Below are 113,794 nucleotides of genomic sequence, written 5' to 3'. Positions count from 1 at the left end.
ACATGTAATCATGCCCCAGGGTGCCAAGTGTTATGACAGAAGATGCACAAAGCGCGATGGGAATGGAACTTTCTAGGAGTTGAGGCGAATGGGAGAAAAGGTGACAGAGGTCAGGGAAACCCACAGACAGGAGATGGTATTTGAGCTGAGCCTTCACGGATGGACAGGATTCCCTCAGCTGAATGAAGGCTGGAGGTGGATGTCAGCAAGCGGGAAAGCAGGAAGGAAGGTGTGCAGCAGCCTGGAATCTTCAGGTCACCCTCGGCTGCCTGGAGGCCAGGTGAATCGGAGGCGTTCTGGAGACAGGCCTTGCCGTACCTTCCCGGGGATGCGGTAACGGAACTCCACAGCTGGGCAGCGCCATACCACAGAAATGTCTTTCCTCCCACCTTTGGAGGCTGGAAGTCTGAAACCGAGGTGCAGGGGGGCCATGCTGCCTCTGACGGCTCTAGGGAAGAGCTTCCTTGCTGCTTCCAGCTCCTGGTGGCCCCAGTGCCCTTGGCTTGTGGCAGCAGCACTCCAGGCTCTGCCTCCACCATCACGGTCGTCTCTCCTCTGTGTCTATGTCTATGCATCCACATTTCCCCTCTTTTTGTTTATTTATTTGTTTGTTTAAAAGATTTATTTAATTATTTTTAATTTCTTTCTCTCCCCTTCCCCTCCCCGTCGTTGTCAGCTCTCTGTGTCCATTTGCTGTGTGTTCTTCTGTGACCGCTTCTACCCTTACCAGTGGCACCGGGAATCTGTGTTTCTTTTTGTTGTGTCATCTTGTTGTGTCAGCTCTCCGTGTGGGCGGCGCCATTCCTGGGCAGGCTGCACTTGCTTTCACGCTGGGCAGCTCTCCTTACGGGGCGCACTCCTCGCGTGTGGGGCTCCCCTACACGGGGGGACACCCCTGTGTGGCACGGCACTCCTTGTGCGCATCAGCACTGTGCATGGGCCAGCTCCACACGGGTCAGGAGGCCCGGGGTTTGAACCGCGGACCTCCCATGTGGTAGACGGACGCCCTAACCACCGGGCCAAGTCCACTTCCCTCCCCTCTTTTTATAAGTATACAATTCATATTGGATTTAGGGCCTACCCCAATCCAGCATGAGCTCATCTTAACTAATTGCATCGGCCAAGGTCCTATTTCCAAATAAGGCCACGTTCATAGGTACTGGGGGTTAGGACTTGGACATCTTCCTGGGGGACACAATTCAGATCGTAAGCAGTCTGTAAACTTGGCCAGAGCTGGCTGCTAGGGGACTTGGTGGCCACACCAAGATTCTGCAGGTGGCGGGGACTGCTGTGGGGCTGAGAGCGGGGCAGTGACACTATCCACCCTGGCCTGTTCAGGGGAGCAGGAAAGTAGGCCCCAGTCTGAGAGACAAGGGTCTGGTACAGGGCAGCAGGACTGAAGGTGGGGGAGGCTTCAGGACTAGAACTGACAGGTCTGTGACTGACTGGTTGAGGGCTGGGGAGAGCTGCTGAGTGGTGTCCTTCATGAAGATGGGGGGGGTGGGCAAAGGGGACTGCGATGCTGGTCCCAGCTCCGGCCAGGTGGACTTTGAGGGACCTGTGGAGCATCTTGGTGGAGATGTTCAGGGAGGCCTGTTGGACGGGCCTGGAGGCAGCTGTTTATGTGGTGGCAGACCACCTCAGAGAGACTTTGCTCAGGGCGAAGGAAGAGGGCTGAGGCTCAAGCTCTGCGGACCCCACTGGTAAACTGGCCTCCACCTTCCCTGCTTCATGATCTTCCCCTTCAGGAAGCTACTAGGGAGATCTTAATTAGAAATGAAAATCTGGCAGTAGGGTTCCTCCCTGCCCAGTTGCCTCCAGTAGCTTCCAAACAGCGAGCCTTTGGGTCCTCAAGGGCCCCTTCAGAATCTGATGAAAGCTGAGGCACAATTTCTGCAGCCATGGGTCTCTTTGAGCTCACTCCAAGAGTCCCTTGTAGGCATGGCAAATGAGGTCCCTTGTGACCTGGCCGTGACTCCCTCATCAGCTCGTCTTGAGTTTCAGCCCCTCGTGGTGCAAGTCCACCTACATCCAGCTATGTACACTTCCCTTGCACACCCACAACACAGCACGTCACTGCTGCATGCCTTTGCCATGTTCCCACCAGCTGGAGAGGCTTCCTCCATCACCTGTTACCTGGTAAACTATTCATTCTGCAAAACCCAGTTCAGGAGCCACCACCTCCTTGACACTGTCCCTGATGCTGTGTAGATGGGCCTGATGACTCCCCCTTCTGAAGCACCCCTGCTCCGTCCACGCCTTCTCTCCTTGCGTGTCTCCTGAGGCACTGGTCTCTGTGTCCATCTCTTGCAAGCTTCCTAAGGCCAGAGTCCACCTCTTTGGCCATGGCGTCTCCAATACCAAGAATACAGTAGGTGCTCAGCAGGGCCAGGAGAACCAAACTGGGCAAAATGGAATTGGCAGGGGAAGCGGTGCTATCAGAGCCAACTGGAAGTTAGGGCAGGGGCAGGAGACGGGGCATCAGGAAGGGAAGGGGTGATGGGAGGAGTCTGGAGGTCAAGGTGTTCAGGACTTAGTGGCATCTCTGAATTTGGCAATGAGGAAGCCATCGGGAGAGTGACCAACTGCCCTGGCTTGCCAGGGACTCTGATTTTAGCACTGAAAATTAGGTGGCGGGTCACTCTGCATTGTGACCATAATAAGAGCAGTTCTGAAGGTGGGGGGTCACTGAGGGGTAAGGGTGAGGGGAGGAAGACTGGGAGTGCTGGGGGTGCCGGGATTTGGCTGTGCTGGAGCAGGCGGAAGGCTGAGGATCATGGAGCCTCGGGCGGTCCCTCTCTCTGCCCTTGCTGCCCCGTGTTGGAGAGAAAGCCAACAGAGCTGGCGTCACCCTTGGTGACTCCTCCCTGAAGGGCTCCAGGCTGCCACCTCTCTCCCCAGCCAGTCCTCCCACCACCCGACCCCTGCAGCACCAGTGCCCTCCGGCTGCTGACCTCCGACTGGTGGCAAGAATCTGTGTGTTTTGTCCACTTGGTACAACGGATCCTGCTTGGACTGGGATGGCTCTTCTCTTCTTTTGAACTGTTATTTAAAAACCTTATTTACTTTGATCTATCTTGTTCCGCTAATTAGATTCTGCATTTGTTCCTTCAGTAAACACTAATCAAGTGTGTACCCTGCAGTCAAGATGAAGGCACATCCCGCCCTGGGTGCTCTCACCGCCCTGAGCAGGGCCAGGTCCGCGCACGGCTTTGGTTTATATGCAAAGACTGGCTGGGAGTGTGTGAGCCTGTGAGAGACCACCCAGACCCGGCACACAGAGGCGAGGGACAGAGAGAGACTGCACGTTTCCAAAGAGAGCCCACAGATTAACAGGTCAGAGAGGACTCTATCTGCCAGGGTTCAAATCCTGTTTGTGAAATCTGGACAAATTATTCAACACTGTGCCTCAATTTCCTAATCTGTAAAATGGGGATAATATAGCACCTTTCTCATAGGATTGTAGTGAGCGTTAAATGGGACATGTATATAAAAAACGTAGCACAGTTCTTGGAACAATTCTTGGAAAATAACTGAGGACAATTGGTGTTAGCTATTATTCTTTTTTTTTCTGAGTTAGATCATTTATTTTTTAAAAAGTTATATATACATATTTTAAAGATACTTAGATAACATAAAGGTTACATAAAAAATAAAGGGGATGCCCATATGCCCCACTCGCTACACTTCCCACATTAACAACATCTTTCATTAGTGTGGTACGTTTGTTACAATTAGAGCACATTTTGGAGCATTGCCTCTAAACATGGATTATAGTTTACATTGTAGTTTATACTCACTCCTGCACAATTTTGTAGGTTATGGCAGAATATATAACGGCCTTATCTGTCATTGCAATGTCATTCCGGACAATTCCCAAGTCCTGAAAATGTCCCTGTATTATACTTGTTCTCCTTCTCCCTGACCTCAGCACCTCCAGTGGCCACCGCCTTCACAGCAATGATGTAATTTCTTCCATGGCTAGAATCACAATAAGCCTATAGTAGAATACCAGTAAGTCCACTCTAGTCCATTATCATTTCCCAGTCCTGAGGACTCTGGGATGGTGATGCCCATCCACCTCTAACTGAAGGGGCTTGTGAACCCAAAGGACTGATGGATGGGACCGTTATTCTTATTGAGAGAGAGAGAGAGAAGCTTTTGTGAAATTGGAAAGGGGTTCTGTGACCCAGACAAGGTGGAAGTGGCCATGGTCCAGCAGGCAAGGCCGACCCATATGCTGAGCGGAGCGCCCGCTGCGACAGGTGACAGAGGGGAACTCGAACGAGGTGTGCCCTCGGGGCTCTTGAATTCCTCTCTGCATCTCCCCCTGTCCCAAGTCTTCAGGCTCCCGCTCTAGGCAGCAGCTCCACCATAAAGACTGACTCAGCCCTCCAGCTCGGCCGAGTCGTCCGACCAGCCGGAACAATGTGAACTCCGTCCCTGAGTTGGACAAGTGAAAAAAAAAAGGCCTTTGCTCTTGATCGCATTAAAAGCAATAGCCTCCGCTGCAATTAGGCACCATAAATTACACAGGCTGCCCCTGTCAGCTGGCTCGGCACTATCTCATTAGCCAGGGTGCCGGGAGACACCGCACGCCCTGCTGGTAGCCGCCTCATTGCCAAGTTCCTGCTCCGTAATTAAACACAAAATCCCAACCTCTTGGAGGCATCTGGCTGCCCCTCCTGTGAGGGGGAAGGGAGGCAGTGAGGTGGGGAAGAGGGATGGTGAGCTGCAGATTGGTGCCCTGCTCAGAATCGGGGAAACTAGAGGCATGAGTTGTGGGTGGCTTAGGGCCCTTCCCCAACCTCGAGGGGAGATTTGGGAGGCCCTGGAGAAGGGAAGTGAGAGGGCAGTGTTTGAGAGAAGGGCACCCTGCCTTCACCCTCCCTGGGCACTGAGGACCTAATGAGAGGAGATGGGCCCCATTGGGTTCTGCACATTCTGAGGCAGGACTTTAGAAGATGAAGTCCTAGAAAGCAGGGGGCCATAAAGACCTTGGCTTGGGAAGTGAATGTGGCTCAAGCGATTGGGCTCCCGTCTACCACATGGGAGGTCCAGGGTTCAATTCCTGGGGCTCCTGGTGAAGGCGAGCTGGCACAGCAAGATGACACAAGGAAAGGAAACCCAGAGGAGAGACAATAAGAGCCACAGAAGACCAGGGAGCTGGGATGGCACAAGAGATCGAGTACCTCTCTCCCACTGGAGACGGTCCCAGGACCGTTTCCCAGTGCTGCCCAAAAAGAAGACGAGCAGACGCAGAACACACAGCGAGTGGACACAGAGAGCCGACAGCCAGCGCAGAAACAACGGCGGGGTGGGGGTGGGGAATAAATAAGTAAATCTTTAAAAAGAAAAAAAAAGACCTTGGCTCCAGGGTCGCTCTGGTCCCTCTCCCACTCCAGTTTGGAAGTGGACAAGGGCTGACTGGGATGGACGCCGTGGGGCAGAAGGAGCTGGACACAATGCCTCCCAGAGGCCCTTGTACCAGAATAGGATTAAGGGCTGGGCCAGCTAGGCAGATGCCTGAAACAGCCCGGAAATGTTCCTGGATGTATGGGAGGAGAAATGGCCTGCCCGGCCTCTGGGGTAGAGGTGGGCTCCCACTGCCTGCTCTAGTAACGGAGGGAGGGGCCGGCTACCGGCTGAGCGGCAGGGCGTTCGCTTTGCTGAGTGGGGAACGTAAACCAGATTGAGAGGCCAAGAGGAGCCCAGGCTGGCCCTGCGAAGCCCTTGGCCGTTCTTCTAAATCACTTTGCACAGCTCTTTAATAGATCCCCTTCTGAAGAGGCGCCAAGCACTTAGCCTGCCCTCAGCATCCACGTGTGTCCTGCCAGCTGGAGGCTAAGAGGAGATGCTCCAGCCTCTCCAGCCTGCCCTGGGCCAGGAGTGAGGATGGGAGGAGGAGGGGGCCCTGGTGAGGGGCTCTCTGGCCTCCTACCCCCCGCCTGAGCAGCTGGGGTCAGCACATGGTGATGCTCGATGCTTCGGCCCCTGCAGCTGGACCTTGATGGGGAAGGACAGGGCCGCTGAGAGCATCATTCCACGCAGGCCAGAAGGTGAGTTCACTGGGGACAAAGACGGGGAGACCCGGAGGCCAGAGCTTCTGAAACCGAGGATGAAATGAATGCTTTTTGGCATATATTTGCATAGCATTTTATGTTGAAACAGAGCAGCTGAATTGGTGGCCAGCACCCAGCTAGAGTCCAGGAACTCTGCTGGTAGAGTCAGAAAAGGACACGGCAACCCCTTCAGCTCCCTGCCGCTCTCCCTTGGTGGTTACCCTGGCTCGAACTGGCCCCCGATCCTACCCTCCTCCCACCCCTTCCCTTCCCCCATCTGGGGAGGGAGGGTGGGGACAGCCTTGCAGTGGTGACTCACGGTGTTGTCCTCAGAGGCTAGCACAGCCTAAGAAATAAAACGCCCGGGCAGGCTGTGCTCCTCTCCTCCCCTCCCTCAAAATCCCAGCTCCTGCGCAGCCCTTGGCTAGCTGGGGGCGTGTGCCCAGGACCGAGGAAGAACCATTGTTCTGCCCTCTCCTCGACCTGCCGACCTGCCCAGTCCCCAGTGCCAGCAGGGGCCCTTTGCCAGAGTGGACCATTGTTTCCTGGAGTCAGAACTCATTTCCCTGGGGCCTCCTCCCTGACCGCTTCCCCTTTTCCTGGCCGGGAGCGCAGTCAGGTGTGGCTGCAGGGATGGGAGTGGGGTCTGGAGGGAGGGAGGGGTCAGGAGCCGTCAGGAAGAGGGTGCAGTCTGGACAGGCCTAGGGTGGGGGGGTCACAGTTGGAGGAGTGAGGAAGAGGTGGGGGTATCCTCATCACCCCTTTTTCTCTGGGGTAAGCCCTGTTCCTAGGGCCTCCAGGAATGATGGAGCTCAGCCTGGGCACACCTGAATGATCAGGTAGGCCCAGGGAACCTACACCTGAATGAGCAGGTATGCCCAATCCAAATACATCTGAGTGTACCAGTTACCACCAGGTGAAAATGCACATGGATGGCCAGGCAGTGGCTGTGCGTCCGAGTGAACAGGTGTGTCCAGGTACAATACCTGGCTACACCAGGTGGCCCCAAATCAGACCAGAGTGCCCAATGGCCTGGCAAGAAAACTTCATGCCAGGGGGCCAGCCCGCCTCACAGGTGGTGTCTGTACCTGCCTGGACCTATTGTTCGCCCCGGGGAGCCTGCCCACTGGTCCGCGCAGGCCGTTAATATCGCTCAGTATTTCTTCCCCAGGATCCCGGTCGTTTGTACACCCCTGGCTTCTCTCAGTTAGACAGCTGGTGACTGAACCTGATTCAATATTTACTCCTGGAGAGAGGGCAAAGGGGCATGCGTCACCCTGCGGTCCAGAGCCGCCACTGGCTGGGGTCTGGGGGAGGGGAGAGGAGGGGAGTTTTTGCTCTTTTCTCAGGTCCTGGGAGGTTTCTCAGACCTCAGGCATCCCCCACCCTCTCCCCAGCCAGCTACCTCCGCTTCCTGGCATGGGCCAGGGAGGGCCTGGAGGACCACTAGGAAGAGATGGGGACCACCCTGAGAGGGGCAAAGGCCAAGCAGATGAGGGACTTCAGCCGGGAGTGTCAGAAACCCAGACCACCCGCTTGAGACAAGAAGGTGCCGTGGCCCTACCCAGGTGGCCCAGTGCGAGGCTTCCCAGGAGAAGGCCTCCTGCAGGCCACGTCCTGGAAGGGCGTGGGGAGGGGAGGGGAGGGAGAGGGGAGGGGAGGGAGAGGTAAGGAGGGCAGGGGGAGGGAGGGGAGGGGGAGAGAGAGATAAGGAGGGCAGGAGGAGGGAGGGGAGGGAGAGGTGAGGAAGGGAAGAGGAGGGGGAGGGAGGGGGAGGGGAGGAGGGGGAGGGATGGGGAAGTGAGGGGGAGAGGAGGGGAGGGGGAGGGAGGGGAGGAAGGAGGAGGGAAGGGGAGGGGAGAGATGGGGAAGTGAAGGGAGGGGAGGGGAGGGAGGGGAGGGGGAGGGGGTTTGAGTGAGACCCTTGCTGAGGAATGAAGAAGGCCGGTGCAGACACCAAGGCTGGCAGCAGCCACCTCAGAAGGACCCAGGGCCACAGGGAAACTTGGTACTTCGCCCACATTCAGCATTTTAATTCTCCCTGGCGTGATTAACAATAAATCTTGAAACCCAGGGAGGCAGCTGAGGAGATGCCCCTTGAAAGCTGCTCCTGGAAGGGAAGAAGGCCTAGGGGTAGAGCGAACTGACACTGCTTTAGGAGGGGCAGAGAGGCCGCAGCAAAGGGGCATGACAAAGAGCGAGAGAGGGGGCGCGGGCGCTGGCCAGTGTGTTTGATTGACCAGAACTGGCTATTCTGGGTGCCTGTTCAGTACCAGCTGCACTTGCCATACCAGACCACAGTTGATCCTCATGATAACATGCGGTAGATATTGTTATCCCATTTTACAGGCGAGGAAACTGCGGCTCAAGAGGCTGTGTGACTTGCCTCCTACACTCAGCTGTGTCTAACCCCGGGCGCGCGTGGCCCCCGCCTCCATACTCAAGCCAGGCTCCAGGCCCCTCCAGACACCGAGAGCCGGGCCCAGGACAGGGCGGGCCACCTGTGGGGTTCCCTGCCCCCGCCTCCAGAGTGGCCCCCTCAGATGCCCGCACTTCCTGGCGGCCCTATGACGCCACTCCCAGCAGAGGCAGCGCCACAGGACAGACAGAGCGGCTCTGCCTCTGCCGCAGAAGCATCTGGACCCAGACGCCTCTCGCCGGACCTGTGACCTTGGGCAAGTTTCCTCCACCCTGAAGAGCACACAGTAATGTCTCCTGTTTGAAGGGGTCGTGCGCACAGTGTCTACCGCACAGCAGGGGCTTACGATGTGGTCATTATTGGCAGGGCGGTCCCTCTGGCGTGCGGCTTGTTCCGTGGCACCGAGTCCGTGCTCCCAAGGACCCCCCCAGGCAGGCTAATGCTCTGTTGTTGCCTTCCTGGGCTTCTAAACTCGGGGCCTTGTGAATTATATAACTGGTCCTGGTTATTGGTTTGGGTTCAGTTCTCTGAATCCAGAAAGGATTAACTGTGCCCTGCACTCTGGAACATTTTCTCATTTCGCGCATTTCTGTGCCCAGGACATGCTTTTCTGCTCATCCTCCACGCATCCTGCTTTCGCTGACAAGGTCTGAGAGAGAGCCCCGAACCACGCTCTCTCTCTGCCTGCACGCAGCCCCTCCAGGTGCCCGAGCAGGTCACGCTCCTGCTTGTTCTGGGGAGAGGGGCTTCTCGGGGTGACCTGAGCCCTGATCCTGGCACTCCCTGGGGCCCCTGGCCGGGCTAAGCCTTAAGAGCGCTGCGGGGCTGGGAGCCTCGGATCCCGCCTCGCCTCCCCCGCCGGGGCCCAGCCCTGCGCGGTGGCTCCGTTCTCCAGCCCTGGGGGAGGCTGCAGGCCAGGCGGAGGCAGGGCTCCCAGCAGCAAGGTCAGCAAACCATGGCCAGGGCAGGCTCCCCAGACACCGCGCAGCCCGGCGCCGAGCCAGGCCGGAGCCGAAGCTCAGCCCATCCACCCGCCCTCCCATTCAGCCGGCTCGAAGCTTCTGACCTCCAGTGTCTGCCCCTCAGCTGTTTTTAGACTCCAGTTCCCAGGGGCCCGGGCATTTGCTAAATTGGCAGCCTGGGTCCACCTACCGAGCCCTGTGAAGCACTGCTGCAGGTGGAGATGGAAACGGGCAGGCTGGCAGTCTGCCTGCTCCCCTCCCTCCCTCCCTCCTCCCTCCCCCCCCCCCTCTCTCTCACACAAACACACACCAGACTTAATCCATTTCTAAACTTTGAGAGCCCCTTACAAGGACATTGGGGTGGGCATGGAGGGATGAGGAGGGTGAAGACGACGAAGGAAGAGGAGTCAGAGCCGGAGCTGCCACGATCGGGGGGCAAGACCGTGAGCTGACTCAAAGAGGATAAAATATCAGAGCTAGAAGGGACCCTTGAGAAACAGGTCAGAGAGGGAAAGTAGGTTGCCCAAAGTCACAGAGCCAGGACTGGAGCCCAGGTCACCTGAGACCCAGCCCGGGGAGGCAGTCTCCCCTATACACGCATACATCGGGCCTGTTCTAGCCCCAGTTCCCCCGGGAGGTGGGTGAAGGGGGGAGCTAGGCCCTGTTCGAGTAAAAGGGGCACCAGGGCAGGGGGGCATGTGCCCTCTTACCTGCTACTGGCATGGCCTCTGGAATCGGAGGCCCCTGGGGGGGCATCATGTAGAATGCTTCTGCCAGGGCCCCTTTCTCCAGGGCTGACCTGATGTGGCTCCTAGTCTCAGGATTAGCGCTTGGGGGCCTCCTCCTGGGAAGGAGGAAACAGGACGGCTGCTCATTCAGTGTGGGATCCTGAAGGTAATAATTGCTAATATTTATTTAGCACGTTCTATGTGCCAAGCACTGTTCTGAGAGACTTTTTGCATATCAGTTCTAATACTCACATTACCCTATGGAGATAGATACTATTAATGTCCCTATTTTATAGTTAAAGAAAGTGAGGCACAGAGATGTTAAGTAACTTGCCTAAGGTCACACCGCTAGTGAAGAACTGGGATTTGAACTTAGGGAGCCTGTGTTCCTTCCCCTTCTCCAAATAAGCACTACCCTTATGGCTCCTAGTTTAGTGCTCGTGATAATATACCACCTGCTTCATTGCCATCCATTGAGTTTTTATTTGGAAGCTTTTAGCTGGAAAAAGCTATACATATTCCTACTTCCTTCTGATTTAGCTTCCCCCACATCCCACACCTGGGTCCCAAGACCTTTGCCCAACCAGGAGGTAAATCTAAAGTTTGGGGGGATTTCCTTCTCTCTCCCCAGCTCCTTTCCCGCCCTCAGAACCCTCCTTAGTGGCCTCTGCTGCCACCTACTGGCTACAGAGGGTTAAGCCTGGCCCTGTGGGTATTTTCACACTTTGTGGGTGATGTCATCTGCACCCACAGCTACCTGGCCAGTAATTTGCTGTCCACTTCCAAATCATTATCTCTTATGAGTCCCAGCTCTGTGTATCCCGGTGCAAATGGCTCTAACATGCTAGCACCTGTAACTCCCCTCCAATCACACAGCTACCAGGCGTGGGGCTGGAACTAGACCCAGAGTCTCCGAGCTCCCGACTCAGTGCTCACATCACAGCCCCTCACGGCACCGCCGACACATACATAAAATAAGGATAAAGTGAGTGTGCAGAGAAGAGCAAGCTAAAGACCACATGCTGGCTAGTGGGAGGGCCAGGACTTAGATCCGAGTCAGAGGGTGGTGGCAAAAGCAGTACGCATTCCCTTCCACGTCACGTCACCCTGCGGGTCTGGAGACACCGGGCATGGAAGTGTGAGCAGGCTGGGGTCAGCATTCGAAGGCTCTGTGGCTGAGGAGTGGGAAGGGGGTGGGTCCTAGGATGCCCCTTGCCGGACGGCAGGAGGGCAAGAAGGACAGAGGGCTGAGGGCGGGAACTTGGGTTCTTTTATCACTGAAGGAATCAGAGAAAGAACTGAAACAAGAGAAAGGAACAAAGAAGGGGCGGTCAGGCGCAGGAGGTTGAAGCACCAGCACTTTAGAGACAGGCTCCAACATCTTAGGGCAGGGGTTGGTGGACTATGGCCCGGGGGCCAAAGGAGGGCGCTAACCATGTTAAATTTTTAAATAATTGAACAAAAATCAAAAGAAGAATAATGTTTCATGACACGTGAAAATGATAGGAAATTTCAGTGTCCCTAAACGAAGTGTTTTTGGAACACGTCCACGCTCATTCATTTACATATTGTCTCTGACTGCAGTCGTGCTACAATGGCAGGGCAGAGTAGTAGTGATGGAGACCATTCGGCTTATTTACTATCTGATCCTTTACAAAAAATGTTTGCTGTCCCCTATCTTAGAAGAAAAGGGCCACAGGTACAGGTTCTATCCCCTGTGCTCGAGGCAAAGCAGCCTAGGGGAAGTTCACTGCAGACAGCGGGGTGATAAAGGAGCAGGAGGAGAGGAGTGGGCTCTTGACAACCCTTGCCAGCTGCCCTGATTTTCCCGTGAAAAACTCTCCCTGATGACGAACCCACGCCCTCCCAGCCCTGGTTCCACAGAGCCTGCCCTAGCTTCCTGGTGGAGATCCCAAACGGACCCAGATCCCTCTGGCTTGGAGAAGGATCCCGGCTTCGCCCTTAAGAAATACGTAGCCTCGGGCAATTCCATAACCTCTGAGCCTCAGAATCTCCACTGTAAGGTGGGGCTAACAATGCAGACCTAGAGGGACTGTTGAAGAATTCTGTGGCAGCGCTCTTACCGCAGTCCTTGGTGCACAGCGTGTTCCGCAATCCCTACACCACTTTGCCGTCAGGGTAGATGGCTCCACCTGCCACCTGGCTCTGACTGTGGGTGCACCTCCTGACTGTGTCCACTAGAGAGCAGGAAGGCTCCGCTGGCGGCCAGGAGGTGTCAGGTGGAGCCAGTCTGCAGGTTCTCCCGCCTGGGGAGAGGGACCCCCCTCTGCTGTTTACAACTCTAGCCTTTGATCGGTTCCTGCTCTCTCCACCGCCGGCTGAGGGCCAGGCTGGTGCAGAGCTTCCTGTTGGGGACAGGCCAGACTTCCTTCTTGGCCTTTCTCCGTCCCCCAGGAGCAGGACAGGCTGAGGCCAGGTCACTGGGTAAATATTCCTTGTCCAGTCTGCTTGCAGCTTTGCAAAGCCCTTTCCTGTATATCACCTCACGTGATCCTCAACAACCTGCAATGCAAGAAGAACAGATGGGGTGATAGCCCTGCATCCAGGTGAGAAAACCGAAGCTCAGAGAGGCAAAGCGACATGCCTAAGGACCCACAGCAGTTTAGCACGGCAGCCAGGATTACAGCTCATATCTTCTTTTTTAAAAATAATTTTTACAAACACCACTCCCTTCTCCCCTACCCCATTCCCCTGCTAACCGCTAATCTATGTTCTATCTCTGCAAATTTGCTAATACTAGTAATCTCTTATAAACAAAAGCATACAACTTTTGTCCTTGTGCGTCTTGCTTATTTCAAGGTTCTTCCACGTTCCAGCAGGTCTCATAACTTCATTCTTATGGCAGAATAATGCTCTATTGTGTGTATGTGCCACACTTTGTTTACCTTCATTTGTTGATGGACACTTGGGTTGTATCCAGCTTTAGGTTATTGTGAATAAATGCTGCTATAGACACTGGTGTACCAGTATCTGTGTGAGCCCCTGTTTTCACTCTCTTTGGGTATGCACTTAGAAGTGGAATTGTTGGGTCAAATGGTAACTTGTGGCTCGTCCCTGCTGATGCCAGGCTGGGCTTTCTCCTGTACAGCAGGCTGCGCCGAATGAACACACGCTCCCTGAGGCTCTGCCTCCGGCAGCTTCCTTAAGTGTTCCTGCTCCTGCCCTGCTCGTTGATAAAACACCACTCATGTCTTCTACCCCTGCACAACTCTTAGGCTGTTTCAAGTTTCTTCCAAGCACACGAGTTCATCTTTGCTGAGAACAGGTCCCCTAAGGGACTTGAGGACACAGACTGTTCTCTCAAGGGGCTTCTGATGCAGTTAGGAAAACCAGGTAGGAGCTCTCTCTCGCTCTCTCACTCTCTCACACACACACATGCCTATCTTGAGGACAGGCTATGGATGTGAGGACTCACACAATTAGCGACAGCCATGGTCAGGGAAGTGCCAGAGGATGGAGCTTTGGGGAAGCCGCCGGGAGGCAGAGGCAGGAATGCTCTCCGTCCTTCAGGGCACAAAGGGGACCGGAAGGCAGAGCAGAGGGCAAAACGGGAACCCAGAGAGTTAGAGGATGCTGGTTTGCAAAGGACCTCAAATGCTAGGCCGAGGGAGGTGGATTTGATCTCGTGGGCAAAGGGGAGACACTGAAAGCTTTTGAGGGAGTAATGGTGTTTCAGGACAGCTCGTGTGACCGTGACAAGGAGATTGGGCACGTCTGGGAAGGGAGCCGAGAAGGAGGTCTCTACAGCCCAGGCTTGAGGTGATTACACATGCAGTGGTGGTCCAGGGCAGGGCAGAACCCAACGGTGTCAAGTCTCATGTGATGTGGGGATGAAGGAGAAGGAATAGCTCAAGATGGGAGCCTTGAGAGTTGGAAAAGATGATGAGCTCTCTTTATAAGGGGCTGGATTTGAGAACGTCAAGTGGAAGTGCTGGGCAAGTAGATGTTGGAAAAGTCAAGGTTCAAGATGTAAAAACGGGAATCAGGGAAGCAGATGTGGCTCAAGTGATGGGGCTTCCGCCTAGCACATGGGAGGACCCGGGTTCAATCCCTGCAGCCTCCTGGTAAAAAGGAAAAAGAGAATGCATGCCTGTGCAATGAGCCAGTGCCCACGTGGCGAGCAGAGTGCCCGTGTGAGTGCCCACGCAGCAAGCCGAGTGCCCGCCTGGTGAGCCAGTGCCCACACAGGTGAGTCACACAGCAAGATGATGACTCAACAAAAAAGAGAGATGAAGGGGAGAGTCAAGGTGCAGCGCAGCAGAAACCAGGAACTGAGGTGGCGCAAGTGACAGGGAACCTCTCTCCACATCCGAGGTCCCCAGGAACCAATCCCAGTGAATCCTAGAAGAGAAAGACAAGAAGATAAAACAAAAAGAGAAACAGATACAGAAGATCACACAGGGAATGGACCCGGACAGCAAAAACAGCAGGGCAGGGGGCGGGGGAGAGGGAGGGGGAGGGGAAAAATGGAAATCACCCAGGTGGACGTAGGGGGCGGGGGAGGGGGAGGGGGAGGGGAAAAATGGAAATCACCCAGGTGGACGTGATCTGTGAAACTGTGAGAGGGAGACCAGATGCTGGGGACCCGCGTGGAGAAAGATGATGGTGAGGCGGGAGGTCCAATGGAAGGGCGTCTGCTGATGCCACGTCAGCAGCCGATCCTCTTCCCCATCTCAGCATCTCCTATTTCCACTGGGGATCCAGGCGACTTCAGGTGACTCCAGAGACTGAAGGCGCCTACAGTGGCCGAGTGGAGCGCGTGGCCTTGGTCAAACCAACCAATGCTTTCTACCTCTGGCAACTGTGACTGGCTCTGGCGGACATTTCTCCTAAGCCAATCAGAGAATTACAGGACCGCTGATGGAAATACTGGGACAAAGAAGCTCTTTCCAGTAGTACATGAACAAAGAAGCAGGTGCCTCCAGGAGCAGGTGCCCCATCTGGAAGCACAAGGGGACTCAGCTTTAGGGTGAAGCCACGGGTGAGGAAGACAGAGGGGAAGAGAAGAAAAGAAACTTGGCCCTCGGTGACACCCCTGACTTGCTCCATCAGTCCTTCCCTGAACCATGTGTGAGTGAATAAATGTCCTTTATTGTTTAAGCCAATTGAGCGGATTTTTCTGTTCCTTGCAAAATGGATGATTCCTGACTCATCCTGAGTGTTACAGTTTGCTAGGCGGCCGTAAGCAGATACCATACAGTGGGTTGGCTTTTAACAGTGGGAATTTATTAGCTTTACAAGCTTACATTTCAAGGTGAGAAAAATGTCCAAATCAAGGCATCATCAGGCAATGCTTTCTCCCCAGAGACCGGCTGCCTGGGGTCCTGGACTCCTCTGTCACCCGGCAAGGCACATCGCAGTGTCAGCTGGTCTCCACCTCCGCTTCCGGGTTTCATTGCTTTCAGCTTCCTGCATCTGTGGCTTTCTCTGTCGCGCTCTGTATTTATCCCCTTTATAAAGGGCTCCAGTAAGAGAATTAAGACCCATCGTGAAGGAGGTGGGTTACATATTAACTTAAAATCCCACTCACCAAAAGATCATACTTACACTGGTTACACAGGAATGGAGGGACTTTAAGAACATACTTTTTGGGGGTACTTACAGCTTCAAATCGCACAGAGGAAGGAGATCCTGAATAATGTCACTTTTCAGAGGTTAAGGGAGAGCAGAGTTCAAAATGGACGTACAGGTGAAGAGTATCAGATGCTGAGAGTGTCCTGTTGGAAATGTTTATAGCCCAGAAACTCTGTGACCTAAGAGGAAACGGGTCAGAGAGCTTTCTTTCGGCAGGCAGCCCACACACCCGGGACGCAGGCCCCGCGGTCAAACCCCTCACTTCAAGCGGGGAGGAAAGAGGAGCTGTCCTGGGAGCTGTTCCGGGGGGGAGGGTGTCTTCCTCCCCAGTACCACTCAGCTCCTCTGCAGAGTGCTCTGCGGGCTTAAGGGCCATCCCCCTGCCTCAGCCAAAGCCCCGCCCCCCCAGCCTCGGCCTCCGACAGGGAAGGAGGCGTGTCCCTCGGCGCTCGGCCCCTCACAGGACGCCTTCTGCTGATCGGCCCAGGTGGTGGGCCTGCGGGGCGCCTGCAGGGGGCGCGCCGGGCGCCGGGGGAGGCGAGAGAGGGACGCACGCCCCCGGGAGCCCGGACCGAGGGACACCGCGCCCCAAACGCGGCCCCGGGCTGCGGGGAGCCCCGGGCTGTTCCTGAGCGGATTACCGCTGTGGGTGACGAGCCTGCGGCTGCCGGGATTGCTATTGTAGCAAGAGGCTTAGGGAAACGCAGACACCCAGGCCGGCACGTCCCGGCGCGCACGCGGGAACCTAAGCAGAATAAGCTCCCGGCGCTAAGCCGCTCTATTGTCCTGCTCGTTGCGCAAACACCTTGCTGAGTTTTCTGCAGGGTCTCCTCCCGCTTCGGACCTGTGATCTGTGCTCCTATGGGGAGAGGGGCTGCCCTTCGAGGGGTGTTGGGTGAGGGATGAGAATCAAAACGCATGGCGCCAAGTTTATGTAGTTTAGCCTCAATGTTACAGAAGAGGCTCCCGCGAGGCAATGAATTGCCCAAGGTCACACAGTTGTCAGCAGCAGGCCCAGGACTTCTGACTCCCAGTGAGAGCTTTCTCCCGCGCACCCTGGGTCCCGTCCCATCCTGAGATCTGCCTGGCACGTGCTCACCTCCCCCACCCCACCCCTACACCCACGCCCATTCTTCCGCCTCTCCCACCAAGGACATGGGGGCTGTCCTCTGGGAATCCAGTTGGGCGAACTTGTAGCTCCTGTGTTTGGATTGGCATGGGGCCGTCATCAATTGGGTGCTAGTTCACTTACTGGGGTGAGATCACAGGCCCTGTTCATGTTACCTGGAGGGAGATCACAGCTGCCAGGGGAAGCCAGAGTGGAAAAAGTCCCATCCCAAAGACTGAGGACCTCAGAGGCAGGCAGGAAATGGGGGAGGGTCTGCGGTGCCCCCGTCCTAGGAGGCTAACAGCTGCCGCAGGGAGGGCCCTGGCTCCACAGGAGATGACAGGGTTGGGAAGAGCAGGGCTTTATGGAAATCTCCAGTAAGCACTGGGATTTTTCAGGAAGCTGGCAGCTCTGGGATGGAGGCACGAGGGGGTTGTGGCAGAAACGACGGGGTGGTGGCCGGCTGGGGGAGAGGCAGGGTGGGTAGGGAGGAAGTGGGTCTGCACAGCAGCAGGCTGTAGGGCTGCTTCTGCAACTGTTGCATGCCCCAGATAGCTACAGATGCCCGAAGGCAACATGTCCCAATCTGAGCAGGGGACCGTGCCCCACAGACTTTCTCCGGGTTCTGTATTCCAGCCAACCAGCCAGAAGCTGGTAAGTCTCCCTTCCTACTTTCCTTTTCCCAACTCTTTACTTCAGGCCAGTCACCAGTTTTGCTCAGTTTACCTTCTCAGTTTTTCTCAAACCTGCCTCCTCTCTACCCAACTCCCTTTGCCCTCTTCTCGCCGGGTTGCAGCATCAGCCTCCTAACAACTCTCCTGACTTGCTCCTAAAACCTACCCTCCTGTGGCCTACGGAGTCATGCCCCTAAAGGGCCTCGCCAGCTCTCCTGTTTTAATTTCTAGCATCTCCCCATCTCCTGTAGGATCATCTTTGGCTCCTTAGCCTGACTAATAAGGCACCTGCGTTTTCCCTTTGCTGCCAAGACAGTAGCTACAAGCACAGATGCTGGAGCCAGAGTTCCTTGCGGCCCCCAGGTCTGTTCTCTGGCCAAGTGTGGCACCAAGTGTCAAAGGGGAGTGAGAAGATATGGTATCTTGTGGCACCATGGCCCTACTCTTTCCCTACCCTCCCACTCCCACCATGCCCAGGGCCAACATTGCTGCTCTCTGAGCCATCCAGAGCTTCTTATTATGCAGCTCCAAGGCCCCCACCAGTTCCCTGTGTCTGGAGTGATATTTAATTAGCGCAAGGTCTCTGGGCAAAGACTGCCCAGCAATCCTTTGCCCGCCCCTTTAGGCTGCTGAGATGTCCTGGCCTCTGTACTTCTTTGTTGTATTCATCTGGAAGCAATCTATCGTTAGATTGCCTGGATTTGAATCCCACCTCAACCCCTTAGCAGCTGGGTGACCTTGGACAAGCTACCCAACCTCTCTGATCCTCAGCCTCTGTATTTATAAAGTGGGAATAGTAATAATAGCCACACTATGGATTGTTGTAAGATTAAATGACTTAATATATGGAGAATCCCTAGAGCAGTGCTTGCACATGGCAAGCTCTCTGCATTTCATTAATACCCTCTTTGCTTTTAGCACACTATTATGTGTCACTTATAAGCTGCCCCCAAGAACCCTCTGACTTCCTCATTCATCTTGGTATCCCCAGGGCCTGGCTCGGTGCCTGGATCAGAGCAGCCAGGCCAAAAATACTTGTGTGACAAACTGATCGGGTGGTCAGTCCACGCACGGGGATGGGCTGAGGCAGACAGCCAATGCTGCATCAGAGGCGAGTGGGGCTCCCTGGGGAGGGGTCTGAGGGAAGGTGCCGGGGTCACAGGAGGCAAAGCTGGAGGATGCCCGGTCCAGGTGCCACGCTCCTTCGTTTCCTGCTCCCAGCTCCCGCAGGCTCCGGGGCCATCTGCTGGGGTGGGAAGGCCCGGCTCGTCCTCCAAGGCAGGTAGGCGCCCAGGGAGGTGGAGGCCAGAGCCAGCCTGGAGGATTTACTCTGCTGCCACTGAGATCCCGGCCCGGGGCCAGCTAGAGGGAGCGTCCACATGGCCCCGCGGGTTGGATGGGGCAGCTGGCCGGGCCAGGGGAGGGGCAGAGCACACCCCTGGGACTGCCGGGGTGCCAGCAAGGAGGGGGAGGGCCTGTCGCTGCCAGGATGGCGTGGGAGGAGTAGGGCTGTCCCATGTCAGATAGGACACGGAGTGTCAGCAGATGTCCAGCCTGTGCCCTCACTCCACTGTGAGGAGACCGGGGCCCTGGACAGGGAAGGGGGCAGGGTGCTACCCCCCAACTCACTGCTGAGCCTGGGTAGGGTGGGCCTTGGCAGGGGCGCAGAGGCCTCACTCAGACAAGTGGGAGGATGAGTCACAAAATCAAAGTGCATCCTAGTGGCGATTAGGCTCTAGGTGGGTTAAACACTGGTTTTGTTGCCAATGGACAAATAAGGAAAAGGAGCAGGACTATGGGTGCAGGGGCACCCCTCCACTCCACACGTGCTCAGAGGTGGGGCGGAGAGCCTGTCCCCCTCCCCGCCCTGAGCCCCTTCAGGTGGAACCAGCCGAGCAGGCTGAGATGCTGGCCGAGCCCCGCGGGAGGGGACATCCTGTCGGGGGACCGTGACCTGCGGCAGGGACCCCAGAGGAGAAGACAGGCGTCTGGAGGCTGCGCGGGCAGCGAGGCAGGCAGGGGCGGAGGCCTCAGGAGGCGGCTCCTGGCGCTCCCAGGCTTCCTTCACCGCCATGGGCGGACCCGTTGTCAGACCGCTGCACCACACACACACCACACACCACACCACACCACACCACACGCACCACGCCACACACCACACCGCACCGCACACCACACACACACCACACCACACACACTACACCACACACACCACACACACACTATACACCATACCACACACACCACACATGACACACACCACACCACACACCACACACCACACCACACACCACACGCACCACACCACACACCACACCACCACACACACCACACACCACACACACCACACACCACACATACACTATACACCATACCACACACACCACACATGACACACACCACACACACACCACACACCACACCACACAGACCACACACACCACACTGCACACCACCACACACACCACACACCACACACCACACACACCACACCACACACCACACCACACACCACACCACACGCACCACACCACACACCACACACACTACACTACACCACACACCACATACCACACCACACACACTACACCACACACACCACACACACCACACCACACACACCACTCCACACCACACACCACACCGCACACACCGCACCACACCACACGCACCACGCCACACACCACACCGCACCGCACACCACACACACACCACACCACACACACCACACACACACTATACACCATACCACACACACCACACATGACACACACCACACCACACACCACACACCACACCACACACCACACACCACACCACACCACCACACACACCACACACCACACACACACTATACACCATACCACACACACCACACATGACACACACCACACACCACACCACACGCACCACACCACACACACTACACTACACCACACACCACATACCACACCACACACACTACACCACACACACCACACACACCACACCACACACACCACACACACCACACACCACACCACACACCATACCACACACACCACACCACACACCACACCACACCACTCCACACCACACACCACACCGCACACACCGCACCACACCGCACATACCACACCACACACATAGCACCACACTGCAGACACCACAGCACACACACCACGCACACACCATACACCACACACCACACCACACCGCACACACCACACCACACACATCACACCACACACACCATGCACACCGCACCACATGCCACACCACACACACACCACACCACACACACCACACCACAGCACACATACCACACACACCACACCACACACCACACACCACACATAGCACACCACACACACACCACACACACCACACACACCACACCACACACACACACCACACCACACACATCACATCCACCACACCACACACACCGCACCACACACACTGCATACCCTACACTACACCACACCACACACACCACACCACAGCACACACCACACACATCACACCCACACCATGCACACCACACCACACACATATCACACCACTCACATCACACCCACCACACACACCGCACTCACCACATGACACTACAACACCCATATGTACATACCTTCTATATGGTTACACACACAACACTCACACATGCATATACCATACAACACATACCCCCACCCACCCCACACCCCACAATTCCACATCCCCCACATACACCCATCCCACATAGCCCAATTGTACCCAGCACAATCTAACTGACAGGCAGCCCAGCATTCCCTCACTAACACACAAACCCAAGCACACATACTTTTCCCTCGCTCATCCTCTCACTGATGCACACACACGCCACACAGCTCCCTTCACAAGCTAACGCAGTTCCAAACAGACAGGCCTGTCAGATGTGTGGTTTGTTTCCAGTGGGGAACATAGTGGTTGTGGCTGATGAAGAGCTTGCAGGAGTGCTGGTTGTAGTTCTGTGTGAAGCTGTTTGTGTGACTATCATCAAGTCCACGTTTGTAGTTGTTCTCCTTTCATTTAGTCATTCAACATGTATTTCCACATTGACCAAAAATTGTATCTAGCACATATCTGCTATGTGCTAGATACAATTCTAGGTTCTGGCAAGCTTAGTTTGTGCTCTGCAATCAATAGATGCTGAGATAAGGGGTAAAAAAAAACAGCTTTATTGCGATGCACTTCACTTACCGTACAATTCACCCATTTAAACTGTGTAATTCAACGATTTTTAATTTATTCATGAAGTTGAGCAGCCGTCACCACAATCCATTTTAGAGCATTTTCATCACCATAAAGAAACCCCGCACCCAATAGCAGTCATTCCCCAGTGGCCTCTTCCTCCAGCCCCAGGCAAACACTGATCTGCTTTCTCTCTTCTTGGATTTGCCTATTCTGGACATTTCTTAGAAATGGAATCATGCAATATGTGCCCTTTTCTTCTTTCACTTAGCATGATGTTTTCAAGTTTCATTCATGTATCAGCCTTTCATTCCTTTTTATGGCCAAATAATATTCCATTGTGAAGATATGCCACATTTTATTTATTCATTCATCAATTGATAGACATTTGGATTGTTTCCACTTTGGGGCTGTTATGAATAACGTTGCTTTGAGCACTCGTGCGCAAGTTTTTGTGTGGACATCTGCTTTCATTTGTCTTGGGTATATACCTAGTAGTGGAAGTGGTGGATCATATGGTAAATCCATGTTTAAGCTTTTGAAGAACTGCCAGACTATTTTCCAAAGCAGCTGCACCATTTTGCATCCCCAGCAGCAATGTATGAAGATTCCAGCTTGAGATTAGGTTTTAACTGTGGGATTTTATTTGGGAAATGATCCCAGGAAACACCAGGAGGGAAGTCGGGACAGGAGATAGGGAAGGGAAGGCAGCCAATAAAAGGTCATCATCAAGCAAGTGACCACTGTGAGATACTGAAGCCAAGGCCCCTGGGCCAGTGTTGAGCTTGCTGTGCAGAGTTATCCCACCCGCGAAGCAGGAGAGCAGGTGTATGTACACATCACCTTCTCACAGCCACTGGTTAGGGGTGCTGGGTGCATGTGTGTTAATTTCCTGTTAATTCCCTTGCACGGGCAAGCAAAGCAGGCACAGTAGGAGAAAGCCACGGAGCCAAGAACTGCAGAGCTGGCAGCTGGAGTCAAGCCTGCTGAGCTCTGACTGGGGTCAGGGCCGGGGAGATGGGCGGGCTGCCCACATCACCTGCTTCATTGCGTGACCCGGACTTCCTGCTTCCACTCTAGAGAGGGAGAGAAACAAATGCATACAGTCTACAGTCAGGTCACACCCTGAAAATAAAGCCGGGTACAGGGGAAGCGGGAGCCGCGGGACACGTGCCGACTCAGGTGGTCACGGCGACGTGCCTGAGCAGGTGAGCTTTAAGCCGTGACCTGCATGGCTGGACGAGGAACCAGCTCTCGAAGTCCGGGTGAATGCCTGATGGGAAACGGTGCCCGAATCTGAGCTATGGGACCAGCAAGGAGTAAGAGCCCTGAGCCGGCGCTTGGAGGAACTGCGAAGACTACGGAGAGAATGAGGCAGAGTGGTAGCAAGTGAAGTCAGAGACCAGGTGCCGCGGCCAGTCAGGCCGGGTGGGAAGGGAGTTTGGATTTTGATGCAAAGGGCATCAAATGATGAGGGCAGGGGCATTTCTGATGTGATTTCCGCTGTTGTTTTGTGCTCCTGAAGCACTGGGGTCAGGAGTACGGAAACCCCTGATTCAGCATTTAGTGAACGGTTAGGCCCCCCGAAGGTGCCAGCACCTTGCTGTCAGGCATCCGAATCCTGACCCCTTCAACATTCCACTTACTACGTCCCGGGCGCTGTCCCAGGCTCTGGGTGTGCAGCAATGAGCACATCTGACAGGGGCTCCTACCCTCGTGGCGCTTGCCTTTTACATTGGAGGTGACAGAGTAAACAACATAAATACCTAGTATAGGCTAGGAATAGAAAACCTGCAGTAGAAAATGACAGAGGCTTTAGACCAGAGAAAAAGGAAGGTCCTGGGTGCTTTGAAATTTTAAGTAAGGGGTCGGGGACAGCCTCATCGAGGGGCTGACAGCACAGAGACAGGCCCTCTCAGCCTGGATCCCAGGGAGGGCTCTTTTCCGACCCCCAGGGCACATCCCGTTTCCTCCCTAGCAGGTGCCCTGCACCCTGAGCCAGGGAGGGAGGCTTTCCCGAGGGCCAGGAGGACCTGGAGAGGAGGCCTGCGGTGTGCCCATCAGTGCGTCCAGGCACAAAGCTGGGGAGAAGGAGCTGGAGGGGAGGACGGAGAGGAGGGGGTCTGGGCCTGCCAGCCCACAGGGGGATATTGATGAGTCTCTTGGCAAGAAGTGACGGAGCTGGCGGGGATGGTGTAATGAAGACGGATGATCCCAAGCCAGCTCTGCTCATCTTCCTGCTAGAAGAGGCAGAGTTACAACCCGGGGCAGGGCAGGGGAGGAGGGCGGGCCCAGTGCCCGCGTGCCCTCTCCTCTGGCACCTTAGCACTCCAGCTGCCCCCAGAGTCCCCACACGCCCTCCTTCTTGCTCACACCTGACTCCCTCCCCCTCTGTCCCTCCTGCCCTGCTTTCTCTTGGAGAGGGCCCTTTCCTCTTTCTCTGCTTTTCATTTCTCTCCCCCATTTTGCCCCTTTGCCGCTCCTTTCTCCCACCCCCTCCAGCCTCCTTACTGGGACCTCCAGATCCTCATGGGGGGCTTTCCCTGGGGACTTCCTGCCCTCTGGCAACTCTCTAAACAGCAGCAAACTCCACCACTCTAGCAACAATTTATTGCGTGCCCGCTATATGGGAGGGACGCGCCACGCCAGGCCCGCAGACTGGGGCTGCAGCATGACCAGGGAGGAAAGGACACTGAATTTTTTTTTCTCATTGTATCTTTATTTATTTACCTCCTTTCTTATTTTAAAGTGTGGTAAAATGCACATAACCTAAAATTTACCATTAGTGACACTTAATACATTCACAATGTTGTGCGACTATCACCACTGTCTAGTTCTGGAACACTTTCATCATCCCCAAAAAGAAACCCCCTCCCTGTTAGCAGTCACTCCCATTCCCCCCTCTCTGTAGCTCCTGGCAACCATGGATCTACTTTCTGTCTCTATGACTTTGGCTATTCTAGATAATATATATATAAATGGAATCATACAATATATGACCTTTCGTGTCTGCCCTCTTTCACTGAGTATAATGTCTTCAAGGTTCATCCATGTTCAGGCATGTATCAGAACTTTGTTCCTTTTCACAGTTGAATAGTATTCCATTGAATGGGCATACCACATTTTGTTTATCCACTCCTCCATTGATGGATATTTGGGATCTTTAGGACACTGAAATTAGAAATAGGAGCCATAAGTTTGAGTTCCACATCACTTACACGACTTCCTAGCTATATGGCCTTGAGCAGCAGTGTAATGTCTTTGGTCTTGGACAATTCCACATGTAAAATGGAACTGTAAAATGTTCCACTCTGTAATGCTATTTTAGAGCCTAAGAAAAATGAGCTATGGTCTCCATAGTTTGATAAATGTGAAACTACTCCTCATTTCTCTCTTTCTGTACCCCCTTCCCCTTTGTTAGTGAATTTGGGACAAATGCTCAATAAAAAGTTTCATGAGCCAAAGCTGGGTCGACTGATGTTTGCTGTTGTGCTCTGTCATTTATGCCATTTCACTGATTTTAACATCTTTGATACCGATAAGCATCCTACAATTGATGGTTGCATAGTAACTGGCAGTGCTCTTAATTTTCTTTGTAAAATAATTGTGCTGCTTACAATCGACAGTTCTTGGCTTGTGTAGTTTGCCAGGAGTAGGTCGGTAAATATCACTATGAACAATAAGTAAGAGAAATAAAAAAATGATTCCCTACTGAAACATTTCTGATGGTGGGATCAGGTAAGTTAACCTATATTCTGGCATCCATCCTTCCAGCTAAATGAGTTGATTGAGACGGAAATACTGATTTACTTGAGCTGACATAAATGTCAACATCATTTGAAAAACCATGCAGGCACGTCTTGCCAACGCAGACGTTTCTAAAATGCACTGTCCCCCTGATTGGGCAGCAGATTCAATGAGAAAATTCGTGTGAAGTGGCGTTGTGAACTGAGACTCCTACTCTACTTCTCCCAAAGCACCGCCTCCCTGCCCAGCCCCCTCTCCAACAGGCAAGAAGCCACTTACAAATCCTGAATATGTTTGCCTTCATTAAAGCAGACCAGCTATTGTAATTTTGTCGTAGGGAGCAGAGGGCTCCCTCTGAAGGGAGGACGAGGAGGTGGATGAAAGCCAGTTAGACAAGCAGGATTCAGGAGCTTGGCTGATTGAGCGCCTCCTCTACGGAGCATATCTTAACTGCTTGCGGAAGAAAACTGTACCTGCCGACCTCTCCCTGGTCAGAGTTTGCCTCTTCTCTGGACTAGGCCAGCCCTCCTCTCGGCTCTCAGTGCCTGCCATCGGTCAAGGCCTAAACGTATAATTGCTCCTGGGACTGTCTTCTTTCTCCAGCTGGGCTGTGAAGTATTTGAGGGCAGGGGCATTTTTGTCAGCATCTTATAGTTGCTCTACAAGTCCAGGCACATAGCAGCACTCTAGAGAGGACTCATGAATCAGAGCAGTGCTTCTCAAAGAGGCCAGCCAGACACTTGGGGTGACGTGGGGTCACCTGCTGGTGCTTGTTACAAATGAGATTACAAAAGTGGTATCCAGCCGAGTGGTTCTGAGTCGGTAGGACTGGAGTAGGGACCAGGGATCTGCGTTTTCACAAGCTCCCCAGCATTTATTATGCTTAGTAAATCTAGAAAACTCCTGAGGTTTCTAGATGATCTCTTAGGTGCTTTCTGAGTCTGGCAGCCTGTGATCTACTTTCCTGTCTTCTGAGTTTTCAGCCCCGTGGCAGCTTGATATTATTTGTGAATTCCAAAAAGAGATATTGATTATGTTTGTAAACTAGCCTGTTTCTCTGGGCATGATCACCCTTTGATTGTATTAGATTCAGCTGAGATGTCTTGGATTAAATTATGTTAAGATTTTTAAATTTTTTTAATTTATTTCTCCTCACCTCACCCCCAGTTGTCTGCTCTCTGTGTCCATTCACTGTGTGTTCTTCTGTGACCACTTCCATCCTTACCAGCGGCACCGGGAATCTGTGTGTCTTTTTTTGTTGCACCATCTTGTTGTGACAGCTCTCCGTGTGTGCGGCACCACTCCTGGGCAGGCTGCACTTTCTTTCGCGCTGGGCGGCTCTCCTTACGGGGTGCACTCCTTGTGCATGGGGCTCCCCTACGCGGGGGGCACCCCTGCGTGGCAGGGCACTCCTTGTGCGCATCAGCACTGTGTGTGGGCCAGCTCCACACGGGTCAAGGAGGCCCTGGGTTTGAACCTTGGACCTCCCAAGTGGTAGGCGGAGGCCCTATCCATTGGGCCACATCCGCTTCCCCTATGTTAAGATTAGGGCTTTGATTCAACCATGCCATTAGGGCATGCAGATTTGAGTCCCCACCCCCTTGGTGGGCTGATAAAACAGACTCTCACATAGAAGTAGATACACAGAGAAGAACACAGAGGAAGAGAGATGGCTCATTAGGCACAGCAGAACCCCAGGGAAGAGAGATGAGCCTGATAGTCTACAGCTGACCTTGCGAAGGGAACAGAGCACCTGAGCCCAGAGAGAAAAGACAAGCCTAATGCCAGCCTACAGCTGAGATCAAAGAGGCTGGGACCACAGAGCCTTAAGAGGAAGAGGGAGGCTGAACCCTCGCAGATGTTGCCCGCCATCTTGCGTCAACACGTGGGAACACACTTTGGGTGAGAAGGTACCCCTCATGCTAACTTGGGTTGGACTCTTTGGGGCCTTGTGACTGTAAGCCTCTACCCCAAATAAATACCCTTATAAAAACCAACAGAGTTCTGGTACTTTGCATCAGCACCCTTTTGGCTGACACTACAAGCCCCACCTCCTTGTCACTAAAAGCCAACTGTTTGCCTCGTTCTTACCAGTGGAGGCGATATCTGCCACTGAGGCTCAGGCAGGGCTCATGGAAATAGCCGAAGGGGAGAGCAGCGTCACTGTCCCTGCTCCCATCAGGTAAGAAGGAGGGTGCAGGAGCGGGAGAGATGGGGCAGCAGGCTGGGGAGGCTGGGGAGGAGGAGAGTGGGCAAGCAGGAGATGCACGTAGACCTCAGCAGCCGCTGGGAGCCTTCCCACTGCCCTTCTGGGGGAAGGTGGGAGCTCTGCTTGCCTGACACGGCTCTGCTTTGATCACCAGAAGTACCAAAAGGTTTACAGGGCAGGGCAAAAGGTTTACACTACTAACGGCAGGGGATGAGGAACAAGACGGAGGACCTCCAGGTATACCTCCACCCCAGAGCACAGGACTCCAAGGACAGCTTTGACCCTCCCGGGCTTTGACTCCCCTTGGCCGTGACACGCCCAGTTTTAGAAGGTGCGCACACCCCCGTGTTCAAGCACAGCCACCGCAGCTAACAGTTATCGTGTCAGGCCCCAGGTTAAGCACTTTACACGCATTATCTCATTATGCCAGCCCTACATTAAATCCCCTTCACAGGTAAGAAACTGTAACTAGCACAAGATCACTTGGCCCCTTCAATGGGCGAGTGTTCCACCACCTCCTCCGCCACCCATCTCTGTCCCAGTCGCCGTCCTCTGCATCCTCCCCAGCCTGCCCCTGCCCCTCCCATAGCAAGGGGCCTGAAACTCATCCCAGGACAGTCCTCCAGGGAGAAGCCCCTGGCTTGGGATACTCCGCTTCTGTTGATTCAGCCCTGTGATGGGCTTTTCTGGAAGTCTCACCACAAACTTGAACTGGCTGTCAGGTGAATGACCCTAACTCCCCCATTCTATTCTTATATAATGGTGATTCTGAGTCCAGAAATTTGCACTCCTTCCTATTGAATATTTCCATCTATGTGCTTCGTGGTGCTATCTGCCACAGTTCCTGCAGACAGACAGGTAGACAGACATAGACATACACTCCTCTTCTCTCATCAGGAAGGCAAGTATACATGTTGGACAACCTACTCCTTGGGGTCTATTTCCCCTCCACTTCACTTCACTCCACTTCAGAGTGGAGAAATAGGAGTTGTGTGCAAGCTTTTCTGTGTTCTCCTGGTCACTGGCAACTCAGGTAAGACAGCTTCATGGTCAAGAGAGCAGGCTCAGGGTCAGACTGCCTGTGTGGAATCCCAGCCTGAGAACTGGACTCTGTGGCCTTGGGAAATTAATTTAACCTCTATGCCTGGGTTTTCTTCTCTGTAAAGTGGGGCTAACTGTATCCACCCTATTTATTATTTTGAGGATTACACAAGATAGTAATTAGTCAATAAATCTCTCCTTCTTCTCCCCACCTTCTTTTGGTTTCTTTGTACCGGTCCCCGCCCCAAGTCAGCTTTCCTGCCCTGACAGCTCCCACAGCTGCTGGACGGTGTTGACCTTATTTGCAAAGCAGAGCCCAAACTTGCAGATGAAAGGGATTCAGATGCAGTCTAGTCCAGGCCCTTTGCTGTACAGATGAGCCCCTCCTGCTATCCCTCTGTTGCGTCATTTTGCTCCAAAGTACTGTATTTCCAGCACTCCAGTCACCACCTTTTCTCTCTCCATCTCACGTAGCAATCAGATCTGGCTGCTTTCCCCCCAGTGCAGTCAGTGAGCTCCTAGCCTCCAACTGGTCAGATTTATGGCTCTCTGCTGTCTTGTGTGGTCCTTGGGGGTCTGTGTGGCTCAGGAGCTATTGGACAGCAGAGGCAGGGCTTACAGTGCATTTGGCCCAACTTGTCAGTCACCTCCTGGTGCTGGTTGCATGAAAAAGAAAAGAAAGGAGAAAAGAGAAGAAAATGGCAGAACCAATATGCCACCCCCATTTTTATGCTTCTCACTCAAATTCAAAAATTTTCCCATGGGACTTGCTGGGAACTATTCAGGGGAGAAAGGCAGAGACCATTCTAGAATTGGCCAAGGAAGGAAGACTACAGAGAAGATGCAGAATATCCAAGCTGTTTGGTGCTCCTTCTCAGAAGGGGCTGTACCTGTGTGCCAGGAGACAACAATGCAGAGGGAGGCCAGGGGTTCCAATTTTCCAATTTCTTTAGCATCTCCATTAATCCCATAAAGCAAGGTCGATAGCCATGCAAACAGCTTCAAGACAATTCCCCAGCCTCCTCCTTCCACCAAACTGCCAACTTCAGCCCCGCTGTATTAGTCAGCCAAAGGGGTGCTGATGCAAAGTACCAGGACTCTGTTGGCATTTATAAAAGGCATTTATTTGGCTTGGAAGCTTGCAGTCACAAGGCCCTAAAGAGTCCAACTCAAGGTTACTTCCTTAACAAACTCTGTTCCCATGTGATGTCTGCAAGGGTTCAGCCTTCCTTCTTCCTCTTAAGGCTCTGTGGCCCCAGCTTCTGATCTCAGTTGTTGACTGGCATAAGGCCTATCTCTCTCCCCAGGGCTTGTTTCTCTCTGGGCCCAGCTGCTCTGTTCCTTCACAAGGTCAGCTATAGACTGTCAGGCTCATCTCTCTTCCCAGGATTCTGCCGTGCCTAATGAGCCATCTCTCTTCCTCTGTGTTCTTCTTCTCTGTGTTTCTACTTCTGTGTGAGAGTCTGTTTTGTCAACCCACCAAGGGGATGGGGACTCAATCCTGCATGCCCTAATGACATGGTTGAATCAAAACCCTGATCTTAACATAATTTAATCCAAGACATCTCAGCTGAATCTATTGTAATCAAAACGTGATCATGCCCAGAGGAACAGGCCAATTTACAAACATAATCTTTATTTCTTTTTGGAATTCACAAATAATGTCAAACTGCCACACCTTCTAATACAGATTCTGGGACCAGCCCTGTGCCAGAGGGGCATCGGGAGCAGCTTATACGAATACATGAGGGAGCTTTGTGACAGTGGGAATGGCACTTGTACAACAAACTCTTTCCCAAGTAAGAAAAAATACACAAAAATCATTTCCTAAAAGAATGGGCATTCTGATTCCAAAGAGAGAAAGAGAAAGACAAAGAAAATGAATCTCAGACAAAAGGATGATCCCTTAAACGGAATTAAGTTGGATTTATTAGAAAGTCTTTGTGTTTGCTCGTTGCTGCAGACCAGGTGGGAGGGTTTGGCAGCCACGGCGGCAGTAGTGCAAGCCCTGGGCCCAGCATTTGAGCTGCAGGATTTCTTTCTTTATTTTTGAGTGTTTATGTGCCTTAAAACAATAGAAGTGCATTGTCTTACAGTTCTGGAAAGTAGAAGTTGAAAATTAAGGTGTTAACAGGGACATGCTCCCTCCCAAGGTTCTGGGGAGGTTCAAGGGTGGGGAGGTCCTTGCCTCTTCCAGCCCCCGGGGCTCCAGGCATTTCTTGGCTTGGGGCTGAGCTCTGGGATTTAACTCAGGGTCTGCCACAGAGAAGAGAGTGACTTGTATAAATTAATCGAGAGACTTGGACATCAGTAGACTTGGCATCAGTTTCTCCATCTCTAAAGCTGGCATAGGTGATGGGGGAGAGATGGGAAAGAAAGGGAACAACACATTTGCCAAGCGTCTGTGAAAAGCCAAGCACTTGCCATAGGTTGACCTGTCTAATTCTCAGAACAACCTAATGAGGTAGGTATTTATTTTATTTATTTCTCCCCGCCCCCCACCGTTCCCCCTGCCATCCACTCTCTGTGTCCATTCGCTGTGTGTTCTTCTGTGTCTGCTTGTATTCTCATTAGGCGGCTCCAGGAACCGATCCTGGGACCTTCCGGAGTGGGAGAGAGGCGATTAGTCTCTTGCGCCACCTCAACTCCCTGTTCTACTACGTCTTCTTATTTTCTTTCTTCTGTGTTTCTTGTTGTGTCATCTTGCTGTGCCAGCTCTCCACGTTGGCCAGCACTCCTGTGTGGGGCAACTTTCCCATGTGGGCCGATACTCCGCATGGGCCAGCTCACCGTGTGGGCCAGCTTGCCCTCACCAGGAGGCCCTGGGCATCGAACTCTGGACCTCCTACGTGGTAGATGGGAGCCCAATTGGTTGAGCCACATCTGTTTCTCAAAGTAGGTATTCTGATGACCATTTTACAGATGAGGAAACCAAAGGTCAGAGAGGTGCAGAACTCTGTCTAAGGCCTCTCACAGACCCAGGGTTGGCACCACATCTGCCTGACTGCAAAGCGCACGCTCTGTCCACAAGGCCAGGCATACAAGAGAGGGAAGGAAACAGGAGGTTAAGGGGGAAGAGTTTCTGGTCCTACCTCAGATTTCTCTGAAATAGAAACCAAACTCATCTTCTGAGATGGGAAGGCAGGGAAATGTCAGAATTGGTATGGGTTTGGAGGGAGCGGATCCATCCTCAGAGACAGTGTTGCCAAGAAATTGTTCAGGAGCCGGTATTCCCTGGGGGGGAGAGGGGGGGTGCTGTCTTGTTTATGGAGAAGGAGAAGATTTTGTTTTGTACTCACCACGGAACCCCTAGACCTAACACAGTGTCTGACATATAGTAGTTAAATTTATTTATCTAATAAAATATTTATGGATCACCTACTATGTGCTGGAGATTTGGCAGTGACAAAAGCTGATAAAACCCCTGCTCTCATGATACTTTCTAATAGAAACAGTCAGGTAGTAAACAGAGGCCAACAAATAAAACAATCTCAGATAATGCTAGAACTTGGAATGAAATAAATTAGATGATGGGATAGAGAGTGCCTGCTGCAGCGGGGGGCTTCTTGAGAAGGTGACTTTTGAGATGTGCCTGGAATGGTGAGAAGCTGCTCTCCATGCCAAGACTGAGGAAGGCTGTTCCAGGCAGAAGGAACAGTGAATGCAAAGTCCTGAGATAGGAACGTTCAAGGGAGATAAAAGTTTGGGAGAGAGTTGTAGGAGATGAGGGAAGAGGGGTTAGACCATGTGAAGCCTCATAAGCCAAGTTAAGAAGCTTGGATTTCATTCTAATTCCACTGAGACATCTTTGGAAGGCTTTAAGCAGTAGGAGGGCTGTGATCTGATTTATGTTTTAAAACACTTGCTCTGGCTTTTAGATGAAAAGTGGACTGTAGTGTGGGGATAAGTGAATTAAGGAGACCAGCTAGGCAGTAGCTCTCTCCTGCAGTAGTCCAGGAGCGAGATGAGATCGCCAGACTCAGGTCGTAGCAGAGGAGATAAGAAGGGTTGGATTTGGACAGTGGGACTTGCTGAGAGATTTGACGTAGAGGGAGAAGAGAGAAATCAGGGTGTCTCCTAGGTTTTTGAGCACAGCTGGTGGTCTGCAAATGGAGGTGGAGATAACTAGGGTAGAAGCAGGTTGGAGCCAAGAGGTATAGAAGTCAAGAGTTCCATTTTAACTTGGATATATCTTTTAGATAGCCAAGTGGAGAGGTCAAGCAGCCATTTGGAGATGTAAGCCTGGACATTGGTTTTTAAGGCCATAGGACTGGATGGGATTGCTTAGAGTGAGTTAGAGAAAGATGAGAAGAGCATCGAGGGAGAGATGAGGGAATGGCTAGCAAGGCAGGAAGGGGTTGTCCCAGCAGCCAAGGGAAGAGTTTGAGGAAAGAGTCGTGGCTTGCGTCGACCACTGATGGTAGGTCAAGTCAGACTGGCTTTGGCCTTTGGATTTGGCAAGATAAAGATTGTCAGTGAACTTGATAAGAGAGATGTCCACAGGGTAGTAGGATCAGGCACCAGACTGGAGTGAACTGAGGAGAGAATGTAGGTAAGGACATTTAGAGCAATTACAGAGGAGTCTCCATACCGTCTCTCTCCTGAGATGGCTTCCTCACTTGTTTGCTCATTGTTTTCGCTCGTTGTCTGCTTGTTTTTTGTGTGTGGGGGGGTATTTTTTTGCTCTTGTATGCTCGTTTAGGAGGCACTGGGAACTGAACCCAGGACCTCCCATGTGGGAGGTGGGTGCTCAACTGCTTTAGCCACATCCACTCCCTGCTTGTTTGTTTTTGCTCATTGTCTGCTGGTCGTTTGCTCATGTCTTGCTTGTTGTTTTTGCTGCTGTCTACTCATTGTTTATTTGTCTCCTTTAGAAGGCACCGGAAATGGAATCTGGGATCTCCCGTCTTGGAGGCGGTAACTCAACTGCTTGAGCCACATCTGCTCCCCCTACAGAGAACTCTTTTGAGGAGTATTGCTATAAAATGACAGAAAAATTGGCTCGTACTTGGAAGAAGATGTGGGGATCAAGGAGAGGTTGTTTCCTTTTTTAAGATGGGCATATTAAGACATATTTTTACATGAGTGGGTATGATTTAGTGTTGAGACTGATGATTCAGGAAAGAGATGGGATAATTGAAGGAGAAAATCATAGAAGTAGTGAGAGTAGATGGGATCCAGTGCACACATGGAGGAACTGGTCCTAGTTAAGAACAGAGACTCTTCATCTATTCTAACTGCAAGAAAGGCAGAGACTATGAATAGACACAGTGCAGATGGGTCGGTGGATTTGATGATGGGAAGATGAAGTAGTTCTCTTGGAGGACATGATTTAGGGTATAAGCATGTGTTCACATTTATTTATTTTTTATCCCCTCCCCCCCCAGATGGTTCTCTTGTCTATCTGCTCACTGTTTGCTCGCCTTCTCCAGGAGGCACCAGGAACCGAACCTGAGACCTCCCACATGGGAGATGAGTGCCCAACGGGCTGAACCACATCTGCTGCCCATAAGCTGTGGCGTCTGCTGGCTTGTGGCATCTCCTCCTTTAGGTATCTGCTTGTTGTAGCGGGTGTGGCATTTAGCTTATTGTGGCGGGTACTGTGTCTGCTCATATTCTTTAGGAGGCATCTGGACGTGAACTGGGGACCTCCCATGTGGTAGATGGGTGCCCAACTGGTTGAGCCACATCTGCTTCCCAACACATTTATTTTTATTTATGATATTGGTGAAGTAGGGGACAGGGTCGCTTGGAATGGTCCCGGGGGGTTGACTAGAGAGGGAAGGTATGAAATTGTCTTTTGAGAAGAAGGGAAGATTAATACACCAGGGAAGTGTAGACAGTTTGCTAGGTAGTGTCAAGTGCTCTTTTGAGATTCAAAGCTCATAATTTTAAAAATGAGACCATTTCATAAGTATGGTTGTGTGATTTTCTTCAGCAAAATCTTCAGCTGCTTGGGTGCAGTTGAAGGGTGGTGGTTAACTGGGCTTATCAAGAATTGGTAGTTTTTCCAGGTAAGTACAATGAAATAAATGAGAGGCAGAAAGATGTGTTTGAAAGGGAAAGCTTGTAGTAATGAACCATGGAAAGCAAGCTGGATGAGAAGCAGGAACATGTAAGGCATGATAGACTATAAACCTGGCTCAGTAGATAAGGTTTCTAAGAGAATTATGGGAATGGGCAATTCAAAGAAAGTTAGTTGGAAGAAGAGGAGACATCAGTGACTAAGATGCCTGAAAATGAGGTTTTAGAAGTACAGATACTAGTGAGGACAAGATTTAGGGTATGAGCATGTGAGTGGGTGGAGAGGACAGCAGCAGGGTAGCAGGTGGTGGGGTCTAGCCATATCCATATCAAAGAGGCTGGAGTTTGTGTAGGAGGCAGACAGAGAAGGAGCTTGGAAGCACATCTATAGACTCTTAGATACATGGAATAAGAGAGGAAAAAAATAGCCTCCACTGGAGAAGGGGACACCCAGGCATCAATAGAGCAAGGTAATGAATGGGATACTCAGGGAAGGCTTTAAATAGCGGGGCTGGTGTCAGCCTGTGAGTTCCAGAGGATACAGAGGGAAGACTTGGGAGGGTGGGGAAGGATGGGAGATGGAATTCATTCAGTAGCTGTAAAGAGTGACTCTGGAATTCAGGTCTATGGGATTGTGGATGATTTAGGAAGCTAGGGCTGGCGATGCAACTAGTGATGGGATATGTCCTGGCACTGTCATTGAAAATGGTGGATGGTCAATTAGCACTACAGTCCAGAGTGTTTAGCTGGCAAGTATGAGTATTTTATTGAAGAAAAGGATGAATGAAATGAATCTTTGTATCCTCCAGGTGTCTAGTGCTGTGCCAGGCATATAGCATATTTATTGATTAACACTGTGCATGGCTATATATATACACACATAAATATATATGTCTATACTCTGATGACCACACTAGGAGCAGGCTCTAACCTGGCACCCTGTACACAACAGGTGCTCAGGATCGTGTGGGTGATGATACTCTGAGTAACTTTGCCTGAAGTGGAAAGCAGTTCCTACTCTGTCCCTACCGATGGAAGTCAGCACTTTGCTCAAGGCTGAGCAGGAACTGCATTGTAGCTGTGTCTTGACTTTATTAGGAGGAGGTGGCCGGGAGGCACAGGAAGGTGACCTGCCTGTGGTTGGCCCTATAGGACATCCCTGCCATCCCCACCCCAGCCCCAAACATTTCTCCACCAGCCCAGCTCCTTCTCTGGGAACTCAGCTCAAAAAGAAGCAGCCACAGCCTTCCCTCGCCTGAAAGATGGCCATTCTGAACCTGGGCCTTTGACTTTCTTTCCTTTCCTTTCTTCCTTTTCCTTCCCCTCAGCCACTTCCTCTCTAGGATAAATTATTTCTATTTATTTCCATTTTAAATTTTTTAAATTATTTTTTTAAGATTTATTTTATTTATTTCTCTCCCCTCTTCCCCCATTGTTTGCTCTCTGTGTCCATTCGCTGTGTGTTCTGCATCTGCTTGCATTATCCGGCAGCATTGGGAAACTGCGCCTCTTTTTCATTGGGTCACCTTGCTGCGTCAGCTCTCCATGTGTGCAGTGCCACTTCTGGGTAGACTGCACTTTTTTCACATGGGACGGCCCTCCTCACGGGCTGCACTCCTTGCATGTGGGGCACCCCTATGTGGGGGTGCCCCTGCGTGGCACGGCACTCCTTGTGTGTGGCAGCACTGCGCGTGGGCCAGCTCACCACACGGGTCAGGAGGCCCTGGAGAGCGAACCCTGGACCCTCCATATGGTAGATGGACGTTCTATCAGTTGAGCCACATCTGCTTCCCCCATTTATTTTAGATACTATTTTTCCAGTCTTCCTGATGACGTCTGCTCTCCCCTTGGTTTCATGGAAGCTGGCTGCACTTTCTCTACATTCTCCTCTCCAGGATCTCCCACAACATGCTTCCTTTCTGGCCCAGCCCCTTCCCTAATACTGCTAGATGTGAAAGTCCAAAGCCCCGGCTTTTTTTAAAAAAAAGGCCTGTAAAGTTCCCACTGTAGAGCCCCAGTGTCTGAGGTAACCTGGCCTGGGCTCTGTGTGGCAGAGAAAGTGTTCTTCGTGCTAGCTGATGAATGGCCACACTGTCCTGTCCTGGGACCTCAACACCTGAGGGTGGCAGGAGAAAGTCCACTCCCCTCCTCAGGCTCTGCACCTGCTGCGCTCAGCGTTTTCCTCAGGGCCCACGGGCACGAGGCAGGAGCTGGCTCACTAAGCCTGAGAAGAGCAGCACGAAAGAAGCAGATCCAGGAGGTCCTGCCTGCGCAGAGTGAGCCTGCCGAGGGGCTGTCCAGACCCCACAGCCTCTCCTCCCCATCACCCCTTCTCTGTCCCTGCCCAATCTCCTGTTACCCCCAGGGCTTTGGGTCTCTCCACAGAACAGTGAGGCTGCTGGGATGATGTTTCCTTCTGTGACCAAGGGCTTGAATGATAAACTTCAGGGCTAGAAAATACCCTCACTGGGTTACCTCCCCTGTAGCTAGAGCAGGATGCAAACCTCTTGGCGAGGGCCACTTTCTGAAGGAGACTCTGTCATTTTTCTTGGTAACACACCCTGTTGTTTTAAACTATACGACTCCATTCAGTTCAACAAAGATGAATGGAGTGCCTATTAATTAAACTATATTTGTTGTTATTGTTACGTTGCTTTATATATTATCTCAATAAAGCATTTCATTCTTCATTTTGAACAGGTAATACAGGTACATGGCATAAAAGTCATATGAACAAGAGGGTAAACCATGGAAAGTAGGTTTCTCCTAGTTTCCCTTCTCAGAAGTCTTGTGTATTGTTTCACAGATATTCCACACATCTGTAGTTTCATTTTATCTTCACAACAGCCTTCTCAGCTGTGTATCATTAGTCCCCAATGTAGCCGTAACACAGTGGCAATTCCAATCAAGACTTGTGTGAGTGCAAAGCCCATACAGTTTCTGCTATTCCGTGTTCCCACCACAGCGATGGGAGGTCGTTCTGCCCTCTCTTCCCTTCTGACAGTGCGGCAGCCAGCCGGCAGGCTTGAGAGTCCTGGTGTGCTGGGCCCTGTCCCCGGTGCTGAAGGCTCACACCAAGACAAGGCATCACTCAGCTCCCGACCTCACAGGGCGCGCCAAGGTTCTGGGGAAGTCAAGCAGGGAGACGGCAGGGAGCCACAAACTCGGGCTTGGCCCCAAATTGGTGTGTGGCACTACCCAGGCCATTATGCTTTTTTGATCCTCAGTTTCCCCATCTGCCTGATGGGAAGGACCTTGCCTCACGGGGCTGTTATGAGGATCTAGGGATAATAAACACGAAGTGCTTGGAAAGCACACAATCCCAGCCCAGAGAAAAGAGTCAGTCCCGCGTGAAGAGGGCCAAGCATCACGGAAGGGCGAAGTAATCAGTGATGGGAACCGCCGAGAAGTGTGACGGCAAAGCAGGGGTGCTGTCTTCTATGTTCCTGATTTTAGGATTGTCCTCAACAGGCACACAGCTGGTCCAGTTGCATCAGACAGCCATTAGAAGGAAAATGGAGGTAGCACAGGGCTGGCCTTGAAGGAGAGACAGCAATACACAAGTGAGACTTTCCTAAGACATTATTAGGCCGTAGAACCTAGAGGAGAAGTTCACCTGGTTACACCTATAATTACAATTCTGGACAGCAATCCTAGTTCCTCAAGCTCGGGAGGGCCTGGGTCCTCCCCAAGGCTTCACCTCCCTTTCTGTGCTCCCTCTGCAAGGCAAAAGAGTTCATTACCAGCAGCTCAAGAGCCTTCCTATATGCTCCTTCTGCCCAGACCTTTTCCCCCACTCCCTCCCCACCCATCTTCACTGAGCTATCTTTTTTATCCTTTAGGCCTCCACTTAGATCTCATTTCTTCAAAAAGGTCTTTCTGGGCCCTCCAGAGTAGATTAGGAGCCCCATTATTCACTACTACGTCCCCCCCCCCTTTGCAAATGTCTCCTGTTTAGCTCATATCACACCATCAGCGTCCATGTTCTCTATAAGTGACTGCTCCAAGGGAGTGGGTACCATGCCCACAGGTCCACCTCTGCACCCCCAGTGCTAGCCCAGAGCTTGGCACTTAAGGTATGCTAAATTACTTGTAGAATGAATGGATGAAGTTTGTCACTCCTGTCTCTGAGCTCAGGCCTTGCCTGTATCTTGATATAGCACCTCTCTCACAGCTGTAGTTTCGTTTTGTTTTCTTCTTTTACCTGACTGTCTCATCGGAATCTTTTCTCTTTGTATTCCTGGTGCCTAGCTCATGTGGTGGCTCAGGGGAGGTCTTACATATTGCTTGTTTGCTGAAAGAAAGAAAAAGAAAGAATGAATGAATGAATTCTTGGCAGGGAATTGCTTTGAACCTGAGAGCATTTCCTTGGCGGGCAGTTAATGAGCTGTCTTCCCAGGTGGGCCAAGAGAAGGCCCAGACATGGGGAACGCGGATTGGGCTGGAGCCGATGGGGCTGGAGAGAGAAGAAAAGCAAAAATCCTTGGTGCCTTCTCTTTGTTATTGCTGTCTTGTGGTGGGGAGGAGATGGTTCAGAGGCAGCAGCTCTGGTCACTCAAGGGATCATCTCAAAGCCTTCACTGACTCAGGTGGGATTGGCTCAAGTGACTGACCCCACCCGCCTTTCTCCTTCTTAGGGGAGAGGGTGCGGCAAGGAGGGTGGAAGGTCTGTGAGACCTCCGCGGTGCGGGCTTCCCTTTCCCTGTCTCTTCGTCCCCGAGACACCAGCCAGAATTGGGAGGAGGGGTCAGGCCGCGCGGGGAGGGGGAGGGGAGGGGCGGCTCGCCGGCCTGCTGGTGTCCTCTGGCGTCTGGAGCCCGAGGCCCCGGGCTCTCGGCCCCCGCGAAGCGAGGCGAGCCGGAGCTGTGCGGTGAATGCAAAGAACCGGGCGAGCTCCCAGCCCCGCGCCGCCGACGGCGTCCTCAGCCGTAGCCCAATGAGAAGAGAGCAGATAATTTATTCTCTAATCCCGGTTCGGGTGCCCTACGCTGGCGAGCGGCGCGGGTGGGGGTGGGGGGGGTCTCCGCTCCTCTCCCCCTCCCCCCGCCCCGCCCCCGCCCCTGCGGGCTCCAGGCCGCGCACACACACATTTCCTGACAATTAGCGAGCACACCTTGGCCGCGCGGCCTCGGGCGCCGCAGCTTTTGTCTCCCGCCCGGCGGGCTGCGCGGCGCGGGCGCGGGCGCCTGGGCTCGAAGTTGCCGCGCGGCCGCGCTGCTGGGGACCGCCGGCCGCCCGCTGCCGTCGGGGCGCAGGGCGGGGTGGGGCGCAGGGCGGGGTGGGGCTGGCCACGCCGGCCCCGGGGCTGGGGAGCTGCCAAAGCCAGAGGAGAGACGGAAAAGTAAGGCAGCGCTGACCCCTCTTCCTTTGTTATAACCCGGAATGTCTGCGGGCGTGAGCGCGCGCGGGAGTGTCGGTGCGCGCGTGTGTGCATCGATGTGCGTGCCTGTGTGTGTCGGTGCGCGCGTGTGTACACATGCGTGTGTGTGTGCGCGGGTCGTTACCGGCTTTGCCAGCATGGGGAACGGAATCGCGCCCCGAGTGCTTCGCTGTGCCCGGAACTCGGCGTGCGGGCAGGTAGTCGTCCCGCTCGCGCCAGCTGCTCCGAGGACTGAGCTCAGAGTTTGTTCACAGAGACCCGGCAGGAAACGTCGCGGCGGGGACCCGGCCTGCGGGGGCGGGGAGGTGGCACCTCCGGCTGGGGGCCTGCCCCGACCGCAGGGGGCGCACGCGGGGGGTCTCCCCAACGTGGCGCCAACGCCGCGCCGGGGATCCCTGGCCCGGGCAGGGCGCTCCGTTGCGAGCCCCGGGAATGCGCGAGGAGGCTGTGGAGGCGGCCGGAGGGGCGATGGGGGAGCAGGAGACGGCGCGACCAAGTCTGTCTAAATGCCAATTCCCTGAAGTTCAGCGCATCGGTTGTCATTTCATACCTTAATGCATATTTATGCTGCGCCGAAATAGGCTTCATAATTAACTCCCGGAGTCATCCGCAGAGGTTAAAGGGACCCCGAAGATTTGTGCATTGATTGGGCACCACGGCGGTGTGTGTGTGCGCGCGCGGGGGTGCGTGCGCCCCGTGCGAACCCATTGAGAAGAATAATTATTTTTCTCCACTGGAAGCTTCAGCAGAGAATCAGACAAGGAGGCACGACAGAGATTGGAGAGGGAGAGAAAAAGAGAGACAAAGGAAGTGAGTGGAAGAGACGAGACGGGTTAGCATCCGAACTGTGAGTACTGAGCTAAAGCGAATAGGCAGAAAGTGCTGCGAGTCGGGGACCCCTCGGCAGGGTTGGGGCCCGGGAGCGGCTGAGGATGACTCGCCACTCCGCGGGGGGTTTGCCTGGGCGAGGAGGGAGGTCCCTGAGGAGTGCCCGGACTCCAGGAGGCGGCTTCTGGCACTCACCTAAAAGCCAGTACTGACTGGCCCTGGGGTTGCGTCAAAGGGAAGACCCCCCCACCCCCCGACCTCACCCCCTTTGCCTTTGTTCGTTTTAAAGGATTTTGTAGCTGGTGGGATCCGGGGGTGGGGGGCAGTGTTGATAGGGAGCTAGAGCCCTGGCTCAGAAGGTAGTGGGGTCCCCTCTCCCGCTGGAAGACACCCGCTTTCTGCTGCCCCCGCCCATTCCTTTGCCCCATGGTGTGAGGTGGGATGGATATGGGACCAGGACTTTGTGACACCTGTGTATTTGTTTGGCACTAAGGAGCCAAGTGCAGGGGTGCCTGGTACCCCTGGGGTAGAGGTCCTCAGGAGACCCCAGCTTGGGAAGCTGAGAGGAGCCATTTCCATGGGCAGAGCCACCAACTCCAGAGCATGCAATGCGAACACGGCCCCAGGCTTAGCAGGGACACCAGCCTCTCCCCTCCCTCCGGAGCACCCCCCCACACACACACAAACACACACCAGAGTCCTTCCCAGTCATTGTCTCTATGGGGTCTGGGTCTGGCTGTGTGTCTTGGCTCTGAGCCGGGCTCCCACCTCCCATCTCAACCCTGGGGCCTTTGCATTCCTCAGAGTGGCTGGATTTGGAGGCCCACCAAGGAGGAGAGGCCCTGGCTAGGGGTGGGGGCTGGGTGGAGGAGGCGACTTACGACTTACGGAGAGGATGGCTGCTCTTTTCCTGAGAAAGCGGTTCATGACAGGGGGCTGGCCCCAGGGAACAGCGGCTGCCCACCAACCCCTGCCTCTACCAAGTCGGTCAGGAGAGGGTGCCTGGGGGCCCAGGGGACACCCCTCCTTCCTGATCAGGATTCCACAGCCTCCTTTTGGAAGCGCTAGTCTCCTGCCTCCTCCCCTTCACACCTCTTTAATACCTTCTTTAGGTCAGCTTTCTCTTTCCTGGTGATTTTTCAATGTATCTACATCTGCCAGTGACAACTCAGTCTGACTTAAGCCTTAAGAAGGGCCAGTTTCGGAGGGAATTTGGCTCTTTTGAGGCTGGAATGGGAGCGTGCTGGATGGGGGAGAAGTGCTGAGTGCTGCCTCCGGGTGCCTAGCACAGTGCCTGTTCACGTTGTCTGTATGCAGTGCCTGTTTGCTAACGAGTGGCTGCTTTTGCAGACCTTCTCCCCCACCCTTTCTCCCCGTCTGCCTCCTCCTCTCTGAGAGGGGCTGTCCAGGGGCTTGGGAGAGCCTGGCTACATAATTCTTTAGACTGGGCCACCATCACCTTCCCTAGTTGAGGGGGGCATGGGAGGAAAGGGGCGAGGGTTGGAATAAGCCTTGGGCGGAATGTTGGAACATTTTGATATTCATGAATTGCTGAGGTTGAAATGCATGTGAGTTTGCCAATGACCCATTATTATATTTTTCTTTAACAGCTTGGCTGCTCTGAGAGACAAAACTGTGGCCTGGGTCCTCTGCTTGGGGTGGCTGGACTCTGGTGATGCCAGCACCTCCCTGTGTCCTTTCCCCTCGCACAGCCCAGCTTAGGAGAGCTCAGTTGCAGGGGCTGGAAGTGCCAGAGCTGGAGAGATCCCCCAGCTTCTGACATTGCCCTCTCTCCTTCCCCTGGGTCTCTCTCTGCCTTGATTGCCTGAGGGTATCACCAGGTTTCCCCTTCCCTCTAAGAGCCTAGGGATGCGGCCTGGCTGGGCACTCCCTCTGTTTGCCTGGGAAGGCTGAGAGCTGAGGCTGGTGGGACAACTGGAGAAAGCCCTTGGGGAAAAAAACTCAGACCTGATCTGGCTGTGCTTTCTTGTACCACCCCACCCCACCCCCAACTTCCCTCCCAGGGGACTTCCCAAGCCAGGGACAGAGAGGGAGCCTGAGATGTTCCTGCTTTAGAGTAGAGTTGGAGCAATGGAGCAGTGGGTCCCTGAGCCCTGGGGAAGGCTTCCTAATGGCCTAGAAATTGGGAGGTCATCCTGTTCTCAGCAGTAGGCACCTGGCTGGGCTGGTGCAGGTCTGGAGGACAGTACATATAGGAGCCTGCCAGGTCCATCTGAAACTAATTCTGTGTCTGATCAGTTCTGGGGAAGAGGCCCCAGAATTAAATCCCCTGAGACCCCTTTGATGGTTCAGCAGCCCTTCCATGTGGGAGAAGTCAGGTTGCCAGGCAGTATCCCCATCCACCCCACCACCTTCCCCAGTTCAGGGCCCTTCCTCCCTGAGAGTTCAGGCATGAGGGAGCCCCAAGCACCCACAAAGACTGGGAAATGGGAGAACCTAGTATATTACCCTCTCTCCCAAGCCACCTGCTGCCTTCATCAGCCATTTATTCATTCATTCAACAAATGGGTACCTTTATCATTCAGCCAGCATCCTCAGAATAACACAGTATGCTTCCAGTTTAGTTTCCTCTGGGCTGGTGTATGTGAGGTAGTGAGATAGAGTGTCTCATCCTGTGTCTTTCTGATGCCCAGGCACCAGGGGCAAAGAGGCATGGCTGGGCTCCAGGCCCCAGGAAGAGGTGCATAAGCCGGAAAAGCTCTGAGAGGAGAAGTCAGCTCCCAGCGCAGACTCATGAAATCTTATAGTCGATGAGCCCTTAGGTTTGATCTATCAAACTTCCTCCCACATGAAAGAATCCCTTCTATACTAGCATACCATTTGTTGTGTATGTGCCAGGCAGTGTGTCTGAGAGGCAGTTGTGTGTTCTGCATTTGATTACCTCTGAGGGTGGGGAGCTCACCGGCTCCTGAGCTCAGGTTATTGCTGGGCAGTTCTATTTCTCGTTTAGTCCTTTCTTTGACTGAGCTCAGTCTGCCTTCCTGCCCCTTCCCTCTGTGGACTTCTCTCCTGTGGAGGGCTGTCTTAGTTTGCTCAAAGCTGCTGGGAACTATATACCAAAATGGGTTGGCTTTTATAATGGGAATGTATTAGGTTAAAAGCGTACAGTTCTGAGGCTGTGGACATGGCCAAATCAAGGCATCATCAGAGGTGCTGTCTCACCAAGGGTCGGCGGCTGGTGAGCCTGGACTCCCTCACGTGGCAGGGCACATGGAGGCCTCTGCTTCTCTTCTGGGTCTGGTGCTTCCTTTTCCTCTAAGCTCAGCTGTGGGTGCTCCAGCGTATGGCTCTTCTCTTCCCTCTCTTCCAGGCCTCCTTTCGTTGGGCCTTTCAGTTGCCTCTTTCCCAGCCTCTTTGCTCCACTGATTCCAGCCTCCGGCCTCTGGGACCTCTCTCAGCCTCTCGGGGTCTCTGTCCCTGCCGACCTTTCCTCTGTGTCTCTGCTTTGAGTCCTCCGTATATAAAGGACTCCAGCAAAAGGACCAAGACCCACCCTGGGTCACGCCTCACTGAAGCAATCCCTTCAAAGGCCCCCGAGCTGACTCCAATCCAATCAAAGGGCCCCACACCCACAGGGGTGGATTAGCTCCAAGTACATGCTCTTTTCTGGAATCCACACAAAGCTTCAAACTGACACAAGAGCCAATGGTTCGTCCTCTCCATCCCCACTCCTCTCCCTGCCCAGGAGTGCTTCCCCATCTGGCTCATCCTTGGCTGGAGGCTCCTCTGATCCCAGCGCCTAGGCGTAGGTTGTGTGTCCTTGGAGGGGACTCCCTGAAAACGAGAGCTGCTGCAGGAAGTGGACCAGACTTCAGGCTCCAGGCTGGACCTGGCTTCTAAGACTCATGCTGGGTATTAAGGAGAGGGAACCCCTTGGGGCCCACCCACTGCTCTCCAGCTGGGCGGATGGACTCTGAGGGCACGGCAGGAGGTCAGGGCTGGCAGGGCTGCTCTCTCGCCCCCTTTCTCCCCCTCTTCCTCCAGCTTGTTCCCCTTATTTCTGCTTCCTCCCGTTCTACCCGGTCCTTGCCTCTTTTTCAGCTTTCTCCTTTTCCAGGCTCTTTCTTTGCTTTCTCTCAGGCTTCTCCTGCCCTCTGCTCTAAGGGCAAACATGCTCACCCAGGAAGTCATAGTCTCTATAAGTCTCAGTTTTCTTATCTGCCAAATGGGGATAATAATAGCATTGTGTCACTGAATGGTTATAATTAATAGGGGCCCAGCACCTGCATGACACGTAATGTAGTTTTCATTTTTTTAAAAAGGTTTTTTCCCCCCTTTTCTCTTCTCTTTCTCCTATCTGACGCCTCTCACATTTCTAGCTGCTGTCACCTCCTTTCCTCTTTCACAATTTCTGTCTCCTCCCCTCCTCTGCTTTGTCTCCCACCCTTTACTCTGCCTGCCCACCCTCTTCCGACTCCTGCCTCGGGTGGCAGGGCCCAGGCAGAGCTGGGGCCGTCCTGGCTTCTCATTAGAGGCCCAAGAATGTGTGGAGTCATCAGGGACAATGAGAGCGGGCGGCCGGGAAGAATGGGGCCTCTGTCAAGGCAGAAGTTTCCCAAATCCTGGGCTCGGCTGAATGGGAGTACCTGGGGGCCAGGGAGGGGGGGAGCTCAGGGAGGTGGAGAGGAGGGCACAGGTGGTAGGGGGGGAATGGGCAGGGCTCTCTAGAGTCGGCCACCACGGGTTCTTAGCGTCCTTTGGCATTTCTGGGGAGAGGCTCAGACCTCAAAGGTAACTTTCTCCCTGGAGTAGGCAAGGAGCAAAGTGGTGCAGGGGACAGGGCTTGGGAAGCCAGAGAGAGGAAGCTGTGGGGTGGCCTTTGTATACCGCCAATGCCCCTCAGCCTCCTTAGGCTGCCTGGGCCCCAGCTCACCCCACCAGTAGAACCGGAGGAGAGTTTGGGGGCTGCCGCAGAGAGAGAGAGTCAGTGGGGATGGCCCCAGCTTGGCCAGGTTCAGTCCTCGGGGTTCTGACCAAGCAGGCCGGACACTGCCTAGGGTGCAGAGAATACATTCCTGGGGTTGGGAGAGGGGGTCAAGCCTAGCTGACTTGTCTTTCCTTCCACGTTCCAAGCAAGGCCCAGCCAGTGCACGCCCGACAGCCGTTCCTTCCCCACTGCTTCTGGGCCATTCCATAGTATGCCTTGGACTTGTCAGATGGACTTGGTCCGGCAGACAGGGCAAGGGCTGAGCCTTCCCTGTGCCCCAGGACCGGAAGCCAGGAGAGACTGATTTTTGCAAGGTGCTTAGTCAGGAAAGAAATCAGAGGGAAGAAGAGCGGGGGCTGGTAAGGGTGGGTGGAGGGGCTGGACTTGAGCTGGCCTGAGGAAGGAGATAGAGGGATGGACAAGTGCTGACCTTGTCCTCCTGGGGCAGGGAGTGGTGGGAGTAGAGCATGTGGAGCGAGAACACAGAGCAGGGGTACGGGCCATGGGAGGAACTCGGGCTGGAAAGACTGGGAAGGGGGGTCAGGGCAGGAGGGGGCCTCCAGGGAGCCGCCTCAGGTCTCCTGCCAAAAATTAAACCATAAAAAAGCTGGAGGGGAGCGGGAGGAGAAGGAGAGAGAGAAAGGAGATGGAAAGGGAGGGAGGGGATGAAATAGCCCCTCCACACCAATAGCCCGGCAGGGGGGATGTGAGTAATACCCGGCTGGTTCAGAGGGAGGGAGATCAAAAGCCAGTGAGATACAAGGGGTTTGTGCTTCACCGACCAGACAGCCAGAGGCTCAATGAGACCTTTGTTAGCCGGGCCCAAGTCAGGGTTGAAGGAATACCTGACCGCCCCCCTGCACGGCCCACCCCCTCGCCTGCTGTCCCCAGGGCTGGGGAACGGGCAGGTCAGTGTCTTCCAGTGAGTCACGTTGATTTGGGCACAGCTCAGACCAGGCCGTGGGCAGGAAGAGGGAGGAGGCCTGACCTCGCCGGGGTGCGGAGCTGCTGGGGGTAAGTGGAGGAGTGGGTTGCTGCCCGGAAGGCAGCAAGTGTCTCCAGGGAGGCCTCACTGCCTTGCCAGGTGAGCGGCAATTTGGTCCCACAGCTTTGGCAGGTCCTGGGTCTCGATTTCTGAGGGCTGCTGGGGCGGGTGACCCAAAGTTCAGGTGGAAAGTTGGAGGGTGTCCAGTCTGGCCCTTAGGGTTGGGCTGTGTGTGAACCGTGTGCACGTGTCAGAGTGTAAGTGTGTGCAGGCACACACGCTGTTACTGCAGCGGTGGTGGTGGTTTCGTGTTGAGTTCCGGAAGCCTGGTCAGAGGAGGGTTGCTCCGGCCAGGGTCAGCAGAGAGCCGGCGAGCCTGCCCCTGAGGCTGGGGTAGGGCCCCCTGGCAGACGCGGGCATCACCTGAGCCTGAGGCTTTACCGCCCTGTTGGGAGTCCCTGAGAGGTCAAGGCCATGCTTGGTGTCTGACTGGGGTTTCTCTGAGCCTGGATGAGCAGGAGCACGTGGAGGCTGGTGCCCACAGGTGAGCCATCACGAGATGCGGGGTGACACCGGACTTGAGTTTACAGGATCCTGGGACTTGGGTTCCTCTTGGCTCCACCTTCCAGCCCAGTTAGAGGGGCAGAGCATCAGGCCCCTTCCCCAATACCCGGGGGGAAGGCCCCAAGCCAGCTGCCCTGAGCTGGTGGGGATTTCAAGCCCTGCCTTTTTCCTCCCTCCACCCGGGCCTGGAAGCAGAGACCCCACTCCCCTCTAACCACACAAGAATGGGCACACCTCTTGACCGCCCCCGGAGTGGTCTGGGAAGGGTGGGCCAGCTCCCACCCCTGGAGCTGCTCAATCACCTTGTTCACCCCTCTAAAGAAAAGGCAGGCCCTTGTCTCTGCTCTCCTTTCCCCAGACCCTCCCTTGCCCTCACAGCCTCGTGTGGCTGCACTAGAAAGGGTTAAGCGTTGTAGAGAGGGATCCTAAGAAGGGGCCAGTCGTGGGCCCTGGAAGAAGCGGCTTTGAAAAGATCCGGCCCTATTCTCTGGGGAAGGAGGTAGTTAAGGATCCTGGGTAGGGGGCTGGAAACTAATTAGGGGAATTTGAGGAGGTCCTTTATGGCCAGGAAGCCACCCCTCCCCGGAGCTGGGGTGAGGACCATTGTGTGGCGCCTTTGTAAGGCAGGAACTGGGAACTCATTACAGGGGTGGCTTTAGTGCTCCTGGGGCCAGGGCAGGTGGGGGATGGTGAGAGGATGTAACCTGGGGGGCCCGGCACCACGAGGGAGGCCTGGGGGGGTGAGGGGAGGTTGGTGGGAAGGGGAGGGAGGCCTCCCAGGGTGTCCCCAGCACCCACTTCCTTTGGAGACTCCCACTGCTGCTGGAGCCCCTCTGCTCTGCCGCGGCCTATGGCTTTTCATTCCTATGTGATTGCTGCTCCAAACTCACGTAGGGCTAAAAGCCATGGGCTGCGGCGAGGGGCCTGCTCCTTTCTCCCGCAGCAGCCGCACCTCCCCACGGCACCAAGTGGGGAGCCAGCTAAAGGGGGCCCCGGGCGCCCTGCAGGGCAGCTGGGAAGCCCCCCTCGGCCGTGTGGCCTGAGCCCAGGCAGTTCTCTCTGGACCTGGTCCCTCACTGAAACGAGGGGACCCAGGGGCTGCTGGTTACAGAGGGAGAGTCCCTTGGAGGAAGGAGAGAGTCAGGGTGTGCTGAGGGCTCGGCGTCAGTTCCTTTCCCCTTGCCAAGCTAAGATGCCCGGGGATTTGGGGGCTGAGGTTGGAGGTGATGGGCCACTCCGAATTGGGCTGTGCTCAGTACTTCCGGGTCAGCCTCCGTTTGTCTGCCTCACTCCCTTTCCTTCTCTTTCCTCTGTGGCAGAATCCTCTGCCTTTTTCTGTATAAGGGGGATCTCGGGACTCCTGAGTGGCTGAAATGGGAGCAGTCAGGCTGGCCTTGCGGGGAGGGGAGGCTGGAAAGAGTGAAACTAGGAAGGCAGCAGCTCCACACCTGCCGGCGACTTAGAGCCCAGGGTCGGTCGCCAGGGCTGCGCTCCTGTTGCACTGCCCTCCCCAGGAGTCTGCCCTCTTTCATCTGGGCCTGTGAGTGGTACTTGCCCTGCCTGTTCCCCTCCTGCCTGTCACTCAGCTTGCCTGGCTCCCCCACCTTGCTCCACTCCCGTACCCACCCCTCACCCCCAGTTAAGTCTGCGTGACTCCCAGCCATGCCGGAAGACTCCAACAGATGGAAATAAAGCAGGCAGTCTGGCTGGAACAGCGAGGAAGCACCCTAGCCCACTGAAGAGTTATAGAAAACACTCTGGTATGGAGAATCAGAAGGCAAGTTACTTAAAACATCTCAGAGCCCTTAATTCCCCCTGCCAACATTTACCCATACTTGACTGTGTTAACTCAGTTAATCCTGGAGAAAACCCTTTGAACCAGGTACTATCGTTATCCCATTTTATGAGAAATCTGAGACACAGAGGAACTGAGAAACTGGCCCAAGTTCACATGGCTAGTAAATGGCAGAGCTGGGACTTGAACCCATGCTCTTATCACATCATGCGGGCTGTTGGATGAGCCAAATGAGCCAGTGCGTGGGAAAGTACTCTGAAAATGGAAAGTGCTATTCTCACATGAGGGGTTCTTCTGGCCAGGTCTCTGTTGGATGCATGTCCGCAAATTGGCCCCCGTGGCCCAACTCCAATCTCCATTGATCTACCACTGGGTTTCCTTTTCCAGCAGCAGCAGAGGAAGGGGGGAAAAATCAAAACAATAGGAGAAGCAAAGAGAAAGCCCAAGCTAGCTGGGGTTTTGCCAGGGCAATCCAGGCTCCTTCCCCTCTGACCCCAACTTGGACGATAGAAGGCACAGGGAGGAGAATTTGACAAGGTTTCTCCCCAGAGACCAGAGGGGGCTGGCCCCTCCCCCAGCTGCCTTGTGGTTCAGCTGCCCCAGGCTCAGAATGAGACCATACTTGCCCCTACTCTGCTCTGAGGACACCCTGGCCCCCAGCTCTAGCTCTCCTAATTGGACAGTCAGCTTGAGGTGCCGCCCTTCTCCTGCCCCCTGCAACTGGGTCCTCCCCAGGAATCCAACTTGTGCGTTTTCTGGAAAGTCCCAGCTCCTGGGTCTGCAAAGCTCCTGCTAGGAAGGCAGGCACTCAGCGGGGGCTGTTCGGGAAATGTTTGTTGAATGGATGGGGAACTGGGAGAACGTGGCTGGGGGTGTCGAAGAGGTAAATTGCCAAAGCAGGGGCACGGAGTAGGCCCACGACTGAATATCTGGCTTGAGTCAGCCCCCTCTTTGGCTGGGGCTACGAAGTTGGAGCTCCTTCACTTTTTTCTTTTTTAATTTTTTTGGTCTCTTTGCCACCGCCAGTGGAACAGGCTGGGAGAAGATATGTAATTATGTATTTCACATAATTGTTGAACTGAAGAGGCAAGCTGGCCCTGTGCCCTCTTTCCTCCGAGGATTCAGATCAGAGGGCTGTGTCAGCCCGGTCCCTGCCTGCAGAACAGCTGAAACCTAAAATATTCCGAGGAGTCTAAATCGTTTTCACAGTCCTCAGAGATAACTAGCCTGAGGCCTCCCTTGGGAGTGTGGGTCCCTGTGTAACAACGGGGAGACTGCGAGAACCTCTCTTGTATTTGTCCCATTTTTAGTGGAAATGGAGTCTGACTGCTAAGACTTGCTCCTTTCTAAATGCAGTCTGTTTTGAAAATCTCTGTCCTCCTCTTTAGAAGGAAATTGTTCCGAGCTCAGGCCTGTCTGGTCCTGGCAGTCTGGGTCACCGGCTTCCTCGTGCTGCCCGGAGGTCTTTGAGGGGACCTGGAGAGCCCTGGACGCCTGCGCATGAGGACGTTTCCAGACCGTTGCTGTCCTGTCCCCTCCCATGTCATGGCCCTCGAGTCCCTCGGAATCACTAGTAACTGGCTGGCTGCCCTTCTCAAAGAGGGTGGAGACGTGCCCTTTCTCTCCCTAGGTGGCCAAGCAGGAAACAAGGGCGAAGCTGGCCTTGGAAGGCAGAGGGCCCTTAGCCTCTGGTTCTCGAGAGCACAGTAGGCCAGAGGCTGGAGCTCAGCCTCAAGCAGGCCTAGAAGGAGTTAATCTCCAAGGAGAACGCGGGCTTCTCCCAGACTGGAGGCCTGTGCCCAGCTTTGCCTCTGCCAACTCCGGGAAGAAGTCCTGGGATCTGTAGTTTGTGCCACCACCCACCCCTGGCCTGCCTGTTTATCGACACGGCCTTGTAGACTACAGTTCCCAGAAACCTGCAGAGGCTAGGCTTGGGGGCGGGGGTGGGTATGAGGCTCCGTGGCGGCAGGAGGGAGAGGGAGGAGGTGGGGAGAGAAAACCCAATTCACCCCCTTCCTTTAAAATTCTTTCTCCTGGTGTGTCTGCTCCATCGCCAGAGCTAATCCCCCAAATCCGGTCTCCTAAACCGCAGCTGCTTCCCTTCGCTGTGATGAATGGCTCGGGGAGGGAAGGTGAATTCATATTTTAATTACTGAGGCGCGCGGTGCTCAGGGGAGCTGGGGAGGGGGGCGGAGGGCCCAGCATTGTTCAGGAGGCACTGAGGGCGCTCCCTCCTCACTGGGTCACTTCTCTCTTGCCCTTTACCTGATGGGGGGTGGGGTGGAGGTGGGGGGTGCCTTGTAGAAGCTACTCTGCTTTGAGAGGTGAAGGGGGGTGGGGAGAGGGGAAGGGAAATATCCCTTGTTTGTCAGGATTCCCTGCGTGTCCCAGCACTTGTAAATACCTTCCCCACCGCCTCCCCCTCTTTAACGGAGGTAATTACGAAAACTAGAGACATCCGGGAGCTTGATCTGCAGACCCAGAGGCCTGGCTTTCTCCTCATCTTAGTTTCTAGCCCACCCTGACCCCCTTCTTCCTCTTGGTACTCCCACATGTTCAAGTGGTCTCTGACCCACTGTCCGCTTTTGCTGGAGACGCTAGCGTTGGAGGACCCCGGGAGGGTGTTCACGCAGGCAGCCCTGTGGGGGCCCAGGCCAGGCGAAGGGAAGGCTGGCGGACCCCTGGGTGGCTCGGGAAGTCGCTCTGTGGCTTGGCATCCCTTCTGCTCTGCTCCCACAAAGTTGGCTGGGGATGCCCCCACATCCCAGCCTGGACGTGAGCTGGGGAAAGGCCAGAGAGGAGGGCAGGGAAGAAACCAGGGCCAACAGCTTGTACTCTGGGACCGCAGGGGCGTCTGATGTCCACCTCCCTTTCCTTCCTCTTCTGCTTCTGGGAGCTCTTTTTCTATGCCTTAACTCCAGCGGACTCCAGGCATGAAAATGGGGCTGGAGGAGAAAGTCGCAGGGCAGGAGGGGAAGTTTCCATCCTGAGCACGGACGAGTGGGGTGTGAACCGAGGCTCTGGGCTTGCTTCCATGAGATTTCTGGATTCCTTCCATCGCCAGTGTTCAGGTCCCCTTCCCTTCAAGTAGAGATAAGCAAGAGGAGGTTCAGTAGGGCCTGACTTCTCCGGAGGGCCCTAGCTGGTGTTGGAGCACTCTGTCAAATGTGAAGGGATGAATGCAGGAAAAAGAGTCAGCCGCAAAGCAGAGAGGAGCAGAGGCCGGGCTCTGGCAAAGGGGCTCCTCAGGTACCTGTCAGCAGGGCTGAGGGATTTTCTGAGAGGAGGAGCAGAGCCACAGCAGGCAGGGATGGAGCCACAGCAGGCAGGGATGCAGAAATGGGACGGCCTTTTCTGTCCTATTGTCTCCCCGCTTTCCCAGGGGCCTGTATGCCCCGGGCAGAGCCCAGGCTGCCTCCAGGGCTTGGGTGACCCCTTGATGGGGGAGAGTTCAGGGGGCGTGGGAAACTGCTGCGAGGGCCTCTTGCAGCGAGGATTCAAACAGGCCCTGGTAGAGAAGTGGGAGGAGAGCCAGCGCACTTCGCATCAAAGATCTGAGCAGAATAACCGGGCCCTTTTTGTTATTCTCTCTGTTCTTAGAAACAAGGACAACTGTGCCTGGGTCCCGAGATTCCTCAGACACCCAGGAATCCCACTGAGGCCGCCGGCCCTCAGACATGGCCCTGGAGCCAGGCTGCAGCTCCCAGTCCAGCTCCCCAGCGGCTTAGTTCACCCCCTCCTTGCCTCTGATGTGCAGGTTCTTGTGCCTCCTCCGCCCCCACCCGAAGCCTTCCTTACAGTGATGTGCTTAACGAAAAAGGCAGGATCTCCTCGTCTTCCCTAAAGGTGGCAGGACCCCAAGGGAGGACCAGTCCCTTGAGTACGTTTTGCGTGTTTTATTTTGATTTTTAAGGAAGAGCAGGTATTGCAGGGGACGTGTGGAGGGGTGCAGAGGATAGAGGACCTATGTATCCTGGGACAAAAGAGACCGGAGCTGCACCTAGATCGGGGATGGGGGTGGGAGTGGGGTGTGATGATCAGAGCTACATGCTTGGCTTGTGTTAGGTGTGCCTTCCCTAGTCAGCTCTGTTGTGCCTCCACATTTCTCTTCATGTATGTTTCCTGTACTCCTGGGAACGCTCTGTTGATAGTACCCTTGACATACAGTTCCCAGCAAGAGAAATAAATGCATGCATTACAATGATTATAAGAGACCCACCTGTTCCCCTTCGCTCCCCCTCCCCAATCACCATAGGAGCCCAAGTGCCCTTTCAGCCCCTTAGGTTTGGGGTCTAAGTGTTAAGTCTTGATTAACCACCTAGTACATTGAAACCAAGGCCCAGAGAGGTACAGCCACTTGCCCAGGGTAACGCAGCATGCCCACATCAGGGCCAAGAATAGAACCCAGGCCACCTAAGCCCCTATCTCTCTCTAGGTTTGCCATTGGGGAAATCCAGAGAGAGCTGCAGTAGATAGATCTGGAAAGATAGTAGTTGTGTCTCGTCTATATATATCCTGGAGACTGCTGCTCAGTGCTCTCTATATATACTCCAGGAGAGTGGGTGTGTGAATGGTGCTGGAAAGCGGGTTATTAAATAACCAGTCTACCTACCCCTGCTGCCTCACGCTGGGCCTCCTGCCCACCCAGCTGGCCACTGGCAATGCACTGCACCTATTAATTTCAGCCATTGGATGTGTTACCAAGACACCAAGAGGGCGAGGGAGCGGTCCCGGTTCCACCGCGGGCACCGTGATTGCTGAGGGCCTGACGGCCGGGCCCTCTGCTCTGCCTGGAGAAACATGAGTTTGTCCAAAGGGTCAAGGTTGGTCAGACCTGTGAAGGCCACCACGTGGGCCATGCCCCGTTCCTCAGAGACCGTAGAACCACTTTACGGGTGTGCCTGGCATTGGGGCTATGCAGTCTCTATCGCGAGAGCCGGCGGAGAAGGGAATTCCTCATCCCTTCCTATTCCAAACTCCTCCGACATAGCCCCTGTGGCTCCCAGCCTCCCCCCAGCATCTGAGCTCCACGCAGAACACTTGTCCCCCGTGTTCTTCCCAGAGAGGGAAGTGACTCAAGCCAGAGCCAGGGCTCAGGCCTCCCGAGCGCCCGTGCCGAGGACTTTTCTGTGTTCCCAGCTGCTCTGCTCACTTGCAGGCAGTCCTGCTCCTGCGGTGGCAAGCCCAGGGCAGAGGAGTGAGCTGGAGGAATCCACAGGTGGCCGAGGCTAGGGAGACCTAAGTAAAATGTGTGGAGAAAGGGATACTCCTACAGACTGAGACCTCGTCTGAAGAGCTCATCTAAAGCCCTCTCCCATGCCCAGCCAGACTGCCCGCAAATACCAAAGCGGCCGTCTCCTGTGCTGAGCGGGGAGACGGTGTGTCAGCCCAGCCTCTACCTTAGACGTGCTTGCTCTTGTGCCAGGGAAGAAACTACATCTTCATCCTTTTGTACCTAGCCCCCAACCCCTTTGCCCGGCATAGGGGCTCAATAAATGCCTGATGGCTGAAAAGAACTCTCTTGGCTGTCTATTCTCTACAGGATGAGGGGGGGGATTGGTGTTGGTCTGAGCAAAGAAGAAATTCCCTAAAGGAATCAGAACCATTGGGGTTGTTAGGGAAGACTCGATGACTCAGTTCCAGGTGTCAAGGTAGAGGCCACGCTGGTCTAGGGCCTTGCTTCCACGTCCCCAAAGTCACACATCTGGATCACTGATGGGGTCGTGCTCCCTAAAGAAGCGATTGGAGACCTGCCCCCACCTCTAACCTGTGGAGGCTGGCATGAGCCAGGGCTTATTTTGAGCCAGTGTGTTTCTTGTTCTCCAACCACAGGTGTGCAAGGATGAGGTGAAGCTGGGGTGGGGGCCTGAGGGGTGGGGGGGGGAACGAAGAAGGCAGCAGCTGGGGCATTCCCTTCCCTACCCTGGACTTACCAGGCTCCAGTTTGAGGAATGACACCAGCTCCCTACACATCAGGAAACAGAGAGGTCCCAAAGAGGCTGATGTTGGGTGCGTGGCTGCCCCTGCCCTCCCCTGCTCTCCCCAGCCGGGGAGCTCAGTCCAATCTGGAGGGCCGGGCAGCCCCAGGGAGTGGCCGTGCCTCCGCCAGGCCCGGTAGGTTCTGGGAACATTAACCCCAGCTCGCCTTCTCTCTTCCTGCCTTCCTCCCGCCCCCGTTTCCTCCCCTGCCTTTCCCTGCAGATCTCCTCTGGTGACCGTCCCCCCAGCCTGGCCTAGGGCATGCCCCAGTTCACTTTCGCCTGCTTCTGTGGCCTGCACGGCTTCTGCAAGATGAAGAAGAAAAAGGAGGAAGTTCGCCGAGAGCGGGAAACGGCGGTGTGAGCAGAACCAGGGCCCCTTCCGCCCCAGCAGGCTCCAGGCACGCGGGCACCCGCTTCCCGCCGCGAGCGCGGAGCCCGAAGCCCCCTGTGCGTCCTGAGTCTCCACCTGACTCTACCCCGTGGGCGTCAGCCTCCTGTGTGTCCCCTCCTCCTCGTGCCCACACCACTCGCTTCCAGCAGAGGCCTCCCTGGAGAGATGCTGCAGCCCCACCTGGGAAGCCCGTACCTGCATTTGCCTTCCAGGGAAGGAGAAGCCCCGGGGAGGCCACGGAGGAACTTCTTTCCTGCCCCGAGGGCTCCAGGCTCTCCTGTCAGGCGAATCCCCTTGAGGGATGTGCTGCCTTGGGCCAGGAGAGCTGCTGCCGCGTGGAGCCCTGGCTGCTCAGGCCTCCTGCGGGAGAGGTTCCCCGAGCAGCCCTGAGCTTGCCAGAGGCCGCAGGCAGGCTGGGGGTGGGAGGGTGAGATGAGCCAAGCCCAGGCTCTCCCGGGGAACCCGGGACCAAGGCAGGAGCCCCCTGCCAGAGCAGCAGCAGCTGGCGTGTGGATGTGAGAGATTGGCCCGACCCCCTTCCTTTCCCAGCATCCGCCGGGGCCCAGAGGAGCTGGGTCCCCCGGGGCCGGCTGGGCTGTGCATGGGGCGGCAGAGCCTATCAGGGTTGCCTGAAAGAGCAGCCTGGCTGCGTGTCTCCCTCCACCTCGCTCTCCCTCACACACCAGAAGGCCGTCTTTCCCCCAGCCCGGCCTCGCTGACCCCCACCTCCCTGGGGCCTGGCTTCCTTGGCAGCAGCACAGATGCGGGGATGCTGCTGCAGGCCCTGAGCCCCTCCTCAGCGGCTGCCTTCCGGGGGCCAGACCGGGGACCCCCTTCCGGAACTACACTGTCCCCCCCCCAGTCTACTCGCCTGTCTCCAAGCCTCACCCACCTGCCTCTTTCCTTCCTCTAGTGGGTCTAGGTGGGGAAATGCCTGTATGTGGTGCCTTTAAGGGAAACTCTGGGGTAAAGGAACTTCTAGGACTTTCCTTGACTTTTTCCCTAATCCTCCTTCCCCCATCTCATTTCCATTCTCTCCCTCCCTTGCTTCCTCCCTTCCTCCCTTCCTTCCTTCCTTACCTCTCCTCATTTTTTATTTATTTACTTTTTTCCTCTCCTCATTTTGATTATACCTAGACTTCTGTCCCTGTGTCTCAGTTAGGTGCTGGGGGTGGGATGCAGACAGGAAATCTAGAGACAGAACTTCAGGCAAATCCCATTGCTTCGGCAAGCCTGCCCTCTTCATCACAGAAACAGTTTAGTGGAGGAAGCAAGTCAGATCCCCTCCAGCATCCAGGGACAGGACAACTGATCTGTGGTAAACAGGTGACCTGGGTAGAGGAGGCTGGGGCCCCAGGACAGGAGGGACGTCTCCTTGGAATGTGAGCCCCTCTGGGCCATCACGGAGACAGGCGCCTCCTCTGCTGACTTGTCACCTGGAGAAGCCTCTGCCTGGCCGGATCCTGACCCTGCGTGGGGCATCTCCTGGGCTTCTGGCAGGTTTGAGGGTCTCCAGGTTGCCTTTGTGAGGCCTGAGCACAACTTAAGATTTCTCTCCTCCCACCCCCAAGCTCCTCCTCTGCCCTTACCTCCTAGCCCCAGCCTTCTACAATCCTTTTCTCTCCTTTATCAATCCAAAGAATTATAAACAAAAGGCCTTCCTTCAAGGAAACGGAACGATTCAGCAATAAAGGTCAGTAGGTCACAGGGGACAGAAGCAAAATCCCTGGTTCTTCGGCCTCCTGGACAGTAGAGGCCTTGAGATGGGCAGAAAAGCCTGCAGGAGGCAGCTTGCTGCAGAGGGGAGAGCTCGACTCCAGGGTGCGTGTGTCCCTAGCGGCCACCAGCAAGGCAGCAGTGCCCCGAGAAGCAGCGCCTGTGGCAGAGGGTGAAATTGTACCCCGGAGGCTCAGAGGTGTTGGGTGTCCTGTCCCGACCACATGGGCTCACCCCGGAGGAAAGGTCAGCAGGGTGGAGAAGAGACGCGGGGGCGGGGGGTGGCAAGGAAGAGCTCTCCCGTTGCACCTCTCCATGGTTGGCAGGGATTTCAGCTGCAGGGGTTTGGCGGAGAGCCAGTTCAGAGGCCTTTTTCCCCTGGGACTCCTGCAGACCACTGCCCTTGACCTCCAAGCACATGGCCCCTTCTTCATCCAGGGCTGAGGCTAGAGCCTGCACTGTAGTCGAAGGGGCCAGAGCAGGAGGCAGAGCCGCTTCCAGCCCGCCACCCGCCACCACTGGCTGTTGACCCTTTGTTTCCTTCTCAGGAAAATGAGACTTTGCTCCTCTCAGCGTCTTGGGAAGCGGTCTGTAGACCTGCTCCCACCTCTGCCCTTGGGTGAGGCCAAGGCAGAGGACTTCTACCAAAAAAAAAAAAAAAAGAAGCAGCCCCAGGCCACGTGCCCCAAGCCTCAGAGGTGGCTTCTCTTCCTGTTCCATCGGGGCTGGCCCGGCCACCTCGTTTCCTGCCCTGAGTCTCACACCTGCCCAGGGGTTCGTTGGATCATTGTGGCCTTCCTGTTTCTAATCCCCTCATGGCTCTTTCCCTTCCCTTGAGGTGGGGGTCTCGAGCTCCTGGGGTAAGGCCAGGGCCCCCGGGGCGATGATCCTGCCTGCCCGCACTGTGTCCTCTTGCTAACCCCGCGGTGGGTGCCTTGGCCTCCCTGGGCCTCCGTTTCCCCCCTCTGTAAAAGGGTGACCTCCCCATGCCCACTTCCTCTCCTGTTCTGCAAATGGGTGAACAGAAGCTAGAGAAGTGTGAAGGGAACTTGGGCCCTTGTGATCTCAGGGTTGCCCGGGATCCCGGCCCACAGGCCCCGAGGGGCTCCTTGACTCAGGTTGAAGCCTTCTTATGAGAATGTCATTTCCTTCTCCATTCCCAGGGAAGGGTTTTCTGAATGTAGCATATGGATCAATATACATATATAGCAAGGTTATTTTTGTTTAAAAAAAAAAAAGCAATAATTTAATTGAAATATGCACATGGTAGCATAGCGAAATGCAAAGACCATTCAGCTGGGAACCAGGTCTCCTGGGTTCCAGCCCTGCTTGGACACCAATGAGTATGTGGCCATAGATAGTCATGTCTTGATTCTGGGACTCAGTATCCTCAGCTCTAAAGAGGGGTTTGCACTAAAGTCCTCTAAGGTCCCTTCAAGTGCATGGCTCTGGGAGGCTGGGAAGTCACACCCCAGTGGGGCATAGGGTGTGCACCAGAGGGGTGAAAGGTTTCCTGTGCCCCAGCTGGTACATGCAGCAAGTGGATGTGTATGTGTGAGAGAGCGATGTGAGTGGGAAGGTGGCGGTGATGGAGTAGATCTAAGAAATGGTGGTGGAGTGGGTGGGAAGGCCAAGGTACTCAGAGCTTCTGCTGCTAGAGTCCTCCCCCAGCAGGGGCTCCTGCCTCCCAGCAGTCCTGCTCCTCCCTCCACAGCCAGGCCCAAGGTCTAGGCACCACTCTTGTGCCCCCTCTCTCTTACCCACATGCAAACACACCACTCTTGCAGATGCTCCAGAGATTCTAGAAGGGATCTCAAGGCTTGGCCCTCTGTCCAGGTATGTAACCCATGGACTTTCCTTTGCACATCTGCTGGTGAGCCCAGCTCCAAGTTGATTGGGCAACCCCACCTCGTTCCTTGCTTTCTGCAAGGGGAAGAAAGTGCCTCAGGCTGGAATTTGCCCTGTCTACAGAGTGAATGTGCATTTTCCCCAGTGATTTGGGATACGCTGGTGGTGGAATGGGCTGATGACCGTCTTTGGATGGAGAGCCACAGCCCCCAGTTTCCCAACACTCTCCCATAGCTGTCCTTGTAAATTGCTTCCTCAGCCTCTTTTGCAAAAGGTGGCAGCGAGCCCCGTCCCCTCCTTACCTCACAGGAAGGCATGCATTGCAAAGTCACATTGTATCAGTTCATTCCAGATGTAGCTTGGACTTTTGGAGACAGACACTCAGTTCACAACCTGGTGGATGGGCCTTCACCCAGAGAAGAAAATCTCTGGGCTGCTGCATTCGATTGGCATCTCATAGGCTGGTCTGGCAAGTCTGTGTTCACCATGAAGGTGACTGCTGTGCCCAGCAGTTGATGGCACTGACAGCACCACAAGAAACAAGAACCAGAATCTATCCCCCAGGAGTGAACACTCTGTCCCTCTGACACTAAGCAAGAGCTAGCTGCCGCCACCATCGCCCTGTTCCCAATCCAGACTCAGCCCTCCAAGTCCACGTTACTAAACAGCTTGGGACCAGGGGTCTGCCTTGGAAAGTGCATCCTCCAGCCGTCCTGGAGTGGTCAGTGCCCACTGTGACGGGGACAGCATGGCCGGTCCTGCCTGGGAACCTACCCTCCTCTACATTGCTCCACCCTCCGAACCACAGACCGTGAAGAGGAAATGGGAACCTTGGCTGTTCACAAGAGGAGCCCAGGAGGTCAAGACCATCCACCAGCAGGGTTGGGGGTGTGCCTAGGGCATCCCTCCAGGACCCTATTATACTGACGAAGGAATTCCAAGGGCCAGGAGCCCCAAAGCCCGGGCAGCCCAGGCCGTGGCAGACACCCTCAGGGCCAGGAACCCCAGGGCTCTTCGAGGGGGCTGCTGACCTCTCTCCCTGCCCTCCGTGGGCAGCCTCCCTTCACCCCCCAGCTCATTCCTGCGTTCCATCCACGGGGCGGGGAGGAAGGCAGGAGGGGGAGATGGCAGGACCCAGACAAGATCCTCGGGACTCTCCCAGCCTTCGTTGCCATGGCAACACTGCTATTTTTATCCTAGTGTTCATGATGCTCAAAGCTTTGACTTTCTCTGTTCCAAAGAGGCCGGGCTGGCTTCTGCCCTCATCCTTCAATGCAGCACTTTCTCCCGGAGGCCTGAGGAGGGGGAAGAGTGCTGGAGGGAAGGGGAAGGGAGCAGGTCACCCCTCAGCCGGGGGACCTGGTTGACAGGGGTTTGCATCTGCACTTGTGAGCCTTCGGCTTCCCAGGCCCTCAGTTTCATGTTTTCTAGGAGATCAAAATTCCCCACGGTCTCTTTGGGAGGCTGCTCCAGAGAAAAAGGAAGAGCTGCCCCAGGGATGAGTTTTTTTCCAGAATCCACCATGATTCTGGAGCTGCTGCCCTTCTTGGGAAAACTGGACCTGGTTCTGAAGGATGATGCCCTGTCGGTCCGTGCTAAGCCTTGGACTCTCGAAAGGCGTAGAGAATAAGTTTAGTTAATTAGCAATCAAATACACTTATGTCCCTGGGGAATTTAAACAAAGACTTCCCTTTCCTCTGCTCCTCCACCAAAGAACCGGGGCAGATGGGTTTCTTTACTGCCCAAAGTAAGATGGCATAGATTCTCCAGGCTGGAAAACAGACTTCTGGATTCCTCTCCTCCCTGCCAAACATCTGTGATTCTCTCCAGGGGCCTGAGGTCTTGAATCTCGAGGATGGTTTTGAGGACAGGGTTTAATGAAATGATTTCCTTGAGCTGCTCTTTCTCTGTTGTCCCTTCTTCCCGGCCCTCTCCCTCCATCTTCACTCCACTCCAGGGGCAGGGGGACCCCTGAGCCAATGGTGCTAACATTCCCCACCTATATGCTCCTATGTAAATCAGTGAGATTTGAACCCAGCACCTGAGGGGCTGGGGTCACGGTAGGGGGAAACAATTCCATACACTAGCCCTGGAGACAATTGGCCCAGGTCTTAGTTCAATAAAGTAGGACTCTCTGTAGTGTTGGCCTCCTGCATGGAGGTTCTACCTTGGCTGAACTGACTGCTAGACGGTTAATTTTCCTGGGGTGGCTGGGACCCATTTACTAAGCCTCTAATTGGTTTCATTTTGGCTCAAGTTGCATGGTTTCCTGAATCTATGCACCTGGAGTAAGCACTTTTCTGGTTGCCACTGAAAAGCATGCTGGCAAATGCTGCTCTGTTAATTGCTGTAATAAACAGAGTTTATTATATCCCTTTGCAGTAAATGAATTATGCTGTCAGGGTAGATGGGACATCCGTGTTTATTTCGCACTGGGATATGCTGCTGCAAAGAAGCTAAACATTTGTTTCCACCAACTCTGCTGGGGAGAGGAGGGAGAATGGAGACAGGGAGGACGAGTCAGGAGCATGGACATAAAGCGAGATGATGGGATTTAGCAGGAGGCTTCGCTGAGCTCTGAGCCTCACTTGGGCTACCTGTAAGTGGAGCAGAGCTAGGTCTCACACTTCCTAACATTTCAGCAGAAGAGTGGGGTTGGGGGAGGGCAAGGGAAGTGGCTTAGGACTACAGCATGAACACTTAGACTTCAAGGGGCCTTTGTTTTTAACAGAAAGAAGGAAGACCTTTAGTTGGGCTTCTCAGAATTATTGAAAGAAATGAGAATGTTCAGACTTACAAGAAGTGGAAGATGCTGTAAGATGGTGTAGCATTAAGGACAAGGATTAATATAGCATAACTCCACTTTGGTTGAGAGGACAGAGAGTTCAAATAAATACTGAAGCAAGGGGCCCCTAGAGGGGGCAGAGAATCAGATCCATCAGCCTAACCCCAAAGCCAGCCTCCTGCCAGGCACAGAGTGGTTTGGGACAGGACGAGGCGAAAGCCCCTCCTGGGCAGGTCTGGTTTAAAGCAGTAGACTGCTTCTGAGAGGTGGTGACACCTTCGCCTGTTCAGCCTTCACGTGACCAGAATGTAAGCACTCAATAAATGCTTGCTGAGAGGTCTGGCGCTGTCAGGGGTTGAATAGTGACCCCGCTATTCAGTTTAAAGCTGAATGGACCTCAGAAAATTATGTTCTTAGGGTTAGTCCTTCCTGTGGGTATAAACCTGCTTGATTAGACTCCAGTTAAGGGCCTTTTGATTAGGTTACTTTGGTAAGGTGAGGCCCAAGGAGGGTCTTAATCCTTTTACTAAGTCCTTTGTAAATGAATGAATTCAGACCCTGAGGGAGGAAGTCACACAAGTGGGAAGCTAAAAGTGAGGAAACCGAGAAGGGAGAGACCAGCAGATACAGTCACGTGACAAAGAAGTCCAGGATCAAGGGCAGCCAGTCTTGGCGGGGGGCGCTTGCCTTGATTTGGACATATTCAGGGCCTCAGAACCGTAAGCTTTTAAGCTAATAAATCCCCCTTGTAAAAGCCCACCCATTTCTGGTATATTGCATTTTGTCAGCCTAGCAAACTACCCCCCCCCAAAAAAAAGAATACACCCACTTCTTAACCTCTAGAACCTGGTGACTGGGATGTTATTTAGAAAAAGGGTCTTTGCAGATGTAATGAAGTTAAGGGCTCAGGATGAGATCATTCTGGAGTCAGGAGGGGCCCTACAGCCAGTGACAGGTGTCCTCCAAAGGGAAAGGCAGAGGTGAACGGAGATGCGCAGGAGAGAGGGCGTCCTGAGGTGGGAGGCAGATTGGAGTCCCACAGGCCCAAGCCAGGGCCTGGAGCCACCAGAAGCTCGGGGCCTTCTCCCCTCCAACTTTGGGAGGGAGCATGGCCCTGCTGGCACCTTGATTTCTGATTCTAGCTTCCACTTCTGTAGTTTTAAACCACCCGGTCTGTGATAGCTTATTTTGGCAGCCCTAGGAAACTAATACAGGGACAGACGCTCCCCGAGCCTTTCAGTCTGTGGCACCTGCCAGGATAGGCTGGGATGCCTGCCCCTAACCCCTCCTCTGTCCCCCCCCAGCTCTTCCTCCCTCGTGTGGAGAAATGTGTGGTGTATACTGCTCGTGACTCAGTCCATTTCAGTCAGTATCGAGTCCTGACTGTGCAAAGCCTTGTGGTAGGAGCTGCAAGGGAAACACAGGTAAAGCAGTCGGGGCCGGGGCCCTTGAGGCACTCTCAGTGTAATTAAAAAACAGCAGGACTAGAAAGAACCCAAGATGCCTCTGGTAGCGTTCAAGCAAAGCTCTTTGGGGCTTCAGAGCCCTGAGAGGGCATTGTCTGGAGAGTGGGGAGGGATCAAGGCAAGCATCTCTGTGGACTCAATCGAGCTGAGGCTCAGCTGGGAAGGAGAGTGTGTTCGGGGCACAGAGCCTGGGAACCCCTCATTCCCTTTGTCAATATCTACAGACTTCTGCCCAAGGATATATGCACAGAGCCAGCAACAACCTTACCAGCAAGTGCTACAGGTAGCCTCTTCTCCCAAATTCCTCTCCTCTCCAGTAATCCAATACCTGAAATTGCACCATTAGAGCTTCTTTTCTTTGACTTTAGGCCTTAACCCCAGGTTTGGGAATCCAGGAGAGAGGCTCACATTGGATGGTTTATCAGGCATTTGCACCACACTATCAATGAATATATCAGATTCTCTCCTGAGCTGGTTTTCCTTAGAAGGGAGGAAGGAGCATGAGAACATCTGGCTGATGATACAGGGACAAAGAAAGGGCCGACAGGGAGCTCTGACAATGAACTTCTGTCTCACAGCTCTGCCCGGCCAGGCCATGCATGGCATATTTATGCTGTTCGCATTCCAGCTCTCCTCCCTCCTCTTTCCTTCTTCTTCCTTTCTCTCTCTGCCTCCAGACTCCTCTCCTACCACCTTTCCTCAAACCCCTTCCAGAGAGACAACGAGGAGACCTTAAAGCGATTAAGTGATGCCCCATCATGTCCCACCACAGTGCCTGAGACCAGCAGTTCAGGAAGTGAGTCCTAGACTGGCAGTCATAGAGCTGTGTTTTTGTCCTTCCTTTGTCCCAGCCAAGATGCTTTGTTGGTGGCCAGATAGGTGTGTTCTGTCTGGACCTCAGTTTCCCTACTTGTAGAATGGGTGGAAATCTACCTTCACTTCCCTTCTGTTCAATTGACTATGGGAGAAAGAGCGTAAGACTAGGGTCCCACTCTCAATTATTTTTCCTAGCTCTAGTGGCCCTGTGAGGTTATTTAGTCTCTCCAATCCTCTGTTTTCCCACATGTAAAACGGAGAGAATAATACCCACCCCGTGAGTTTGTGCAAGGATGAAATATGATGGCATGTGCTGAGTGCTTACTTAGCTCAGAGCTAGGCACAAAGCACATATTCAATGAGAATGAATCAAGAGAGCTGAAATAGTTCACAAATGGCAAGTGTACATTTTACGCACCTCAAATATTCCCCTGCATCTAGCCCAATGTTGGGTACAATGTAGGTAAGCGGTAAACACAGGTCAAATTGAGTTGAAGTCAGGGGTATGTAGGTGCCAGGAATTATTTTAAAAGTTTGCCTGTGTCCTAGAAATTCTTTTCTCAGGCAATAGATAAGAAATCGGGAATATCCCTGCCCCTAATGCAATGTTGTGTGGAATGGAGAAAGTAGCCTAGGGTTTCTCTAACATCGGGCTCTCCCCGCCCCCCACGAACTGGCTGAGCGCTCTCGGACAAGTCACTTCCTTCCTTCCTTTTTGGGGAGCGTCCTGCAGGTGGCGCTCTCCCGTCATCTCGGGCTCAGCAGTGTTGGGCTGGGGTAGGCAGCGAGGGGTGCGGGGAAGTGTGAAGGAAAACCAGCTCCACGCGTCACTCACATATTTACATCCGAACTGTCAAAATAGTTATTTTTAAGTCGAGTTCCGTCTGTTGCTGGTTTAAAACCCAGCCGAGCCGCGGCGGGGGCGTCCCGCGGAGAAGCTCGCCGGCGGGGTGGAGGGTCCTGGCGGAGTGGGGGGGCGGGGGGGTACTCGCGGCTGCGTGGGGACGCGCGCGCGGGCCTGGAGGATGGGCTCGTCCTTTGGCCACTTTGTACTTGGCTTCGGTTGCTGAGCAAACTATTGGTGCCCTCCTGGCTCCGCAGAGGTGATGGGAAGGCTTCTAGGTCATGCAAAACTCGCATTCCATCCCAGCCAAGATGGAGAGCTTGTCCTGTTCTCAGGACCCTCCGGAAAGAAAGATTTCGTGACTTCAGTTGTCCTCCTCTCCTGTCCCTGATGACCCCATAGCCTACTTCCCTACCTCCTCACTGCAACTCGGGTCCATTAGCATCTCTAAAACCAGACCTCAGGGGCTCAGGATCTGGATCCCCAGCCATCCCCACCATCTGCCCTCCCAAGGAGGGAAGGAACTGGAGGATTCTGCAGTAGCTGGCTTGTGTTTGGATGGCCCTGAAGCTACGGGACCCCTCCGCTGCAAGCAGAAGAGAGAATGAATTGGCCCCTTAATATCAGGGGTGGCAAGGATTCATTATTCTCTGCAAAGTGCAGGGCCTGCGGGTTTGACACTCATGCCGCTCCTTTCTTGTTCTCACTTACTCTCTCAGGGGCAATGGGATTTGAGACAGACGCTGGCTGGCCCTGCTGCCATCAATATGTGTCCCATCCTGGTCCAATGTCTGCTCTGTAATGAGCAGTGCTTCCGAATGTCACCTCTGTTAATGGGGAAGCGGCACCTGTGCACAGCCGGAACCACCTCTCCGTCTTCATTAGGCAGCCTGCAGCCTGGCCGCCGCCGCGCTCGCTGGGTGACAGATGATGGGGATGAGGAGTGAGAGCAGCAGCCTCCTGCTGTCCAGGATTCATTCCCAGACAATGACCCCCGAATACCTGTTCTCCCCCCTCCTCCCGCCCAAATAGACAGCTGAGAAAAATGCCCTTCTAGGGCAAGGTGTAGCAAGGACAGATACTAGCTAAATAGAGGGGCTAAGGAAAGTGGAGATGTCATTTCCAGAAAGAGACACCTGCCCTAGCCACTGTAGTCTTCCTATCTAGATTGCTTTTGGGGCTTCTTCATCTTGTCCCCAACACCAGCTACCGCCATGGGCCTCTTTTATGTCCTTTTTAATAAATCTGTCCATCATGCAAACGCCACAGGATGTAGGTATAACAATGGCCTAATTCTAGACTTCCCACTAGCCCAGGGCTGCGTATTATCTCCCAGCAAAATCCTACACCCTTTAAATCTCAGCCCTCATATCTGCCTGGGACAATGAGGTATTGGGAGGTAGGTTCCCAAATGATCGGATGGCTTCAGAGGACCCCTATCGCGATAAGAGTCTTTGAGATAGACCCCGCAGATAACCATTTTCCTCTGGACCAGCTCTGCTGTAGCTGTCGATGCCCCGCCCCCTCCACAAGGCTGTACGAAATAGTTGTAGCATCCCATTCATCTCCTCCAAGCAAATTAAGCTGGACCTGGAGGTATCCTTCTAAACTGCCTAATTGATGAGATGTTTGGGGGGTGGCAGCTGTGGAGGGTTTGGGGCTGGGACGGTAGCCAGGATCACTTGGAATTGCCCGATCAGGAGGCTGCGTGGATTGTTTGTTTTTGAACTGGGGTTGGGTGGTGGAAGCGGCCTCACATGGCCAGCCTCTCCTGTGGGAAGGCTGTGAGGAAGCCATCCCAGGGTCGGAATCCCTCCATTACCCCTTTCCTGTCTCAGTGGTCACCTTTGTCCACCTAGATACTCAAGCCAGAAATCCCACCGTCATCCTTGACGCTGCAGCCCGCATTTGCTCTGTTCCCACTGCCCCCGCCGTAGTTCAAGCCACCCTGTCCTCTCACCTGACCTCTTCAGGCTCATCTCCTACCGCACCGTCTCGTGCCACTCCAGCCACCCTGGCTTTCTCCAACGTTCTGGGAAGAGAAATGGAACTCTCCCTAACCACCCCATCTAAATTAAATCCCTCCCTCCTTAGTCCTTTTCTATCACATCGCTGTGTCTTGTCATCACACTCGGAAGTTCTCTTGTTCCCCTAATTTGCTTGTTTGCATAAGCTCCAGGAGGGCAGGAGCCTCAGCTGCTTGGCTCACCCTTGAATCCACAGCCCCAGAACAGTGCCAGGCATGCGGGAGGCACTCAGGAAATATTTGTTGAAAGAATGAGTGAAGGAACCAATGGTTTGCTTCAACCTAATGATCCCCCTGTACCCAGTCCTGCACCATGCCAGTCATTCTCTCCGTAGCAGCTAGGGAGATCTTTTTCAAACCCAGATGTCATGTCACTCCCTGCTCGAAGCCCTTTGGTGACAGGACTGGCAAAATGTTGACAGCTGTTGGAGGGGCGTGAGGGCTTTGTGTGCGTTCAGATTTTCACTCGACTTGCTTATAATTTACTTGTTGGGAAATTTTTACAAAATTTAAGTTTAAAAATTTGGGGGGTGGGGAAACTTACCATAAAGTCTAAGATGGCTCCCGTTGCCCGAGGGAGAAAGCTTAAGCTCCATATCAGGCATCCGGCCCCTGCTAGTCTCTCAGCCTCGCCAAGTGGCAGTCACTTCATGCTTTCTGCACTCCAGCCAGGAAAGTATGCATCCGAGGATCTCGAGGAAACACCCACTCTTCTTAGCACCAGGGACAGTTATAATGCTCCAGAAGAGTTGTTTTGCTTTCATTATATGAGTGTGGAATTGACTAGATGTTTTGGGTGGCTGCTAGAAGGCTGGGTCAAATTGGAGATCTTCCTGTAAGAATAGTGAGTTTCTGGGCCACTGGGGTTTCCATATCGCTTAGCCTCCATTTTATGCTCCTACCTTTTCTTTCTTCTTTTTGCTTCCACTTTTATTCTCTTTCTCTGGAGAGCTTCAGCTCTGGTGCAGAGTCTCCTTTAAACCATGGGAATTCAACTCCCTGGGTTTTTTTTTCATCTGCCCCCTGCCAATGCCCGCCCCCCACCCGCCAGATGGTTCCCTCATCTGTCTGCTCGTCTTCTTTAGGAGGCACCAGGAACTGAACCCGTGGGAGGCGAGTGCCAGCTGCTTGAGCCACTTCTGCGCCTTGCTGGTTGCGGCGTCTGCTGGTTGCAGCGTCTGCTCATCTTCTTTAGGAGGCATCAGAAACTGAACTCGGGACCTCCCATGTGGGAGGCGGGCACCCAATTGCTCGAGCCATGTCCGCTCCCTCCCCAGGGTTTTGAGGACGAGGAATGGCTGTTCCACAATGCCCTCTCTGTCTCGGCTAGTCTAGCCCCTATTAAATTGCTGCTCCTTAGTGATTTCTCCTGTTGCTGAACCACACTCATACTGCAAAGCAAGCTCACTCTAGTGTGTTCTCTTCCCCTCAAATGTTGAAGAAAGAGTCGATCTCTGTGAGAAGCTACTTTCAGATTCTGAGTTCACAGGTGAAGGAGTGGGCTGCATTGATACTGAGGTGGTGCAGATGATCCTGTCACCAGCTGTGTCTCCCTCGCCCCCAGATTCCTAGGATAGGATCTAGTACCATGGCATGGCAATGGGGGGCTTTACTCATAGCTCACAGTTTTGAGCACTTACTGAAAACTGTGTTAAGCACTTTAGATGCATTAATTCAGTTCTCAATAATTCTATGAGGAATGTACTATTATCACTATATTTCCCTTTTACAGAGGCAAAAAACTTTCAAGGCACTTTCGGGTACCCCTCTATTGGTATTTGATTATGGGCTTTGACTTACCTTTTTTTTAAAAGATTTATTTCTTTCTCTCCCCTTCCCCTCACCCCGGTTGTCTGTTCTCAGTGTCTATTTGCTGCGTCTTCTTTGTCCGTTTCTGTTGTTGTCAGCGGCATGGGAATCTGTGTTTCTTTTTGTTGCATCATCTTGTGTCAGCTCTCTGTGTGCGGCACCATTCTTGGGCAGGCTGCACTTTCTTTCGCGCTGGGCGGCTCTCCTTACGGGGCGCACTGCTTGCGCGTGGGGCTCCCCTACGCGGGGGCACCCCTGCGTGGCAGGGCCCTCCTTGTGCACGTCAGCACTGTGCATGGGCCAGCTCCACACGGGTCAAGGAGGCCCGGGGTTTAAACCACGGACCTCCCATGTGGTAGACGGACGCCCTAACCACTGGGCCAAGTCCACTTCCCTGACTTCTTACCTTTACCTGTGCGTTTGTTTGGTTTGTTTCTCTGTCTAGAGCGTGATCTCTCTGGGGACAAGAAGCATGTCTTAGATGTCTCTCACAGGCTATCCAGAATTTCTTGTTTATGGTTTATACAAAATAAATCTCCACAGGACCTGCAGGATTCCAGGAAGGGAGCCCTCAAGATCATAATTTTTCAATGTCCAAGGTGTGGTTTGTCTTCATGGTGGGACTGGAGGCTAGGGCTATTTTGGTTTTAAGAAGCAGCTCAGAAAACAGGGTAGGTGGGTAGTCTCCTAACTTATTGTAGCAGTGAAATTCTTCCTTTATACCCAGTCTGCTTAGGAGCCAATACTGTGTGCAGGGCAGCTGGGTGGAGTTGTCCTGTTGCCCGGCAGGGGGCACGGGGCTGCTCTGCCCTCCCCCGCCCCTCCTCGCCTCCTGGTGGCCCTAGGGGCCTCTGAGGAAACTTTAGGACTGAAGTCTCAGTTCATATCTCTAGGGAAGATCACATCTTGCTTTGCATGAAAAGAATTGACTAATTTGTGTTACTGAGAGAAAATCCATTTTATTAAAAGCATATTTTGCCATTGTTTACAAAATGGCAGTTAAGCAACTTTCCACCCTTTATTTCATACACATTTGGGCCTTTTCTCCATTAATCGTGTTCAGACCTTATTTTCTTGAAGCGAAGATGCTTCTGCCAGAGCCCTCACTGCATTCCATTAAATGATCCAATGACCCCTCACCTTTCCCATTAAACCTACAGCACCTTGAGACCCTGCTTCAGTCATTTTCTCACCTTCAGCGCCAGCAGGGCACCCAGTGCACAGTAGGTACTCGGTAACTGAGCTCCCAAGGGATTTGAGTCTTTTTTTTTTTTTTATTTTATTTTTATTTTTTTTAATATTTATTTATTATTATTATTTTTAATTACATTAAAAAAATATATGAGGTCCCATTCAACCCCACCGCCCCCGCCCCCCACTCCCCCCACAGCAACACTCTCTCCCATCATCGTGATACATCCATTGCACCTGGTAAGTTCATCTCTGAGCATCACTGCACCCCATAGTCAATGGTCCACATCATAGCCCAGACTCTCTCACGTTCCATCCAGTGGGCCCTGGGGGGATCTACAGTGTCCCGTAATTGTCCGTGAAGCACTATCCAGGACAACTCCACCTCCCGAAAACGCCTCCACATCTCATCTCTTCCTCCCGTTCCCCACACCCAGCAGCCCCCATGGCTACCGTTCCCACACCCACTCCACATTTTCTCTGTGGACATTGGATTGGTTGTGTCCATTGCACACCTATGTCAAGTGAGGGCTTAGATTGCACATGGGTACTGGATGCACTCTTCCCGCTTCTAGTTGTAGACACTCTAGGCTCCATGTTGTGGTGGTTGACCTTCTTCAACTCCATGTTAGCTGAGTGGAGTAAGTCCAATAAGTCAAAGTGTAGGAGCTGAAGTCTGTTGAGGCTCTGGGCCTGGGTGTCATATTATCAGTCCAGAGATTCAAATCCCCTACATATATCTTAAACCCAGCACCAACTACAATTCCAATAAAGTAGCATGCAAGTCTTGTGAAAAGAGATCCCCTCTGAGTCCATTTCCATCACGCAGAAACACCAGCTCCAAAGAAGGGCCATCTGTCATGGCAGTGAACCCCTTCTGCCATGACCATAGAACCCGTGGGTCTCTTTATCCCTCAAAAGAACCAATACCTGGGGTTGTATCTACCTTATCTGTCTCTTAGACTCTGTTCAGTTGTACATAGGGGTATTCCTTCTGACAACCTCCAGACTCTTTTTTAGAGACTCACAGCCTTATAATCTCATTTCTCCTTTCCATTTCCCCCTTACATTAGGTCAAACCGCTTCCCGAAGTCATGTTATTATATGTAGACAGGTATATTCTGCTGTTCCGCATTGAATCTTTAATTCAAGGTCATTTTCTAGTTGCTTCTTCAGCTGGTATGTGGTAGTGATCCCTCGGTGCCAGGGAGGCTCATCCCCGGGTGTCGTGTCCCACGCTGGGGGGAATGCATCACATCTACACGCTGAGTTTGGCTGTGAGAGTGGCCACATTTGAGTAACATGAAGGCTGTCAGGAGGAAACCCCCAGGCACAATGCTACTCTAGGCCTTGTTCTTATTGCAGGTGCATAGGCTCAAAAGTGTAGCCATTAGTATCAAGAGCCCACTGTTGGGCCCTCCTTCCTTCCTGGTTCTTGCCGTTGCACCTGGAGGATTGCCGCTGCTCTCCCAGGGCCCACAACAGTGACCCCCCGGCCGGGAGCCCAGTACCCCCCCAGCTGTTGTTTTTAATTGTTTCCACTATGAGTATATATAGACATTACCATATACCCTGGGCATATGCCCTGTATAACTCCCTGTCAACCATATATATCCTGTCAATAACATCCCATATCAGTATTCCTCCGCTGCCATTGTTGAACCACTCTGTGATCCAAAACTTCCCGTAAAGTGAATCCCAACATAATGTCAGCTTCAGAAGAGTCTTAGATCACCAAAATTCATATATACAATATACAGTATTTCCCCAGATCCACCATAAAACCTTTTCCCTTCCACAGCAATAATCTTTTAACTTATTCATATCATATTTCCTGAAACTGATGTACAGATTCCGAAACTATAGTTTTCAAACAAGGTAACATTTGTGCTTACTATGTGGTCCATACTTTAGGTTGTACAGTTTTCTAAATTTTTTAGTTATCCTATGTTTTGTCTTATGGTTTTCATTATTAGTCTGTCGTCCTCTATATGTTTTTGGTGTAATATTAGCTGTTTTATATTCATCCTCGTGTATTCTCACATAACTCCTCTTTTGCCCCCTTATTTACCTTTGTTCCATCCATTGCACGTCCATTTTCCCCTCCCCTTAGGGCCCACAATGCCTGCCAATCTAATGCCCTGGGAGCCGTCCTTTCTCACGAGAGATACAGTTCTCTCTATTCGACGGCATTAGTCTTCCCCAGGATATGGGTCCACCCCACCCAATGGTAGAACCCACCTTGGCAAAATGAGCCTTCAGCTCTTCCCTCCGGAGTCCGTCCCGCATCAGACCATACCCCCTGAGCGTCCTAACCAGGTAACCCTCCTACTTATACTTTGATACGTTTTACTCAACATTTAGTTCTCAATGAACTTCTGGCACTCTCCCATGTTTGTATGTTGCCCCTCCCTCCCACCTATTTCTTGGACCATATTACCCCTCTTCCCATCCCCAGCCCCCCTCAAACCCAGAAAACCCCACCCGAAGGTAACCCCTTGCCCCCATTTTGTCCCTTCTTTGTGCTCATACTTACCCACAGCTCATCACAGATTCCACCCCTACAGACATTAACTCACAGCCTTCCTCCACCACCCGATTTCCAGTAAGCCACTTTTCCAGACTCTAGCTCTCTGAGGCAGTTAACTTATTTCATATCATTGAGGTCATATAGTATTTGTCCTTCAATGCCTGGGTTGCTTCACTCAACATAAGATTCTCAAGGTTCATCCATGTTATCACGTGCGATTGTAGTGTATTGGTTCTTACAGCTGAGTAGTATTCCATTGTGTGTATATACCACATTTTATTGATCCACTCATCTGTTGATGGACTTTTGGATTGATTCCAACTTTTGGTGATGGTGAACAATGCTGCTATGAACATTGGTGTACATATATCGGTTTGTGTCCTTGTTTTCAGATCTGATGGGTATATACCCAGCAGTGGTATTGCTGGGTCATATGGCAAATCTATGGATAATTTTTTGAGAAACTGCCAAACTGTCCTCAAGAATGGTTGGATCCTTCTGCATTCCCACCAGCAATGGATGAGTGTTCCCCTTTCTTCACATCCTCTCCAGCATTTGTATTCTACTGGTTTTTTTTGGCTGCCAATCTTATGGGACTAAGATGGTATCTCATTGTAGTTTTGATTTGCATTTCCCTGATAGCTAGGGATTTGGAGCATTTTTTCATGTGCTTTTTAGCCATTTGTATTTCTTCTTTGGAGAAGTGTCTGTTTAAATCTTTTTCCCATTTTTTAAATGGGTTGTTTATCTTTTTGTTTTTGAGATCTATGAGTTCTTTATATATGCAAGTTATAAGTCTCTTATCAGATATATGGTTGCCAAATATTTTCTCCCATTGTGTGGGTTCCCTTTTTACTTTCTTGACAAACTCCTTTGAGGTGCAGAAGGCTTTAATTTTGAGGTAGTCCCATTTATCTATTTGTTCTTTTGCTGCTCGTGCTTTTGGTGTGATATTCATGAAGCCATTTCCTATTACAAGGTCCTGTAGATGTTTCCCTACACTGCTTTCTAAGGTCTTTATGGTCTTGGCTCTTATATTTAGGTCTTTGATCCATCTTGAGTTGATCTTTGTATAAGGTGTGAGATGGTAATCCTCTTTCATTCTTCTCCATATAGCTATCCAGTTCTCCAGGCACCATTTGTTGAATAGGCCATTCTCTCCCAGTTGTGAGGGTTTGGTGGCTTTATCGAATATTATATGGCTGTATACATGAGGTTCTATATCTGAACTTTCAATTCGATTCCATTGGTCTGTGTGTCTCTCCTTATGCCAGTACCATGCTGTTTTCACTACTGTAGCTTTGTAGTATGTTTCGAAGTCAGGAAGTGTGATTCCTCCTATTTCGTTTTTCTTTTTCAATATGTCTTTGGCTATTCGGGGCCTCTTTTTATTCCAAATAAATTTCATAGTTAGTTTTTCTAGTTCCTTAAAGAAGGCTGTGTTGATTTTTATTGGGATTGCATTGAATGTGTAGATCAGTTTTGGTAGGATAGACATCTTAATAATATTCAGTCTTCCTATCCATGAACAGGGAATATTCTTCCATTTATTTAGGTCTTCTTTGATTTCCTTGAACAATCTTGTATAGTTCTCGATGTATAAGTTTTTTACCTCTTTAGTTAAATTTATTCCTAAGTATTTGATTTTTTTATTTACTATTGTGAATGGTATTTGTTTCTTGATTTCCTCCTGATCTTGCTCATTATTGGTGTATAGAAATGCTACTGATTTTTGCGCATTGATCTTATAACCTGCGACTTTGCTAAACTCATTTATGAGTTCTAGGAGCTTTGTTGTAGATCTCTCAGGGTTTTCTATATATAGGATCATGTCATCTGCAAATAATGAAATTTTGACTTCTTCCCTTCCAATTTGAATGCCTTTTATATCTGGTTCTTGTCTCAGTGCTCGAGCCAGTACTTCCAAGACAATGTTAAATAGGAGCGGAGACAATGGGCATCCTTGTCTTGTTCCTGATTTTAGAGGGAAGGATTTCAGGATTTCGCCATTGTAAACAATGTTGGCTTTAGGTTTTTCATATATACTCTTTATCATGTTCAAAAAGTTTCCTTGTATTCCGATCTTTTGGAGTGTTTTTATCAGGAAGGGGTGCTGTATTTTGTCAAATGCCTTTTCTGCATCTATAGATATAATCATGTGGTTTTTTTCTCTCAATCTGTTTATATGGTGTATTACATTGATTGATTTTCTTATGTTGAACCATCCTTGCATACCTGGAATAAATCCCACTTGGTCATGGTGTATAATTCGTTTAATGTGTTGTTGAATACGATTAGCAAGTATTTTGTTAAGTATTTTTGCGTCTAGGTTCATTAGAGAAATTGGTCTGTAATTTTCCTTTCTTGTGGTGTCTTTGTTTGGCTTTGGTACTAGGGTAATGTTGGCATCATAGAAGGAATTAGGCAGTGTTCCTTCTGTTTCGATTTTTTGGAATAGTTTCAACAGGATTGGTGTTAGTTCTTTCCGGAATGTTTTGTAGAATTCACCTGTGAAGCCGTCTGGCCCTGGGCTCTTCTTAGTTGGGAGATTTTTAATGACTGATTCTATCTCTTTGCTTGTGATTGGTTTGTTAAGATCATCAATTTCTTCTTTCGTCAGTATGGGCTGCTTATGTATTTCTAGGAATTTGTCCATTTCCTCTAAATTGTCATTTTTGTTGGAATATAGTTTTTCAAAGTATCCTCTTATGATAGTCTTTATTTCTGTGGGGTCAGTGGTGATTTCACCTTTCTCATTTCTTATTTTGTGTATTTGCATCTTTTCTCTTTTTTTCTTTGTTAGTCTCGCTAAAGGTTTGTCAATTTTGTTGATCTTCTCAAAAAACCAGCTCTTGGTCTTGTTTATTTTTTCAAGTGCTTTCTTATTTTCTATTTCATTTAGTTCTGCTCTTATCTTTGTTATTTCCTTCCTTCTTCTTCCTGTTGGGTTACTTTGTTGTTGTTTTTCTAATTCCTTCAAATGTGCAGTTAATTCTTCAATTTCTGCTCTTTCTTCTTTTTTGATATATGTATTTATGGCTATAAATTTCCCTCTCAGTACCGCTTTTGCTGCCTCCCATAAATTTTGGTATGTTGTGTTATCATTATCATTTGTTTCAAGGTAGTCATTGATTTCTTTTGAGATTTCCTCTTTGACCCACTGTTTTTCTAAGAGTGTGCTGTTTAATTTCCAAATTGTCGTGTGAAGTCTGGGTCTCTGTCCCTTGCAAATTTCCAGCTTGACTCCACTGTGGTCAGAGATATTGTTTTGTATGATTTCGATCTTTCTGAATTCATTAAGCCTTTCTTTGTGGCCTAGCATATGGTCAATCTTGGAGAATGTTCCATGTGCGCTTGAGAAAAATGTATATCCTGCTGTGTTTGGGTGTAATGATCTATATATGTCTATTAGATCCAGCTCTTCTAATATACTGTTCAAATGTTTTGTTTCTTTAGTGATTCTCTTTTGAGATGTTCTGTCCAGAGTTGATAGTGGTGTATTAAAATCCCCCACTATAATTGTAGATGCATCTATTCTTTCACTTAGTTTTTCCAGCGTTTGCCTCACATATTTAGAGGCGCCCTTGTTAGGAGCATAAATATTTATGATTGTTCGATCTTCTTGACAAATTGTCCCTTTCACTAAAATATAGTATCCTTCTTTGTCTCTCACAATTGTTTCGCATTTAAAGTCTATTTTGTCTGATATTAATATAGCTACTCCTGCCTTTTTTTGGTTGTTGTTTGCTTGTATGATTGTTTTCCAGCCATTCACTTTCAACCTCCATGAGTCTCTGGGTCTAAGATGTGTCTCTTGTAGGCAGCATATAGATGGGTCGTATTTCCTTATCCAGTGTCCCAGTCTGAATCTTTTGATAGGTGAGTTTAATCCGTTGACATTCAGTGTTATTATGTTTAGAGAGTTATTTATGGTAGCCATATTTTGGTTGGATTTGTGTTTGTTATATTTTGTTTGTATTATTTTATTTTCCCCTTCTATTTTTGTCTTTCTTGTTGCTTTTACACTCTCCTCCATCTCTGACTGTCCTGTTTTTTCCTTTCTTCCTGCAGAACTCCCTTAAGAATTTCTTGAAGGGGAGGTTTCTTGTTGATATACTCTTTCAGTTTCTGTTTATCTGTGAATATTTTGAACTCTCCATCATTTTTGAATGCTAGTTTAGCTGGATAGAGTATTCTTGGTTGGAAATTTTTTTCCTTTAGTACCTTGACTATATCATACCACTGCCTTCTTGCCTCCATCGTTTCAGATGAGAAATCAGCACTTAATCTTATGGAGTTTCCCTTGTATGTGATGGTTTTCTTTTCTCTTGCTGCTTTTAGAATTTTTTCTTTGTCTTGAGCATTGGATAATTTGACAAGTATATGTCTTGGGGTGGGCCTGTTGGGGTTTATGACCAGTGGAGTGTGCTGTGCTTCTTGGATATGTACATCTGTCTCTTTCAGTAGATTTGGGAAGTTTTCATTCATTATTTCCTGCAACACTCCTTCTGACCCCTTTCCCTTCTCTTCTCCTTCTGGAATGCCTATAATACGTATGTTTGAGCGTTTTGCGTTATCATTCAGGTCCCTAAGTCCTATCTGGATATTTTCTACCTTTTTATTGACCACTTCTACTATCTGTTTGATTTCCAATGCACTGTCTTCCACATCACTAATTCTCTGCTCTGCCTCTTCTAGTCTGCTGATATTTGCTGCAAGTGTATTTTTGATTTCTTGAACTGTGGTGTTCATTCCCATCATATCTGTTATTTTTTTGCGCATGTCTGCAATTTCCCCTCCAAGTGTTGTCTTCACGCTGTTAACCTCTTTCATTACTTCATCAAATTTGTCGGTGATAAATGTTCTGAGATCTTTCATTGCTTGTGCGAAGTCCTGCCCCCCTTCCTGATTTTCAGTTTGTTGATTGGATTCAGCCATGTTTTCCTGATTACTGGTTTGGTTTGTAGATTTTTGTTACTGTCTTGTCAACATTTTTTCTTGACGGGTTTAATCAGTTCCTTAGCTTCTTTGTCTAGTCTTGGAGATTAATTAGCTGTTGTTTTTGCGTAAGTGTTATATCTTCTCTTTGTCACTTTGTTCTTCTTATTCCAATTTCTTATTGCTAGTTAAGCTCACTTTAAAGGAAAGTATTAGTGCTGGGGAAAGTCAATTGTGTAAGGAAGGAAAAAGTGTGAAGTAGTATTGGTGATATATGTTTACAAAGCAACAATATGAGTTCTGGGAGGATGGAGGTTAGATCATGTAAATTGTGTAGAGTTATAGTAGTAGGAAAGTACCTATAATGAGGTAGACGACTGAATATGGGAGGAATGTGGTACGTACTAAGAGGCTATTGTTTTCGTGAGAGAGGGAAAGAGAAAAGAAAGGTAATAGTTTCAGGGACGAATACCAGATGGAAAACTAAACAAAGGTATTCGAAATTAAGAGTTAGACATTTTGTGGATCAAAGAAAGGGAGATGGAATATAGGAGAGATAGCAGATGGTGGAGGATATCAAGTTGTAGGGGAAAGGGGATAGTGTAGATAGGCTAAATCTATTCACAGAGAAATGAGGCAGTGGAGGGTGAGGAAACCCAGCAAATGTGAGGTATTTCCTGTAGGACCTATTGTATTGTTAAGGTAAAATAGTATAAGAAGAATATTGGGGACAAGAAAGAGAGGATTGAAAAAAAAAAAAAAAGAACAACAAGAACAACAACAATAACAAAAAATAAAAAATAAAAAAAAATAAAAAAAAAACAACCAAAGAACAGAAACCCCGCTGCCAGGCTCGGCTGGGCTCAGCTGGGCTCCGTTTCCCCGCCCGCCGCCCGCCGCGGCTCGGCTGGGCTCGGCCGGGCCTGGCTGGGCTCAGCTTTCCCGCCCGCCGCCCGGCGTGGCGCAGCGCGGCTCGGCTCTCCCGCTCGCCGCCTGGCGCGGCGCGGCTGGGCTCGGCCGAGCTCAGCTGAGCTCAGCTGGGCTCCGCCCCTCCGCCCGCCGCGGCTCAGCCGGGCTCGGCCGGACTCGGCTACCCTGGCCGCCGCCCGCTGGGGCTCCGCGCGGTGCTAGCTGACCCGGCTCCGCCTACCCAAGGAGGGAATCCTCCACACGTAGCTGGGATCTCCGTGTATATTTCACAGATGGATCCTCTCTGTTACCTTCCCTCCAAATCGATGTCCAGACACCTCCGGACCAGGAAAAATCCCGAAACAGCCAGTCCCAAAGAGTCTCCGACGCCTCCCAGCCGATTCCCCCCAGGAGCTAGTAACCGGGAAGTTCACTCAGCCGCCATCTTGCCTCCCCCTCCTGAAAAGTCCCAATTTATATCTTATAGACCAGTCCTTTCCGTTACCTTCCCACCAAATCGATGTCCAGACACTTCCTGCCCTGAAAAAATCCTGAAAAAGCCTGGTCCCGGAGAACCTCCAGCGGTGCCCAGCTGCCTCTTCCCAGGAGAGACGGCAAGGCAAGCTCACTCAGCCACCATCTTGCCGGAAGTCCTTTTTTTTTTTTAAAAAAGATTTATTTGCCCCCTTCCCCTCCTCCCACCCTCCTGTTTTTGCTCTCTGTGTTGTCTTTTCTTCTCATTTTCTTTAGTCTAGGATTCACTGGGATTCGATCCTAGAGACCTCTGATCGGAGGAGAGGTTCCCTGTCAATCGCGCCACCTCCTGGTTTCTGCTGCTCTTCACTTTGACTCTCCCCTTGTCACTCTTTTGATACGTCTTCATCTTGCTGTGTGACTCACTTGTGCGGGCACTGGCTCACCACACGGGCACTCACTTGGGCAATGGGTTGCCAAGTGGACGTGCTTTCTCTTCTTCTTTTTCACCAGGAGGCCCCAGGGATCAAACCCGGGTCCTCCCATCTGATAGGAGGAAGCTCTATCAGTTGAGCCACATCCGCTTCCCGGATTTGAGTCTTTAATTATGCAGCTACCTGTCAATGAGCTAGACCCAGCTCATCTCCTGTGGATGAGCTCTGGATAATCTTCAGTGAATTTTTATGTGAAATTGGCTCCCTCCTGCCTGAGCCTGAGCTGCTTCCCTGCCCTGCCTGGCTCTCCTTCCCCTGCCCAGCTGGCATGGGCTCAGAGAATAGTAGTTAATTCTAATATTATCCTAAGAAAGATTAATTAACAAAGCAAATTTGCTCTAAAAGGTGTAATTAATTCCAATTCAGAAGACGAGAGTTATGGATGATCAACGTTGCTGCTGCCTTCAAGTACTGTGGATAAGCAAGGGTTGACTCAACAAGTGCAGAATAATTTTAAGTGTCAGAGCTGTGTAGGCTAAACTCCATATGGTTCCTTATGGAGGCAGACTCACGATTGAGACCAAAGATTTATACTAAGGCGAAACCTATGCCAGTGAAGTGAAGAGGAAACATCAGACCACCTATCCTGTCTATCCTGCCTCCTAAACCCTGCAGGAACCATGTGTCTTCCTCTCCAGTGCTCTCCCCCCACTGGCCTGGTCCAATCCCAAATCATTTATTTTCTGGATTATCATAATAACCTCCCATCTAGTCTTGTAGCCTTCCAACTACCCTACCAACTCATCCTCCATATGGTATCACACTTAAATTGCATAAAAAAAAAACAAACAGGGAGCAGACGTAGCTCAAGAAGGTGGGTGCCACCTCCCACATAGAAGATTCCTAGTTCGGTTCCCAGTGCCTCCTGAAAACACAAAAAGCAAACATGCGAAAAAATAACCAACTCAGGGAAGCGGATGTGGCTCAGTGGCTGAGCACCAGCTTCCCACATGTGAAGTCCTGGGTTCAGTCCATGGCCCCTGGTACCTCAAAAACAAACAAATAAAGAATTCAAAAAACACACACACGTAAATCTCCACACAGTATCACACACACAAATTTAGTTGTGCCACAACTGTTCCATGTCCCATTTATAACACAGAGGCGAAGGCCAAACTCCTTTGCGTGGCCTGCATGGTTCCACAGGAATTGCCCCAGCCTTTCCAACCTGGTTTTTTTCCCTTGTTATTCTCCCCCCACTCCGCCGCCCTAGCCACACACACACACACACCCTTAGAGCTTCTGGCCCCAGCCCCCCTGTATCAGGCGGTGATTGGGCCCTTTATGTCTCAGCAGAAACGAAGCTTTCAGCCCTTGGGGGCTCCTGGTTCTGGGTTCCTGCAGCACTCTCTCCGCACCTCCTCACCTTGTTTTCTTGTAATTCTTTGATTACTTTTCTCTTTAAGGAGACAGTGTGCTCCTTAAGAGGAGAACTAGCTTTGGCGTCTTTGGATTCTCCTCTCCGTCTTTCCTTTCGACCAAGCATGGGCCTGTCCCATAGGAAAGGACCAACGGGTATGTGTTGAAATTGGCCAGTTAACGTTTTCAGCAATGATGCCAAATGGATTAGCTCATTGAAATCCCAAATGGCCCCCATCCCTGCCCCCAAAGTCAATAGTAAATTCAGCTTGAAAAATCTGGGAAAATGCTTCAGTTCTCTGTTTCCTGTTGCCTGTAGAGTTGAGACTCAGGCAGGTGGCTCCAGGAGGAAAGTTGCCTGAGAATGGCGAATGATACAGACTTCAGCCTGGCAGCTGCTGATCTTTGCTTTAGATGATTTCCCCCTTTGCAAATGGTTATTGGCAATTGAAACTGCAAATCTACTATCTGCTCCCCGATGTAAATTGCATTTACATTTAAATTGTGCATTCTTCCACTGGATGGGTTTAGTAAATAACTGCAGATTAAACTTTGGGAGAGGAAATTGTGCCCCTCGTCAAACCTGAGACTGAAGTGACATCTGGCTTTTACTATTTCCGTTATTTCAGTTTAATAACAGCATGTGGCATTAAGGGAAGAGAAATTGGATCTACATTTTAATGAAAGGAGGAAGCTCTCAGGGTTTAGATACCTTATCATGTTGAATACCTAGTCGATTGGCAATTAAAACTTGCTTTCCTCAAGAAATGGAATAAAACATCTTTGCAGCCATGGGGGAAATAAAAAAACAAAAGCAAGCTAATGCCCAGGACAACACAGATAACACTGAAGGAAACAGGGTGCTTAAAACATGAAAGCAACTATTTCAGGATCCTGCAAAGTACAGGGGTTCTTAAATGAAATAATGCTTAGAATAGAATGAGGATCTTCAACAGAATAACTTCAGACAATAGTTTGCACATAATAGGGGTCTCAACACTAGGTTATTGGAGAGCATCTAATTTAATCCCTCGTCAACCTAACTTGTTTTAAACCCCAGAGGTCTGACCAAGAAAATAATTTAGAAACGCCTATTTTTCCCAACAGCCCTTTTAAATGGAAGCGGTTCCACCTGCTGGCTGCTTTTTTGTTGAAAGCAGTTCTGTGAAATATAAACAAAATGCTTGCTCATCCCAGTAACCCAAGCCTATCATTTATTTGCTTTGATTGAAACAAATGTGTCAATTTTCAAAGTCTTTGTTTGGTGAATCCAATGTTTGGATGTTGGCAAATGTTTGCATCACATGTTTGCTGGAAACTGATGCTCTGTGCAGAAACTCTGGGATCACAGCCTGGAATCGCTCAATGCGTATTCCTGGCCGTCCACCCAAAGATCCTGAGCTCATTCCCAGAATCTGAAAATGTTGAATTTATGGACTGCTATGGGCAAGTGTAAATGAGGCAGAGCTTCCCCAGGAAGAGCCTGGCTGTGGACTCCTAATGCGGGCAGGACTTGTGAGTCATTATAATGGTAAACGTTCGTATAGGGCTCACTGTGTGCCAAGCACACCCCTAAGCACTTTATGTACATTATAACTCATTGAATCCTCTTGACAGCCCTAGGAGGTAGATACCAGTATCATCCCCATTATATTAACAGATGAAGAGAAAGAAACAGACTCAGCAGGCTGAGTCATTTACTCAACCAGATGGCGCCCAGCAGCTAAGTGAGAGAGCTGGAATTTTAACCCTAGGCAGAGGGGCTCCACTGTCCTCTTAACCCACTTTTGGATGACCCCTCCTATCCCGGTATCTGATCGAGGCATTGTGTTTTCCAAGTGTTACGTTTTGTTTTGCATAATTGGTTTTAAAACCTCCATAGTCTTCTAGAAAGACTCAAGCTAATAGTCTGCTGGATCTTTCCTTAAACAAAATAAAGTAACATCGTTAAAAACTAGCCTTTTGCGATGTAGACGGTAATATCTGACTAGCTGTCTTACACGACTATCCAGAGGGATGACATGAGATGATACGAAAGTGCCTTGAAAAGGCCAAACACCTCAAACTAATGCACTGTCTTATTATGAATCTGCACTCCACCCTGCTGCCGCTGCTTGGACGAGCAATCCTAATGCGTGAGTGCTGGTTTCTTCTACTCTCCCATTTCTCCCCAAGCATATGGCTTGGGTCTTTTTTTTTTTCTTTTTTTTAAGAAAACTTCTTTTTTTAATTATTATTATTTTATTTTATTTTTTTAATTGATTTTGTAAAAATATTACATTAAAAAAATATATGAGGTCCCATTCAACCCCACCACCCCCACCCCACCACTCCCCCCCCCAGCAACACTCACTCCCATCATCATGACACATCCATTGCACCTGGTAGGTACATCTCTGGGCATCTCTGCACCCCATGGTCAACGGTCCACATCAAGTTCCACACTCTCCCCCATTCCATCCAGTGGGCCCTGGGAGGACTCACCACGTCCGGTGATTGCCCCTGAAACACCATCCAGGGCAACCCCAAGTCCCAAAGGCGCCCCCACATCTCCTCTCCTCCTGCCACTCCTACTGTGGGTCTTTTGATGGTGGTCCAGACACTTGAGTTTGATTTCTCCTTTCCTTTCCCATTTTATTGTCACTGTTTGGTTTGGCAGTGGCCCCTGACTTCCTAGGCGAAATGGTCACTTCTGTGTCTTTTGACATTTTATCATGGTAGTCTGCCTGTGAAGTCGACCAGTGCCTCCTTCTGGTTGAATTTATGTTAAATCAATCATCTCACTTTTGCATCAGCCTGTTGCTATGGGGGTCACTGATGTCATACTGTCAGTATTATGATTAGCATAATGGTTAACAGGCAAAAAGGGATTGGTTGCTAGTGGAAACCCTAGGGTGACACTTGCCCAGCTTCAGTAAGCAACCTGCCTGCGAGAGACGTTTGACGACCATGTGAAGGGGGTAAGTGGATTCATCATCCAGTTGGATTCCATCTGAATATTTTTCCTCCATATGTGTGTTCCCTCTAGGCAATTGTCTAGTGTCACTTGAAATTGATGAGGGCTCTTTTGCAGGTTATTTTTGGGAAGCTGGTGAAACAACAGACAGCTGTTCCCTGGAACAAATGTCACAGGATCTGCCTAAGCAAGCTTCCAGGAGGAAAAAAAAAATCCCGAGGTGCATTGTCCTTTTTCTTCATAGTATTGGATTGTTCCCTAGTGGCCTAGAAGTGTTAATTCAGCTTCCTAAACACAGAGAAAAGAAAGAAAGCAATATCTACTAAGCACCTATTATGTGCCAAGACGTGGGTCTCATTAAAGTAGAGCTTTGCAGTGGAGAACTGTTGAACTAACTAGATGTTCCTGGTCAACCCTGTTATACATAACAATTCACGACTTTTTCTAGTTTGTATTCAATGTTCTTTCTAATTAGACATTGACTGATCACCAATAAAGGCAAAGTCATTACTTAAAATTGGTCTAGATCCTCCTATGCTAAGTAATTATCTTGGGTCGTTTTCACTGCAATATTACACCGCCTTGAAACATGATAGAAATGAGGCACAATAAATAAAGCCCTAAATTAAAAATGTCTGTTAAAAGGTCTGACAAGTGTTACAGCTCTTTTAGAATTTGTCTAGTAGGTCTTCTGGCTTTTGCAGGAATGCCCTTTAAGAAAAAAAAAAAGGTCTGACAAACGAGTCTTTTTCAGGATTTTGTTAAGTAGGTAGAAGGGTCAGTTGTTTTTTGGGGAAAAGGGATCAACTGAATAAAACTAATTGAACTAGAGGCTGCACAGATTTGGAAAACCATATGAAGACATGCATAAATCTATATAAATCAAGTCGTGTGCCAGAGAATGAGTAGCTGACTTTTTTCAAATGCCAATTCAGCAATTACAAAGTCGGCTGGCGGTTAATTAAAAACTACCATCTCGTTATGTTCAGAGTAAAATTACAAGTGTGAAAACGACTACTGTTTGCAATAACGGAATTGCCCTGTACTCTCTGTACTCTCATCAAAAGGAGGGCAGGGATAGATAAGTTTTATTTAACGCACTAAAAAAAATCTCTCTCAGCTCTTTCATATTTAATTAACTTCTTATCTTCTCAGCGCTTGAGTCTTACTCAGAGTTCCAAACAGTAATGGAAGCATTTGTTTATTTTGTGTGTGTGCAGAAGATTTTCTCATATTATTTGAGCAGAAATGTTGGAAATAATTGAACCCCCACGACATTGGGAAAAATGACACCCATCCAAAGCTGTGCACCGAGGCAACTAATCTTGGCAGGGATTTGTGGCAGAAGACAGCGGAAAATGAGTTTTCTTTCATTGGCTGTGCATCTCGAAGAGTGGGGGAACTTGGTTAGAAACACTTGTGTGAAATGGGAAAGTTTTAGTGCTGATTTGTAAGGTTGTCTTAATGAATTTCATGTTTCACTACTTTAAAGCTTCCACTGTCAAAAGAGAACAAACTTCTGTCACCATGGTGGACGTGAAGAGTCTCACTGACAGTGAATTAGAAGAACAGCTCTGCAAGCTTGGATATTCACCTGGTCCAATACTACGTATGTATAGAGCAAGTGGTAGACACTCATCATGTGTCTATAAACTGCCCCCAAAGATCTAAAATAGCTTACAGTAGAGGGAACATATGTAATAAAACCCATTAACATAGAAATAGGAAAATAAAGAAAAGTGAAAACACACAGAGAAGTGGAGATAAATATACCCAAACTCTACCCAGAGATTAGTAAGTATGGTGGCAAGAGAGAAGGCATTGTTTTTTTCCAACAAGAAGAAATCAGTTACTTTTGCTCACGTTGCCCTGTTTATTTTGCTCCTGGCACCTGATCTCTTTTATCTATTTACATATGGGCTTATTGTCCATATTCCCCACAAGAAGCTCCATGAGGAGCACAATCTGGCCTGCCTTGTTCTCGGATGTGCCCTGAAGTCTGGTTTCATGGCTAATCCACAGTGGCTTCACCATCAGTGTTTATGGAAGGCAAGGAGTGCGTTGAGTAGCGGTGGAGTCCACCTCATTTTAAAAGCCTGTGATGTAAGGCACAAGAATAGGATCTGAGCGGTGAAATATCATGACCCTGCAAGATCACATACAAAAATAGAGCAATGTAATCTGTACTCCACCTTCTTCCTCAGCTTCCACCAGAAAAGTGTATCAAAATAAGCTGGTGCAGTTGTTGACCTCTGCTCCCAGGGCACCCCCCGCGACAAACGGACCTAGAGAGCCAGACGTACCTCCAGACAGTGATGACAGTGAAGGTACCATCTTAACCTGTACTTCTGGGTGGCAGCTCCATTCTCACTCACACCTTGTCCAGCACAATTTGTGCCATTTTCAGTGGCATGCAGGGTGACCAGTGAAATAGCGCTGTGGCCTGCTTGCACACAGAGCCTGGAAAATAATGCCCCTGGGCTGCAAAAGGAATCTGGAATTTCCACTCAGTTGGATGGGAAGTGCGGGCAAGGACTGGTCAATTTGCATGTCTTCTTATTCTCCAGAGCCAAATCTGTGTCTGATTCCTATACTCAGATGTTCCTATGGGTAAACTTCAGGGCGTTCTTTGAAGTCTCACACCTCTACGTTGCCTCAATCAATACACTTGACTTTTATTTTGTGCAGATTAAGTGATTTCATGCCCATTAAGAAAGATGAACCAGATCGTACCTCCCTCAATGCCTCCTGTGCCCACTGCCCTCTTGACATACCCAGGAGCTGACAATAGCTGGACTCGTCCATGTCCTAGAGTAGGTGGGGAGTGGTGGTCCCTGGGATCTGGGGCTTCGCAGACAGCGGCCCCTGCCCCAGGTGCTCTATTCTCCTGCCATGACCCCTAGCCTCAGGGCTCTTGGGGTGAGCTTGGAGAGTTCCACAATATACTCCAAGATTCTTTCATTTTACTAGGAGTCCTCTATGAGTCACGGTAAAATAATAGTAATAACCAACTATTGAGGGCCACCAGTGTGCCTCATGCTTTATGCGTTTTATCATATTTGACCCTCAAAACAACATTTAGCTGAAGTTCAGAGAGGCTGAGTGACTTCTCCAACACCCTATAGCTAGGAAGCGACCCCAGACAGGTCTGCTCTTATTTATTCTAACGTAGCCAGCGTCCCACAGCTTGCTAAACTGCAAACAGCTGATTGTGATTGCACGTCATGATTTAGTGAGATAGTAATAATGTTTAACCCATTAGATGGTGCAGGAAGAACAGGTCTCACCTGCCTTTGTCACCGCTGTGTACCCAGCTCCTTGAATAGTCCCAGGCACACAGCAGGAATTCGGTATATGTTTGCTGAATGAAAGTAACAGAACTGAGATTTGGCCTAGGGGAGGCTCTCAAAATTGTGTTCTTGTTCCACATACTCTATACTTTTCTCACAATTTCTATCAGGGTGAACACATTAAACTGCCAATATTTGACCATGTTTGGTCTGCAAAAATGGTAATTTCATATCATTCAAATTAACAAACAGTGCAAGTGCCTGGAGCCCTCTGAAAAATCCCCTGTAACCTAATAGCTGCTATTGGAGGTGGCACAGGTGCTGAGAGCTTTCCCCAGGGATCTGGCATCGCTTGCCCCATTTGGAAAGGGCAACGAGGCTTTGGGATGGACCCCACTGACCCCTAACCGGACAGTTAACATGGGGGCAGCTCAGGGCAAGTGGTTAGTCCAGACCTGAAAATGACTCTGTTTGTTGTCACAAGAAGGAGCTCAAGGGACTAGACTAGCCCTTGGGTGAAAGGCAATGACAGGCTAGAAGATTCTGGTTTTCGTGCCGGGCAGAAAGGCTTGTGCACTCATGCTTGTGATTTCTCATGCTTGCAGGTCAAAGCTGCAGGCTAAGTCATCCTGGACTCCAGCCAAGACGTAGTGCTCCCAGCATGCACCAACATGAGGCAGGGGTCGGGGGGTGGGGAGCATTTGGGGAGCTGCTCTGGAGGCGGGGCTCTGGACTAGTCAAACCTCTTGTTCCCTGACGGTTGAGGTGAACATGTGAGATCTGGAGTCTCTAACTCCTAGCGGTCAGTGTTTAGACAAATCTACCCCTGTTTGCTCACATGGAGCCAGTGTCCTACTTGTTAAATGCAAACACCCAATTGTGGCCGAATATCACGATTTAGTGATATAGTTGTAATATTTAACCTCTGGACCTCAGGTTTCTTGCCTATAAAATGAAGGTGATTTTCGGTGATCTGTAAAGTTCATCCTGCCCAGTTCTACAAAGCAGACATAGAAGGAGATTTGGAAAGAGGTCTACAGGATTCTGTTTATCCCCTTAGACTCTCCCTACCAAACAGGCCCATTTGATATGTCACAAAGGAGGAGAGATGATGGGAAAATCTTCCCAGCTGCCAATTTTGACACCCTGGATAGACTGCAATGGATTTAGTTACAGCCCTATGCAAATACGTTTTGCATTCTTTGTGATTATTTCACATTTTCTAAATGTGAAGTTTCTGCAAGGGCTAGGAGAAAAATGGTAGACGGGGTCCACCTGAAGCTAGCTCGCTGTGAGCAATCAGGTCAGCAGTGGAAATTCAGATTCAGCCCTTCCCTTGGAATGTGATTCTGTGTTATCCATGGCTTGTGAATTGATACAAGCAGAAAAACCCTGTTCTTTAGGTCAGGTCTGAATCCGACATCCGAGCTGGCCACGTTGGGGGAGTCCTCCAGACCTTGGTGCCATTAGAATGGGGAGAGAGAAAGGGGTTGACATGAGATGGATGGGGGTCTCGTGGGGCCCAGTCTTGGGCATTCCCCAAAAAATAACTTATGGGGAGTGAAGGGGGGTCCCGGCTTGTAGATGGGCATTTGGTAGACTGAACAATGGGTGGATTGGATTTGTTTCATGTTCATTGTTTGGGCACTAGGTGGACTTAGCTTTGTTTTCTTTTTCTTCTCTATTTTATTTTATTTTTCTTTCTCTCTTTTTCCCCTCTCCCCCCATTGTCTGCTGTCTGTGTCCATTCACTGTGTGTTCTTCTGTGTCCACTTGCATTCTTGTCAGCAGCACCAAAAATCTGTGACTCTTTTTGTTGCGTCATCTTGCTGCGTCAGCTCTCCAGGTGTGCAGCGCCTCTCATGGGCAGGCTGCACTTTTTTTTGCATGGGGTGGCTCACCTTGAGTGGTGCACTCGTGTGTGGGGCTCCCCTATGCATAGGACACCCCCTCATAGCACAGCACTCCTTGCACGCATTAGCACTGCATGTGGGCCAGCTCACCACATGGGTCAGGAGGCCCTGGGTTTGAACCCTGGACCCCCCATGTGGTAGGCGGATGCTCTATCAGTTGAGCTGAATCTGCTTCCCTTAGCTCTGATTTGCTAACCTCCTTTCAAACGTCCCAAATATTTTTGATTTGGAAAGCACATTTGAAAATCTTCTCTATTAAAAGCTCTGCTGAGGGAGTTATAACAAATGATTCCTCCTATAGCAAGTTTATCAAAATGCTTCTCCACCAGCTGAAACTGAGGTTTGATTAACAACCTTCTCTGTCCCTGGCAGTTCCCCTTTTAGTACAGGTCTGGCCCCTCTCCACTCTGGGTGCTTTTCAGGGTACAATAGGAAGAAAATCTTCCTGTCCTGTCTTGATGTTTAAGGATGCACAGGGCTAGTTGTTTCAAAGGGACAGCGAGTAGACTGGAAACAGCGGCCTGGATGAGCAGCCAGCCAGGGGACCTTGTATTTCCCTCACAGGCCTCCACATAAGACAGCCTCCCTGTGAGGAGCTCCCCGAATTCCCGGGGGTGGGTGGCCCAGGGTTTCACGAAGGCCACCGCAGCTCAGGAGAAATGCTCCTTTCCCTCAGAAGGACAGTGAATTTTCTTCCCCTCATAAAAATCTTCTGCCCCCTGATTGAGAAACATCACCCCAGTGATTAACGTTGATTCCTTTTGCTCGCTCGTATGTCCTCACGGCCTATTTTCCTTTTCTTTCCATCCTTCAGAGCTCAATACCACTATCGTTTTGAAAGGAGGTGTCATACTCTCAACAGAAAATGACAAGGCACCCAAAAAAGTAGGTACAATTCTAATGCATGAATACTTTACATGTATATTCAAAATAGGAAGTAGCACTTTTCACATATATTAAGAAAGGAAAGAGTGAATCCCTATATCCTGGTATAGTGGTAAAATCTTAGTTTAAAAAAGACCCTGTTAATACAGTTTTTCTTGGGAAACCATCTCCCCATCGTAGTGGGTGACCCAGGGCCATAGGCTCACTCCCACCCTTCCCTGAAATGGCAGAGACACCCTCCCCACCCCCCGCATTCTCCTCTGGCTCTCAATTCCTCTCGCCCCTACTTTTCCCCACCAGAGTCTATCTACAGCCTTTAGACCAGTTCTAGACCCTGGCCATGGAACGAATATGAGTTCCCATCCCTTTCTCCTTCCAGATACTCCGAGCTCTGGCCGCCACCCCCTCGGCTGAGTGGGGGAGGGTATCAGCTTCGGGGTAAGGCCTAGCTGGGTTAGAGCCCCTGCCCTCCCACTCACTAGTCGTGTGACCTGGGTGGGGGGTGGTCCCTTGGAGCTACACCTCCTCTGTGCAGCCTAATGCCAGAGCTTTCCCCCTGTGGTGGGTGTGGGAGTGAAAGGCAAGTAAAGCTTCTTAGTAAAGAGCGTGACTCTCGTAATGAACGCCAAGACACCAGCTCCAGAGACTTATTTTCAGCCTGTTCCGCTCTTTCTTTCGAGACATCTGCCTCCTCAGGTTGCAGCAAGTCTGTGTTCTCTTGGTTCTTAGTGGTACCCCTCCCACTGTTTCTCTTTTACCTCTTTGTCTTTCTCTCCTAAATGTACCTAGCACCCCAGATCTCTGTCTTCAGCCCCCTTCCCTTCCTGCTCTGCGCGCGCCGCTCGGCCTCTCCTTCGCTTACCACCTCTAAGTCGTGACTCACAGAAACCTCAGCGCGGGACCCTCCTGAGGCAGGGGTCTGACGGCCAACTCCGTCCAGAAAGCGCCTTCCCTTTCCTTCTCTTCTCTTCCTTCCTTCCATCTTTCAACCAACAAAGTTCTTTATAACTATGAACTTTTTGTAGATTATATAGATGTGTTTACTTTTCTCTCCCTGGATTTCCCCCAGCGCCTCAAACCCAGGGTATCGGGGCCCAAGTTCACCATCACGTACCCCAAGCCCACAGTGGCTTCGTTTCTCTTGACGCTTTGTCTACCGTCCAGGTTCAAAGCCTCCGATTTCCTAGAATGATCATCCCCTCAGCTTTTCATGTATAATCAGTTGCCAAGTCCTATGGATGTGAATTATGATTTTTGAAAGTCTCTCTCACAGCCAGTATCCTAGCCTGCACCCATCCTCGTTTTTGTTTTTGTTTATTTTGTTTCTTTTTTATTTTATTTATTTATTTAATTCCCCCCCTCCCCCAGTTGTCTGTTCTCTGTGTCTATTTGCTACGTCTTGTTTCTTTGTCCGCTTCTGTTGTCGTCAGCGGCACAGGAAGTGTGGGCGGCGCCATTCCTGGGTAGGCTGCACTTTCTTTCATGCTGGGCGGCTCTCCTTACGGGGCGCACTCCTTGCACTTGGGGCTCCCCTATGCGGGGGACACCCCTGCGTGGCACGGCACTCCTTGCGTGCATCAGCACTGCGCATGGGCCAGCTCCACACGGGTCAAGGAGGCCCGGGGTTTGAACCGCGGACCTCCCATGTGGCAGACAGACGCCCTAACCACTGGGCCAAGTCCGTTTCCCCCATCCTTGTTTTTATATTTTTATTTAAACTATTCCAAAGCCCTCCTCTCTGGTATCTACCTCAGCCTCTCCCAATTCCAGCTGAGATCTGCCAGCAAAGATGTACTCATGTTTCTTGGGGATTTTCAGTGGGTCCCAAATATGTATAAAAGAAGGTGCAAACTTACTGCTTCAGAAGAGACTCCAGTGTCTCCTGTACCCTCATCTCCCTCACCAGCCAACCCAATGCATACTCACTTTGTTTCTACACCTCTCACACTTTATTCTCTTGTGCCGTTTCCCCAACTATTCTCTATGTCTGGACATAGAGAAATAGTTCGCTGTTCCCACTCCCACCCCAATTTCCTTCCTGTTTAGTTCCTGTGATCTTTTAAGGAAGGTCTCAAATGCCTCCCAGGTGAACCCCTTTAAAATGGGGTTCCACCCCCTTCAGCAGCTGTCATGGGGTCTTGCACATAGTGGGAACTCACGACCCACCTCACCTAATCTACCAAACAGCTCCAGTGAGAGTTTGCAAATATGGTCTATGATTTAATCTACTTGCTGAGTTTTAATGAATGAAAAGAAACCCCCAAATAAACATTGCTGCAAAATCCTGCCTCTTTAGTTTCCCATTTAAACATAATTCAAATTTGATGAAGTAATTCTGATAACTTTTCAAATTTTCTGAAAGGATTTTTTAAATCATTCAAATGGCTAATTAAAGGAATCCTTTCCAGTCAGCAGACCTCGGTTTTGCAGAAAGCCCTTTGGTATAGTTCTTGCAAAGACATTTACAGTAGAAAATGCAACCTGAGTATATAAAATGAATCAGGTGGGACCACCAGCCTTCAGTCTTTGCTCTATGTAGACCTGCAATAAAACCACATCGATATTTTGGATTGGCAATAAAATTAAGTAAAAAGTTTGTGATGGCATAAAATGTGTTGATTTGAAGGATTTATATAAACCATTTTAATTCTCAAAAGGGTCTCAAGACATCTGTTCACCTTTTAATCTAAAAGTAAATGTATGTAAGCATTTAACTTTTCATGTAAAAGGTAGTAGCAAGTGGGTTTATCGAGACACTAGTCTAATACTAGATTTTAATTACTTATGAGCAGGGAGAGCAGTGGTCTGTGTCTTTTAGTCCTCAAAGTATCTAGGAAGATAGTATCTGCATTCCTTTGAAACACCAATGAACACATATTTTCCTTTCAGTAGTAGGTTCCTTCCACTAATAGGTTTCTAGTGGAATAAAAACCACTCCGAAATTCCAGCTACGTGAATTTCTGAACATTTTGAAATACTCTGTATGTGTATTTTATCAAATCACATATTTGACTAAATCAGTCTGTCTGATTTGGTCATGATGAGCACTCAGATGCCAGGTCAACATTTTTTTTTAATTGGGAATTTTTACCTCAGATGCACACAGTGTATGCTTCCACTGATGAAGCAGAGGGTTAAGACAATGTGCATAATTCAGACCACAAATCCCCTCCTACTGAAGAGGGGGAGATGGGATTGAGGCAGAGTAATCTATAATTTCATTCTACATAAAGTGGGACTTGAGCCGGGTGACCAAGTAGTGATTTGTCGTCCAAGACAGGATGCTTTTGAGATGAAAGTGGGCACCAGCCAGCGGGAGGCTGGCACAAGAGGGGTCACCCTGGCAGCCAGGAGTATGGAGCCCCCGGGTTTGGGGAGTGGTCCCAAGGGCTCAAGTGTTGGGGTGCATTCACCCCCTGTCCCCCAGGCTGCTGCACCCACACCCAGCAGCCCTGGGCCTGGGAGGCTGCAAGCTTATGGTTCCATCAGAGTGTTGCCTTATTCTCTCCCAGACTCGACATGCTCTTTCCTGCCACAAACCCGGTTCCTTCTGTTCTCCCAGCCTGAACGCACGTCCTAGGAAAGCTATCACACTGGCAGTTTCTCGAACTCTGTGCTGTAGGCCTGGGCCGAGGAATCTGCCTTTTCAGCCAGCTGCCACCCCCACCCTAGGCCCAAGAGCTAGTGCACTAGACTGTAAAATTTGGAGAGTGAAATAAAGGCCCATGAGGTGGGAGATAAATAAATCTTTAACAAAAAATTTAAAATTTAAATGAAAAGGCCCATGTCTTCAACCCCCCTGCACTTAATTCGGCACCAGACATGGGGCTGGGGGAGGTTTGCTCAGCCCATCAGCCCATCAGTGAACTGAAAGGAGCCCTTGTCCAATATTGATGTTGACGAGCTCCCTTCTCCGCCATTCTATCCTGTACCACGTATTTTGTCTCGTGGACATACCTTCATGTATTCTCTTGAGAGACAATGCTCAGGTCACGGTGAATTGATGACTATCCAGTGAAGGCTGCAACAGAGAGTCCACCCCTGGCTACCAGCCTGCAGTTAATTATCTTCCGAGTGCAGGACATTGTGTTAGACGTTCTTGAGGAGGTCCTGGATACTTCCTGAAAAAAACACAAAAAACCTAGCTATTATACCAAGCATGTGTGTCTGAGTTCAAATCCCAGCTCTGCCATGAGTTTGCACAGGTCCCTTAACTCACTATGTCTTAGTTTTCTCGTCTATAAGTAAAGATAATAATAGTCTTAACATCAAAGAGTGTTGTGAGGATTGAGTTAAAATATGTGAATCAGTGTAGTGATAGGATATAAGAACTACGTAAGTACAAATAAGAACTATTATAATTAATGTTATTGCATTAAAAGCATGATATTTAATTATCTGCAATACAAAGGAACATATTTAGTTGAAAAGAATACAATGGATTTGTAACAAATGTGTCACAACAATGTAAGGTGCTGGTGATGGAGCAATGTATGGGAATCCTATATGATATGCGTGATCATTTTAACTCACAACCTCTCAAAGGAAAAATAAATAAATTTTAAAAGGATATTATTTTTATTTTTATTATAAAAAAAATAATATAATGGAAACTACATCTTTAATATTGAACTCCTAAGTGCTACAGAATATGATTTATCAGCATGCCAATGAATGTGTTTATATAATTAAATAAATATTGTATATATTAAAGATTGCTTTCTGTAAATGCTGTGCATTGAAGGGAGCAGACCAAGCTTTGAAAAACAATGCCATATGTGCCCTCTCAGTATTTAGGACTCCCCCTTCTGACTCTTATACTTAAATTCTTCCTCCACCTCTTTAAGCATTTTAAAAATAAATTATGTTGAAATAACTTCAAATTTATAGAAAAGTTGCAAGAACAGTACAAAAACTCCCATATCCCTTTCACCCAGATTCCACGATTGACTCTGACCACATTTACTCTGTGTGTGGGACACTATCATTGTCTTTTTCTAAATCATTTGAGAGCCAGCTGTAGCCATAACGCCCCATCACCAATCCAGCATGTATTCTGCCCTCAAAAGACCCTCTTCTGTACAACTACCGTCTCATACTCCAGGGCTACCATCCAATACTTAGACAGACCCATTCAGATTGTGCCTACTGTCCCACTGATGGCTTTTTCCTTTCTGGTCCAGGAGCAGTCCAGGAACACATGTTGTCTGTGGGTGTCAGGTCTCCTCATTCTTCAATTCAGAAGAACGATTCCTCAGTCCTTCCCTGTTGTTCATGTCCTTGACAGTTTTAATGAGTACAAGCCTTCCATTCCGTAGGGCAAACCTCATATTGAATCCATCCAATTTTTCCTTTTGACGAGATTTAAAGGCCATGCATTCTTGGCTGAAATGCCTCAGAAATGATGCTATGTTCTTCTCAGTCCATCACATCAGGGGACAATGTCTTTCCATCCCACCGCTGGTATTAGTCACCTTCATCACTGGGAAAAGTTGGCATCAGATTTCTCCACTATAAAATCATCATTTCTCCTCTTGTAATTGAACAGTATTTTGTGGAGAGATACTATGAGATGACACCAACATTCATCCAACCTCACCCATTAGCCTTGGCATCCACTGATGACTGTCTCAACCAACTTCTATTTTGATCATGGTCAAATGGTGTTTTTTATTTCCGTCATTTCTTCTACATTTATTAGTTGGCATTCTACTATAAAGAAGTTTTTCCTTCTCCCTGATTTCATTCATTCATTTGTGCATTCTTTTATTTATCTTAGTGTGGACTCATGGATTCCTTTTAATTCAGTGAGTTGTAGTTTATGGATAGCATTATTCATTTTAATGTGAAAATTATCCCAGAGTTGGCCAATGGGAGCCCCTTTGAGATAGATACTGTGTCCTTTTGACAGGTTCTCATCATGCTTTGAGCATTTCCTTAATTTCTGGCACAATAAAATGTTTCAGATTCATCTTGTACTTTTCCTGCCCCAGGAGCCCTGGTTTCTTTTCCTGCAGGATAAACTAAGATCTAGACCCTCAGTGAGCTTGTTCCTCCTGGGGCGATTACTTCTAGGGCTTGTCAGAAGATAGATCTAGAAAATAAATACCTATATGTATGTACAGGTATCCACACATCTGTACCTATTTTTATATCTGTTTAAATAGATTTTTAAACCATGAGTTCATTTTTTTTAAAGGTTTGTTTTTTAATTTATTTATTCTCCCCTCCCTGTTGTTTGTGCTTGCTGTCTGCTCCCTGTGTCCATTTGCCAAGTGCTGTGTCTGCTTGTCTTCTCTTAGGAGGCACTGGAAACCGAACCTGGGACCTCCCATATGGAAGAGAGGTGCTCAGTCACTTGAACCACCTCAGTACCCTGCTTTGTTGTGTCTCTCATTGTCTTTCCTCTTTGTGTCTCCTTGTTGCATCATCTTGTTGCATCAGCTCGCCACACCTGCCCGTCATGCCAGCTTGCTGTCTTGCTCAACTTCTCCAGGAGGCACTGGGAACTGAACCCAGGACCTCCCATGTGGTAGGCAGGAACCCAGTCGCTTGAGCCACATTTGCATTCCCATGAGTTCATATTGATATCTCGAATTCCAATTCAACCTTTCAATGTTCTTTCTAATCCTTCCACTTCCCACGTTTGTAAATCACTTCTCCGATAGAGAGAAACCTGGCTCCCATTGCCCTTCCTTTATTTTTGCTCAATTTCTTATTTTGTCAGTGTAACCAATCTCCTAATGATACCAACCACCTCCTTCACCTGCTGCCCCTGCATTACCCTCCTCACCACTTCCTCAACCGGTGGACCTGCCATCGCCTCCGTGTGGCCCTACCCTCACCGTGCTGCTTCTTCGGCCTCAGGCACACTAAAGCATCCATGCTGCCCCAATCCCCACTGCTCCAATTCTTCAGCCACCCGGCACCTCAGTACCTCCATGCAACCCGACCACTCAGGCATGCTGACACCACGCAAGCCAAGTCCCCTCTGCCCTGCTTCCTAGTGTGCAGTGTTCATTCACACCCCATGGAAGGAAAGAGGGGGGAAGGAAGGGGGAGGGGAGTGGGGAGGAAAGCCCTTATGGTACTTTTTGTTTCCAATTCTTAGCTTTGTTTCAATGACATTGCATCAAAACTTTCATAGGATTTTTACTCTCTTTCCCAATTTCTATTGTCGGTTGGTAAAATCTGTTGTAGGTCTACCAGTTAGCATGTACAGAGCCCACTCCAAATGCTGCAACTGGAAGACTCAAATGTGACAAGGGAATATACTAAAGGACTGCAATAAAGTGAGTGGTACGAGTAGCATAGGTTTTTAGGGACCTGATGAGAAACAGCTCTGAGATATTTTCTTAATTAGTTGAAAAGCATCCTTATTCCCAGTAGTAGTTGTTATGTTCCAGTTGGGTGAAAGTGAAGAGTAAATTACATATTCTATAACTGCTTAATACGCCCTTTCTGCTTACCTTTGACATGTGCTAATGGGAACTAAATGCTTTTAGTTCTTTACAGGAATGCAATTTAACATTCTTCTTGTAGAGATACTGACCTCCTGGTGGCTATGATTTAGATATACTTAATGATCAATTGTCTTTATGTTATGGTTTCATGTTGATTTCTTTCTATGTAATAGAACCTGGTTTTTGAAATACAGACACAGGAGGATGAGGTAGTGAAACCAACCTCCGATTACAATGATTCCACGTTGAAGATTAAGGATATCTTTATTTTTTCATGCAATTGAATTACAAGCAATGGTGTTCTCTTTCTATAGGAAAACTACAAAGTTGTTTAGAAAACTCAGCTTTTCTTTTCCTTCCATCTAAGACTAACAGTACTGACTGTAGCTTATTTATGATTTGCTCTGTGGGAATGATGTATCCCTTTGAGGGAGAGGCATTTCCTCACCTAGGTCCCCTATGAGCATCCTGAGTTGTGTTTTTCCCTTTGGGGTTTGATGTGGAAAGGATGGTCAAGGCTTCTTGAGCACCAGGCACTGCTCATCGCAATTCACGAGTCCAAGCATTATTTCTTATGGATGATTATGGATCGTGGCCTTTTCTATCTGAAAGGCTTCTTGGAGGAGACTATGTGGTTCAATCCCCCTGTCTTACAGATGAGGACACAGGCAGAGAGGGGATATGTCTTGACCAAGACCATACAGAGAGTTAGGAAAAAAAGTTGGACCTAGATTTCGACTCTCCTCATTTCCATTCTCTTACTATTTCCATGTTATAAAAAGGCCAAAGGGGAGGAAAAACGAGGCACCTGAGTGATGAAATAGCTCCCTCCAGTGTCCCTTTTTGTGGTAACGGCAGAAAGACTTCAGGGTATCTGCTTACCTGTGGAGGGAAAGGTTTCCTTTCTGGTGCTTGTTTGTAATGGTCTGTACAAGGCACTTTTTGGTGACTTCTCCATGTACACATCAAAACCGTGGTACAAATATGGACACAGTTAGAAATGGGCTGACATGTATGAATGGGTAGCTGGAATGTGCCCAAATGGAGAGAAAAAAAATCCAAGCTTAAAAACCTTTGAAATATTTTGTTATAAAACATCTTATGCACTTGAAAAGGTACAAAGACATACCTGATCAGGTGGAATCCCACTAGAGAGATTATAAAGGGAATCATTGCTAAATCAGTTGAGGACCCTACTATAGCCCTTCCTTCCCACAATGTAGCCACGAGCTGGAATTTTCTACTTATGTTCTTTTCCTTTTCTTTATAGTAACCAAAACCTTTAATTTTGCATGGTTTTGGATTTTATTTAAATATCATTGTGTAAGTAGTCTTCTGCAACTTCCATTTATTGCTCAGCATTATGTTGTGGGCTTCATCCAATATTTTTAGCTCTAGTTCATTCATTGTCACTGCTGTATAGAATTATTGTAGAACCGTATTTACCCATTCCCTGTTTGTTGGACACTTGGATAATTTCCATGTTTTTCTAATACAGGCAATGTTGCTACAAACTTTGTGGTATGTGGCCCTTTTTGTACATGTGCACTTTTTTTCCTGGTGGAATGCACTCAGGAGTGAAATTGCTACACCTCTTCAAAGGTCATGCTAAATTGCTCTACAAGCTGGTTGTACAATTTTATACTCCAAACAGCAATATAGAAAAGTTCCATTGACCTAAATCTACTCCAGAACCTAGTATTGCCAGATTTAACTTTTGTAAAAGTAGTGGATGTAAGATAGGATGTCATTAAGATTTTCATGTGTTTCTCTTGTTGCTAATATGGTTAAGCATCTTTTCACATGCTTATTAGTCATTTGTGTTTCCTCATCTGTGAAATGCCTGTTCATGTCTTTTGCCCATTTTTTCTATTAGATTAATTACCTTTTTCTTATTAATTTATGGAAGTTCTTTATATATGTTGCATGCCAATCCTTTGTCAGCTTATTTGTGTAGCACATTTCTTGTAGTAGTTGGCAGCTTGTCTTTTCACTTTCTTCTTGGTGCCTATAAATATATAATATATATTAATGTGTTTAACATTTTTACTTTTTATTTTTAAACAATTTCAAACTTAAGAAAGTTTCCATCAAATAATTCTTACATACCCTTCACCCAGATTCACTAATTGTTAACATTTTGCCACATTTTAACATTTATCTATCTGTTATCATCTGTTTCTCATTTTTTTCAACTATTTGAGGGCAAATTACAGACATTGTGATCTTTGGGGCCCTTTCCCCAAACTTCAGTAGATACTTCCTTAGAATAAAAACATAAAGATATTCATTTATATAATTACAGTAAAATGACAAGAATCAGGCAATTTTAAATCAATAAAATACTTTTATCTATTCTACAAATCTTGTTCAAATTTTGTCATTTGTGCCAATACTGTCCTTTATAGCATTTTCCTCCCTTTGCCAGAATCTAGTTCAGGATCATGCATTCAATCTAGTTTTTTCATTTATCCTCAAAATGACTTTTGACACACAATTTCTTTATTTTAATGTAGCTGAATTGGTTAATCTTTTCCTTTGTTTTGTGGGTTGGGGACCCTTATTAAAAAATCCATTCTTATCCCAACATTGTAAAAATGTCATTTTATATTTTCTTCTAAAAGTTGTACAGTTTTTCTATCTTTAAGTCTTTAATCTACCTAGAATTGATTTTTTTATTTATAATGTGAGACAAGGATTTAATTTCATGTTTGTTCATGTGGATAACCAACATGTCCCAATACCATCATTTAAAACTTGTTTTGAGACAATTATAAATTCACAGGAATTTCAATGATAACTCAGAGAAGGTACCTTAACTCAGTTCCCCACAATGATTATATCTTACATAACTGAAGTACAATATCAAAACCTGGGACCTGGGAAACGGATTTGGCTCAATGGATAGAGCATCCGCCTACCACATGGGAGGTCCAAGGTTCAAACCCAGGGCCTCCTGACTTGTGTGGTAAAGCAGGCTCACACGCAGTGCTGATGCGCGCAAGGAATACCATGCCACACAGGGGTGTCCCCCGCATAGGGGAACCCCACGCGCAAGGAGTGTGCCCCATAAGGAGAGCTGCCCTGTGCGAAAATAATGCAGCATGCCCGGGAGTGGGGTCACACACATGGAGAGCTGGCGCAGCAAGATGAAGCAACAAAAAGAGACATAGATTCCTGGTGCTGCTGACAAGAATCTAAGCAGACACAGAAGAACGCACAGGGAATGGACACAGAAAGCAGACAACTGGGGGGTGGAGGGAAGAGGAGAGAAATAAATAAAAAATAAATCTTTAAAAGAAACAAAACCTGGAAACTGAAATTGTTACAATGTATGTACATAGTTCTACACCATTTTGTCACATGTTAATATTCATGTAACTACCACTGAAAGAAAGATGCAAAATATTCCATCACCACAAAGCACTGTCTGGAGCTACCCCTTCAAGTCATACCCACTCCTCTCCTCCCACCATCCCTAACCACTACATTGTTCTCCATCTCTATAATTTCGTCATTTCAAATATAATTCCATTTTGACTTAACTTAGTGTTTTTGAGTATATGTATTTGTACAGGTTTTTAGTAGTTGCTCTAGGTATTACATTATACCTATTTAACTTACCAGAGTTCACTGGTGTCGACATTTTACCAGTTTGACTGAGTTGTAGAATCCTTCCCTTCACCTTCCCCTATTTTCTAATATGATTGACTTAAATATTTTCTCTACAAACATTGAGAACCACATCAGACAATGTTATAATTTACGCTTCAAAAACTATTAAAAATTCAAGAGGAAAAGGAAAGTCTATTGTATTTATCCATATTTTTACTCCTTTTATTGTTCTTTCTCTTGTCCTGATGTTCTGTAATCCTTTCTTTTTTAGTTCCTTTCTGTTTCAAAAACTTCCTTTAGCCATTCTTTTTAAGGTAGATTTGCAGGTGACGAATTCTCTTAGTTTCCTTCGTTTGAGACTGTCTTGATTTCCCCTTCGTCCCTGAGGGATTTTGCTGTATACAGCATACTGAATTGACAGTTCTTTCCTTTCAGCCCTTAAAAAATGTTATGGTACTTCTTTCTGACCGCCACGGTTTCTTATGAGAAATCCACTGTCATTCAAATTGTGTTTCACCTTTAAGGTAAGAGGTCATTGCTTTCAATATTTTCTCTTTGTCTTTAGTTTTCAAAAGTTTGATTAAGATGTGTTTTGGCATGGATTTCTTTGGGTTTATCCCGTTTGGAGTTTGCTCAGCTTCTTGAATCTGTAGATTTATGTCTTTTGCCCCACCCTTGGTCTCTTCTTCCAAGACTCTGATGATATGAATGTCTGATCTTTTGTAATCATCTCTACAAGACCTTGAACCTCTGTTCATTTTTTAAAAGTCTGTTTTCTCTGTCTTGTTTAGTTCGGGGTATTTCTATTATTCTAGCTTCAAGTTCACTGATTCTTTACTCTGTTTTCTCCATTCTGCTGTTGAGCCCATCTACTGAGTTTTTAATTTTGGTTATTGTATTTTTCTGTTCTAAAATTTCCATATGATTCTTTTTTTATGCGTTCTACTTTGCTGAGAGTTTATATTTCTATTTGTTTCAGATGTTCATAATAGTTCATTAAAGCATTTTTATGACACCTACTTTAATATTCTGGTCAGATAAATTCCAATGTTTGTCATCTTGGTGTTGATATTTATTGTCCTTTCTCATTTGAGGTGAGATTTTCCTGGTTCTTCGTATGATGAGTGATTTTCTATTCTGTCCTGGACATTTTGGATATTATGTTATGAGATCTGAATCTTATTTAAATCTTCTCTTTTAGCAGGCCTCCTCTGGCTCCACGCTGTGGAGGTAAATAGGTGCCACCTCTGCACTGTCAGGTGGAGGTAGAACTCCAGGTTGTCTTCATTTCTATAGCAAAACCCCCACTTTTTTGTTGTTTTAAAATGGTGTATATTTTACTTATCCCTTTCTTCTTCCTTATCAATTTTAGAATAAGCTTGTCAAGTTCTACAAAAATTTTTTATGGAATTTTTACTTTACAAGTTTAGAAAGAACTGAACCTTCACTCTGTTGGGTCTTTCTGTTCATGGACATGTTATAACTTTACACTTGTTGAAATCTTCTTTAATGCCCTTCAGTAAGATTTTATAAGTTTCTCAATAAAAGTGATGCACATCTTTTGTCAGATTTATTACTAGGTAGCATTTTAATTTTTTTTGCTATTGGGAATAATATCATCTTTTAAAGGAGGTACTAAGGATTGAACCTAGGACCACATATATGGGAAGTAGGCACTCAACCACTAAGCTATACCTACTCCCAATATCTTTTTTTTTGAATTCATTAAATTTATTTTAAAAATCATAAAACATTTCTTACAAGAGAGCATTACATTCTTCACACTGCTTTGAATAGCTGCCATGTAGACTATTGTTACTCTTCCTCTCTGTCCCAGCCCCATATATCCCAAATGTTGCAATGACCACAAAGCAAGGTGTTCACAATAATTACATGGGGGGAATCTTTACCACTAACAATGAACAAAACATAAAATTCATTCACTCTGCGGCTGTTTCAAAATTTCAATGTTAGTTTTTTGCACACCCTTCCCCAACCCCCAATATCTTTTTAAAATTATGTTTTAAATGATTTATTGCTGATGTATAGAAATGCACTTGATTTTTGTACATCTATTTTATAAGAATGAACTCTTTATAATTGTAATAATTCTCCCATACATTCTTTTGCAGTCCAGTATTGTATTTAATTTACACTTAAATTTAATTTAATTTAATTAATTTAATTTAATTTAATTTAAATTTAATTTAATTTACAATTTAATTTCTTTTTCTTTGTGCCGGCTAAAAACTTTTTAGTACAGTATTGAATAATAGTAACGGTGGCCATTCTTTTCCTGGTCCTGCTTTTAAATGGAATGCTTTTAACATTTTACCTTTGAGTATGACTCTTGCTATAGTTTTTGAAAAATACTTTTTATTAAATTAAGAAGGTTCCCATTTTATTCCTGGTTTGTTAGATTTTTTTCTAAATCAGGAATTAAAATGATCATAAGGTTTTTTATTTATTTATTTATTTATTTTTATTGACTTTATAATAATATTACATTAAAAATATATATGTGAGGTCCCATTCAACCCCACCCCCCCACCCCACCTCTCCCCCCCCAACAACACTCGTTCCCATCATCATGACACATCGATTGGATTTGGTAAGTACATCTTTGGGCACCTCTGCACCTCATAGACAATGGTTCACATCATGGCCCATACTCTCCTCCATTCCATCCAGTGGGCCCTGTGAGGATTTACAATGTCCGGTGATTACCTCTGAAGCACCATCCAGGGCAGCTCCATGTCCCAAAGATGCCTCCACCTCTCATCTCTTCCTGCCTTTCCCCATACCCATCGTCCACCATGTCCACTTTTCCCAATCCAATGCCACCTCTTCTATGTGGACATTGGATTGGTTGTGTCCATTGCACCTCTATGTCAAGAGGAGGCTCAGATTCCACATGGATGCTGGATGCAATCCTCCCATTTTCAGTTGTAATCACTCTAGGCTCCATGGTGTGGTGGTTGTCCTTCTTCAACTCCATCTTAGCTGAGTGTGGTAAGTCCAATAGATCAGATTGTAGGTGCTGGAGTCTGTTGAGGCTCAGGACCTGGCTATCACATTGTCAGTCCAGAGATTCAAATCCCCTAAATATATCTTAAACCCCAACATTAACTGCACCTCCAGCACATTAGCATGAAAGTCTTATGAAGGGAGATCCCATTTGAGTCCAGATTCATCACACATAAACACCATTTCCAAAGAGGGGCCATCTGCCCTGGTAGTTAACCCCATCGGCCATGACCATAACTCCCATGGGTCTCTTTAGCCCTCAAAGGAACCAATATCTGGGGGTTGTATCTGCTTTATCTGTCTCTCTGACTCTGCTCAGTTGTGCATGAGGGCAATCCTTCTGCCAGCCTCCAGACTCTTTTTTAGAAACTCGTAGCCATATAAACTCATTTCTCCTTTCCATTTCCCCCTTACTTTAGGTCAAACAGCATTTTAAAGTCAGATCATAAGGTTTTTAACCTTTCTTTTATTAATGTGGTATTTATTTTAAAAGCCTTCTAATTAATTCAAAATTATTACTTAGGTTGAAAGAACCCGATGTTTAAACGAAAGCCTTATTAAATCAAGATTGCGGTAAAACAATGAAGTAAATTATTGTATGATCTTTTATTAACATATTTTTACCCAATAAAGGGATTTGGGACTAACTCAATTTTAAATAGCTTTATTTTTTTTTATTTTTATTTTTTTAAAGATTTATTTTTATTTATTTAATTCCCCTCCCCTCCCCCGGTTGTCTGTTTTCTGTGTCTTTTTGCTGCGTCTTGTTTCTCTGTCCGCTTCTGTTGTCGTCAGCGTCGTCAGCAGCGCGGGAAGTGTGGGCGGCGCCATTCCTCGGCAGGCTGAATGGCAGGCTGCTCCCTCCTTCGCGCTGGGCGGCTCTCCTTATGGGTGCACTCCTTGCGCGTGGGGCTCCCCTACGCGGGGGACACCCCTGTGTGGCACGGCACTCCTTGCACGCATCAGCACTGCGCATGGGCCAGCTCCACACGGGTCAAGGAGGCCCGGGGCTTGAACCGCGGACCTCCCATGTGGTAGACAGACGCCCTAACCACTGGGCCAAAGTCCGTTTCCCTTAAATAGCTTTAAATCAAAAGTTTTTTTCTGCTGTAAACCGGTCTTATCTACCAGTTGGCTATTGTTTGTATCTGATTCTGCGTATAGACCTTTTTTAAAGTGTTACATTAATGAGGTACAGTGATTGTTTAAGTTAGGAGAGAATTCCATCTTCATCCCTAAATTCTGCCTCCTCTTTTTTGGCAAGTCCTGGTAGAATAAGAGAAAAGAAGGGTGGGGAACCTGGGCACTCATCACCTCTTCCTGATTGCCCTGATTGCCCCGATTGCCATAGACTTGAAATTCCTGTCTATGTTCTGGTCTTCACTATAAAATATACATCTTGTGAAAATGGAAACTTTTATTTTTCTATGGACAATCGACAATGGCTTTAGTCAAGGGAGAACATTTTTCAACATCCAAATACATTTTTTGATGAGTAATGATTTAATGAGATACAAAATTATTCTTTTTTGTCAGGCTCTGGTATCAACCCTGTGTTTTGTTGTTAGCTACAATAATATGCAGTATGACATAGTTTGTAGCAAATGTTTCACAACAATGCAAGGTGTTGGTGGGGTGATGTATGGGAGCCTTGTATGATGATATGCATATTTGTTTCATAAGTTCACAACTTTTACTATACACTTACTATGTTCATATATGAATGATATACTGCAATAACATTTTTTAATGAAAAATACAGTATGACATATTACATTCACAATGCACTTTCAGATTCAATATGATATACTTATGTAACCAGATTTTGTCTAGGTCCTTGACCATGCTGCAGAAATGAACTTCAAGAGCATGTCGGGTGAGTTAGGCCAGTAAGTTATTAAGGTGGGAGGAAGAGAAAGGGGAGAAAATAACACATCATGGGAAGGGGCTGAAAAGTGATAAAGTGGGCTGATTTACAGACTACAGTTTCCCATGACAGATTATAAATGCCCAGTTTTTACTTGTGTGGCCATCATGTCAGGGAAAAATGGTGAGAGCAGGGTGCAGAGGGCAGGAACAGAAACAGGGACCTGTATTGGGTCAGCGCAAAGGCAAGAGAGAGCAAGAGGTCTTCCGCCTGCTTTTTAAACCATTAATTATCCGGCCCCTTTGCTAAGGGCACGGGAGGAGTTCCAGCTGTTTTGATTACCCCACCCATCAATCCCCCAGGAGGGCCCAATGATAAAGTCCTTGGAGAATATTCTGGGCTTCTCCTGGCTTCTGGAGGAAATCTCATTCTGAAGGGCAGACTCTTGTGAGGGTCTTCCAGCAGCCATCTTTGGGGGGGGTGGGGGGGGCGGTGTACCGAATGACACGTGGACTTCTTGCCAGGGTCCTCATCTGTCTGTTGATCCTCGATCTTACTAGCCTGCTTCACTTAGATAGCCCAGAATTAGCACAAGTAGTCTACCAGGAAAAATCTTACTAAAAGGCCAATGCCTCTGAAATATTTAAGAGAAGCAATGGTTACAAATGTTATGTCCATAGGAATTAATTAATGACCTGATTATTTATTTATGAAAACAATTTTTGGAAATATATTTCAACAATATTCTCGGTGATGAGTTCTCCTAGTAAATGAGTTCACCATTTTTTAAAAATGGTGGGGTGGGGGTGCTTTGGAGCCAGAAGAACTGGGTGTAAATTCTAGCTATGCTATTTATCAATTGTGTTACCTAGGACAAATAGTTTAGCTCCTTGAGCCTCAACTTTCTCGTCTATAAAACTGACCGTAATGCTTACCTCCTAGAGTTGTTAGAAAGCTTGAAGCCTGCTGAGTGTCCAAGATAATATAATTGACTTTCAGAACATGGTATTTCAGGTCCCATTCTATTGAGACAGCACTACCATTCTGTAGGATAGCATGATGACTTTGAGCAAGGACTCAGGCTAGACTCTTAGGTTAATGCTAGCCCCACCATCTCGCCAGCTGTGTGACAACGGGTCAGCTGCGTAAACTCTCCAGGCTTCAGTTTTTCCATCTGCAAAATGTGCAAAATAAAAGAACCTTCCTTATAGGGTGGTTTTGAGGATTAAACGAGGTGGGGGTTTAGTTTGTTTTTTAATATGAAATGCTCAGAACACTGCTTGGCATACAGAGGAAATGCTAAATTCCTCTGCTAAAAACGCTGAAGTGTTAGCTAGTATTATTATTGTAATGGGATACTCATGGTTTGTTGTCTCTATAGTACTGCATTTATAACTACAGCTATGATCCGGATTATGCTTCAGGTCTTGGAAGAGTGGATTGGTAGGGCATCCTGACTCGAATATGGGGGTAGAGTGAAGAGGGGCCACATATTTCTTGGCTCCTACTGGTGAAGGTTCTTTAAAAACAGGACTCTTTGCAGATTCCAGCCCTGTGCTTAGGGAGAAAGGGGAAAAGTGTTATATATCCCCTGGGTGCCATTTACCCTCAGTAAGCCATTGCTTTAACAAAAGCCGATATTTGTTAGTTCCACAGTTTATAGTGAAAGCCATATTATAACTGCATTAAAGGAAAATTTTAAAGATGAAAAAGAAATCAACTACAGACATGCTACCTGATATAAAAACTGATTTTATTTTCCTGTTCCCCTCTAGTTTTTGTTTATGTGCATATACAGTAGTTGTTTACACAGTTGCCGTTCCTGTACACATGCAGTGCTGTTCTGTTTGCTATATTTAACGTCAACGGAGACGTCCTTTTCCTTGTGATGGAGTTCTTCATTATTGTTACAATTGATGGCGGCACAGTCAAGTTGATAGGCCATAATTATTCCCTTTTGGGAAACCAAAATGCCCACCTTTTGTGTGCTGTTGGAGAACTCCACCTATGAATGAGAGCAAAGGAAATACAAGTTATGAAAGAAAAGGAAATAAAAGCCCTAAATCTCCTTATAGCAAGAAAGAAAAAAAGAGGGGACGGAGGATTTTATAGCCTGAGAGCTATGAAATCCTATAATTTGATTTTGCAACAGACTTCTACCCCAAATGCTATATTTAATATATCTATTTTTAAATTTTAAGAGAATTAAAAATAATTTGCGTGTGCTGGGTACACGGAGGTTCATTATACTGTTGTCTTCTTTTGTATGTGCTTTAAAATTTTCCATAAGAGAAAAGTTTAAAAGAACCAATCTGCTTATAAACGATTTTTCCAATACCCTAGGAAATAGCCTGAAATACCTGTTGGTGAGCAGACTTCCACTAGTCCACATGGCACCTTTGTGAGAAATTTTTTAAAGCACCTCTTCCCCAAGAGCCTTCACCTCCATCTCCCAGGAAATTGTGGGGTGTATAAATCTACAGTGTCTCGGCCGGGCCTGGTGTCCTTGTGCCATGCACAGCTTCCCACCCTGGGCAGAAGACGCTGCTTGGTATCCCTCAACCACTGTGGGGAACAGTTTTAAGAAGGGGGGCAGGGAGCTTAGGGAAGGAGAGGGGGCTGGACCTGTCTCATCGCTGGTGGCCTGTATGGGTAGGCAGATGACAGCAGAGCAGGCCATGCCCCACCCCCGCCTTGGGCTGAGACCACCGGACCTACCGACAGACCCGAGGGCTCAGAGATCCGCCTCACTGGCATTACGAGCTCTGGGGGTATCCTGAGAACACGTTTCCTGAGACCCACAGAAAGGGCACTGGTGCTTGGACATGAGCTTGAGAGCCCTGGGCTCTGCTGGGGACTCTGGAGCTGCCCCCCTCCTGTCCCACCCTCCCTTCACCCTAGCCCAGTCTCTCCGACACTGCTGCTGGGGTGTCTCCTGGGTCTTTGCCGGTGCTGGTCAGCCTCCGCCGTCTGAGCCCGAGTCCCATCTCCTCACCTCCCGGGAGTCCAGTCCCCCGCCGCCATCGCAGCTGCCTGTACTGTGAGGTCCCTGGCTGCTGCAGGTGTCAGCAGGCTCCTCGTGTTCAGGGGTCCTGGCCCTCTGGAAGGGGCCTGACACCGAGCTACGAGTGGCCCCATATGTTATAGTGTGACTTGATTAGAGAAAAGGAGAAGTCAGCGCCGTGAGAGCCAACAGAAGGTCTGCTTAGGGAGGAAGGAAGCCATTGAAAAATTCTTACAAAGTAATCGCGCTCAGTGGTGAGCTGTTTAGGGCAGGGACAGTGGGCTGGTCCCTTTTTGGGATTCTCTTTGTCTGCATGGGACGTGGCATTCAGGAGTACACAACAAATGTTTGTTGGTTGAATTAAAGTACAACACAAAATGTGTACATTAGGAACTGAAGACTCAGAACTGAGGAGTGATCTGAGAGGATGAGAGCGATTCACTCCTGCACGAGGGGAGTTATTAGAAACTGAGGGGGGCTGCGGACTTGGCCCAGTGGTTAGGGTGTCTGTCTACCACATGGGAGGTCCGCGGTTCAAACCCCGGGCCTCCTTGACCCGTGTGCAACTGGCCCATGCGCACTGCTGATGTGCGCAAGGAGTGCTGCGCCACGCAAGGGTGTCCCTCACATAGGGGAGCCCCACGCACAAGGAGTGCACCCCGTAAGGAGAGCCGCCCAGCATGAAAGAAAGTGCAGCCTGCCCAGGAATGGCGCTGCACACACAGAGAGCATCAGATGATGCAGCAAGATGATGCAACAAAAAGGAACACAGAAATGGACAAAGAAGATGCAGCAAATAGACACAGAGAACAGACAACCGGGGTGTGGGGGGGAAGGGGAGAGAAATAAATAAATCTTTAAAAAAAAAAAGAAAGAAACTGAGGGACACGGAGGCCCCTAGTATAGCTGTTACGAACACATAGCTCTACTGATAATGGTTAGGCAAGTTGTGTCAACTTTCTGTGCCTCAAACTCCTCATCTCTACAATGGAGCAATGACAGTACCTACAAGGTAAGGTCTAGGAGACCTCGACGAGGTAATGGGTGAATGGGGCCTGGCCCTTGATAAATGGCGGTTAGCAGCATTACCTGTTGACTCCATGTCTTCATATTCCCACTGGGTTCCTTACCTGGACATTGCAGACATTTGAGGATAAGATCTGAATCTTTTTTTTTGTTCCTATCCCCCTCCCCCACCCTGCTATTTTTGCTCTCTGTGTCCCTTTGCTGTGTGATCTTCTGTATCTATTTCTTTCTTTTTGTCTTCTCATCTTTCTCCTCTAAGATCCACCAGGATTTGATCCTGGGGACCTCTGATGTGGAGAGAATTTTCCTGTCTATTGCACCACCTCAGTTCCTGGTCTCTGCTGTGCTTCACGTTGACTCTCCCTCTTGTCTCTCTTTTGTTGAATCATCATCTTGCTGCGTGACTCACTTGTGTGGGCACTGGTTCACTGCACGGGCACTGGCTGACAATGCAGGCACTCACGTGGGCATTGGCTCGCTATGCAGGCACACTTTCTCTTCTTTTTCACCAGGAGGCCCCAGGGATCGAACCTGGCTTCTCCCATTTGGTAGGCAGAGGCCTTATCACTTGAGCCACATCTGCTTCCCAAAACCTTAATCTTAAATATGAAATATGAATGGACAATCAATGAAAAGCAGACATATGAGGAAAAACAGCAACCTGAAATTAACAATCATCATTATTGGGAGGTGGCTGTGGCTCAATCAGTAGGGCTCCCATCTACCCTATGGGAGGCCCTGGGTTCGTGTCCGGGGGCCTCCTTGTGAAGGCAGGCTCGCCCACATGCTGCAGAGAGCCGCTGGCCTGGGTGCCGCAAAGTACTGCCCAGCCCGCCAGTGCCGCAGAGAGCCGACTCAGCAAGGTGACACAACAAAAAAAGGGAGACAAGCAAAAACACAGAAGAGCGCGCAGCGAATGGAAACAGAGAACAGACCACAAGCAAGCTGCAAGCGGGGTGGGGGTGGGAGGGGATAAATAAAAATACAGACACAGAAGAACGTGCAGCGAATGGACACAGAGCAGACGGCAAGTAAAAAAAAAAAAGCCATGGTGGGGGGGGGGTGGATGAAAAAAGTAATCATCATTATCACCAACATGTATTGAATGCTTCCTACGTGCCAAGAATCGTTTTTTTGTTGTTGTTGTTTGTTTTTTAAGATTTTTAAAAATTTTATTTATTTTAATTTCTTTCTCTCCCCTTCGCCCCTTCCCCCTCCTCCCCCCCAGCTGTCTGCTCTCTGTGTCCATTCACTGTGTGTTCTTCTGTGACCACTTCTATCCTTATCAGCGGCACAGGAAACTGTTTCTTTCTGTTGTGTCATCTTGTTGTGTCAGCTCTCCCTGTGTGTGGCACCATTTCTTTCACTCCGGGCGGCTCTCCTTATGGGGCGCACTCCTCGCACATGGGACACCCCTGCGTGGCAGGGCACTCCTTGCGCGCATCAGCACTGTGCATGGGCCAGCTCCACACGTGTCATGGAGGCCCGGGGTTTGAACTGTGGACCTCCCATGTGGTAGGCGGACGCCCTAACCACTGGGCCAAGCCTGCTTCCCCCCAGTAATCGTTTTTATAACTCCCTTTATAACAGCAACCCTATTTCTCAGCAAGGAAACAAGGCATAGAGGGATATGCCTTTCTACTTTATTGAAAAAAATAACAACTGAAAAAAATGTTTGGAGAAAAAAATACCATGGTTATCACTACTCCTGCCCCTTTTACAAAGCAACTTTTTCGTTTGTCTAAATTGTTTTCTAGTCCTTGATCCTTGTCAACTTGCTTTTTAAAATAACTTTATTCGTTGTATAGAAATGATGCATGCTCATTAAAAAGCTCCAAGCAATGAAAAAGTACAAATAAGAGAGCAAAATATAGAGCTGATATTTAGGAAGAGAAAGCTGTTTTTACCATGTGACTCTAGTCTGTCTATTGTTCTCATGTGAGTCACCAAAGTAAAATATTACTCTACAGAACTTGAATGTTTTTGCTAATTATCGCATAAAGGAAACTTTAATTTGTGTTATGAAGTACTAACATTTTTAACAGTCCCCAGGTTATGTGACTTGTTCTAGAATAAAAAAAATGTACAAGACATGGAAACCAGTAAATTCCACCTGACATTTTCTTTCTGTTTATTAGAGACCTGAGGCTCCCACCGCAAGACCCAGAGCCCCAGATAACTGCCACCAGGATTATAGACCTTCTAGGGAAACAAGGTAATGATTTCCTTAGTGAATGAGGAAACCAGTATTGTTGTATTAGGTAACTCCTGGAAAAACGTTATTCGGATGTAAAGGGTTTGAGCCTGAAAAGAGTCTGTTGAGAGAGGTGAAACCTGCCTACAGCTCTCAGAGCTCCAGAGCTCTGGGGGTGGGTCTTCCACGGTGTCCAGTTTCCGTGGCTTCTGGTGGCTCCCGGGGACTTCTGGAACGCCCCTCACCCTCCCTGGCCTGTTCCCTTATCTCTAAATATGGGTGGAGAACTAGACGTATAGTCATTTGGAGACACTGATTCCTATTTGTATCTTGGAAGATGGGAAAAGAGGCAAAAAAAAAAAAAAAAAAAAGCAGATAGAGCCCAAGACAGGTCATTTTATTAGCCAGTGGTACCCTGCTGGCGAAGCTCGTTGGGATCAGCATCGTCTTTCCCGAGCGCAGGGCTGGCTCTAAAGGCCCCCCATGGTCACTGCCTTGGGCCCTCTAGCGGGGGATACCCAGGGGGTCGCTGGGTCCACGGCTGTCTTCACAGGTCATCGAGAGCCGTCATCAAAGAAGACAGCGAAAGCGAAGAGGAAAACTACTGCGCGCTGGCCCGGTTCTTCAGGCGCAGGAGACTGCAAGTGGTGCCGGCCGCCCTGGCCGTGCTCGGCATCTTCGTCATCGTGGTGTTCGTCTACATCACCGTGGAGAGGAAGCCTTTCTTCGGTTAAACGCTTGAGGAGAGGAGCAGCCCCGGCGAGTTAACACGTGCGCCCGGGCCCTGCTCTGAGCCCCACTTCAGGGAAGGATCGAAGGCCCCGAAGACCCGGGCCGCGCCCCCTCCCACTGTGCTGCTCTCACGGGTCTCCGCGCGCTCTCCAGGCACCCAGGCACCTGCCTCCCAGGGCGCGTGGTGAGGAAATTCCCCGGGTCCCATCGGCCACCATTAAAGGTGCTTCCAAGTTTGAGCAGACTTCTAAAACAGGAAACTGTGCCTGGAGTTCTTCTTTTTAACTACGGTGATAAGCCATAGATCTGATTGGATTCCTTCTTCAGATTGTGTCACCAACTGTGGGAAAGCCCCACAGGCCATGTGACAGAAGAGGAATGTGCCTGGTTTAGCAAGTACAAAGCAATGTCCAGCATCATCAGAGGTGAAAGTGATGCAGAACAAGAGAGCATTTTTGCCTTTGACATGCAGCCAGGTTTTAGAAAACCAAGGCCTGAGGGGGTAGCAGAATGACCACCAGCTCTGGGGACCCGCAAAGCTAAGGAGCCCTCTGGCACCTTCATTTACTGTCAATTACTGTCTCTGTGGTCTTGGTGAGGTCTTTGTCCTCTCTGACCTCAGTTTCAAAATCCAAAACTAGGGATAGATGAGACCTCTTAAGGTGAAGAACAACTAAAAGAAGTAATGTATCTAAAGCAGGGGAGCAGTTGTGTCTCAATTGTTTGAGCACCTGCTTCCCGCCTGGGAGGTCTCAGGTTCAGTCCCCAGTGCCTCCTAAAAACAAACAACAACAATAACAAACAAGCAAATGGAAAAACCAACTCAGGGGAGCCAAGGTGGCTCAGTGGTTGAGTGCCACCTTCCCACATACGAGGTCGTGGGTTCAATGCCTGGCCCCGGTACCTCCAAACACAAACAAAAAATAAAGCACTTGGCGTGCCCTACACCTGACTTGGTAGTAAGCACCCGCTAAATGTTTATCCT

The 113,794-nt window shown here is 49.7% G+C and overlaps 1 protein-coding gene, 2 long non-coding RNA genes and 1 other non-coding gene across 4 annotated transcripts; 3 read left to right on the top strand and 1 right to left on the bottom strand.

Annotated features, from left to right (window-relative positions):
* Nucleotides 1-15,396: 15,396 nt before the first annotated feature.
* On the bottom strand, nt 15,397-16,176 carry LOC139436240 (uncharacterized). The gene is made up of 2 exons (XR_011645330.1): nt 15,795-16,176; nt 15,397-15,654 (listed from the first exon to the last, which is right to left on the bottom strand). It is a non-coding gene; the product is annotated as an uncharacterized lncRNA (long non-coding RNA).
* Nucleotides 16,177-48,388: 32,212 nt separating this feature from the next.
* On the top strand, nt 48,389-61,567 carry LOC131273080 (uncharacterized). Its single transcript, XR_009180213.1, has 2 exons — nt 48,389-51,392; nt 55,462-61,567. It is a non-coding gene; the product is annotated as an uncharacterized lncRNA (long non-coding RNA).
* Nucleotides 61,568-83,709: 22,142 nt separating this feature from the next.
* On the top strand, nt 83,710-113,069 carry LEMD1 (LEM domain containing 1). Its single transcript, XM_004464749.4, has 7 exons — nt 83,710-83,797; nt 83,911-84,013; nt 85,286-85,402; nt 85,998-86,120; nt 89,811-89,881; nt 112,022-112,098; nt 112,631-113,069. Exons 3-7 carry the CDS (start codon nt 85,321-85,323, stop codon nt 112,809-112,811), a joined length of 534 nt encoding a protein of 177 aa, XP_004464806.1. The 5' UTR covers nt 83,710-83,797; nt 83,911-84,013; nt 85,286-85,320; the 3' UTR covers nt 112,812-113,069.
* On the top strand, nt 84,446-84,507 carry LOC111765653 (U7 small nuclear RNA). Its single transcript, XR_002797944.1, has one exon. It is a non-coding gene; the product is annotated as a U7 small nuclear RNA (small nuclear RNA).
* Nucleotides 113,070-113,794: the final 725 nt, after the last annotated feature.

The sequence above is a fragment of the Dasypus novemcinctus genome, chromosome 13, assembly GCF_030445035.2.
Source record: "Dasypus novemcinctus isolate mDasNov1 chromosome 13, mDasNov1.1.hap2, whole genome shotgun sequence".
In the NCBI taxonomy this organism is placed as follows: Eukaryota; Metazoa; Chordata; class Mammalia; order Cingulata; family Dasypodidae; genus Dasypus; species Dasypus novemcinctus.
Note: the sequence above shows the minus strand (reverse complement) of the source record. Positions and strands in the feature narration are given on the sequence as shown.

Bases quoted from the DNA above. Each gene is read 5' to 3' on its own strand.
- LEMD1 (XM_004464749.4), top strand. From the start codon at position 85,321: ATGGTGGACGTGAAGAGTCTCACTGACAGTGAATTAGAAGAACAGCTC. The intron at 86,121-89,810 runs GTACCATCTTAA...TCCATCCTTCAG, and splicing joins AGACAGTGATGACAGTGAAG to AGCTCAATACCACTATCGTT. The intron at 112,099-112,630 runs GTAATGATTTCC...CTGTCTTCACAG, and splicing joins AGACCTTCTAGGGAAACAAG to GTCATCGAGAGCCGTCATCA.